A 135,182-nucleotide genomic window follows, 5' to 3' on the forward strand; every position below is an offset into this window, starting at 1 on the left:
GTGTACATGCTGTTGGTTTTTGTCATCATTTCCCCCCAAATTTTTTTTTCTCTCTCTCTCAATCTCAAATACCCAAGATGTCCATTCTCTCGCCCTTTTCTATCTGTCACCTTTCTTTTTTTTTTATGGTTTTCTTCGTTCTTTATTCGAGAATGGGAAGAGGCTTCCGTTTTTCTTTCAAATCGAAAAGGCCAAATTTATTTGAATTTCGAATTGGAAAGGTGACACCTCTTCTCAATCCCTCCCAAGTTTTCTTCTCCAAAATACTCGGGCATCTCTCCCCTTCTTTGTGTGTATGTGTGTTAGATCTGATCTATTTACTTACAATAATTAATTTTTTTTTTTTTTTTTCGGACTGGCACTCGCTTTTTTTTTTGGTATCTGTTTGTCTCTCTCTCTCACCTGAAGCTTGATATCTTTTTATTGGCAAAATGCCCTCGTCCCAGCGACTAGAGTTCCAAAAACAAAATTGAACGTGTAAGATGAACGATGACACGCTTTTATCCCGTGCTTTTTGCACGGTATATCTTCGTGATTCGATTCAATTTTTTTTTTCCTTTTTGCCCTCGTTGTTCTTACTCGACCATTTTCAGCGACGCCTGATTTTTTTTTTTTTTACGAAGCGTGTCGCAATGGAACGAGAAAGAAATGTATATCTATACCAAGTATAGAAATTATAAAATAAAGGGAGACGACAGCAGAGCGAGAAAAAGTGCACCGTGTCTGATGCAACTTGATTTTTTTTTTTTTTTTTTTTGCTTTGTGTTTCATCCAATATATATAATAGTAAGTGAAACACACACATACACACTAAAAAAAAAAATGAATGATAAAGTAAACCGAGGCCATGACAAATGTAAAAGTTTCAAACGTTATCCTTTTTTTTCCACTCTTTATCTTTCTTTCTTTCTTTTTTTTTCGTTAAGTGTCCTTGTGTACCTTCCTCCAGCCCCTCGATCTTATATTAAAAAATGTGTTTTTGTCTTGGTATTTACTCGCCAACATCACACACACTTTCGCCCTCTATCTCGATTTTTCTCATTTTTTTTTTCGATGATAATTAAGAAGCAAGCAAAAACAAAAAAAAAGGGAAAACAAAAACAATCATAATAATATTAAAGTGATTTTTTTTTTTTTGTATGCGACGTTAATAGAAAATTTTTGGGCCGGTCATCTTACTTAATTCACTGTGCGTGCGTGTGTGTGTGTGTGTGTGTTAATGAATGCGTGAATTTGCGTACATGCTGTGTATGTAAGAAATATGAAAATGCTGCGCAAAGAGAAGAAAAAAAAAACAGTAAAGGCCAAAATAATTTATCCTCATTTTTTTATTATTATTATTATTATTATTATCATTATTTTTTTATCGATCTTTTTGCCCATTTCCCTCGCCCCATAGATCCCATTCTCGTTTCATGAAAATACCTTTACCTAAATCCATCTGATATTGTTGTGTCTATTCGAACGTTTGTCTCTCTTTCTCTCTTTGAAAAAAGAAAAGAAAAAAAAAAGATTCCGTAAAAAGTGAATAATTCCGGAAGGGCCACAGTACACACGCACACACATAGCCCGCAGTATTTTCCACGAGTTGCGAACATGTGAGATCTTTTGGGGCGATTGTTTTGTTTGTTTGCTTTCTCACTCACCTTGTTCGTCTCTCTCTCTCTCTCTCTCTCTCTCCTCCGATAGTGTGCGTAGTATTATAGTAGCAAGTTTGTTTCAATGCTGCTCTCTCAAAGTCCTTCTGCTTTGTTTTTGATTATTATTATTATTTTTTTTTTTTCGAATCCTTTTTCAACCCGTCCGTTTCCCTTCGTCCCCTCATCTTCCTATTACAAAGTTTTTAAAGAAAGAAATCTCATAGAGCAATGAAACGTGCGGTCGCATCGGCGGCACATCTCGTTTTTGTCTGTTTCAATTCCACATCGAATGCGAACCGACTTGTTTTGTTAATTTGTTCCGTTCATTTTTTGTTTTGTTTTGGAGACAGGCTTTAGGGAAATCAGCTATTGATTTGGGTACATTTCTCTCTCATTTTCGGCATTTTATGTTTGTAAAACTCTTTTTCTTCCGTTTCCTCCCTGTCCAACCCAAATTCAAAACCCTTTAGCCTCGCTATAAACACAGACAACAAAAAAATGTTCCAAATTGAGAACGGTTTTGTTTTGGTTTTGTTTTTTTCCTCCTCCTCTTCCAATTTTTTTCTTCTTCTGTATCACGACCGACTAAAAAAGAAAAATGTGTTTTTTTTTTCTTTCCAGCGAGCATTATACAAAGAGAAACCAAAATCAAGACACACACGCAAAAAAAAAAAATGTTTAAATAAAATACCAGAATGATTTGAGAGGGAATGAGGGCGAACGAGAGAGGAAAAAAAAAATATCTTGTGTGGACGCTGATGGACTGTGGATTTACGATATTATTAGTTGAAATACACCGTTTTTCTTTTGTCATTGTAAAAAAAAAAAAAATCCGAATATTTAACTACCTCCTTTTTCTTTCTTTTTTGTGTGTTAAGTCCCGTCATTCTTTTGCTTTGCACTGAAGAAAACCTCAGATTGCGGCTAAAGGATGCATATACCCAAGCTATTAGAATGCACAACTGTGTACGAAGAGGTACTCGCTACAGTGGGTTGTAATACAACAACAAAAAAAAGAAGTCTTACAACGAAACGGTGCACTTCAAAAGAAAGAAAGAACGAAAAAAAAAACGGAGGATTCAAATGTTTATGGCGAACGTTTTTCCTGTAAAAGTAAATCAGAACCTCCTCCTCCTCCTCGTGGTGGATGATGCTAAATGAGTCTAAATTTTTATGGAGAGCCTCTCTTTTCTTTACGCCAGGTGAATGCCCAATGAGCTGGTGGAGGCTCTGAGGAAGGAGCCAATATGGAGCTGAAAGCAGAATATATGGCATCCGGAGAGCGAGGAGGTTGAGCGGCAGCGGGTGAGAGATATTCCCGGCCATCTGAATAAATTGGCGTCTTCAACGCGATGGCGAGGGGGCCACGACGCCGATACAAACGCAACACTCTGTCCCAATCGAATCTTCTTTTTTTTCTCTCTCTTCCTTACCCGCCCAGTTGTTCCTTTTTTTTTCCTTCTTTATTGCCCTCCTCCATCGGACTTCTTTTTTCTGATTCCCGTCCTTTTTAGGGGAGAAGACAGCTGCTGCTTCTGACTAGAACGAAAGCCATCAGATCGGGAACTCCATCTTTCTTCTTGGTACCCTTCTCCACGTCTCCGTATGGTAAATTCCAGCATGGCAGGAAGAAAAAAGAAACAACAAAACAACCTCTACTTCAGGGCTTGGAAAATTTCAGGTTCTTTTATTTATTTTTATTTATTTATTTTATTTTTGTTCCCCTCTATTCTCGTTCTTCTGTCGAATTTTCTATCCCTCCAGTAGAATAAAACTGATTCTGTCGGCAGATTATTGAAATCGAGGGGGTTATTTGCCTATCGATAGGAATGATGTACCGTTAGCTCTGGACGGTGCATCTTTTTAACCAGTGTTCTGTCCTGTTCTCTTGTGTCTACACGTTGTGTATTATTTAACATAAACAACAACACTGCAGGTGGAAAACAAAAATCCCGAAGAAGAACTATATGCGTATCGACTAAGCTTTGCTGGAAAGTCGCAGCGGCATCGAAACTTTGGATTATTTCCAGCCTTGGTGAATTGAATTTAGCTTTCACGATGAGCCGAAACGGGCCTTTTTTTTTTTTGTATTATATAATAATACTTTTAGCTGAGGTACGTCAATGTAAACATTTTCTTTCAGTATAATGCATACGGTAATTTTATTCACTGAATATAAATCACCTAGACTGTGCCAAATGATCTGTGTGCCTGCGCCACCATGGCTTAACTCGTGATTAATACTCTGCTGTGTGTGTGGTATGTAACAAATAGTAAGTACATAACCATACCAACAAAAGGCGGCCTACAAAAGGGGTTTTTTTTTCGGTTTTTCTTATCACAGAGCTAAAGATAAATGGCTGCGCAATTTCACCTGCATCAATAATCGATATATTATCTAGCGGCGGCGGCACCCCTCTTTCCCCTGTCGCGCAGAGGTCGAGCCCCTTGTCGGACCCTAACCGAAAGCCAAGCGCAGCCGCATCAACACGGCACCTATATGTGAGGCGGGCATCTATAGACGCGTAAACAGGTGCTGGATGTTGCTGCCGTCGAGATCAATACGCAAACAAGAAAGAAAAAAAAAACAACATAGAAAATGAAAAGGTGAGAGAGAATAATGTACAGATAGAGGCAAGATTTATCACAAGCAAGGTACGATATTTACAAATGTCATTACTATATTTAGCCTTCAAAACTTATCCGTGATAAATACCGCAACGCTTGCTATTAGCCTTAATGATTTATTATCATCATTAGCCTTTTTTTTTTTTTACCTACAATGTTTTTGTGCCACGCATTAACAGCTGGGCAATGCTTTGTTAATTCTTTTGCAACCAGCAGGACGCTTCTAGAGAACATCCACTTTTAACAAATAGCACTCAAAAAATAAAAAGATGAGAGAGACGGTCAATTATAAAAGAGAGGAAATTAATATGCGTCCATCCATCTCTGCCTCTGAAAAACGGCAGCGCGGTCAAAGTGGCGGCGGTGTGGGTTTTTTGGGGCTGCGCGAGACAATTATCAACTATTCGTTGGTAAGCGGCCAGTAGTCTCGCATTTCTCCGTCATCCGTGCAATAGGCGCGCACGCGTTCCGCCAAGAGACAACAGACCGAAACGGCCACTTCTTATATTCGTCCTCTCCGAATCGATTGACACAATCAAAAAAATATCGAGTCGGTGACGGAATCTTTTGGGACAGCCCCAGATCCAATGTCAACGTCTCTCTCGTCATCATGAGACTCGCGTCTACGTGTTATTGTTGCCGAGCCCCGACAAAAAAAAAAAAAAGGTATTTTTTTAATTTCCCCCCAACGAATCCCTTATCGTCTAGTCTTTCAGGATCACAGACCACACTAAATTATACAAAACAAAAAATTACATTTTCCATCGTTTTATTTGATTTCAATCGTACGGCATTCGTATCAAACGAGGAAGGTTATCAGGTGGAACAATCCCATACGGAATGATTTTTTGTGTACAGTAACTGCTTGCGACAGACATTATTGACAATTTTAACCTTGTCGAATATATACTGTATTATAATAAATGTTTGTTGCTTCGGGATAATGAGTAGGTGTGTAGGCGGATTATTGTGGCTTTACTGTGACGTCCATGAATTCATTAATGGCCCTACCCTTATATTTTATCTTATTACTGCTTTTATCTTTAAAGATCAGATTTTTTTTTTTCTCATCGAGTGGGTGGCTGTTTTTTGTTTTTGTTTTTTTACGTTGAGAAACAATGCACTTCTTTTTGAAAGCACAAACGCAAAAAGGCAATCACCGGTTCTGACGGTTCAATCAAACATGTTTTAAACCCATAATTTGCACTCTACTAAATCAAAGTTTTCTGCAAATTCGTTCTGATGCAAACTTCTTATTGTATTGAATCGACGTCATAAACAATAGATTTTTTGAGCGGTAAATACAGGTCGCTCGTGGACGTCGTTCTTCTCCACTCGTACCTTCAACTAGCAAATGACATTGCTGGCGAAATCGCAGACGTTGAGGGCCTTGTTCCAATACAAACCGTCAGGACACGATTTCAAATGGGCAACACCCCACGAGCACATGTAATAGTTTCTGGAAATAAAGCATGTAATAAAAGAGAATCAGGAATGTAATACTCCGATTGATCCATAGGCCACTACGGGCGATGGAAAGACAGGCACAATTATTTTTGTTTTTGTTGCAGAATCATACATACTTGCAGTTAGTCGGATCTGGAAAGAAAACAGCGGTTCCTACGTCATTCGCCGGACATTGCGGAGCACTGCGAGCGACTCGTGGCAATGCAGAAGTGGAAACCACCAAAAAGGCGGCCAACACGAAAACGAAAAGCTCGAATTTCTTCATTGTCATCTCTAATGCTATAGAAAATAATGTCTAACATTTTACTAAAGCAAGGCAAATACAAAGAAATATTTTTAAAAATTTAGTATTTAAAATAAACTGGTTCTTACCTTACGGAACGAAAGGAAACAAGTGTGTGACGGAATTGAAATGTCCAGGTCCTTTTTATATCGAGTGAAGTGCAAATACATCTCCAACCTACGCGCATTTCATATGTCGCAGTTCTGTTAAACACCGTTGGGATGTTTAATCCGTCTAAGCCATTTCATTATCAGAATGCATGTAGTAACAAAACTTGAACTTAGCAGATAGGGAAAATCCAAGCAATTACTTTCTGTCGCCATAAATCATATGCAATCAACGAAGTCCAACTCTTATAAAATGACATTGCCAATGGAACATTTAGTAAGTTAGGTCATTTCTGATAAATAAAAAAACTTTGTATGATAGACGACGAATTCCCTAAAAGTATTTCAACTGCCTAATTCTGGACAGATTGATTTCTGGTGGCGCAATAAACATACGACAAGAGTCATATAGGGTCCCCACTGCGCCCGTCTATGACTCTGATACGACAGATACATGTTTTTTGCGCAAAATAAGACGTCGTGGTTAGCTTAACCTTATTACGTAAATATTTGATTCGGCTCTTAATCCCAAAAAAATTTTTTTTTTTTTTTTTTGTTTTTTTTTTTTAAAAAAAACCCCCAAAAAAAAAAAAAAAAAAAAAAAAAAAAAAAAATTTTAAGAGAGGGGTCCCCCCCCCATTACAAAAAAATTTTTTTTTTAAAGGAAAGTAAAAAAAAAAAAAAAATATTTTTTAAGTTAGTTTTTTTTACTTAGTGCCAGTACCTTCGGGCCGAGCTAGGGCTCAGCACCGGTTCTCGAAAACCCGGGTTAAACGTGGATCGTCGCCAAAAATAGTCGCCCATGGGCGATCCCGGTAACCTATTTGCCAAAATGGGTAGGCTGGGCGGATTTGATGGGCAAACCGGGTATACTCACCGCCATCTTGGAAAATGGCGGCAAGTTAAATTAAAATGAAGATTAGCAAAAAATAAAGTTTTTGTGGCGGAAATTCAAAGCGCGTGACTTGATTTCAAGGAAATACACAGGTAATCGGGTATGAAATCGGGGCTAACTAGGTTTTGAAACCGGGTAATGGAAATGGTTTCGAAATTAAGTTAACCACATGAAAACCGGGTAGGTAGTGGGCACAAAGTCTCAAGAACCATTACCCACCGGATCCAATTTTTTTGCCGAGAAGACCTACCCATTCGCCCAAATACCTACCCATTGGACACGGGGCCGAGCCCCGAGCCCTAGTGTTGAGCAAAAAAGAAGGAAAAGAAGGGGCTTCTTGCGTTATAGGAATACGGAGCTGGACGGTCATCGGCTGCAAGCTAACAACAAAAAAATAAAGAGGAACAATTTTTTTTCTTGGGAAAGATTTAAATAAGTGACTAAACAAGACATACCTGAGTATTCTGTTACAGGTTAGGTGATTTGGTTAGAGTGACCAAGTATTTTTAGCAATCATGGAAGGGGTAACAACTGAAATAAGAAACAAAATCAAGTGTGCTGTGAAAGCAAAACTTCAAGAGATTGGAGCTTATGTAGATGAAGAATTACCAGACTATATCATGGTAGGATTCAAAACGTATCTTCTTTACATAATACTGTAGAGTTCTCTGTATACTTTCTTTTGTTCATTAGGTGATGATTGCAAATAGAAGATCTAAGAGCCAAATGACAAGTGAACTCTCTCTTTTTCTTGGAAGTCATACTGACAAATTTACAGATTGGCTACATGTTGTGCTTGAAAAGCTTGAAGCATTTGTTGGTAGTAGCAATGTCTCTGAGAAAGTGAAAGAAGCAGCTCCTGCGGTACCAAAATCGGGAAGTGAAGCAGGCGTCATTCCCTGTAAAAGTTCAGAATTCTTCCCCAACAGTAATTCACCCAACATCTGGGTTATTGATGGGAAAGAACAGTGAAACCCAGTGTAATGCCCATAGTGCTCCCTTAAATCAAGAAAATAAAGAACAATATGTACCTACGCCTGTTTCTTTACGTTCTCTACCTCCAGCAAATGTGCATCATCCACTTGAAGGGGATATGGATGATGATTGTCTGAATATCCGGGAAGAAGCAGAGCAAGATTTCCATGCTTCTGAAGAAAAGACTCAGAGGAAAAAGATTTCGACGTCATCGGCCACGTATCAGGTTAGACCTTCCTTCTTCTACATTCAATCGTTTCGCCAAATATCAGTATAAGACCGTTCTGAATTTTAATTTAACCTAGGCATCCCGTTGTGACTCACAAAAGCGGCGGCAGACCAGAAATATTGAAGACCGATTCGCGAAAAAGGTTTGCAGGGAAGAAAGGGAACAACCCCGAAGAACGGACGGTCGTATCTCATCGCAAATTGTTTCCGTTGTGCGGCCCATACTCAGTCAAATAGTAAAACCTATAGAACGTACAAAATCAAAAACAGAGAATCAAGAGCAAGAGGAAAAAACAAGTTTTAATAGCAAAACTGGGATTAATAGTATCGTTCGCGTCACAGCCAGGTAGTTATTGAGAACCTGAAATCCGATCACTGTACATGTTTTAAATCGTTCTCCAATTTACGTTTTTAGGCGCAGATTACCAGCAAGGATGCAAGCCACGAACTGTTTGATTTTGAAAGCTGTGGCTGACGCGCAAAAATCAGTTGTCTCACATCCAACTAAAGTTACGGAGCCTGAAATCCGATCCCCACCTGCGCTGTTCACCCGAAAGTATCGCGAAAAGATCCGTAATTCAGAATCGGTTGCCGTTACTATAAAAAACCCTGCAGTTGGTAAACCTTCCAACGAATCCATCATGGAAATAGATGTCCAACCACCCGGAAAGATTGCTAATGGCGATGAACTCGCCAGTATGGAAGCTGAAGAAACGGCTGACCCCCAAAATGACGTTTCCGACCTAGGCCCCTACGAGCCAATGGAAAGCCCCGTTCAGTCACCGTTAGAAAATCAAACAATTGAGACACGTTTTATAGTTACCCTTGATGGTGTTGACTCCTTAATGGGACGATGCTTTGATGAAGACATGAATGACGATGACGCAACTGAAATGTCCGAAGTACAAGACACTGAACGGAAACCAGTGAAATCACGTCTTTTTCGAAGACGTAGCACTGGTAAATAGTTGTTTATCTTTTTTTTCTCAAAGCTCTGTGACGGCTGTTACGTTTTTAACCAACAAACCTTTGGCGCTGGTTTTAGGCACTGAAGCTGAAGTTCAACAAACTTTGGAACGCTGCAAATTTTACCCCAACTGCCGTCAAGGAGAGCGGTGCAGTTTCCATCACCCCAAAACCCTATGCAAGTATGTTTAGCATTTTTCCCGTAGTTTTCAACACTCGCACTTAAAAATTTCACTCGTTCTAGGAATTTCCCGATTTGCTTGTTTGGTGACAATTGCTTATTCATTCATCCGCCTTGCAAATTTGATGCTACGTGTACACGAAAATCGTGCCCATATACGCACAGTCAACGATCTCAGGCTACCGTGCCTGTCGCACCGAAGATAATCCGGCCTCTAGTAAAGTTGCACCATCAACAGTTGCCGATTGTGAATGGCAAAACGGTTTGCAAGTTTTTCCCGGCATGCAACAACGTTAGCTGTCTTTTTTTCCATCCGCCGGTATGTAATTGGACAATTATTTGTTTTTATTTTATAAAATATCGACGTGTGTGTGTATTTCTGAATATGGGTACATAATTATTCTTTGTATGATCAGTAAAATAAGTGATACATGTTGGAAAATGAATTACAATTTCTTATTCTAGGCTTGCAAGTACGGATCAAACTGCACTCGTGTTGGCTGTACATTTTTCCACCAGAGCAACATCCCGTCCGCAAATAAACTCAAATGGGTTACAGATACCAAGTGAGAAAATGTCTTCTTGCTTTTGTTTGAGTGTTAATCGCCGACCGTGGATTCGAACGTAGCCACCACAACTCCAATACACGAACATATAGGACGTTTGTGTTTTCATTGAACTTCCCTTTCACGGCGCTCGCGAGCCCTTCTGTTCTGAAACCAAATCTTCACCTAGGTAGAAAAGTAATAAAACAAATAAATATTTTGCCCACAGTCAATCGGATCCGAAAACTGATCACTTTGACAATCTACAATGTTCGTTGAAAGAACCAGAAAAACATGTAATGTGAGTGGAATTCGATCGGGCTCGTTTCGGTTGAAACTCGAAACCGACCGTCGGCACGCGTAAGTATGTTCTATCATGATACAACAGTATGTTACACTCTCAATTAGTATTAGGTCACTTCGATGGGGGCTCAAGCTGCACAATACCTACAACAAACAGTATGGTTTTCCTATTGGAAGGCGCATTAGCATACGGTTGCCTGCCTTTGAATGGATTGTGCTCTTTCAATAGATTACCGACAAAAGAGCAGCGCCCAATACAAACATTCTTTCTGCTTGGATTCATTACACCGCTAACAAAAAGTTTTCCGCTCTCGTTTCTCAAAAGGTATAAAGAACCACCAGAATTTTTGAATTTAAATTAAACTTTAGTGGTGAACAACATACGGTAGACATTTACTACAACGGATGATGGCAGGACAAACGAATTTTTACGTGTTTTTCTTTCAACAGAAGTTTTTCTTTCAACCAAAAGTCAGTTACGCTGATTAAGTCATATTTTGACCAGCTTGAAGGTATAAATAGAGCTGCATCTATTTTAGAACTTAATAACCAGAAAAAATTAATACGTACTCTTTTAGGGGACATGTTTAGCGCAGCAGCCAATTCGTTAACCTCATTACTGCCGAGATAAGGCGTCTGCAGGAACTTCCTCTCTAGTGTGCTCACCTCGATGGTCGAGAAGGGTATGCGTGGATTACGGTAACGGTTTCGCAAGTTAATTTCTCGCTTAGCGCCTTTTGAAAGATTGTATAGTTAGGCGTGTTCCTTTTTTTAAATTCTATGCCAATTGACAAGCAACTTACGTGGAAGTTTTGGTGGTCTGTAGCGAGTACAGTAGACCCAGGAGAAGTGGGGATCGCCATGATCGTTGATGGAGTTTGTTTTAGATTCTGAGCTGTAGATTTCAGACGATGTGACGACGATCGCTGATGTAGGAGATGTCCGAGACGAGAGGATAGCTTCAATACTGAAATCAACCTTTTGGTTTCGACCTAACGGTAATTATTTCAATTGGTTTGTCTGCGACAGCACCAAAAAGTCCATCTTGTGGCATTTTGCTGGTGTCGATGTCTTTTGTGATTGGCTGTTCTTCAATTGTGACGTCTAAATGATTAGCTTCTTGATTTTTGGTAATCACAGCGGAATCCATCTTGGTCACGTTTTGAAATGTTACACGTCAAAATAGGCTTGGTTGGATCAGAGCTCCGACAACTCAACATCACTGGCCAACAATCTAGATATCTAATGAAGTCGATGGTTGACCTGTGGATGGCTATGATTTTTCTTCTATACCTTTTATCAGTCGATAACATAGATGTATCGAGGGGAGGAGCCAGTTGTTTGTGCACTGGATAATCAGTGTTGCTAGAAGAGTACGAGGCTATCATATCACATTGCTGGTTCGGGGGTTGTAAGACGAGATGAAGAGTGTGGCTTTTCCGCGTTGTGACCATTGAGATGAAGAACATTGAAATAGACAGCTAAGGTAATTGGTAGGCCACCTACATCTGCCCGTTGGCTATGAACTAACAAGTACAGTCGCAGTAGGCAGACTGATGGACACACTGATTTCGCACGCGGCAGCCTCAGACGTGTTGTGCCGTACATAAAGTAAACGGTTTGGTACTTTATAAACAAATTTTTTATTACCTAGTTGCCAATTCCTTGACATGGTGGTTTCCAACCGTAAATTCAAAAGTAGGGGACAGTAATTTCGGCTGAAAGTGTTCGAAGCATGAATAATATGCAAGGGATTTACCTGTAATAAACTTAACATAGGGACCGCGGAACAGAGATCATACATATATATAGATAATAGCTGTAAAAGTACTTCTTCAGCTTTATTTTCCAAGAAAGTTTTCTCATGAAATCAGTAAAGTAAATAGTTTTAAGTAGGAATTCCGAAATCAAATTCAACAACGTGAAAGACATAGGAGGATTTGCATAGGCCTACATGTATTTTAACATACAGAGATAACATCTTTGGCCGTGTTAGTTGAACGAGTGATTATATTTCTCCAGAAGAATTTGTGCACAGCAAAATAACCAAAACGGTAAGTAATAAATTTTTTATCAGAAGAGAGGCAATGACTTCCAGATACCCATGCAATATCAATTCGCTTTGTATGCTACAAAGAACAACAAAATGGGAAGGACGGAACAGCAATTAGTTTTTCGTATTACAGGTCAGCTAATTATAAAACACACAAGTACAAGATACTCCGCTAAATCACCAAACTTGACTCAAGCATTTCAGGCTATACAGAGGGCAGAACTCGAAACTTTAGAATGAATTTCTTCTACAACGTAGAAACACTAGTTTACGTAAAGGGTTCTTGGATACAACTACTTTACTGGAATTCCGAAACGAAGTCATCGGTATCAGCAGATTTGGAAGTTGAGTTACAAAATCCTAAAGTAGAGATTCAAGTTAGCCAGATTCAGTGTATTTTTATTCCTTCATGACAAACCTGGTATTTGAGATTTAATTTCTTGGTATTTATTCAACCTTTTGTCCAAATTATCAAGTTCATCTGCTGATAGCCCATGAGATTGGAGCAATCCATGCTTATAGCTATCCAGCAAATTTCCAATGTCAGCATCTTCCTCAGACTGATGCTTCTGATTGACAAACTAAGTTTGGAGATCCCAATATTCAGGTTAGACAATTAAATTAATTTTGTAACACGTTGGTAAAGTAAAAAATTCAGAACAGAATCACACATTACTTGGTTAGATGTCAAAGCAAAAACAAATGCTTTCTCCAGGAAAAGTTTGCAGAAAATGAACTGTTGTTCACACATATTTCTTTGGTTCAATTCATCCAAAAACACAACCAACCCTTTTAGCTCACTTAATGTTAAACGGATTTTGTTTCTGGTAGATCCAGTGTAAAAGGTACTATTGTTTACGATGAATTATTTAACAGAAATTAAATACCTAGTTAGTTGAGTGAAGTATAATGCATAAAGTAGGTAGAGTCCTCCAATCTTTGATGCCAATGAATGCTGTAAGAACAGAAAATGTTTGCCTACACTGAACAGCTCATTTACCAACGGAGGCAATTCTTCAATATTATGTTCACTTAAGGTAAAACACAAACAATTAACTGAAATAATTAATATGACAAATAAATTGCTTAATAGAGGTACAAAGATTTCAACATACCAAAACATCAGCTTGAAGTTTACACATTTCCAGTGACTCTCAAAGTCTCTAAAACTTAGACAAGTATTAGATGTTGTGTTGGAGAAGCTTTTTATCAACTGATGACAGTGTTGGATCCATTTTACATGAAACGAAGATAGGCTTTCCGGCATCCTCGGATATAATTGCCTTTTGGCAAAGGTAATTTGGAAAACTGGAATTACTAAAACCAAATCCTTATTAGGATTTTAAATGTTTGTTAGAATGCCAGTTAGGGGTTGGCAATTCAACACCCAAATATCTAATTAAGGGGGATCAAATTAAACCCGGACTGAACACATGGAACAAAAACGCAAAATCCTGCGTAATGCCGTTTGACCCACTTTTTGAATTTCAATATGTTTGACATTACCCGCCAGAGTCCTCTAGTAATTGATGATATGTTGTTGATACACCGACTCTATTAGACATGTCAAATACCGGAGCATACTGGCGATTCGGAACGGAATAGCCGTAACGCAATCTATGGAGCTTAACAGCGTTTTTCAAGCTCTCCCGTGTAAAGGGTACCCTCGTTACTACTCATCGGCTCCCGGTGTTCGCGAAGTTCCCGTTGGCCTTTGAAATTGAGTGTTGATTTCGATTAAGTTATTAGTTTTCTGGATAAACCAGACGTTTTTAAAATAAACGAAAACAAAGTGCTGTAAGTGCACCAACTATGTTTATTACGTTAAATTAAAAAAAAACTATAGAGCTAATTGAAAATAAACTTGATTTCCGGGATTATCATTCAATTCTGAATCAAACTCATGTATTTTAAGCAAAATTTGAAATTTGGCCAAAAATGAAAAAGTGGGAAGGGTATAGCCTTCCCACTTTTGTCAAAATCGGCCAAAAACGACATCTCTTGAAATTCTCCAAAAATCAGACGGTATAATCGAAATTGAACGCTGATTTCGATTTAGTCATTGGTTTTCTCGTCAAACAAGCCGTTTTAAAAATTAACGAAAACAGTGCTGTTAGCGCACCAACTTAATTTATGGTTTTTAACGTTTAAATCAACAACTATAAGACCAACAGAAAAATAAACGGTTGGTTTTCTCGTCAAACAAGCCGTTTTAAAAATTAACGAAAACAGTGCTGTTAGCGCACCAACTTAATTTATGATTTTTAACGTTTAAATCAACAACTATAAGACCAACAGAAAAATAAACCTGATTTCCGTGATTTTTATTCAATTTTGAATCAAACTCATGTATTTTAAGCAAAATTTGAAATTTGGCCAAAAATGAAAAAGTGGGAAGGGTATTGCCTTCCCACTTTTGTCAAAATCGGCCAAAAACGACATCTCTTGAAATTCTCCAAAAATCACACGGTATAATCGAAATTGAACGCTGATTTCGATTTAGTCATTGGTTTTCTCGTCAAACAAGCCGTTTTAAAAATTAACGAATACAGTGCTGTTAGCGCACCAACTTAATTTATGGTTTTTAACGTTTAAATCAACAACTATAAGACCAACAGAAAAAATAACCTGAATTTCGTGATTTTTATTCAATTTTGAATCAAACTCATGTATTTTAAGCAAAATTTGAAATTTGGCCAAAAATGAAAAAGTGGGAAGGGTATAGCCTTCCCACTTTTGTCAAAATCGGCCAAAAACGACATCTCTTGAAATTCTCCAAAAATCACACAGTATAATCGAAATTGAAAGCTGATTTCGATTTAGTCATTGGTTTTCTCGTCAAACAAGCCGTTTTAAAAATTAACGAAAACAGTGCTGTTAGCGCACCAACTTAATTTATGATTTTTAACGTTTATATCAAGAACTATAAGACCAACAGAAAAATAAACCTGATTTTCGTGATTTTTATTCAATTTTGAATCAAACTCATGTATTTTAAGCAAAATTTGAAATTTGGCCAAAAATGAAAAAGTGGGAAGGGTATAGCCTTCCCACTTTTGTCAAAATCGGCCAAAAACGACATCTCTTGAAATTCTCCAAAAATCACACGGTATAATCGAAATTGAACGCTGATTTCGATTTAGTCATTGGTTTTCTCATCAAATAAGCCGTTTTAAAAATAAACGAAAACAGTGCTGTTAGCGCACCAACTTAATTTATGGTTTTTAACGTTTAAATCAACAACTATAAGGCCAACAGAAAAAATAACCTGAATTTCGTGATTTTTATTCAATTTTGAATCAAACTCATGTATTTTAAGCAAAATTTGAAATTTGGCCAAAAATGAAAAAGTGGGAAGGGTATAGCCTTCCCACTTTTGTCAAAATCGGCCAAAAACGACATCTCTTGAAATTCTCCAAAAATCACACGGTATAATCGAAATTGAACGCTGATTTCGATTTAGTCATTGGTTTTCTCGTCAAACAAGCCGTCTCAAAAATTAACGATAACAGTGCTGTTATCGCACCAACTTAATTTATGGTTTTTAACGTTTAAATCAACAACTATAAGACCAACAGGAAAATAAACCTGATTTCCGTGATTTTTATTCAATTTTGAATCAAACTCATGTATTTTAAGCAAAATTTGAAATTTGGCCAAAAATGAAAAAGTGGGAAGGGTATAGCCTTCCCACTTTTGTCAAAATCGGCCAAAAACGACATCTCTTGAAATTCTGCAAAAATCACACAGTTTAATCGAAATTGAACGCTGATTTCGATTTAGTCATTGGTTTTCTCGTCAAACAAGCCGTTTAAAAAATAAACGAAAACAGTGCTGTTAGCGCACCAACTTAATTTGTGGTTTTTAACGTTTAAATCAACAACTATAAAACCAACAGGAAAATAAACCTGATTTTCGTGATTTTTATTCAATTTTGAATCAAACTCATGTATTTTAAGCAAAATTTGAAATTTGGCCAAAAATGAAAAAGTGGGAAGGGTATAGCCTTCCCACTTTTGTCAAAATCGGCCAAAAACGACATCTCTTGAAATTCTCCAAAAATCACACAGTATAATCGAAATTGAACGCTGATTTCGATTTAGTCATTGGTTTTCTCGTCAAACAAGCCGTTTTAAAAATTAACGAAAACAGTGCTGTTAGCGCACCAACTTAATTTATGATTTTTAACGTTTATATCAAGAACTATAATACCAACAGAAAAATAAACCTGATTTTTGTGATTTTTATTCAATTTTGAATCAAACTCATGTATTTTAAGCAAAATTTGAAATTTGGCCAAAAATGAAAAAGTGGGAAGGGTATAGCCTTCCCACTTTTGTCAAAATCGGCCAAAAACGACATCTCTTGAAATTCTCCAAAAATCACACGGTATAATCGAAATTGAACGCTGATTTCGATTTAGTCATTGGTTTTCTCGTCAAACAAGCCATCTCAAAAATTAACGATAACAGTGCTGTTAGCGCACCAACTTAATTTATGGTTTTTAACGTTTAAATCAACAACTATAAGACCAACAGGAAAATAAACCTGATTTTCGTGATTTTTATTCAATTTTGAATCAAACTCATGTATTTTAAGCAAAATTTGAAATTTGGCCAAAAATGAAAAAGTGGGAAGGGTATAGCCTTCCCACTTTTGTCAAAATCGGCCAAAAACGACATCTCTTGAAATTCTCCAAAAATCACACGGTATAATCGAAATTGAACGCTGATTTCGATTTAGTCATTGGTTTTCTCGTCAAACAAGCCGTTTTAAAAATTAACGAAAACAGTGCTGTTAGCGCACCAACTTAATTTATGGTTTTTAACGTTTAAATCAACAACTATAAGACCAACAGGAAAATAAACCTGATTTTTGTGATTTTTATTCAATTTTGAATCAAACTCATGTATTTTAAGCAAAATTTGAAATTTGGCCAAAAATGAAAAAGTGGGAAGGGTATAGCCTTCCCACTTTTGTCAAAATCGGCCAAAAACGACATCTCTTGAAATTCTGCAAAAATCACACAGTATAATCGAAATTGAACGCTGATTTCGATTTAGTCATTGGTTTTCTCGTCAAACAAGCCGTTTTAAAAATTAACGAAAACAGTGCTGTTAGCGCACCAACTTAATTTATGATTTTTAACGTTTATATCAAGAACTATAATACCAACAGAAAAATAAACCTGATTTTCGTGATTTTTATTCAATTTTGAATCAAACTCATGTATTTTAGCAAAATTTGAAATTTGGCCAAAAATGAAAAAGTGGGAAGGGTATAGCCTTCCCACTTTTGTCAAAATCGGCCAAAAACGACATCTCTTGAAATTCTCCAAAAATCACACGGTATAATCGAAATTGAACGCTGATTTCGATTTAGTCATTGGTTTTCTCGTCAAATAAGCCGTTTTAAAAATTAACGAAAACAGTGCTGTTAGCGCACCAACTTAATTTATGGTTTTTAACGTTTAAATCAACAACTATAAGGCCAACAGAAAAAGTAACCTGAATTTCGTGATTTTTATTCAATTTTGAATCAAACTCATGTATTTTAAGCAAAATTTGAAATTTGGCCAAAAATGAAAAAGTGGGAAGGGTATAGCCTTCCCACTTTTGTCAAAATCGGCCAAAAACGACATCTCTTGAAATTCTGCAAAAATCACACAGTATAATCGAAATTGAACGCTGATTTCGATTTAGTCATTGGTTTTCTCGTCAAACAAGCCATCTCAAAAATTAACGATAACAGTGCTGTTAGCGCACCAACTTAATTTATGGTTTTTAACGTTTAAATCAACAACTATAAGACCAACAGGAAAATAAACCTGATTTTCGTGATTTTTATTCAATTTTGAATCAAACTCATGTATTTTAAGCAAAATTTGAAATTTGGCCAAAAATGAAAAAGTGGGAAGGGTATAGCCTTCCCACTTTTGTCAAAATCGGCCAAAAACGACATCTCTTGAAATTCTGCAAAAATCACACGGTTTAATCGAAATTGAACGCTGATTTCGATTTAGTCATTGGTTTTCTCGTCAAACAAGCCGTTTAAAAAATAAACGAAAACAGTGCTGTTAGCGCACCAACTTAATTTATGGTTTTTAACGTTTAAATCAACAACTATAAGACCAACAGGAAAATAAACCTGATTTTCGTGATTTTTATTCAATTTTGAATCAAACTCATGTATTTTAAGCAAAATTTGAAATTTAGCCAAAATGCCAAAAAAAAAGTGGGAAGGGTAGCCTTCCCACTTTTGTCAAAATCGGCCAAAAACGACATCTCTTGAAATTCTGCAAAAATCACACAGTATAATCGAAATTGAACGCTGATTTCGATTTAGTCATTGGTTTTCTCGTCAAACAAGCCGTTTTAAAAATTAACGAAAACAGTGCTGTTAGCGCACCAACTTAATTTATGATTTTTAACGTTTATATCAAGAACTATAATACCAACAGAAAAATAAACCTGATTTTCGTGATTTTTATTCAATTTTGAATCAAACTCATGTATTTTAAGCAAAATTTGAAATTTGGCCAAAAATGAAAAAGTGGGAAGGGTATAGCCTTCCCACTTTTGTCAAAATCGGCCAAAAACGACATCTCTTGAAATTCTGCAAAAATCACACAGTATAATCGAAATTGAACGCTGATTTCGATTTAGTCATTGGTTTTCTCGTCAAACAAGCCGTTTTAAAGATTAACGAAAACAGTGCTGTTAGCGCACCAACTTAATTTATGGTTTTTAACGTTTAAATCAAGAACTATAATACCAACAGAAAAATAAACCTGATTTTCGTGATTTTTATTCAATTTTGAATCAAACTCATGTATTTTAAGCAAAATTTGAAATTTGGCCAAAAATGAAAAAGTGGGAAGGGTATAGCCTTCCCACTTTTTGTCAAAATCGGCCAAAAACGACATCTCTTGAAATTCTGCAAAAATCACACAGTATAATCGAAATTGAACGCTGATTTCGATTTAGTCATTGGTTTTCTCGTCAAACAAGCCATCTCAAAAATTAACGATAACAGTGCTGTTAGCGCACCAACTTAATTTATGGTTTTTAACGTTTAAATCAACAACTATAAGACCAACAGGAAAATAAACCTGATTTCCGTGATTTTTATTCAATTTTGAATCAAACTCATGTATTTTAAGCAAAATTTGAAATTTGGCCAAAAATGAAAAAGTGGGAAGGGTATAGCCTTCCCACTTTTGTCAAAATCGGCCAAAAACGACATCTCTTGAAATTCTCCAAAAATCACACGGTATAATCAAAATTGAACGCTGATTTCGATTTAGTCATTGGTTTTCTCGTCAAACAAGCCGTTTTAAAAATTAACGAAAACAGTGCTGTTAGCGCACCAACTTATTTTATGGTTTTTAACGTTTATAAATAAAGCCGTTCAGTTGAGTATGCCATAGAATAACACACACCTACCAAAGCGATGAATAAGTTCCACACGCGGCGAAGCAACGGGATTAACGAAACACAAAACACAACGACCTTACGTAAACGGAATAGAAATTGCTCATATACACGGCCTTTCATATGAAGTCCGTTGCTAGGAGACGTCGGAAGCCGGTCTTCAAAAGTAAGTTTGCGGACTGATTTCCCCTAGTTTCGTGATTTTTTCTAAACGCCATCTGTTGTCAAAAAAATTTATACCCGAAACTCTGGTCGGACGTCTAAATTGCTCGGCAATCTTTCACCTTTCAGCCCAAAATTACGGGAGCACGACTTACGACTGTAGCGTTATCTTCTATACAAGACGATACCATTAGATTAATGGAGGGCACTTTGCATAGCACCATCTATCGGGAGAAGTCTCAGAAAAAATGTGGGGTCGGTCGACATGATTCATGAGGAGACATGTAGTAGGCGATTCCGTTTAGCAAGAATCCCTATCGGGAAACTATTTATATATATATATATTTCTTTTTTTTTCAGCCACGCGAAAAATTCTACTTGTTAACACCGATCAATCCGATCATTGTATCTCTACTCTAGGACCCTTGCTCCGTTCAAGGCGCTACCAGATTTTATATTGAAAGAAACATCTTTCGGCTATTGTGATCCTTGGCATCACTCTTGTGTGCTACAGGGATGTCATCCCTTACGTTCCCCAAAAGAGAAATTAACGCCGAACATCCTTGCGCATCTTGATAAGAAAAACGTGACAACTATCTAATAGAAATTTTCATCGAGTTACCAGGAATAGAAGCATTTTTAAAATGTCAGATACTACTTGTCAAAGTTGAAAGAGTAAATTTCGCAATTAGTGTGTAGAACTAATGATGATTTGCAAACGTTATTTCAACATACTTGTGTGGTTCATTCTTGAGCGCTATGCCAACCTATAAAACCATACGTATTTTTATGAATCTGAAACTGGCAAATTCAAAGAGTACCAACGTAGAGAAGAATAAAAGAATAAAAAATGCGTTAAGTTAACTTGCGGTTCTACCATCACAGCTTACAATGATGCAAGTTGGATTAAATATCTTGCGGTTCGTTAGCCCATGGTTTATTTATTTGTATCGGTTTGCGATGCAGCATCACAAATTCGTAGTATTTCAAGAGTTACTTCTTTTGTTTCTTCTTTTCTGCTTCTTCTTCCTTCTCTTTCTCAACAGCAGCGACATGCTTTTCGATCTCGTCTACTTCTAACATCTTCATTGGCTGGCCACGCCTCATTATCGCCAACTCTAGATTCTTACTTCCTGACTGTACCACTTCCAGCAGTGCACGAATAGCGAGCTTTATAACCTTTTCTTCATCTTCCATCTCCTCGAGGTTATAGTTCTTCTCTAGAAATTCACGCACCGTTTTAGCGTTCCGCCCTGTTGCGTTAGCCTGTCAGATTTAAAAAATTAATTGTGTTTGTTAATTAATACTCATTTAATGACCATTACAGAAGAATATTTTTTGCCATTACCTTCCATTCGTGATATGTTCCAGAAGGGTCTGTTTGATATAAATGAGGGGTACCATCAAAATCAAACCCAGCGAGCAAACAAGAGATGCCAAACGGACGTCTCCCATTGCTCTGTGTATATCTCTGTTTCAAACCTTGAAAAAAAAAAGAATTATCAGAAGCAAAGCATTTCAAAAATTTTCCAGAATTACTACCACAATACATCCAAAATAAGAAGTCATCTGATTCCTTCATGTTTCATACATGCAGTTCAGAAGACATATCATGCTAAATCTAAATGGAAATATACCTGCAATATATCTTGTTATGTACTCCAACGTAACAGGATCCTCAACTGTTAGTTTGTGGGATTGGCATTCTATTCTTGCCCTGTTGATCAAAATACGTGCATCGGCTGTCAATCCTGCAAATGCCATCACCACATGATCATCAAGTAGGCAGATTTTCCGAACTGTCCTCTCTTCTTGTAGCTTAGCAACAGATTTTTTTTCAACTCCCAAGATTACCAAATTCTTCCCACGTACACCGACCTTAATAGATTAAGATATAAATTATAGCAACTACAAGTTTAACAAAATCTGACTGCTAGGTAACAAAAAGTCTCTCACAGCAGTAGATCCTTTTTTTACAGCCTCTTGGGCATATTCGACTTGAAAAAGATGACCATCCGGGGAAAATACTGTAATAGCGCGATCGTAGCGTGCCGAACCCATTATTAACCAAAACTTGAAGATACTGTTCGAAATTCGATGTCTTTTCAAGCCTCTCGTGTTAGCACTTCAGAGCAAAAACTTTACCGTCAAAACTTGCCGAGTCAAGTAGCTTGCTAAAGCGACGTTAACAATAGTACTATTTAAAAATTAAAAGCTGAAGTTGACTTTCTAAATCCTTGAATATTTCTAATTTCCTCAATTATTTTTTAATGAAGTTTGTTTTATACAATATGTTGTAATACATATTAATGGTAAATTGGTAATTATCGATTTCCTTTGCCAGACTCCAGCACTGATAGCGAACGCCTCCGATTACCTGTAATCGGGGCTTACGCCCCTCCCCGAAAAAAGCCAACCAGGCAAGATTGGTTGACTGACTACCTCGTCAACCGGGGCAGCGTGGGGCAAAAATCAATGGGTTGCCCCGGAAGCCCCGACGCCATTTTCTAAGATGGTAGCTATAACATGACGCCAACTTCAGGTTAGAAATCAGGGGAGAAATCAGGGGAGAAATCAGGGGAGAAATCAGGGTAAACATGGTATAATACAACATAATCGGGGTTATAATGGGAGCGGTCACTACGATTTTATTGTAACAATCGCTTAGGATTCGATCGTATATGTCACTGCGTCTCTCGATTGTTTGCAATCGGGATAGCTACTCCGATTGAAATCTGATTAGATTCGAAGCAAAAAATGTGAAAACCCGAAAGCCCAGCCTCGACATGCCTCCCCTAATAGGCAAAAAAGAGCCCCAATTGTCTAGGGGCCGATCCATAAGTAATAGAGAAGATAGTGGATGAACATTGCACGGTTTCTAAGGATCATGTCGCCAGTTTTTTATGGCCTTTGTTAACGGATGTCCTGCCACCTAGCGCATTTTACGGGAGCTAAAATCGTCATGGTCCATTTGAAAAAAAGTGCAAAAATGGAAATCAATCCAAAATACGCTACAGAAAGGTACAAATGGAAGGGTAAAATAATTATTTATCACATTTTCCCACTTTACTTTCAAAACGTTCTAAATAGGCCTTGAATTCCATTTGCTGCAGGAGAATCGTTGTTAACGTCTTGGCGGCATCGCCTTACCTATGTTGTAGTACCTATGTTCATCAACCATCTTCTCTACGACGCTGCCTGCCTTGGTCTATTTGCCTGGTATTGAGAGACGAGATCACCGCCTTGGTTGTCAAAGCCTTAGAGAAAGAGAGAATGGCGACGTAGTAGAAATACGGCATCGAATTGTTTCAGTGAAAGAAAACCAAAGTTTCCCATTTGATTTCATAAGTTTTAGGCCGTGGAATATCTTCGTAGCCAATAACCATGCCAATATTCCATTTCTAAATTATGACTACAACATAACATCACTTTTCCATCCCTCGCCTTTGATCTCTGTTGTTACTGCCATGTGACTCCGCCGATAGATGACGTGTTTAACAAACTGACAGCAAGTTTCGCCGATCTATACTTCTCTAAGACTGCAGACAGTCGATAAGTTGTCAAAAAATGGAGTTCGCAACGAGACTGTTTTTATTGTGTGTTTATAGTGTTGTTATTTTAGAAGCTTACGGATATCAAATATGTAAGTATCTGCTTTATATAAATTTTTGTAAAGTGAAATTCATATGATCGTGTGATTGACTGCACCGAAATCGACAACGCCCTTTGGTTAAACTCACTGATGTCGCAACAGTCTTTATTCTTTTTCTTGAAAGATTATTTAGAAGATGCTAATGTTTGTTCGTCGGCCAAGAAATCCATCAAAATGAATTCGCGGAGTACGGCACTATTGATACAACTTTCCAAATACCCTCATGTCACTGAATTGGCGATTGACTGCCATCTAGAAATAGAGGCACCAAAAAATCAGGGCTTGCAAGTTGTTGTTGAAGATATTAACCTGAGGAGAAATCCTTTGGATAATGAGTGTGATGATTATGTATGGGTAAGTATGTAAAACTAGAGAAATTATTGAGGAATGCATTAATATATACCTCATTCGTCTTTAGTTTGGCAGGGATGGTGATGGCTATCTAAGCAAAAAATTGTGTGGAGAAAGGAAACTTGTTCCTATATATGATTATACCAGTGAACGGTCATCTGAGTTACACAATGAAGAAATCCTCCACAATTATGTGGAATCACTCATTCCTGAAGGACCAGAAGCTACAACATTTTATGACCCTGGTGGAGAGTTACATATTTGGTTTAGAAAAACCAGCCGGAAAGTGGATCAAAATCTTCAACCTTTACGACTAAAAGTAGTTGTAACTTCTTACAGGACCAGTAATATGATCTGTAATTTTCTTCTGTTATGTTTGGTAACAATGTTTGCTTATTCCACTACTTGAAACCAGCCTGCAAAACAAATGACACAGCTTATTGGCCATGCATACCCAGTGTTGACAAATCAACCAAATTGCAAGAAAAATGCATCCCGTCGAACTTGAAATGCGATGGACATGTCAATTGTGGAGCAGGACTATTTTCGGACGAAACGGGCTGCGCTGTCGCAACATCGAGTAACAGTAGGAATCCTCCTCATTCTTTTGCATTCCTTCAATGCTAACATAGACTTTTTCTTTCATCCAGTTTCCAACAATGCCATTAGCACGGCTTCACTTGTCATCCTGGGGGCCGTAGCGCTCCTCATATTATGCCTGATGGCCAGCATGGTGTGTTTTTGCCGTCGACGCAAAGCACGTCTTCGCCGAGCAAGAAATCAAGACGATTGTCAAGTGGTATCAACGTTACCTATTCCACATCATGCTGGTGAAGGTATGTATATACATTGAATCAAAATGGGCGTTTGTTTAAAATTATTCTTGTAGTTCCTCTAGAAAGATGGCGAGTCCCTCATCATGACGAGACACCGGCTACCAAAGCTGTAGAAGATCCTCCTCCAAGTTACTCGGAATTGTTTCCGGATTACGCAGCCGTGCCACAGCAATCAACCGACTCGAACTGACGCCTGATCAAAACTATTGCTTCAATATCTTCCAAAACTCAAAACGGGAAGAGAAAGTATCGGCTCTCGCATAGCGCTTTCATGACAGCAAGACACACTGTTTTAAAATTGCCAACTTCCTTTTAATCACTGCCAATTTCACAATTTCTATCCCCTTCTTTTCTTCTTTCCCTTTGAAGAATCAGCGCCACAATATTCAGGCTACCATCACATGTACCAGTATTGAGGTACACGTCTTGCTGATTGAGAATTGCTGAGCTAGTTCACGCAAGTGATGGCCACGACTTTAGATTTCATCTATAGAAGAAGTTTCTTGCTCATGAATTCGGCTTCTGTCCTTTCCTCTCTTCTGTCGTAAAGATTTGACGCCATTTTTCCTCGTGCTAGTCTAGTAGGCCTAGCCTTTTGTCCTAGAAAGCGTTTTGCCTGGTTGCAACTTTGAAGTTTGGATCTGATTAGGGGCAGAAGTGTATAGACGTCAAGTATCAGATTATCTGGGGTAATAGAACGTAAGGGTGCAACATACAGTAGGTACCCATCAGGACGCACATATCGTCGCACACTAGAAAACTAGCAAGAAGAAAAACTCTTTGTACATTTTTACATTTTTTCTCACTTTTACCTCTCATCTTGCTCTCATCTAACCCCCATTTTTGTCGATGTAATAAATGTGTCGTTCGCGTAGCGGTCGGTCTGTATTCGCAGTGGATTAAAATTTTCTTTTTTTATTGTTACTCATTACATTTTATTCGCGTTCATTTTGGTCACAGAAACACTTATCCGCTACACCCACTCCATTTCGAAGTCCTTTGGGATTCCATGTTAGCGTGAAAACGTGCGCGTGTGTCGCGTGCGTCCAGCTGGTGGGGCCGTGTTTGACGGCGAACTGTACCGCTCCTTGCTAGCGGTGTTGGTCCAGACACGATTAGTAGACTGAAAACGAGTAGCAGAGCGCACTTCTGTCACTGATGAATGCAGATACGGATCATCCCACTTAACTGAAGCAGACGATGTCGAACTGGTACCACCGGGACGAGACCTGACGCCTTCACGTCGCGGTTGCTGGAAGTTAAAGCGACCACGCTCACCGGGGAAACCTCGGCCTCGATTACCACTTCCCCTTCCTCCTCCACCTCTTGTGACTTTCGTGCCGTACAAGCTATTGCAAACCCCGGATGACGATGACGGTCCGCCAACACCATTCTTTTCCATGGCAACAAAATCGTCCACATGGAGCGATGGTGGACGTGACGTATTAGGTGCACGAGAACGAAATGGGTCGTTTCGCCCATTGACACCAGGTCTTCCAAATCCTCTACCTCGCATTGGGGCCACATAGGGTTTACTTGATTTATCACGAGCTGTCGAAAGAATGGGTCGTCCCGGTGGCGCATCAGTAGATCTAGCATCGATTCGACCTTTAATTGTAATTACTGTGGTCGCACGTCCACCAATCTCCATAGGTTCGGTGTGGCTCTTGCAAAGACGTTCCGTCAAAGCCATTAAATCCACGTCGGCACCCAAGCAGCTCTGTGCAGTCTCCAGAAGATCACAACGGACGTAATCAGTGTCGGAATCAGCAGGTTCATCTACCCAGTGCTGATGGTTTGATAACCAGTACGAAGAAGAAAGACGATCCTCATCAGTTGGTGAATCACTAAGCAACGGACGGTGCGCAAATTGTAGATTAAGCGTCTCTGGAAGCGGGATAATAATCTCCGCTGGGGTATCTTTTGGGATGGTTGAATCCGAGTCTGAAGTCTGAAGGATTCTTACTAAAGCTGAAAGGCTTTCTCGCAAGCTTTCCATAGATTCTTCCTCTGTACAATGCTCTCGCAGGAAATCTTCAAGAGCAAGTAGTGGATGCTTTTTAGGCTCTTCAAGAACATTTTCTTCGACCGGTAGAGGATCACTTTGCCACTGGAGAGCTTCGGAAAGCGTAACAATTGGCACGGTAACATTGCGCCGACCGAGGCCTGATGCCGCCGGAGTCTTAACGAGCGTCCTGAGAAGTTCTAATGCAGTTGACAAAGTGGACACACTATCTGAACTATCCTTGTTGAAACTGTTGGCCATTTTCTCGAAAAAAGCCCAAAGAGCATGCCGCTTTCGCTCCAAGACTTTATGCAGGTACTGGAACGTGTAATTGTGCTCTGTTAGCAATGTTAGCGTCCGAAGCGTGGGCAGCAGTGACGAATAGTTGTGTTCGGAGTTGGCGAGATGATCCCATAAACCAGAAATAATGATTAACATAGGTTCACGGGACGGAAGAGCGGCGGATAGGTATGACTCATATTCGACTTTGTCAGGCGACAAAAGGCAAATATCGGCGTCGAGTAATGCCTGGCAGATGGAGACGACGCATTCCTGTGATTGGATGTGAGCCGATGTTCTTGAAACCGAGTTGAGGATCAGGCACAAGCATTGGAGAAAGTCGCTATATTTCTCGTCAGATTTCTGTAACCCGCGACAAAGCTGAAGCACCGCAGCTTTGATGGGTGGGTGTGTCACAATAGCAGCGAGAAAATTCAACACTCGGGCCGAGTGGGCTGTGCAAACCAGTGTGACCGGAAGGGAAGCTACGACGACATCTTTTTCATTTTCTTCGCTTTTGGCGTTAGCTGGTGGACTAGGATCTTGAATCAGACAACTGGAAAGTACAGCATCCAAGGCGGCTCTACCTATAACAAGGGCTGTGCTGGCTGAGAGATCAGCAATCTGGACACACACTTTCCGCAACAACTGCAAAAGTTGAGGGCCAGAACAACACAATAGCCGAACAACTTGCTGGATTTGTGGCCCGAGGGTGTGCAGGTGGACACTCCAAAGTTTGCGAGCATTGAGTATCTCTTGAATATGATCGTCCGAAAACTGTGTTTCCCCTCCGACTCGTTTAAACAGAGGCAATGGCAGTGGGAGAATTTCGTTGAGCACTTGCAATCCCGTGATAAATGCAGCCGGTCCGGAACAAGAATGAACATACTTTAAAATCTCCTGAACCATCTGCGTCCACAAACTTCGCGCTATGGCATCTTCCGGGGTGGTAGATGTTTTCATGACACTATTAGTACTATTATTTTTCACGCTGTTGCCATCCCCAGTTTGCAACAAAGGCTGAGTATACGCCAACAGAGTGCCGATAATGTCGGAACAGCATTCTGCAACTTTGTAATGGAGCAAGGATGAAGCCGGAACAGCACTGACCGTGGCGTAAGTCTGTAATAAGACCGAAACTGCTGTCAGGTCACGAAATTCTGAGTCACGGCAGCGGATAAGCTGACAGAGGAGACGGCGGATCAACTTAAGTGACGGATAAACAAGGGATAGCAGAAGAAAGCCTTGTGGTCCGGCCAAAACGGCCCCATGAACAGCCGGCTGCTCATAGGCTTGACAAAGCCTCAGTAGCATGCTTACTAACACGCTCAGCATATCGTGACTGAAGAGCTGTACTACAGCGTACGCATACTTGAGTTCGACGTATTCTTCGGTGCCGCTTTCTCCCTACACATAATCGTTGATTAATGCACATGATTAATGTAAAGAAATTTGAAATGTACAGTACCTGTTGGTTGGGTATGGCAAGTGGACAAAGCAGACGAAGGGCTACAATAAGTTCGGGTGGAAAGCTCGACACGTCGTCGGCATGCTGCTTGACTATTTCACAAAGAATTGGCAAACCACTATCAAGTGTGAAAACTTGCGGTCGATTCAGGATTTCAACCCAGCGAGCCAGATGGGCTAACTTATTGCTATCATCTTGATTGGAAGCCACCAGTCCGTTGAGCGCCACAGCGTATTTGGCATAAAATATTGCATTCTCTGTTGATCTTACGGCAAGCGCAATTAACTCAGCCGCATATCCGCGGACAGCCGATTCTTTCATTTTTGTTTCGACATCCGCGTCCTCTTCATTTGTGAGAATGTTAAGCAAAACATCGATGTTACTATCCATTGCAAGTACATGGATTAGAGCCAAGCGGCCTGAAACGCTGAAAACGAGACTGTAGAGCGATTGGATGCATTCGATGGCGGCCGGGCTGTCTTTGTTGTTATTGATCACGTGATGTTTCAGGACATCCAGACACTGGATAATGTGTAGTGAATGAGCTAGCTGAACCCCTAGCCGATGTGGAGTCATCGATGCATGATGACTAGTGACGTTCAGTTCTTCCATATTGGCGTACTCGTCGTGACGACCCTCGGATGGTTCACTCGCCAAGCCAATTGACGCATGTCCGTGACTAACAGATGTGTGCATTAGAGCCCGAAGGATCAAGGTTGTTACGTCTGGTTCACTAGAAAGGAAACAAAGCCCATGATGCGTTTTCCCCAAATCCTCCAACAAGTTCAACACTATGTCCACGATGACGTGATCACTTCCTGACAACGGATGAGTTGACAGAAGTAATAAAACGCTCAAAAATCTGTGGTGGCGCATGAAACTGTAGATGCCCTGAAGTGGATCGGAGCCCGGATTGGAGATCTCGTATTGTCGATAGACGGGCAGAAAACGAACTAGATGACCAACAGTTAACAACGGGTTAAGATAGACTTTACGGACTTGATCCAAACTAGAGAGTAATTGTGTTAGGTGGGGCTCTAGGGGGTTCTCCGCAACAAGAGGTGGACACGAAGTCGTTGTAGAAAAACTGTCTTGAGAGTTTGAATCCTGGCTTTCCATGCTCATGCCTGACGGGCGACGGATGTCCTTTCGCCTAAAGCCGCTTGGAGGTAAGCGAACCAGAATTTGCCCAACGTTATGAATCCGCTGCAAGGCTTCGTAGGTATGAATCTTTCGAATGAGGGCAGACACTGTCACTTGAGCTCGCGAGGGCTGGGTCTCCTCTACAAGTTGGATCAAATACTGGTATCCATTCGCGCATTCCAGTACAGGTTTTCCTCTCCAATGCTCCATAACATACGGCCAGAAAAGTAAGGCGTCAAGACTCCGTAGGCACATTAGCTTTAACGACTGGGCCATATGAGGTGCACGGTAAAGGCTTGCAATTTTCGTCAGGACGCCGCGATCTACCGAACGTTCTACAAGTGACTGCGAGCACTGCGCCACTACCTGGGACAGCTTCAGTCCGCACTTGATGTGACGGACTGTGTGTGTCGATGGCCCAAGTTGCTCACGAGCACTATCGAAATCCAGACCGTGAAGTAGCCACTCGACTACTTTATCCTGAACCGATTTAAGCACATCCGCTTGTGAATGTAAGAACGCCAGAGCATTGGGCAAAATAGACACCAAGTGATTCATACTTTCGATCCATTTTTCTCCGCGTGAAGTAAGCTCTAATAATGTCTGAAGTCTCAATGCTGCGTCTTCCAGTTCACTGCAAGGTATTCGAGACTCCGAGAGACCTTTGCTTATTCGCTGTAATATGGTGTTCGAAGGATCTGATAAAATTTGAAGTGGTTGAAGCTCGATGTTGTAAGGATTAAATGGTTTTCCTATTTCGAAAAGATCGCCAAATTCATTTATATCCAAATCTGCTATGTCAGTGTTATAGTCTTCAAACATGAGGTCTTCGTCGCTAAGAATTTCTTCTAGCTCTTCCAGCTCTTCGGGTTCGTTGACACTTTCCGCAGGTGCTTCAACTGCCAAATCAGTCGAATTGACAACATCATTTCCTACGGTTGGTTCTACGTTTTGCAACGCGGATTCAGGTGCTTCAATTTCGTTTACTTCCTCTTCAACGTTTTCATCAACGCGGATTAAGTTATCTACATCCGGCATTTCATCGTCTGATATGGCTTCCATTTCTACACCAGGTGAAAAACATTCAATAGGGGTCTCTTCTCGTTTAACGGGAGTAAGAGGCGGAGGTGGTGGTGGAGGAGGAGGTGGCGGCGGAACTTCAACCGGTACGGATACCGGTGCTGGTGGGACAACAACGATTTCAACTGGTTTCTTGTCTTCTGCGGGTGTACGAGGCCGTCTAGAGCTTTCACGTGATCCTCGTTCTTTTGCTCTATCTTTTTCGCGATGACGATCACGGGACCTTTCACGCGATCGATCACGCTCGCTCCCGCCACTGCTTCTTTCGCGTTCCTTCGATCGTTCTTTACGATCGCTCCTATCACCACGTCTTTCACGGTCTCGGTCGCTTCTAGCTCGTTCGTCAGTTCTGGCCCGATCTGAATCGCCCTTTATTCGATCTGGGTCACACTTAACTCGGTCGGAATCACTTCTGAGTCGGTCAGCGTCGTTTTTATCAACTCTTGCCCGTTCTAAATCGATCCTGTTTCTACTAACATCACCTTTGGCTCTATCAAATTCACTCTTTGTTCTTTCAGGATCACTTCTAGTTCGTTCAAGATCACTTCTAGTTCGATCTGAATCACTCCGATCACTCTTAGTTCGATCGGATTCACCTCGTTTTCGATCCAGCTCCATTTTGGTCTTCTCACGGTCGGAGTCTGTTCTATTACGGTCAGATTCACCCCTGTGCCTGTCGGGATCAGACCGTATTCGATCCGGATCATTTTTGGATCGGTCAACGTCATGTCGGCCTCGATGGTCACTTCGATTGCTTCGCTCGCCATCTACTTTGCTGGCTCGATCACATTCCCAGTCTCTTTCACGGAATTCACTTGAATCTCGCGTCCGTATGAACTCATCACTACGTCTGCTTTTCTCCCGCACCTTCTCGACTATTTTTTCTTCGACCTTCACTTTAAGTTCTTTCTCCGGCTCATCCTCGTGCTTTACTTCAAATTCGACCACCGGTGCTGTTGACACAAAAGCATTTTCACACTTGAGAAGGTCAGGTTTTTCTTCAAATGGAGGTGTAGAAGTCCATAATTTTTCTTCTGGTATTTGACTGGTTAACACTGATGCTAACTCTGGAACTGGTGGTTGGATTGATTCATCTGGAACTGGGCTTGCAGGCTTGATAGGGGCAGCTGGAGGGGGTGGAGGTATGCTGATTATGGGGGCCCGTGTAATAACCCCATAAACAGCAAGTGTCACAGTTGTATACCAGCCTCTCAAAACTAACCCATCTGTTGGTACCTGAATATTTAAAATATGATTAACAGCCTTGTTGATTATCTAGAATAGTCATTTACTTTTTTGTCAGAATCATAATGAATATTAGAATTCTGGTTGTAATCCAGGACCCCAAGTGTTTCAAATGCAGATGCCCCAGGTTTGCTCAAATCATTCACAAATAGTTCAAGCTTGAACTGGGATGGATTCGTGGCTCTGTCAAAAGCATGTTAATCTGTAAAGATTGTGGTTGTAAGTAATATCAGTCTCTCGTATATTACCCCAAACGCACTCCTCCAGGAAAATCGGCTTGCACTTTGGCGCCTAAAGGTATGACTCGCACTTGGTTTATGTACACGGGCTTGGGAAATTGTACCAAATCCAAATTCAATTCCTGCAAAATGTCGCCAAGTTAGAGTTGTAGTCAACTTGATTTACGGTAAACATTATCCGACGAACCCTACCTCTGTTGTACCATGAGCAAACGTGTCGAAGAACAACAATTCTTCGCTCTCTGACATTTTATACTGAGCAGAGCAGAAAAACTTTCATGGATAAAATTTTTTTTTTATAGAAAAGTTTGGGGGTTTGTAAAAGGCTAAACAGCAACTGTCACGGTTCAGAAAATATACAAAAGATAGCAACCGCCGGTAGAGGGTCTCTTAGGTCTTAGTAGCCCCTGATGTTCCTCTCCTTCTATTGCCATCAGTGTCTGTGTCTTTGCTTACGTCAACAGTTTGAATTTCTTCAAATTGATTAATTGGTCAAAACAAATTTCCTAAGAGCCAATTAAATGGAACATAGAGATAAATATAGCGTACTACTTCCGACATATAATGAAAAAGAAAATTTGCCTATCATTATTTGGCTTTTAGTTAAAGCTTTTACTGAAAGGTAAGTGACACTTTATAATCATATCTTCACAACATTGCAGTATATAACGTACGTCTTTTATTTCTAGCGGAGATGATTTTGAGATCATAGTAATTGATGACGGAAGCCCCGATGGGACTTTAGATGTAGCAAAACAACTGCAAACCATTTATGGAGATGAAAAAATAGTAGGCATGCCATGATGTCTGTCCCTTTTACAATGAAAATTCTACAAACATGTTTTTTTTTACATAGGTCTTGAGGCCAAGAGAAAAGAAACTTGGGCTAGGGACAGCTTATATTCATGGAATCAAACATGCTACAGGCAACTTTGTTGTTATTATGGATGCTGACCTATCTCATCATGTATGCACAAAATTTAAGTGAAAAGATCTCAACAACTTACTCATATTTATATTCTATGCAGCCTAAATTTATCAAAGAGTTCATTGGAAAACAAAAAGAAAAAGACTATGATTTAGTCTCTGGAACTCGATACAGTGGAAATGGTGGAGTTTACGGATGGGACCTAAAACGAAAAATTATTAGTAGAGGTGCTAACTATGTTACCCAGGTATTGTTGAGGCCAGGTGCTTCTGATCTCACTGGAAGCTTTCGCTTGTATAAGAAGGAAGTTTTAGAAAAACTGGTGCAATCATGTAAATCGAAAGGGTATGTTTTTCAAATGGAAATGATTATAAGAGCAAGGCAATTGGGATTCACAATCGGTGAAGTTCCGATTTCATTCGTTGATCGTGTTTACGGAGAATCAAAACTCGGTGGCAATGAAATCTTTCAGTTTGCTAAAGGTCTTCTCTATTTGTTTGCTACTACTTAACCCATTTTAAAGATAAATGATTTTAAAATACATTTGGTTACGTTATTTTGAATACCGATTGTTATTTGCCTATAGGCTGAAAAATAATTTCTATCGTGCCGTTATCCTTCACAAATAATTTGAAATAGAATCGAAAAATTACGCGCTGGTATTATTTTGTATTTTTAAAAATCATTCTCAATGGAAAAAATGATTCAAACCCTTTTTTTGTCGCGTTAGTTGTTTGCTACCCCTTGATTTAGCTGATTTGCCCTGAAAACGTCATCACTGGTTAGCGTTTAAGAGTGTTGATAACACACTGACAAAGCGATACAAGTACTAATTACATTCAGAAGAAAAATGGAATGGAGAAAAAGCGCCACTAAAGTTGTCCGGATGATGCTCTATGCATTTTGCATATTACTTCACGCACACCTGATAAATCCAGTCGATGCCGCCGAAAATGACACTGGCGATTTCGAGGATGTGCTACGAGAAAATTATCGGGGCCCTATCGCTTTTTTCACCATTTCTGTACTGCTATTTGTAGTCTTGATGCTCAGTTGCTGCTTCTACGCAAGCAAACGCAGTAATCTCCACAATCCTGATGCTATTGTCGTAGATTTCAACTAAAGGGTAGGAATCTTGCTCCATAAGACTTGCTAATTCCCATTCTAACTTCCAACTTTAGCAATAAACGTTGTTCTATTAATCACGTATTCTGTACTTTGTAACTTTAATTTGCGTTTAGATAAACAACGAAGTTTTGTCAGTTATTTAAAAAGAGAGGAAAATGTGCTTAGCTTGAGCGGAAGATTCCGAGACAGTTCATGTAGTTTCAAGTACCAACGCCAATGTTCGCTTTTGTGGGAATCATTTTCCGGTAGTCAAAAATTTGGCAGTGGTAACTGGTAACTGTAACACTTTCTCCGAACGATTCGAAGAAAAAAAAAATTTAATAAATCTTAAATTTTATCGAACAATGTGCGACAAATGTGGTCACGCGTAGAGAATTAATTGCCTTTACAAGAGAAATATCATTTCTCCACGCAGTAGGAAATTTTCTCCGTACACGCATTTGCCGACCTATGATTCCTTCGCCTAGTAGTCTTACTTCCGTGGATGATGTCCGCACAAAAGTAACATGACTATCAAGATGGATTTAATTTTTTGTCTGGTGTGGTTTCTATCAAATGTCATCTTAGCTGTAGGAATACCGCACACATCAGAGGAAAAAATAGAAGAAAGTTGGAGTTGGCTTTCTGGTGGCATTTCCTTCTTCATTACTGGAGTCCTAATTAATATAATTATGATCCTGCTCTTGTGTATCGCATGCAACATTGCAGAGAACTTGCATAAGAGGGAATCGGGCCAAATCACGAACAACGCTCTATAAGAAAACCTCACGCACGAAATACAATCTGGAAGATGTTTTGCTTAAAGGCTGAGATAATATCAGTGGTCTTGCATATTAATCCGTCATATTTAACTCACAGAAATAAAAGTTTGTGAAAAAAAAAAAATACATGTCGAAGTTCATTCAACTTATTACTTACCCGAATTACGAACTCCTCAACGTTCAACACGATCTTATGCTGAAATTTGTAGTTCTTCCGGAATACGGAAAGATGCTTTTGTAGCGAATCTTAATTAATCATTAGAGAAAACGTAAATCCAACAAAACTGTATAAAATACAATTTTCAGGTATTATTTATAAATAGAAGGGAAAAGAATATTTAAATGACCCAGTCATTATGTATTCTTAATTGTTGAAATTGTGACTGAAATCAGAACTGCGAAAACCTTCAACGAGCAGAAACTTGAGAACAAGGTAATTCTGCTCGAATCATACGCACTTCTTCAGCAAATTTCGAGCAAAAGATGTATATGACGTAACTAGTGTGGTATAACAGTAAGATTTGAAAAACAATGCATACTAACAATTAACACGACTTCCATTTTGCATTGCGCGTCTTATGTAGTCTGCGATTTTATCATCAAGATGCAAACTAGGCAATTCCGCTTCAAAGTTTGCCTATAAAGTAAAATGCATTTACATACATATCGGGGATATCGCCATAATATGGAAGGGATTTACCAGAGTTCCGTAGCCGCCAATGTAGCCATTCAGACGACTTGCAACGTATGAATGGTTCAGTTCAGGACCTGGCTCAATATCTAAAGCGTTCATGAGCCATGGGTGCTGTTGCAACAAATATTTCTGGTGATAGCTGGAAATTTTATAACACAAAAGAAAATAAAACTGACAATCTCTTTATCTGTGGACAGAGCATTACTCTTCGGCTTCATAGAAAGTAGAGCCCTTCAAAATTTGTGTTTGAACTGGCTTTGTTAAGGTCTTTTGCGCATTTTCCAATGATTCCATCGCTAAACGTTTTTGTTCTTCATTGTGGTAAAAAACAGCAGACATGTACTAAAGGATTACTAACTATTAAACTAATCAAAAATTTCAATCTACTAGATTTTGACCAACCTGTCTTGTACACTTCTGTGTAGAATCATGGTTTTTCCAAAACATACTTAGCAAGTTGGAATAATTGGTTTTGGTTGGATCGTACACAACTTCCGTAGTTTCAGTATGGTCTCCACTATAAAAATTGCCGGACGACTAATAATATTTCTCATTAAATCTGAAAAAAATTTCTTTTACATACAGACTCCTATATGTTGGGTTAGGCTTGGTGCCCCCACTGAATCCTACGCGAGTACGGATCACACCTGAGGCACAACCTATAACATACAGATCAAATCAATAATAGGTATTCATTCATTCATAACAAGTAAATTTACCAAATTGTGCCTCAGGAAACCAAAATCAAGACATTCCAAATGATGCTGTTTCAGTTGAAATTTCACCGCTTTCAGCAACCATCTGTGATGCAGGCATTTTGCTAGAAGTAGTTTTAAGAGGACTGCCCTATTAATTAATTCAAAACTGTTGTTTCAGTACTGAATTTTAACACAATAAAACCAACAGAACTTTGGAAATATGCTTAAATACAAGTGTTATTATACAATCTTGTGATGTGTTGCATTTAACAACTGCCTCCCAAAAATCCTAATATACCACAACCAATGTGAATGTTATGTGCTTGTGATGTGTATCAATTGAAATTTCCTTCCACAATAGCAAAATCAAACAATCCTTTTGTCTCATTTTATACTATACGTAATAAATGTGAATAAGTCAGTAAATTTATTGTATGTCGACTTACGTACTGACATTGCTTATGTAACTAACTAGTTATGTAACAAATTATGCAACCCTTCAAGCGGCCAAAACTTTCCGTTCGCATCAGGGAATCACTGACGTGAAGAATGACAAACTTGATTAAATTCAAAGCAAAATAAAGCATGATAAAAGGGAAAATATTTACCGAGAAGAACAGCTTTTTGAAAAATACTCGAGATGATATCATATGTACGCGTTTGTAGTGCGCAGAACACACTACGCAGAAATTTTCAACACAATTTCTACTTGTTAGACAAAATATCGAGGATGTGACGTTGCCAGATCGGAACCAGATAACTCTAGTTAAAATAAAATAAACAATTAAACACTTGATGACTTGAACAGCTCATTCTGTCATTCATCTGCTCATAATTTATAAATAATAACAGAGCTATAGAAAAACTGTTTCAGAAACATTGTTTCTATTGGTAGGCTTGCTGACCTAGCACTAGTAGTCCGGTACACTGTACACAGTAACACCTAATAAAACTTCAAAAAATACCACAAAAGCCACCGTTTTGAGGATCTAAAAGCCCCAAAAAAATATATTTTAAGCAAGCTGTTGACGAAATTGACAAAAGCACAAACAATATAAATTTCACCAAAGAGTATTAGGCCGGGGTAAGATATAAATGAGAATAATGAACGAATCTGCCGTCTTTGCGGTTTAAATTAAACCTTGAAAAGCATAATGGTTTTGGCGCGTAATATTTAATATGGTACGACCATGAGGTGACATTCTACATTTCGAGAAAACTAGAAACTACTGATTTCACAAAAAAAAAAATGCGCTTTCAAATAAAATAATAATAAATACTTGAAAAGAGTAAACTAAGACCCTAGAAAGTAGTAGGAAGCCCTACCCTATGTCATGTTTTCATGTACGCCATTTTTACAAAATATGTTATTTAGTAAAATTTCAATAAATGTGTTCTCTAGTTTTAATATTACACCAATAATAAATATTTTAAATCATGTAGTGAAATATACATTAAATTTATTAATTTTTTTTTCTTTCAATTTTTACGGCTGCGGCTACATCTGGCCCTACATACATGTTTGTTTCTCTCATGTCCCTCTACCCCAACAGTCTGTCTTTTCCATTACGTACCCTGAAGGCTAGCGGCATTTGGCTGCCAAACCACCTCGTATTTTTTCTGAAAAACACAGATATACAACTTGTGCTTCGAAAATCAAACCTTTGGGAATTACGAACATTCATCTTCACGTATTACAAGATGTATGTGTCTCTATTTTCAGTTGTAATTTTTACTTTTAGCCTTTGTGCACAGTCAAATGCAAGCCCTCACAGCCACAAACATGGAACAGAACGAGAAGTAGATGGAGCATATAGTCCGAGGGATCATTCTCACTATGGAGGGGAAGACCACAATGTTGAATTTGATCATGAGGCTATCTTGGGTAGTACACAAGAAGCAGAAGAATTTGACCATTTGCCTCCAGAAGAAGCAAAAAAGAGATTAGCTGTATTGCTTACAAAAATGGATGTGGATAGCAATAAAGAAATCACTACCACAGAGCTGAAGCAATGGATTCTCAGGTCTTTCAAATCACTTTCAGAAGAAGAATCTCGAGAAAAGCTGGCTGAAGTTGACTTAAACAAGGACAATCAAGTAACATGGAATGAGTACAAATCTGAAACTTATGGCGTAGATGATGAAGTTGAAGATGGAATTTTTTCCGGACAAGAGCATGTTGAAGAAAAGGCACTAATGAAAAATGACAAAGAACTCTTTCAAACAGCTGACATGAATAATGATGGAATATTAAATTCTGAAGAATTTTTAGCATTTACCCATCCAGAAGAAGCACCTCACATGCTGGAAGTAATTCTTAGACAAACACTTAATGAAAAAGATGTTAACAAGGATGGCTTTATAGACTTTCAAGAATATATTGGAGATCGAGGTACCCAATGCTTATATACTGTCTGCATGTTACCTATTTATTCACCTTGAAAGGCAATCTTAGATTCAGATGTCGAAGTAGCGAAACAAAAAGAGATGTTTGAATCTGAGTTCGACACTAATGGGGACGGACATTTAGATTCCATCGAATTTAAGCGATGGGTAGCCCCCAGTAACGAGTAAGTGATGCTGCCCTACTTGCGGTAATGCAAAATGAAAGGCCAAGACCGAGAATGCGACTTACATCTTGCCCCGGCTTTTTATCTTACGACGTCTTTACTTCACTTGTTAGTCGTAATTAGATGGTTTTCGTTAGCTGTTCATTTGTACAAACATTTATATTTTCTCTTGAATGACACATCGTTCTCATTTAAAATTGTCTCAGGGCAAACAAAAGACAAGGCGTGGTTAATTGCCGAAAAGGAAAAATTTGATCACGAGCTGGACTCTGACGCAGATGGGCGTTTGGGTGCTAGGGAAATCATCGGTTGGGTCTTACCAAGCACTGAGTAAGCCTTACTTCTTGAGTCTTGGCCTTTCTCTAATTTGGGATTCTTACTAATTTTGAGAAATAAATTTCTAGGGAGATTGCTGGTGAAGAGGTTGAACACCTTTTTGCGTCAGCTGATGACGACCATGATGGTTTGCTATCCTTCGAAGAGATTCTCGAACACCATGACGTTTTCGTAGGATCCGAAGCGACAGACTACGGAGATCATCTCAATAACATCCATCGTTTTCAAGACGAACTTTAACAAAAGAAGAGGATAAAAAATGCCATTAGCTATGGATGAAATGGATAACGTTATTTTGCATACCTAATTTATTACTAACCTTCTCCATCGAGACGAACCTTGGATAATTCATGGCTATTTTAAGCCAAAAAAAATTTCGGTTCCTCTTGAAAATACAACTCATATGTACTGTGTGTCAACTGCAAATTTAGTCTAGTATTCCGTGTACTTTTTGCTTATTGCCTTTCGTCTCGTAATAAATAGGAAGATAAAAAATCGTTTTCCCAGCAATATATTGGTTAGCCATATCAATGTACACATTTTATACAGATGGAGTTCACTATTTTCCACTCTCATCAGAATCTATGCACAACGACTGTACGAGGTCGTCATAGCCTTCGAGGTCTTTTTCGAATTGTTCAAGTTGAGAACCGATTTCATGGGTTGCGATGCCACTTGAGCGATTAAAAGATTGCAGGGAGACGGGAGCTGATTGACATTCACGGAAGAAGGCACCGACATCGTGGGATGAGTCTCCTTCGGCAAATGGTGTTTTCAGCGACTCAACCATAACGAATTCGTCACTAGTGCTGACGGGCCCTGTAGAGATATTCGTCTGATTAGCGTTTTCGGTTACATCGATATCTTTTGGAGGAACCAGAGCCGAACCACCAGTGACTAGAGGACGCTGCTCGTTTTCTTTTTTTACATCTTTTAAGCTCTTGATTTTCATAAACGTGGGTAATGGCAATTCCGGTAACACGAACTCAGCAGATAGGTTACGCCGAGCGGAAGATGGATCAGCAAATGCACCAAACTTGGGTCCGTCATCAAAGGAGTATCGGTTTTGCTGCAGTAAATTTTGATACTCTGCTACTTTGTTGCCTGGTGGAGAATTCACAAACAACCTACATGCATCTTGACTCTCGTCTGATGCTACGGGCTCGCTTCCGCTACTACTTTCTCCTCCTCTGTCTCCTTTGTGGTGGGCTGCTCGGCAGAGCCGTGGACTGTATTGATCACTAATGAAATGCTGATCGAAATGGTCACTTTTCACCAACATTGCTCCGTCCTTCGGTGATAGGGCTAGTTGCGTGCGATAGCTCAACACGACGCTGTATAAACCGATGGGTGTGTCAACTTGACCGATGGTACAGTTTTTGGTTGACGCTCCCAATCCATGGGGTTCGCCACAAAACACACGATAGCATAAAACGAAACTGTCAGCCCCTTGACGACCCGAGAGTTTATACGCCGGAGTAATCCTACTGACAGATATAATTGACTTCAGCAACAAAGACATTCTGCTGTAAACAGCATAAGAAACACGATTAAATGGTTCTGAAGTCTCATTAACTGAGAGGCACCAATTTTCCAGGATCAAGGAGTCACCTTCAACAGTTTTCAGGGATATTTCTACACACAGAGGTGGGCTTCCAATGGTGAGAAGCTGCCCTTTTAGTGCTTTCCTGGTTTCTATGCCAACTTCCGGGATATCTTCGATCCCTAGATTGAACCAATCTGATGGAGATGGATGAGCTTTGCAAGGGGTGCAAACTTTTTCCCCAAGTCTTGATTGTACAATGACTTGCACCATTTTTTGGCTTAAAAATTTACCAAATCTCTCCATATCTTTTTGTTCTTGAGGTGTTAATCCAACAGGAGCCACACCAGATGTTTGATAACTCATGGTGGCAGTAGCCATTACTTAAAGCTTAATTTTAGTGGTAGACAGGTATTCAAACTTCCGCAAATTTAAAACTATCTTTAGATGTTTTATCTTTACGTTTGATTTTCAAGGAGTTTCTTGAAGGACACACTTGTTGTTATTTCCACCCTTGTTATCTTGAAATGGCAGACACATTTTGTCATAAGCAACTGCAGTACGTATAAACACAACATACAGGTAAACAACTGTCACTTTCTTGCTTTTTTCCGAAAAACCCAAGGAAAATGATTCACGAGATTGTGTGAACCTAACAATTTTGTGTGAAATCTGCGGACGACACGTACACGGAGGGAAGGGTAAAATTTTGCGTTGCCAAACTGTTAGTATATCATTTAGTTGCCAAATGAGTTTTAAAAAAGTTAATCACTTTATGTAATGATTTTTTATTGCTTGCGCTAATACTTTCTAAATTTTTATTCAGGTTATTAATTGGAGCGTCCTAATTAAAAAACCATGGCATAATTTCAAGCTGTTACCGCCAAACTTGCCACGTGGGCACTTTGACATTTTAAAAGCGTCGTGTCTTCCCTTCTACCAGTTATTTTATTTGTAATTTAATGTAGTATTTGTAGACCTTGGGTTGATTAAAGTCCAATCACTGCATTCTTAGTTTATTTATCGTACCGATTTAGGTAAACAAACTGTATTCATAATTGCGCCTTCTTCAAGATGTTAGGTACAAAGTACTGGGTGCTTTTCTTTTGTTGCTTGCCTTCTCGAATTCTATCTTAAATTGCACTCGGCTCTCGTTACACACTAAACCCGTTTCGTTCAACTCCATCCTCACGAACCTTGCATGTCTTCCGGATAATGTGTATTGTCGGCTTTCCTCCAATTAAAAGAATCAATGCCATCAATAGAGACTGTATCCTCTTTCGTTGCTTAGCAACTTCCTGTAATGGCTAACACAACTCTTACTATAAATGGGATGCTTTGTATAATAATGTCATTTCTCTTCTAGATTTCATTCGAAAGATAGCCATGGCTCCTGCCATTTCTTCTTTGGGTCCACGTCCACTAGTCTTTTGTGGTCCGTCTGGATCAGGAAAATCTACACTTATTAAGCAAATCATGAATGATTTCAAAGGTGTGTTTGGATTTTCTGTATCCCATACTACAAGATCTCCTAGACCTGGTGAAATTGATGGGAAAGACTACCATTATGTGTCAAAGGAAGTTATGGAAAAAGGAATATCCAATGGAGAATTCATTGAATCAGCTACCTTCTCTGGTAACCTGTATGGTACAAGGTAATATGAAGAATACTTTTGTATTGTATCATTATATCTAACAAATGCTACTTAATTCGGAAGTAAAAAAGCAGTAGAGGATGTACAACGAAGCAATAAAATATGCATTTTGGACATTGATACCCAAGGTGTCAAGCTGATAAAACAGACATCTCTTAATCCTGTTTTCATTTTCATGAAGCCTCCTTCAATGGAAGTTTTAGAGCAAAGACTTAGGGGAAGAAACACTGAAAGTGAAGAGAGTCTCCACAAACGACTTATAACAGCAAAAGCTGAGATGGAATATGGTATATCATGTTTAAAGTTTTTGTTCACCATTTGTTTAAAGTGTCTGCTTACTCTTCAGGAAGTGACCCTAATAATTTTGACATTGTAATTGTGAATGACAAGCTTGATAAAGCCTATCAGGAATTGAAAGAATTTTTGATGCCATTAATTCAGGAAGTTAATAAATAGGAAAAATGCAAAGAACAATACAATTTTTAGAGATCTGTTGGACTTCTCAAGGTATTACTATGATTTTTAAGCATTTCATCCAATGTTCTTTGTTTTCTCTGCATTTTGGTTTTTTCCATAATAATCTAAAAAAAAAAATAAATTATTTAATGTTTTAAATTCTGATTCCAAGAATACACTACCTGGTGAGCTTCTATAACATGTTTACTGGCAATGGCCCGTTTCTTTTCCATCAGTGCATTGAGAGTGGCCAGCTTTGCAAGTTGCTTCATGTGAGCATAATAGCTCAACGTAAACTAATAAAATCATTCATTAGCTGATGTTCAAATCATGTTTTTAATCAATGGTAAGTCTTTATTACAAATATGAACAGTTTGTTCCCCATTTTCAGCCTTGGTATACGGGTCAGTTTTTCAAGAAGCTTTTTCTTAAGTTTAGATGACAATACTTTGCGCGTATCGACCATTATGTTACGACTTTTCGTTTAAAGTTGAAACAATTTGTTCAAAATATTTTGAAAAATTTGAGCAGTTAAACTTGACAAATTACGTAATTGTATTTTCAGATTAATTCTGACTGCAAGTTTGAGCTTTCAAAAGTACTACCTAATTTACAAACGGTCAACAGCAATTCCACAAACAGACAGACGGTGATGCCACCTGGAGTTGGAAATCGTAAATCAAAGTTTAAAATTACAGCTGAATGAAAGAAAATGTCAAAATTATTTAATGGGAATCATATTTCCTTTTTAAAATCTTTTGAATGTTATTCTATAGTATAAAAAACATAGGACTGATACGTTTTTTTAAATAAACATTTTTTTTCTTTCTATTTTTTTTTTTTGGGGGGGGGGAGGGGAAGGGCTAAGTTATTCGTTATTGGAAAGTTGCTATAAAAAGTAATACATCCTATGGTTGCTAATAGCAACCACTGTTCCGACTAAATAAAACAAATACATCAGATTTGGAATAAGAAATTATAAAAAAAAATAATAAATTAGGTTCAAGAGAAACTTTTTGTATGGAAGCATCCAGATGGAGTAGAAATTCACTGCTGTTTGTATCCACCATGACCACCAACCACCACAAGCACTCAGTGGTGAAAATGGAAAACTAATCGCCAAGCGATGATTTACGTATTATTACCCCTTGGATTGTTACGAACGTATCTTTGATGTTGCCATGCGATTCAACAATATGACTGAAGAATTTATCACCAAAACCAATGAGATAAACATAGTCCTACCTTCAGACTAATCAACTGAAAGCAAATCGTCTTTAGGTTTAGTTGAATTGGATGATTCTGTAGATCTGCATGGGGTACAACATTAAGTAGAGAAATTCGATTTTTGAATGGTACAACCTCTAGTCCTCTACCGGATCTACTCAACTTCTCCCTGTAAATGGTGTGTTAAATTAATGGTGATAGTATAGTCAAGTAGGCCATTACTTGCCAGACAGAAATATCATCAATCAAGAATCAATTGTGCAAATAGTAATCCCTTTATCTCTTGTGGCTCTTTTATCAGTTGGCCAACGATCAGTACCAATATGTTAATAAAACTGCATGGCATCCCCCTACATCTTCTAAAGTTTAAGGTTAAAGCAAAATTGGATTTAATTTTTAGCTTTTGTTTAAATATTAGTAAGACCTAACGGTTTGAGATGAATTACAGTATTAAAAATGTCGTTCTATGTTTACTCCAAAACAATCTATCACGATCTTGCAATCGTAATTGACGGTTGACGATCTTTAAAAAAAAAAAAAAAAGTTGCAAATGTTTGGAAAAATTCTAATTGTTGAAATATAAAAACTTATATCCGGTGCTATCTTCTATGATGACAGCTCGTCACACTTTGAATCTTTGATATTCCCGCCGTTAGATGGTCTTAGTGGGCGTGAAAGAAAGAGATTCTTCTTCCTTCCTTTCAATCGTAACTTCTGAATAAGTCTTAAAAAATAGGCATGGTCTATGCAATAAGTCTTTAACTCTTGAGCAATGTGACCTTCAATAGTCTTTGCACACAACACACTGTTCGACAGCACCATAAAAATTCGATGACGTAGGATAACCGTTTTTTTTTTCACAAGTTTTACCATGTCGAAATTTCACCAATATTGCCATGAGTTTGACGAGTACGGGATTGATGGCATACTGTTTGAAAGACAATAGTCCCTTTGTACTGTGATAGCGTGACCAGAGTTTCATTGCATGTTTTTTCTACCACAAACCTGCATTGCGCTTGGCTGTTGTTTTTTTTTTCGCCATCAAACGAAAGGCTTTTTCAGACAAGAAAAAAAAGAATAAAGGAATCAGAGCATTCAAGCACACAGAAAAGTCATGATGCCATATACTCAAAGAGCAGAATACTGTTTTGCAAAATAAACAATAATTGTACCTTTTTACATTTTGAGTTGTAGACAGTAAATATTGCAGATGTTCAGAAAAAAAATTCACCGTTGTGCCAATTTTCTATCGATACGGGATATCGATAGCCGAAAACGACACACTGCTTCGAGAACAAATGGAACCTGGAAAAAAGTTATATCTGATAAATTGTTATGAAATTTCGAAAATAAATTTTAAATCGTATGGTTTCCAAGCAAATAAAATGTAAAATTGTGTTTTTTTTTCTTTTTTTTGTTGTTGAAGTTGAAGGGCGTGTAAATTCAATGTGGCGAGTTTGCCAGATTTCGTTACACTACAGTCTCGCTAGCTAGCCCCCGGCTACCACTACCAGATCGGAAGGTATATATACCACCCCATGTCGTGTTACTCACGATATCGACGACGAAAGTTAAAGCGAGTACTACCGAAGTACGCACTGTTCGCTGCAGTCCCACCCATTCCTCTTAAACAAACTTGTCAAAATGCGTGAGATCGTCCACATCCAAGTCGGCCAGTGTGGAAATCAAATTGGTGCCAAGGTAAATATAAGTTTTCTTGTTTTAGTTTTATATAGTCTTTTTCTCCAGTATAATGATAGCTGTCAACCAGTTCCGCTCGCTATTGAGCCGGTTTCTGGGGGGCCATGCTATCATTGTCTAGGGCAAGACACACCCTTACTCCCTTTAAACATAAAATCTAAGTTAGTTATGGTAGGCATTGTCTCGTAAGCATCATATTTGATCTGTCATATTTCTTTGTAATAATTGCCTTCTTATAATTACTGAACTTTAGTTCTGGGAGATCATCTCTGATGAACATGGAATTCAGCCCAATGGTGTATACCAAGGCGAGTCTGAACTGCAGCTAGAGAGGATTGATGTCTACTACAATGAGGCCAGTGGTGGGAAATATGTTCCAAGAGCAGTTCTTGTTGATTTGGAACCAGGTACCATGGACTCAGTTCGTTCTAGTCCTTATGGCCAAATCTTCAGGCCTGACAACTTCGTGTTTGGTCAATCTGGTGCTGGCAACAACTGGGCCAAGGGACACTATACTGAAGGGGCTGAATTAGTTGACTCTGTTCTTGATGTTGTCAGGAAGGAAGCAGAAGGATGTGACTGCCTTCAGGTATCTACAGTTTCTTTTCCTATTAATGCAAAACTGATTTTGTTTTCTGTTTTTTTTTAGGGATTTCAGTTAACTCACTCTTTGGGGGGTGGTACTGGATCTGGCATGGGAACCCTCTTGATCTCCAAAATTCGTGAAGAATACCCCGATCGTATCATGAACACGTTCTCCGTGGTTCCGTCTCCGAAGGTTTCTGACACGGTTGTTGAGCCTTACAACGCAACTCTTTCTGTCCACCAGCTAGTTGAGAACACGGATGAAACGTACTGCATTGACAACGAGGCTCTGTATGATATCTGCTTCCGAACGCTCAAACTAACCACGCCCACTTATGGCGATCTCAACCACCTTGTCTCGCTTACCATGTCGGGTGTGACAACTTGCCTCCGTTTCCCAGGCCAACTCAATGCCGATCTTCGAAAATTGGCCGTCAACATGGTCCCTTTCCCTCGTCTGCACTTTTTCATGCCTGGTTTCGCTCCGCTGACTTCCCGTGGCTCGCAACAATACCGCGCCCTTACTGTTCCAGAACTCACTCAGCAAATGTTTGATGCCAAAAACATGATGGCCGCTTGTGATCCTCGTCATGGCCGTTATCTAACCGTAGCTTCCATCTTCCGTGGCCGCATGTCCATGAAGGAAGTTGACGAGCAGATGCTAAACATTCAGAACAAAAATTCGTCCTATTTTGTCGAATGGATTCCCAACAATGTCAAGACAGCCGTTTGCGACATTCCTCCGCGTGGTTTGAAAATGGCGGCGACTTTCATAGGCAACTCGACAGCTATTCAAGAGCTGTTCAAACGCATTTCGGAGCAATTTTCGGCAATGTTCCGTCGTAAGGCTTTCCTCCATTGGTACACTGGTGAAGGCATGGACGAAATGGAGTTCACTGAAGCTGAATCCAACATGAACGATCTCGTTTCGGAGTACCAGCAGTATCAAGAAGCTACGGCTGACGATGAGGCGGATTTTGAGGAAGATCCCGATGCCGAAGCTGACAATGCTTAAATTGCTTGAAAGCTGTTGTTAACTGTTAAACTTCTTCGCCCTTTTCCTCAGACTCCTTTATTTATTTTCCAACTGAAGCTATCGATCTGCTCCTCGCCCTACCACTCCTTTATTATATACAAATCCGAAATTCCTATTACCAAGTCCTTTCGCTTTGTTTGTGCATTCAGTAAGGCCTGCCCTCTTGCTTTCAGACAATACAATTGCAGAAATACCGCAATATTTCCATTCAATATGAATTTAACCATCTACATGGAAAATTAGAAAATACTACGTTTCAGTGAAGTCGGTCTGGAAAGTTCGTCGGATGTGTGTAAATTTCCAGTAATAGCTGGCAGACTGGAACGGCATCCATGTTTGCCATTTCCTGTCAAAGCCCTTGAGCATCTCGTGTTTTATCTATTTGCTGGTAGCCCTAGTTCTACCGGACACTGTACGTTGTTTTTGTTTTTGAAGGTACGGATGTGTGGTATTATTGCAGGTGCGGTCATGTTATGAACAGGTGAACCAATCACAAAGGTTGCATCATGACGTGTACTCCACCTATGCACAGTACACATCACCGCCCGTTCCTCGTACTTGATGTGAAACTATGCGTATCTGGTCAACAATTTTTAATTAATTCCTGTACTTTCTAAAAGATATTATCAGACGAAGGGTAGAAGCGGAACTTCCGGTCGTTCCGCTTGGAGAACACGTAGAATAAGTGTAATAATTTCGTCACAGGGGTATAGTTTCATATATTCGTTGATGTTACTGTACTAAGCTATTGCTGACTTTACTGAGGAACCAAAATATACCTAAATAATTTATTACTTTTAATATAATGCAAATCTAAGAATTGTGCTGTATATGAGGTCGATAATTCATGTCAGTGCGTACCATTTTACTTGCATATTTGACGTGCTTTACATGACGGTGGGTATTTATGTTCTGCCAGAAAAATGGCATGCCACAGATCTTCTACTTTTTTGTATTCAAAAATAAACGATTGAAAGATTTACAATTTTTTCTCAAAGTAAAATGCGGTAACTGAGAAGACATCAATTTCAAAATGTAAAGTTCTTAGCAACCAACCATTTACCACACTCCTTTGTAACAAAATATTTTCAACAACACAGTCATTTTATGGATAAAGGGATGGATGAACGTGTAATTTCCTCGTTGCTTCTATGCCGACTTCTGATTACGAATGCTACCATCTATGAAACGTGCTAAGAATCTCGAGAGTTGTTAAGAAACTAACGCTAGAGCCTGCTAAAGTTTATTTTGTTTGAAAGAGAGGCAAACCATTTTAAAACGAATTGCAGATAACTCCCTTTCCCCGTATTCTTAAACGATCGATTGGCAAGAATTACCTGACTATTGGGATTTGTTTTGCAACTCCCTTTATCCATTCAGCAACAAATTTTCAAGAAAATGTTCTACATATTCCTTCGGCCATTGCTAGCTTCCCATGAGGGTAGGAAGATCACTACCCTTCCTGCCAAAAAGTTGTCTGTGTTTAAGTAAGTCTAACAATATCGGGAACATGTATGAAGAAGAATATCTATAGACCGCATTTCCTTCTGTCAAGCAAAACGTAAAAGAAGACAACATCTGCGCGAGTAGGACATAATAAGTTATAATTTTGAACATGAAGATTTAATTGTCAGGTGGCATGACGAAGCCATCTGTCTAGAAATTTGCTGACGTGGTCTGTTCTGAAAGCAGAAAAAACTAAATGTTACGTTTTCCTAATGTAATACGGAGAAAAACACTCAGGTGCAGAATATCCTTTTCACAGCGATATTTTCCAACGTTTAAGGTAATGCCTCCCTGTACGTAGGTTTGGGCACAAAATTCGGAATGCTTTTAATCGTTTCTACGCAGGGTGTACAACACAACTATAATACACCCCCTATGTTGGTGATGAATTTCAAGACGTCGAAAAATATCGTCACGTCTTAGCAACATTTAAGCTGAAGAAGAAAGTGGAGTCATGGTCGGTCATTCAAACAAGAATGTGTTCAGTGACCCCAGGCTTGAATCTTGGGAATCTTCAAAGACAATCAAGCCAAACTGAAAGTAGCCACGTTCGTCTATAGAGGCTATGGTAGAGACGACCCATCTGTTGTTTCACCTGCATAAAAGATCTGTTTAGTCCGACAGCAGAGTTAGTCAGACGAAAGATTTCCAAGCAAGTTGTCGTGCTCCGTATCAGTAAGCCCTAATTCAAGCTCTTACTCTCTTAGTATTGATATCGATATTGATATGGCGGAACGGAAAGTCGCTCTTCTTTCTGGGTGTACTGGCCAGGTAAAAAATTAACGTGTTTCTTTAAAATATTTTTCTACTCATTTTGCCTAACTTTTACGTGTCGCATTGTCTCTGGCGTCGCATGCCACGTAGTCAAAAAATTACGTATCCCTCTTAGTTTCCGCGGCAACCGTCCGTTTCCATTCGGTATTTTTAAACACAATTTGCCTATCGCATGTAGACTACTGTACGAAAGATGCTGAAAACGCCACCGGCTAAATTTGAAAAAAAAAACAAGCTTCCGCAATTCTATAGGAAATCTGTAAACACTTAATCAAGAAATAGTAGTGCGCTTGGGCGTTTTCTCTCGCAATTTTCCCGAAACTGATTGCCCACTGCCATCATCTGGCAATGCCGTTCTGATTTGACAGTTGGAATGTTGGACGTCGCCTGTGATATTTTTAAACTTTAGTCCTTAGCACGAATCATTTCGTACCAGTTTTTAGTCATGGCTTGTCCAATGGTCGATAAGAAGATAGCATTAATTACTGGAATCACTGGCCAGGTTAATTGACTGTACAACATAACAAAATAATTAAATTCAAGAATTTTTTACTTCCTGCAGGATGGGTCTTATTTGGCTGAATTTCTCCTGGCAAAAGGTTATCAGGTTCATGGGATTTTGAGAAGATCTAGCTCATTCAACACGGGTAGAATTCAACACCTCTATGCCGATACGAATGCTCATCGTGAAGGATCAATGCACCTACATTATGGTGACTTGACTGACAGTTCTTGTCTAGTCAAGATTATTGCAGAAGTCAAACCAACTGAAATATACAATCTGGGTGCCCAGAGCCACGTAAAAGTTTCTTTTGATTTGGCTGAATATACAGCCAATGTTGATGCATTGGGAACTCTACGAATTCTTGATGCAGTCCGTACTTGTGGTCTGGAGAAATCTGTTAAATTCTACCAAGCTTCTACCTCAGAACTCTACGGAAAAGTGCAAGAGGTACCTCAAAATGAGAAAACTCCATTTTACCCTAGATCTCCATATGGTAAGTAACAAACATAACACCCTGTAATTTTCTTAAATAAAATATTTCAACATTTGCACCAATTTTCAAAAAATTTTACTTACCAGGTGTGGCGAAGTTGTATGCTTACTGGATTGTAACCAATTATCGAGAAGCTTATAACATGTTTGCTTGCAATGGCATCCTTTTCAATCACGAAAGTCCTCGTCGCGGTGAAACTTTCGTAACCAGGAAGATCACTCGTTCAGTCGCCAAAATCGCACTAGGTCAGATGGAACATTTTGAACTGGGAAATCTTGACTCCAAAAGAGACTGGGGTCATGCCAGGGATTATGTTGAAGTATGTAACTGATAAAAAACTAACAGGGTATTTGAAAAAAACACTGAGATATTCCGCTTTCTTAAGGCCATGTGGCTAATGCTACAACAAGAAAATCCAGAAGATTTCGTCATATCGACAGGAGAGATGCACAGCGTACGAGAATTTGTCGAAATGTCCTTCGGTCACATCAAGAAAACTATTAGGTGGGAAGGAACAGCAGAAGATGAAGTTGGTATCGAAGTGGAATCAGGAAAAATTCGAGTCAAGATAAATAAAAAGTATTATCGTCCCACGGAAGTTGTAAGTACCTTGTCTCAAGCTGGAAAATAAAATTCCAATTATTTACATTATATTCATCAATAGGATCTACTTTTGGGCGATTCTTCCAAAGCAAGCAAAGTTCTTGGTTGGAAACCTAGCGTGTCGTTCCCTGTAATTCGACTATTCTGTATTAATGATGCTTTACCGTCTTACTTTAATATTTTATCCTTTACCTTGTAGGATTTGGTGAAAGACATGATGGAATCTGACTTGGAACTGATGAGGAAGAATCCAGGAGCTTGATCCTAGCCATACAACAAACAAAAATTACCGGTCAATTTGAAATACAATCATTCCGTGTGTGGGTGGATTTCGGGGCATGAAAATATTTTTAAGCACTTCGTTACTAAGTATTAACCAGTCCAAGTGCAATAAAAATGATTGAAAAGTACAGTAGAAGTTTACCCGAATTTATTTTAGATGTATTCGTCGAAACTGATTGTTCATTTTGGTCTGCTTCGGCGTTGTATATAATTCCAGAAGTGTTCTTTTGTCAGGACTCACAATCTACCATACGCAAACATCATCTATACCGTGACGAGATTAACATAAGATGTTGTCAGGAAATTCACGACTTTTTCGTCCCAAAACATTTGACATCGTATACTTCTGAGAGGAAAACAGATATAATTTGACGTTATCAGAATAAGGAACCTGTTCAAATCGGACACTATTGAAGATGCCGCCTTCTCTGAAAAAAAAAATCCTATTAAAATTTGTGAGATTACACCTCACACTAGTAAAGTTTTAAGTTACTAGTACTCGGCCAAACGAACTGTAACCAAAAACATTAAGGAAACGGACTAGAGAAGCCCTTCAAAGATATTTCATAAAGAATAATCAAATATTTTTTTACTTCAACATTAAAGCATTAAAGTAACACTGAAAGAAAAGCTTATTCAGCTATGAGGCAATAAACAGTGTTTTACTAGACGGTGCCCGCGTACTCTGTCATCATAGATAAGCACATTTTCTGCTTTTCTGTTAGTTTGCATTTGATTGCAATGAGATAAGTCGAAAATGTTTAAAACTGCGCCTTTTGTGTGACTATTGTTGCAAGCTCTTCGTTAATACTAGAGATTCTATGGAGTTGTGTATATGTGAATTGTGCATATACTTTCAGAGCTTTAGCGATTTGCCAGCTGATTGAATCCTGGATGGGGGTCTTGGTTGTGTACACAGAACATTGGTTATGTACACACAGAGGCACACACAGATGCGTGGTATAGGGAGCGGCAAAATACAGTGGTGTTTTCAAACCAAACAGACAGCAAGTTGGAAAATAAACATCTTGGTCCCTCTTTGACGTCTTGCTCTCTTTTTCTTCACGTACCTTCTCTAAGTTGTGGCCCTCATTCAGTCATTCTTTGATGCAACAGCACACCCCTTGTTTGGTTTCGATCGACCAAAGTTCTCTTCAAACGTGCTGTAATAGACGACCGTATATACAATGAAATAACCTTGAATCCGAAAATGTTAAATAGACGATAGATTTGCTGTCTATCAATTCTCGATTAATTACCAACGAATTCGCTTCCGACGGTGACAACATAACTTCGATGAACAAACAGAAGGGTTAAATGCAAATGTCAGTTACGGAGGATAGACAATTTTGTTTGTTTACAGTCTTGGTAACGCAGAGAAAGGAGAAAGAAGAGGACAAGTTGGAGAGAAGTAGTAGCGTCAGGCTCCACTGGCTTCTGCAATGTTTATCTTCGTTGGAACAATCACAACAAATAAACTTGGACGTCTTTCTCTTTTTCCATCCCCGTCTCTTCTGTTTAGTGCTATTATTCCCTCCCACAGCATAGCAGCAGCAACGGCTGCGTCAGTCTCAAATTCTACAGTCCTTGTTTTGTGGGTGGCCTAACTTGCTCTGCTGACGAAAATTTACTAATAAAGAGAGGGTCGGTCTCTAAATTCTCTTTCTGTTGTTCCAACTCTAAATGTGTTTTCAACAATTTCTTGCTCTTCCTGCATTTTAGATTTTGTGTTAACAAGCTTTTGTCAACATGAAGCACGACTTACCATCCGCTGGAAGGTATCATACCGATTGTAGATTTATTATTTTCCCCGTTTATCTTTTTCCTTCAAAGCTTTCCTCTTGATTTACGTTGTGTGCCGATAACGGGTTGCTTCATCAGTTAATTAGGACAACTTTAGAAAGATAACGAAAAAAAGAAATGACTGTTGTTTTTTCTTCAACGGCGTGGGCGGTCACAAATAGTATTGGCAGTTATGTACCAACGTGTTGCTTTTGTTCTCACTCGTTTCCAGACTCCGGTGTGTTTTGTTGACGATGGAGATGCTGCTGCCAACAAGCAATCACTTTTCCCATCCCCTTTCATTTAGACTTCTTTCTCTTACAGATCGGAGGAAGAAAGCTGTTTCGGAAGGAGGGGCTACATGTTGACACACGCCCAGTGTCTCTCGAACCTGCTTTTTTTCTTTATATTTTTTTTCCCGAACAGCCGATGCCGCCGCAGTTGCTTCCGTCGAGGTCGATTCACATGACGCTTGAACCATTCAAAGTACAGTCCACTGTTGTTGATTTCTTCGGTTTGACACAGAATTGAAAACAAAATTGACTGATAATTAGAGGGTCCAGATTCCATTGGAACACAGGTAGGCGTAATATGTCCGTCAGCGTTAGTGGTCTTGGCTGGGAAGCACGTGAATCCATCGTGATTCAATGATTTTTGGGCTTTCCGCGTTTGTTTAATTTGTTCGGACTTTGTTATTGTTGTTTTTATTTTATTTTTTCCTTCTTTTCTTTTTCTTTTTTTTTTTTTAAGTCGTTTTGTGAACGGGGTGCCAGTATCTTATCAGCTCGGATGTGCTTATTGTTGAGTGACTTCATCAGGCGTGATACTAAAGCTCCTAGGGGAATTTTTATTTTTTTCGTTCGTGACCAACATTAAGGTTGTCGCGATCATTTGCGTTCCATTCTTCTGGTAACCAACATTATGGATGGTTCATCTGCCACTTCACAGCAAATCTTGATGGACTACTTTCGGATTCCGAGTAATCCATCTACATGGATGCCTCAACAACATTTTGGATCATATAGTCCCTTCAGTCGTTACCTCTGGTCAGCGGCCGAAGGTTACCCGGCATTGGAATTAATTCCATCAGCAGCCGCAACAGAAAAACCACCGGTATTGCCTGTGAAATTATTAATTTAAATATGTTGACATTAATAAATTCAGTAAAAAATTCGTAATTTATCTTACATAGTACTCCTACATCGCCCTCATCGCTATGGCCATCCAATCGGCTTCAGACAAAAAAATCACATTAAATGGAATATATCAGTTCATCATGGACCGGTTTCCCTACTATCGAGAAAACCGCCAAGGATGGCAAAATTCCATAAGACACAATTTGAGTTTAAATGATTGTTTCATCAAAGTACCGAGGGAGAAAGGTCGGCCGGGAAAAGGTGCATTTTGGACTCTGGACCCGGGATGTTATGACATGTTTGAACATGGAAACTATCGACGTCGAAAGCGAAAACCAAGGACGATCCATCAAACATCCATCCAACCAGTAACGCCACAACATGAACAGCAGTCTCAGCTGAATCGGCGCGAGGACAAATTTGTTTTCAGTATTGAAAATATTCTACGGCCAGATCCGTTGCCTGGTCAAAAGGAACCAATCGCGCATCTGCCGCTCGGCTCCTGCTATACAGGCCAGCTTGTCAATCATCGGTTCGTCAACTCATTAACGTAGTTAGTAATAGGAAGTAGTAGCGACGGAAAAAGGGGGTGAAAAATGCAAACTACATCTTTTTCATTCGTTTTTTTTTCTGTGTGCAACTTCAGACCAATTAAAGCAACTTTAATTGGTGTAGTAGGCTCTATATTTATGTACATCTTGCGACGTGCTATTCATTAGCGACTAATTAAAAATGTCTGCATTTCTCTCCCCCTTTTTCCAAGTATTTCTCTCTATTTGATTTCATTTCTGAAATATACAAGCAACCGTTATGATATGTATTGGTGTACGATGAGGAAGAAGAAAAACCGGTGAAGCTTATTTGGTGCCTTTGATTTCTACAACTTGTCAATTCGTTAGCAATTTTTCCCTTTGTTGTCGTATGGTCTCTATCTTTGTTTCTTGATTGTTTGAAAAAAATCCTTGTGACTGATTGTTTTAGATTATATAATGAACTCGTCATCATGTCTCTCTTGCTTCAAGGGGAAAGAGTCAATACATTTGATTGCCAATCAAACGGACTTCGAACATTCCATCATAGCACATAATGTGTAACGTGAACGTAAACACGACTGCCAATGTCAAGAATAAAAAACGGGCATTATGTGTGCTTCCCTCCCCCCTTACCAAAGTCTCAAATAATAAATATATGAAAAACAATTAACATCTAAGTGTTACGCCATTTAGTTCAAAAAGATTATAAGCCAACGAGGGGGGAATGTGAGAAGATTGGCTTGCCCTAACTAATCGGATTGCACGCAGTGTAGTGTGGCTAGTGTAGCTACATGAATCTGAGGTGTATCCACAAGAGAAAGAGGAAGAGAAAAAGAACACGTGAGAAAAGTGACGCGGTTACCGCCACCGACATGTTTTGATGGGTCGATACCAGACGCATTTCCGCGGCGAGTTTCCAGGGTCCGCGTCGGCACAGGCTCCCCCGCTCCTGCTCCTGAGGCAAACAAATATACAAAGCTTAGTAGACAGTATAACACACATCTTCAGAAAAAGAAAAACCAGCCCTTCGCTACCCTTGCCTTTCTCTATCTCTTCGTATAGGTTTAGTTAGCAAACGGAGTTAAACAAGGCGTTTGAGTTAACGAGCTGGCGTCGACAGATCAACAAACACCGACATTCCGCGCTGCGAAAAACAGGAAAAATCCCCTTCATAGTATTTACGTTCATCTTAAGCGGCGATTAGCTAACGCATTTATTTCCTAGAAACAACTTATTTTCTTTTAAATATCTTCAAATTTGATGAATGTCATTGACAAGATGAAGCCATCTATATTTTTTTTTGGAACCGCAAATCGCATTTTCTATCACTGGTGTCAAAAAGAGAATGGCCGCTGTTATCACTGTTTATGTGTAAAGCCACATGCTACTGGTTTGTTTAGTGTACGGTCATCGCTCGATGTCCCACATCTGCCTCTACAATTGTATATAAACCACTGAGCCGATGCCTTCGATGTTTCGCTACCGCACATTAAGCTTGTTTTCCAAATGACGACGATCGATTTTAAACATTTTCTCCACCTTTACAAGCAGCCGGTCAAAAACAAACATTTTCCGCGATTGAATTCTGAGAGACTCTACTTTTAGTTCCAAAATAAAACACCGCAAATAGTGTCTGATCCGAAAGCAGTACATCAACATTTAACAGAAAGATAAGATCGTTTCGACTTTGTTTGACATTTACATGTTTGCCTAGCGCGTCAATGTGGAGTAAACCCGCTTTGCGTCATGCAAATATAAAACAATTGGACATTATTGACACATGCATTGCAGCACACACAAGAGATATTGATTGCACTTATCTCTGTTTAATGGAACAGGTCAAGTTTCGAGTGTCTACCAGGATATAACCGGCTCAGTTATTCTACAGCGTTGCTATCTGAGGTTAGAAGATATATTTCTTTTACAGGGAAAACCCTTGGGTGAGGGGAAATGCAATTTTTTTTTCCTTATGCGTTTTTAAATCCAATGTTTATCATAAAGAAAGAGGGAGTAAATGTCACTTACTTTTTGAGTTGAAGCAAGTCATTCTATGACATCGGCTGGTAATAAATTCAGGGCGTGCAAACAAGCCAGTGCTGCTGCCTGCTCGCTAGAACGTTTATTTTTTTCCCTGTTCGATAAGAGAAAATTTAGTACAAGTGCTATGTAGCTCCTAAAACAATTTTGTGATTACAAATAACGGTTGGCGTATTCTTTGCCTTCCACGACGACAGTTGAAAAAAATAGCTTATCCACTTGCTCAGACCGATAGAGAGGAAGCTTACTATGTTGGGCGCTTTGTTAGCATGTTCATGTAGCACTGTCTTAGGAAGAATATGCTTTTGGTATGGCTTTCGAAGGGGAATCATCACTTTGATGACATCGTCATTTTCGCAAACTCCGACTAAAGAATGTCGATTCAGTTTTAGCCCTTTTATGCGCTGGCTCAAGATGACCCATGCTCGGTAACGTCATCTGTAGTTTGAGAGACAGATTTTTGAATTCTTCCTGTTTTTTCTTATAATAATCCAGAAGGCCCCAAATTTTACTGGTTAAAAAAGAAAAATTTTTATTTTGAGAACACACAATTTTTTGGAGAGGAAAAGGAAACTTACTAGATTTCTTCCTCTGTTTTTGAGTCCAGTAAGCGCTTCCCCATAGGAGTTTCTTGAAGATCTCTAAGCATCATTTGCACGCAATATTTGGTGTTGGTAAAGACATTGTCATATTCGATGCAAAGCCTCAGGTATTCTGGGATCACTTCATCTAGCGACAACTTTCCCTCTTTACGGAAAATAGAGCTGTTATACTGAGCTGCTCGGGCAATCATCACACTGGATGCACCCGTTGCCGTCCGAAACCTTAACACGTGCTCGTAACTGTCAATTTCCTTGGAACCTCCACTGACAAAATCCAACAAACAATTAATTGTATGCCAAGATGATAAATTGGCTCAAGACCTTACTTTGCAATAACAGGAATACTCAAGTCATGTGCTATTTTTTTTATGGCTTCATTATTATTTGGATGTTGTGGCCTCTCTTCTTTGGTTCTGCCATGTACTGCTATAGCTGCCACACCACAACTTTGAATGGTCCTAGCAAGATCCATTGTTTCTTCTATGTTAGGCAACAGCCGTATTTTGCATGTTACTGGAATTGCAATGTTTGACACCAAACTTGTTAAAATATCCTTGACTTTGTCTGGCTGCTTCAGAAGAGCAGCACCCATTCCTCCTTTTATAGAGAATTCTTTCGGACAACCCATGTTAACATCAAAGCCAGCTACATCCTTTTCTCTAAAGTTACAAATGGGTTGTTAATGGCAAAAAGTACCAACAAATCACATATCATTCTATTTACACAATCTTTGCAACTTTAACCGCAAGTTCAGGGTCACTTGTTCCTACTTGAAAAACCACATAACTGGATTCTTCATTACAAGTTCTAAACACCACACTTCCATCAAACTCATCTATGAAATCAATAGTTCCAAGAATATCTGTGGACAAAATACATCAAAATAAAAAACTAGGGTAACGGTTTCTTTCGTAAATTATTCTTACCGTTTACAACGCGTTTCGTCCTCACCATCTTCTTGTCTACTATTTCCTCAGTATAAACAATGTCTGCCCCGTACCTTAACGCCAATAGCCGTAAAGGCAAAGTACCCATACGGACCATAGGTGCTAGAATTATCTTATCGACATAACTTAAGCAACTCATTTTCGATTTTCAATTTCAAATTACCCACATTCCATGCACTTAAAATTTAGAGTTTTCTTCTTCTCATAACTCTAACTCGTGGCAAATTAGGAGCCCCTTTACCAGCAGACGTCCAGCGTTGCCTAGCTTATAAAAGCAAATTTAAGAAATTTGCATCGTATTAAATTGTTTCCAAATGTTTGTCTGCTCGGTCTGCTCGGTCTGCTCTCGTGTTTTTAATCCGCCCCCCCAAACCGAACCTGAGGGATTCTGTAGTGCCAGTAATTTTGTTTATTTCTATATCACTTTAGTAATTTGCTCAGTGTTGTGTTGTCACGAGTAACGACGCGTTCCGCTGATACTAATAATAATAATAATAATAGCTTTCGTTTGGTTTTATTTCTAGGACCAACTGTCCTATTTATATTACTAGTTACCTTTCATTGTGTGCTATGGTGATAACCTGGCATCGAGAGAGGGAGTACAGTTCAGGAACGATAAAGATTTTTTTCACCTTAATCCAATTCAGCAGCTTCTTCATAAAACTTTCAGCAGAACCCACAGGTTTAGCAATGTGTTATCTTTAAAACTGTCAGTTGATTTCACGCAACCATTGTTATTTCTTATCTAGAAGGACATTTTTGGCAACTTACTGATTTGCATTGGGACCAAAAATATAGCAGAGATGGAGATCCTAGGTCAATGTGCCATGCAAGCAATGAAAACCATTTCCTTGCATCCAGCAAGCTTGACACTGTTGATTATATGTCTGCTGGGCAATATGGAATGTACAGCTGTGATGCACCGTGGGATCTGATTGAATTTTCCATTAAAGGAATGGCACAAAACACTGTAAATCCGAATTTTATCATTTGGACTGGGTAAGAAGATTATGTTGCACTAAGTTTTAAAAAATTTTGTTTGAAACTTTTGTTATTGCCACAGGGACAATACTCCTCATGTCAAAGATCCATCACCTGACTGGTCAGTTATCTTTTCATCTCTCCGTAATGTCAGCAATACAATCAGAAAAAATTTTCCCAATACCAGTAACAATTTTGATACAGCAATTTATATTATCAATCAGTGATGATACTAATGTACCAATTCTTTTTAGCTTTAATTCCGGTTCTTGGAAACCATGATGTATTCCCGGAAGATCTTTATCCGGCAGAAGCCGAAGCTTTTTATCACGCATATTTGATGTGAGCATATTCAATATTTTTGGCCTTTGTTGGGAAAAAAACCAACAAATGTTTTTTTTTTATTTTATTTTTTTTGAATAGTGAAGGAGGGTGGAATGAACTCTTGGACAAGCAAGCTCAGCAACGCTTTGGTAAATGCGGATTCTATTCGCTTGACGTCACAGCCGACTTAAAGGTCTGTAAATTGTATTATCATTTGTTTTCCCTTTCACTTATCTGCAGTGATTCGGAATTGAAAAAATTTCATCGATATAGGTTATTATTTTAAACACCAATTTGTACAATGTACCAAACAACTTGACCCATGATCAAGACGATCCTTGCGAGCAGCTGAAATGGTTGGAATTCCAACTCAAGATGGCCGAGTCCAAGAGGAACAAAGTACATTAGTGTTTGGTTTACGTCCTCCTTTTCATCAGTCAGTACATTGTCCAGTTTTTCCTTTATCTGGAACATCCATAGGTTATCATAGCAGCTCATATCCCGCCCGGGTATTTTGAAAGATGGATCGGGCCACCATTTTTTAATCCGGGTCAAAACGACCGCTATGTGCAACTTATCCAAACTTATGGTGACATAATTCTAACTCAAGTTTACGGCCACACTCACACAGACTCTTTCCGCCTGATTGCCAATGATAAAGGTAATTACTGCCCATCACTATCTTGTTTCCAAGCGAGAAATGTTAAACTTTCTTTCGCTAATTAGGCCAAGTGAAAAGTGTAGCCTTCGTGTCTCCATCTGTAACGCCATGGCTCCACACGGGTGGAGTCAATCCAAGCCTCAGGCTTTACAGCTACAGTCTGAACGGGATAAATGATTATTGGTATGCAAATTCAGAATTCCAGATTTAGGTCACTCTTTTTTATCGTTGCTTGCCTATAGGCAATATTATTTTAACTTAACTGGAATGGTTGAACAAACACCAACAAATCCGCAATGGCAACTGCTGTATCAAGCCACAGTCGCTTACGGTGTGCGAGATCTCAGCCCGGAGAACATGCTATCGATCTACCGAGATATGTTGGCAGATCCCAAAGTCTTCGAGCGCTAGTATGAGAAGGGTTTTCTACTGCTCTGCTGTTGAATAATTCAGGTCCCTAACTCTATTATAATCCAATTCGTAGCTACTTCTTCAACACAGTTGGGCACGTCTTTGAAGAATGCAACGCAGCCTGCATGCGGGATCACATCTGCACTATCTCTCACCTGATGGTGGACGACATGCAGTCTTGCCAAGACGGGAAACACGTCCTATTCCGCAACGACCTAATCATGACCACCCATTTTCTGAATATTGTCCAGCGTGCCAAAGTCGTTGAGATCGAGAGCCTGATTTTGGTATCAGTCCTAACTGCACTGACATTGATCTGCATCGTGATAGCCTCCATCGTTGCCGTCGTGTATCGACGCCGAGTCTACAATTCCCTTGGTCTTTCGTCTCACGAACCCTTCTCTCCTCGTCCTCGGGCATCTGATTATAGTCCTATAATTTCTCAAGATGAAAGCGCGTGAAAGTTGTTTGCATTTAAGTCCTTTAACGTTCTACAATAACTTCCTTTTTACAATTTAGATTAGGACAATAAGTTTTACCTTTTTTTATCTTTAGCTATCGTAATAATTTTAGGTGTTTGACAGTAATGGGAATTGGAACGTCTTCGATTTTGAATGAAGATACAAGTGGCCTTTTTTGTTTCACGTTGAATATATTCATTTCTTTCCATACTCATTTTTAGTTTGTTGTTTCTTTGCTTCTGGCGTCGGTGGGTGGGGAAAGAGATGAGGGGATCAGAGCGAGAGAATACGTGGAGAAAAGGCTGCAATTTTAAATGTGTTTACATACAGGACAAGGGTAAGACGACAAGTCGGAACACGAGTAAGATTCGCATCTTTTTCGTTCGGCTGCGGTTTTCTTGTTTCGCTTTTTTTCTTTCTGAAATGGAATCGTAGTCGAGATGGCGACATCTTTTACTTAAAGTCATCTGGTGTTGACACGGTCTACACAAATTGGCCAATGGATATCCAAATAATGGGGAGGGAAGAGGAGGGAGACAGCACCTTTTTCCCCTTCACCTTTGAATAGTGTTCAAAGATCAGGGGAAAGATGAAACGTCTCTGAACAATATCGTGTGTGCGTCGTCATAATTAAAGCCCGTTCAACCTAACGGAAAAAGCAGCAGGATATCTTTATGAACCTACAATACAACGATTAAATATAGAAATAATATTTAGCAGCGACAGAAGCAATAATCCCAAAGATTTCCATAATTGGACAACCTACTCCTCCCGCTCCCTCACAGTAAACGAAAAAGTTGAAGTTAAAAATAATAATAATAAAAAACTGAAAAAAAAAAGACCGGAATACGCACAGACGAAAACATATGTACATCATACACCGATATATTTAGGACGTCGTACAAGTTGTTAAAGCCCCTCTCACACTTTTTGGTTTGTTGTCGTCTAAATCCAATGGCCAAGCGTCTTCTTTGTTTTGCCTTCTCCTCTCCTGAAATTCACCTTCCCTTCTAACGCACGAACAACTGCATGTTGAGTTATATGTACCACAGGTTACACATGTGAATAGAGCATTGTAGCAGTTGTTGAATCGAAGGATTTGCGAGTAGTAGAGGTTATTGCGGGACCAAGGTTAAATAAAGATTAGGAGCGAAAGAGTACCGTACGGTTGTGTGTACCATTAGCAAATATATGGGGAGGAATCTCGATATTTCTTCCCAATACAAAGGAAATTAATAAATCTGTTCACTCACGCGATGAAAGAAAAATACAGCGGAACTTGTCTCCTCTTCCTTCCTTCCTTCCCTCCACCCTGCTTACGACTTTCAGCCAAAAAAGACATTCCGGAACAGGAATTGGTTATGGGTAAAAAATATGGTAGTCTAGTCACCATAGGATACAATTAGTTAACTGTCCCGAATCCGCCATTTGAAGAACAAAAATGCAAAAAAAAATATATATAATAATAATAATAAATAATAAAACAGAATATTATAGATCTAGAAGACAGACAGAACGGGAGAGAGGGCGTCTTCACATCCTATAATTGGGCGTCAACCGCGTCAGAAGTCTTGAGAGGCAGAAAAAAAAGGTGAAAAAAAAAAGGAAAATCAAACAAGAAAAAGAGTCCAACTGATGCGGCGATAGGAGACGGCCGCGGCAGTTTATCAGCACAGAACATCGGCGATCATCACTGAATGACGCAACACTGACACTTGGATTTCTTCTTGATTACAACGTGTTCGACTTGACTCTCGCCGGCTACGGGAGCCACGACTCCACGTTGGACTTCGACCGAACTGCTCTCAGCTGCCTCGGCAGCTTTCTTTTCCTGCTCCGTCAGATTGCCATTGATTCGCCCACTGTCTGGGGAGTCAGCTTTGCTGGCCGGAGATGAAGGAGTAGACGTATTCCGTGGTGGTGACGAACCGCTCACCTGGACAGCCTGTTCAGAACTCGGTTGCTCTTCGTCAATATAAGTTGGTTCTGGTTGTTGGCTGCCATCTTTATTCTTCAACACTTCAGAGATGGAAACCCGCCCGCCTCTCAGCAGTTCGACAAGTTCGTCCGCCTCACGGCTTAGATCGCCATCCGGCCGGAATGGATTGTCCTGTCCCGATTCCGTACTAGGTAATAAAAGGGAAAACAAACAAACAAACAAGAACACACGATATAGGACATTTCTTTTCATAAATTGTCAACCACTACAGATCCTGGAATGGTTTCATTCATTCTATTTCCACTAGATTGATTTCAAACTAGCAAATCAAACACAACATTGGCTGGTCCACTAAACAGGAACCAGACAACAAGAGCAAATCTATTCCAATCCACTGGAATTGACAGATTGTCCTTTTAAACGAGGTCATCAATCCAAAAAAAAAGCATTTAAAAACACGACGCTATTGTTACGAGAAATAAAACGCAGCTAGCTTTAAGCTGTTTCCTCGGAACACGTTAAAGCGTCACGTGAAACAGAATGAAATTGTGAGCCTAACTCAATCTATACCTGCTACCATCGGGAAGGCGTAGTACGTAATAAAGTCTGCCTCCGTGGGATCGGTTCATGGCCGGCATTTGTGCGTTTCGGTTGTCAGGGTAGCACTCATTCGATCAATCACAGTGATCAAAACGTTCACGGTCACAGCGTTAACACACTCGATGGCAGCTGTATGACGACTGCCATAAAGCAGCGGACACTCCCGAAGCCTCCACGAAGACGATGGCGTAATCGTCTAAATATAAACTGCCCTCAGGGAAACTACGCGTTCAGAACCCAACTGGCGACCCACCCTTCGACGACGACCAAGATTTTTGCTAAGGCAAAAACGAAGGGACCCCGTTTCAAGTACCCAAACACTCGTATACAACAACAGAGTAGTAGTAGAAGAAGAAGACGGGTAAGGGTCCCGGAGATACGTATAATCCACTCGAAAAGGATCAATTTCGTAGTGAACCAATTTTAAATACAGAAATAGACAGAGAAATTTTCGACTAAACCAAATGTCCAAAATAAAAAGGGGTACGCGATAAGGACGCGTGCGCCAACGTCTCGTCGGCAACCGCGTGAGTTGTAGACTGTCTGGCTCGTAGCAGCAGCCCTGACTGCCCTGCCCTGCCCTGTTCCTCCCTTCCTCGATCACGACACACCTTACACACACATATATACATATACACACGCACACACACGCCGTGTTCCCTCTGTGTGTTTGTGTTAGTGAGTGACGGAAGCATTTGTTGAATCAAAAAGCAAAGCGGATGGAAGCTATTCCGGGATACGTTTCTGAAAACAACTTCCCTATTAAGCTAGCGAAAATACGAAGAGACGACTTTGACGGAATCAAAGTTCAAACTAATGCGTGAATTTGAAATTGATCGATGGCCGGCGGACAGAAGCTCTTTTTGATGACCGAGTGATTTATTAGCTATCAACAAATAAGTTGATTGTTTCTTAATACATACCTGGGTTGTCGGGTGTAATTGAGTTGTTGTTGCTGCGGAGGTGGTTCGGCCATATCGTCCCACTCCGCATCAGACGCCTCCGGCGATGGTAGCGTCAGCGGTCGTTTGGATTCAAAATACGTCACTCGGACTTTAGAGGCCGAACGAGCCGATTCACTGCTCATAAACAGACAAAAGGGAAAAAAAATATTAAATATCGTTTAGATTGTTACATCCTCTGTACGTGATGGTTGTGTCAATCAACAAAAACGGCCAATCAGACTCATCCATCGTGTCACGAAACAGAGTCGTTCAAATGCCCCTCCCTTTCTCGTTCGCTTTTTATTCCTTTTCTCTTTGCCCATGAAAGGCACACAACATAGACACAGACCCATGAAGGGCTTACTTTAAAGGCGGACCCGTTTGGTAACTAGTAGTTTCCATGACAACAAAAAAATTCGCTTGAATCGCTTTTTATTTGCCACTGTCACGAAAACACGAAATCACGGAGACGATTCCGAGAGAATTTTTAACGCTCACTTTCGCCAGTTCGATGCCAAGGTCGACCACTTAAAAAAGAATGCAAACAGCACCAACATCATTCAACCAGCTTTTGTTGTCAGCCTCCGCCAGTGTTCGCAGCTGGCGGAGGTATGAGCCTTTGCACGGAAAGAAAGCGGGAGGACGAAGAGGAGAAGGCAAGCGTGTAGCCTCAAAAACCCCCAACGAGGTCAAACCGTGAATGCGTGCGGACAATCGACAACAAACAACAACCACGACGGCTGGGGGATGTGCGGGATCCAAACTATCTCTTCCTTTCTTTTTCGCCTCCGGGGGCAACCTCTACAATATTAGACTTGCTGATGACGGTGCAGTACGAAATCACGTTCTCGGGTTTCTAAGCCCGTTAAAAGAATGAAAAATAAGCAGCTGATGGCGGAAATACCCAGGAGCAAAAAGAGGTCAGGCCATTGCCAGAATGACATCCTTCAAAGAACATTTAAATAGAAAAAAAAAATACAATGAACTTAAAGCTTTCCATGCAGAAAACAGGTTTTATTTTCTGTTTTCTGGACGTTGTGTTGCGGACGGTCATGATGCCCGTGATTTCCTTCGAGAATGCACGCTTGGGAGCGGATATCATACGGGGGGCTTCCATCTATTTATAAACGGCGCTCAACTGTGCCAGGTTGCCGGCCAAAGTACACTTGACCGAAGCAACGAGCCAGCAACTCCCGACGACGCAGCCGATCATACCAAAAATCAAGGCAAAACGTGGGCGCCGCAACGCGAACACATTCTTGGAATTCCTCCAAAATCTTGGTGAAATACTTTGCTCGACAAAGAGAAGCACAAGATCCAGCAGATTTTCGTAGAGGTGGATTGTTGTTTGAACAGCGCCGACCAGTTGTGACGTAAACTATCTTTTGGATTCTCTAACTAATGGGATTGCTTCTAAAGGTTTCGCATTCGCGGAGGTAACGGAATATATAATGACGACAACCCTAACTGACTTCGCTGTCCTAAAAATCGTTTGACCGATGGCTTTCGAGTTATCACCTTTGGCTCTTGGTGAAAGTTTCAGAAATAAAAAGTTGGTGAATTTGCCAAATCTGACCCAGGAAATAAATACTACATCTACATGCCTCCTCATTTAATTACAAGGTAGCACAGTGGGTGACCTGGAAATAGACTTTCGGGAACTGGCCATTTGCCACCTTGATGCTCCCCAATAACCATGACGTAAAACAGGAAGAGGAGTCGTAAAACCACAAAACCAATCAAAACCCTATCTCCTTCAATATGCAAAGACATCCACACCGTGGCATGACATCATAATCACATTGATCCTGGTTTAGCTACATGCGAACAAAAAAGTGCAAAGCCAACAAATCTTACGTGGCTTCTCCTGGCAGCGTAACCAAAGAGAAAGTAACGGCATGACTGAAAGTTGCTGATAAGAAGCTAGGCAAGGAAGCATTATCTTTTCACCTCTATTAGTGACTGAAGGGGAAAAGAAACTGCTTTAAACCATTTATAATACAGCAACTTGTAGACGACTGCGAACAGATTGGTTTCCGACTGTTGTTTACAGACGCCCGGACATGGGTGGGGCCCCTGTATATATAAACAACCGACCTGAGCCTAGTTAGAGGAAAAGGGAGCAGTTCCAATTGATGCGGGATGAAAAATTGACACGTTATCTTACCGGTAAATGATTCAAGTGGTTGTGTTGATGCCCGTCTAAACTTGAACAGTGTCGGCTTTGGTGCACAACTTTGTCTCTACCTTAAGCCACGTACAGAAAGGAAAAAAGAGCCGACGACGGGAAAGAGGAGGGAAAAGAGAAAAAATAATGTCACTATAGGGCATTGGTACACAGCGTTGTCGGATGGGAACAAGTGTTTTCCTGACGAAGAAAAAGAAAAACCACCGACGAACGGCGGTTCCTCTAGGGAGAAATTAACACAAAAAATATATCTTCGCGTTTTATTAGATCGGGCTCTTGAGTTTCATTTTTATTGTCCCATCTAACTTGTACGTTTAGCGCTAATGAAAAGCTCTCTTCTTTGAGATTTATGCTCTCTTCTAGCGCAAACTGCCACCTAGTGGTTGTATAAGGAACCATGGGTTTTTCCTGATTGCCGTAATGATGGAAAAATAAATAATAATGTAAGCTTCAGGGATAGTGATATGGATTCACACGGAGGAAATAAAAACAAAAACTCGTGTTTAATAAGCCTATACAGTCTAGCTATTAAAATGACAGAGAGGGGCGTTTTCTGGATTTGCAATCTGTTGCATTTATAGCATAGAGCCACAACGCGTCATTTCCCCTCACAAAAGCTGTTTTGTGAACGACCTGAACCGACATAAAAGGTGGCACAGATGGATATAAATGCCAACAGAGTTCCGTGTCTAAAAAATCGATCGCACTTCGCCACGTGAAGCACCAACGCAGGCGGGTGGTTGACTGATTCCTGCTTCGTTCCTATACAAAGCGTTCACGACAACTACTAGCCACCCATACTCAATAGAGTAGTAAAAAAAAAAAAAAATATCGACGAGATTTACCTGAGTAGTGCTACAGTCTCTTCGGGTAGAGATTCAGGCACAGCACCGATGACTGACCGCAAGTTTTTGCTCTTACTTATGTTGGTTTTACTCCATCCGGCTGATGTCGCAGAGGGTCCCTCTTCTGTTTGTGGACTCTCGTAGATCAGGGTCTCTACCATCGATCCTTTTGTGCTTCCAAATGAAACCCTGTATTCAGAAATCGATAATTTATAAGTTGGATCAATAAGCCTAGTATTTTCTTTCAAGCAATAAACACATCATTGCCACCAACAACGAGGACAAGGACTTGAAATCTCAATTCCCCTTTAAATGGGGAACTGCCAAAGCAGTAAAACTGGAGCGATTGAACATTCAATACAACTTCATTAATTCAAAGCAAGAAAAAACGGGACAAGCCATTTTTCTCAGAAATAAAAGAGGGAAAAACAAAATGACTAGTTTTGACGGAATCGATATTCTTGAACGTTACGCACTGATTATTTTCAACATTTTATTGCGTGGATGAAAATAATCTAGCACGAAAAATTCTCTTTCTTAATAAACGAAAAACTAAAAATTGACATTCCTTTTGTAAGCCATTATTCTGTTTCGAACAGTTAAGTCATTCTCTCCGCCTTCCCAACACGGACGATGAACAAGACATATTTTCTTGCGGCCTTTCATCATCTTTCGACACGCATCGTCCATATGTTCCCGCGAATGAAAGTCAGCATGATATGGTTATATTTTTTTGTCCAAAAATTACGACGCAGAATGTAACATTTATGGAGAGGGTAAACATTACCTTACCTTTTCCAACATTATTAAATCAACAAAAGAAAATAGGAAAAAGAGAAAAATTGGGAAATGGTGGGCGGTGTTCCCAAACAAGCTCATGAGGTCATCCAGGAAGTTTAAACATATCCCGCCTTTAATTGTCGGTGTACGTAGGCACGCCATTTTTTCCCTAACCTGACAGGAAGATATTTTGGAACTAGTGCACATAACAACATCCGAATAGCAACCGAACAAAATAAAAAAATAATTAGGATATAAAATCAAACTTTTTTTCATGATAGATTAACCTCGCATGCTTATGTATATTTTAAAAGGAATATATATACTATATAGAGGGCCGGCAACCTACACCGAAAGAGCCTCAATTATAGATCGTGTACGAGTGCGCTGTTTGTACGCAAACGCACACGCGGAAAATTTGATCCGTTCCAATGTTTTTTTCTAGATGATGGATACTTGAGAATGGGAACAGTTGGTGGTATATTTGTACTATACTGTATACACACGGGCCTAAACGAATGGCTGGAATAGTTGATTTCCGTGCTCTTCCATCAAAGAGCCTGATACAACAACCCGAAAATGCGCTGATGATTTAATATAAAGAAAAAGGGAAGAAATTCTTTGTTTTTCTTATGGGTTGTTTTCATATGCTTGTCTTAATGAGATGGCAATCAAAAAGCATATGAATAAAATGTTTCACTGATCCTTGTGGCCCCTGCGGGATACACTAGATACCAAGCATAATGATGCGTATCTATACATTTGTGCATAGCACTCGACCCGAAAAGACAATCGAAAACCCCCTTTCAGGAGTTGTATGATCGATGGGCAGGTGGACAGGAGTTTTTCTTTTCTCTCCCTTTTTTTTTCTTATTTCTTTTCACCAGGATCGGTATTTAATGTCGGGGATATATAGCGGCGGGCGCCTACCCGACACTATTTAAAAAGCTTTGCTGCTGCGCACGCGACCTTCATCTACACAGACTCTGATGCGGGTTGCTGCTGCTTGGCTGTAGACCCCCGTGGCTGGAGGCCATTCAAATGGTTTTCACATCACACGTTTGCTGGGACGCCAACGGGGGGAAAAAAAAAAGAGGAAAATGAAAGGAGAGAAAAAACTCAAACGAACGAGAGAGCCAAAAAATTCTAATTATAAACTTGTGAACACAAAAAAATAAAAGCAGCCGAGCTTCGTTTTCGTCGGAACGGGAAGAGCTGGTCGGAAATTTTCAACCAACTTGACACCCTCTCCGCCTCCTCTTGTCGTCCTTCCTCCACTCGGGGATTGTGTTGTCATCGATTCCTCTTTATAAGCCAAGTGGGCTCGAGATGCTTTGTTGTGTCGCTAAAGCTTCACTTTGCCCTCACTATCTACCAGCAGGCGTCAATCCAAGCATTTAAGAAGGATCTTACACAATTATAGTAATACATTCCTGTCGACTGATGCCAATGATAACAGACACGAGCATGGCAAAGTGGGAAAACCATACAGCCATCTCTGGTTTCACGCAGTTACCATAACCAAAAAAAACAAACTTGTCGTGTTTTCCTGCCCGTCTTCTATAGTATTTCTTTCTTCTGTCGGCCTTGCGATCGATCGATCGATGCACGTGCAGGGGGGCAACTAACAAAAACACGGGTCATAAATCATAGCCTTTACTATTTTAATTTGATAATAAACACAGCCGCCGGAAGAAAGAATAAGAAGAATTCTCCTCACTAAATAATAGGATTGTCAAGCCTGGATTACCTATAAAAATTTAATATCGACGAAGAACTACAAGCGTCGTTCGTCACAATCAATTCCCAGTCAGGCGAGTGCGCTTACATTGTGTGTGGGAGTTTCATTGCAGGCGAAAAAGGTAAAAAACGTGTTGGCGAAATTTCGACAGCTATTTAACACGTAAATTATTGGCTGCTTATCAAAATTGAAACGATAATGAATTCGGGACCAGCCGGCGTGTGAAATCGATATGCTTTTCCTTTTTCTTTTTTTTTTTTGCCTTTCCCCTTTCACTGTGAAACCAGATGGAAGTAGTATAGTACACGTACGCAGTTTCAGAAATTGCCCGTCCGTCCATCCGACGTCGCGACGTCCAAAACTGTTCCCCCTGCGCCTTTCTTTCCGTGCCAATGATTCGCTGCAGCATTTTTCTCTCCTGTGTCTCCTACGCCTTGCCCCCTTCTTTTTTTCTGATATAGCTGGCCTGCTGCACACAGACACACCCCTTACTGAAACGATTGTGTATAAGAATAGATAAATCAACAACCCCTACTAGCTTTTTTCTTCCTCTCCGTTGTCACACTCTTTGCAATATGAGAGAGTTGTGTGCGCTTGGGAGGGTTCTATATTGTATGACGCTCCTTCTATTTTGCTACTTGTTCCCTCCTGAATGGGTATTCGTCCTTTTAACTCGAATCTAGCTATTTTCTTATTCCGCTTTCTACCGTCTGCCATGTTTCCCTCCGTTATTCTCGTCTTTCTCCCTACCCTGCCATCTGACATGTACACAACAGTTGACGGATGAGCAAGTTATCGAAACGTCGACGTTACATTCCAGCTTACCTATGCAGAAATTTCTTTTCTTTCATGTTCGGTTCGATGTGAGCAAACGCGTCGCTTCTAATTTGAAGAAATAAAACATCCAGAAAAGTATTGGAAAGGCGAGAGGCTGACGAAGGGCAACACTGTAAACTGCGCACATCCGCACCAGGCAATAACACTGCAAACAGAGAACACGGACCACCTCCTCGCAAATGTGAGCCACTACTGACATGTTACCCACTGATGAGATCAACGTGCGTATAACGATGAACAGATAAATGGCTTCTCGACATGCGTGTTAAAATACATATAGACGTAAGGTATCTGTCAAAGCCGAACGAATCGATATTTACACCCTCGATGACGAGTTTAATCCTAACGTTAATGGGGGCTGTTCGACATTCCGCGATACGTTGGGAAAGTTTATTGTACGGGATTGAGCACTCTGTGTGACGCCGATCGTTCATAAGCTCATCAACGACCATGTCAACGTATATAAACTGCTTTGAGGCGATATGCGTATGCGTGTACGTAAACAGTCCTATCTAGATACGCGTAAAGAACACGGGTTTTTTGCCTTTTCGTATTTTCGGCTTTCTTTTTGGAGTCGGGAACAAATGAGTTCAGCTGGAACGTCGCCTTCCCCTGTGGCACGTGTTCCAAATTGAGACGCTCTCTTTCTTCCTCCCTTTTATTTTTGTTTTTTCTTGAAGAGTTTCGCATGTGTACATCCACCATGGCATGTGAATAGAGAATCTTGTTCACTGTTGTCTTTTTTAGAAAATGACAACAAAAACAAAAAGAACGAAAAGCAAAACCTGATTTTCCTGGTTTGATAAAGTTTTCGTGATTCTTAGGAATAAGCAACAGCGAGAGAAAGGCAACAACCCAAACTTTGCTTTCGGGGGACAGTTACTCGTGAGCGCACGGAGTAAAAAAAAAGAAAAAAATCGGTCAATAGCTGTTTAGCATAGAAACACAAAAATTCGTTATGGATAGTGAATGGGGCATTCGAAAAGTGGATGCGTGGTATATACGCTCTCTAATATAGGTTAAGTTCTTCTACTCCATACCTTTTCAGATGGGTTGGCTTGTTGGAGGTCCGGATGATTGATCTTTCCTCTATAGAGGAAGGAGTCTGGGCGGCAGAAGAAACGGAATTCTCCTCTGCGGTGATGTCGCTCAACGCAGCGGAGGGAGCGGAGGGAGCGGAAGCATCGCCCAGGAGGGTGGTGCTGGATAGCAAAGGTTCGTTGGCCTCCTCGACGGAAGAGGACGTCGTATTCATCGTTTCAACGAGATTCACATCTGCTTCGTCATCTTCCTCTACTGCTGTCGAATTGTTATTACAGAAGGGCGAAAGCTCGACGAGGCCCTCGGCTTCTTCGGCGCTGCTGCCGGGGATAACGTACGCACTGTGAGGCAGCCGGTCGTCCAATGTTGCCAAGAACTGTACGGTGGCCACCAAATCCTCCGGTTCCCATTCATCGTATGTCACTCCCGTTGGATCCTGATGACCTTCCACTGTGCCTAAAGTGAAATTCTCGGCCGTTCCGCCGTTGAGAATCACGCCGTATCCACTCATTCGCAAAAGAGAGTCGACACTCTGACGGACGCCGATGACCACTAAATGCGTTCACGATGAGCAACACGACCAAGTGTTGTGTTGTTGTTTGGATGATGACGTCACTATCAGCTGATCGAAGGGGAGGAAACTCCCGGTATACACGCGAGCACAACAATTTTGCCCTCCCCCCGTTGTACGTTTTTCTCCTCTACTGCAGAATCAATGATTTTTTGTGTTGCTGTTGTTTTTGTTGTTGCTGAGTGAGGGGGAGGTTGAACAAACGTTACACACACACACACACACACACAGACCCACACGTATAGAAGCAGTCGGTCGGATCGATACCAATTCACATCGCGAGACAGTTCGTGTCAATCTTCAGTCCATCTTCATCCTTGAAAACAAAGAAGAAGAAAAAAATGATGGGAAGATTGGAAAGGAAAAGCAATTGACGGTCAAAGGCTAAAAAGCCGGATGGTTTCAATTCCGCGCTTTTGGAACTTGTGTGCTGTAAAAAAAAAATCTTTTTTCTAGCCTAATTCATTAAGAAAATATGTGTGCACAGCCCTTTGCTTTCGCCTAAAAAAATACACTCCAGCTGCACTCGGCTGTGTCAATAATCATAAAAAAAGAAGAAAAAAGACATGAAAAAGGAGCGTCTTTTTCGTCGTCGTCACCAAAAAATGTCCATTTAAAAAGTATGAACGCCACCAGTGATGAAACTGGATATGCACGCTTATATTGTTCCAACAGAGACAGACGCGCTCTATCGTGAATGTGCGTGTCATCAAAACGCGCGTACAGCTGCGCAAATGACAATCGTGAGAGTATAAATTTCTACAGAATTTGCATTTTCCTTTTACCTGCGATTCACGTGGTCTCTGTTGAGGACGATATCAAATTACTCAAATACCACACAACGACTACGTGTACATTTGTATACCTAAAAAGCTGCTGGAATGTCTTTTGTTTTCTAAGAGATCCATCATTACCAACACCACAAAATAGTTTTGCCTTTTTTTTAAATTTTATTTATTTATTTACTTTTTTTTTTACCTGTCGAGGTGAAGAAGACAAAAACCACTACGACCGTCTTTTGAACTATTGGGTTGCTGTCGTGAAATCCTTCAAGTCACGAACCACTAGAATTTGGTAGACTTCACACACACACACACAAAAAAAGACCTTATCTTTTTTTTCTTCTTTTGGAGTTTGTTGTTTTGCGTATGGTAATGTTGTATTTTTGTTTTTCCCACTGCGGTGTACTGGAGAGACGCACAGGAGTGTAGGAGAACCTTTTGCACAGACCAATGCCGGTCGGCGTGTGTGCGTTCGAGGTCTCGGCTTCTCACGAGAGATGACGACGGAGCTACACTCTCCGTCAAGTCAATATCGTGGACACCCTCGTGTTGCAACAGTGTATACTAGTCCTTGTTGTGCAAGAAGGGATGCACTGATGCAGTACGACGCTGGAAAGGATCTTCTAATCGCCAGTTGCGTGACCATTTACCATTACCATAGCCCAAGATTCCGCACGCAATGTATAATTGCGATTTAAAAAAGGATCAATTTATTCGAAGAAAAGTGAAAGACCAACACAATGAGATGGAAAGTGGTTTACTCCGTATGTACACACGAAGGTTTTCCCGTAATGTCATGGGCGGATCGATTTCTTCTCGAGCTGTCGATTATATGGGATTTAAAAAGGGGAAGGCCTTGTTTCACGAACGATCATGCTTCGTGGTGCGCTTGATTCACGGCGTTTTGTGGGTTCCCCATTTTGGCTCAAGAAAGAGCAAGACCTTATTGACGTCAGTGCGCTCATGCGCAGTCGTGACCGGAGATTCTCTCTTTCTCTGGCACCGACAGCTGACGAAGACCGTCGGGGGGATTATTGACTCCGTCTCAACCCAAACGAAAAAGACGAAGGGTCCCCTCATCCGCCCATCTCTGCCCTCTAACGGGTTCCTATTGTTGTTGAGGAGAGAATGGGGGAGGGAGAAGCTGGGCTAGGGACAACAACACGAACGCACAAATGATAATAACCCACATTGAATAACATGGCATTGTGTACACCATGCAGGAAGAAATTGTTTTCATAGACAATGACAATCTCTTGTTTCAATTTCATACGTGCCAAAATATTTCCTTTGCGTTTCTTCGTAGTCAGGATGAACGCGAAAGGAAAGAGCACATTTCCTGCTTAAATTCAAAAATTTGACAAACGCATCGTTTCAGTTTCTTCGTGGATGGTTGCCCTTGAATTGAGTTCGCTTAAATCGCTCGAGGGTTTTCTATTGATTTTTGTTGTCAACTCTTAAATGGGAATATAGCGCCTGATTTCGACTGATTAAAAACTTTAAAAGAATAAAATAAATTCCACAAACAGCAGACGAGCGTCATCTATGGAAAGCAAAAAAAAATAAGATTAAATCTACCTTTTATTGTTAGATGGCGTTTATGTGGCATTTCAAGAAATAATCTCGTTGTGATTTTTCGAAACGTCAGTTTTTGACATTTTACAAATCACAACCTTCACCTTCAAGCTTCCCTGATTGACTAGTATTAGGGAGTTATTACCGAAAGTCGGACGATTTCTCTTCCTCTCCTTGGAATATGGCCTTCAGGTATAAGTTTTCATTTAGATTTTTCTGATTATGCAGCTCAAGGTATTCTTTGTTTCCAGCAGTGCTCACGCGAGAAGAGTGTATGTCAAGGGGGAAAGACTCAAAGTCGAGGAGGATCTGTTGCACGAGTTTAAAGGTCACCGTAATTTTTCTAAAGACGACATTCCACAAGTGGCCATCATCAATAGAACACAGAGGCCCATATCAAGGTGTGCGGTCTAATCCTATTATATTAGTATCCCTTATAATGACTGCTGTTTGCTTATTCTAGGAATCTGTGTGGGTTCCTGAACACAGGAGTTGGAGGTGTTGTCTACTGTGGAGTGACAGATAATGGAGATGTCCAAGGAATCCGTCTCACAAGCTATCAAAAAGACCATGTTTTGCTTTCAATTCAAGACCTTTTTTCAAGATTTGAACCTCCTGTTGATTCCAGCATGTACACTGTCCATTTGGTTCCTGTGGTTACTGATGTGAAGCATATTCCAGAAATCCAAACTCATCCTATGGATCTTGAACAGCAAAACACACCTCATATTTTGAGAACCTCCAAATATTGCTGGTAACAGTCACGTAATTACAACAGCAATTAGTTATCAAAATAAAGCATTAAATATACACAGGTGTGACAGGGATGCTTCAGCACAACATGACTTTGTAATTAAAAAGCCCCTCTTCTTGAAGCCTGCTTTACAACCAGTTCAATGATTGATTTTTCTTTGTAGGGCATGATAGCTCCATTATATGTAATTGAAATTGAAGTCTTTCCATGGGATCCCGAGTGCAAATTGTCAGTGACCCCCACAACTCCCATCCATCCACTCTTTTGTAACGAAGAGCGCCTCTATTTTATCCGACGACTCGGTGGCTTGCATCAAGTAATCAACGAATTTTCATTGCGTGTGACTTTCTTGTTCCTAAATTTGATTCGATTTTCTTTCTTACACAGCCAAGTTTAGAGGAAGTCATCCAGCTGGCGGAAGCGGATACTGCTCGATACCATACTATGAAGGAATAACACATCCTGCTTCAACCGTTACCACATGCAATATTGTCTTTCAAGCGAACCGTCGATTTGAATTCGGATGCCTTTTTTTCTGTCGATTCCACAATTTCGTTCCGCGTCTCACTGCAAAGAAATCTCTACCTTTTCTCAAGTTTTAAGGATGTGACATAAAACACTAAGTAAAAAATGCGCCTATCTTTGTAATTACTAAGTCAATAATTGTCTCCATACCGAGTTGAAAATAACTGCTAGTTTTATCGGTTCATCATCAAGTTCGACTTATTTTGTATAACAATCCGCCGCATTCGAAATAAGCAAATTAACTTTTCATTTTTCATTATACTCTTAGGTTTAAAATCAAAAACTCTTTCTGTCTACAAATTTTGCTGAGCTCTCGAAACTGCGTAGGTTGTTTGCTTTTCGTAAAACAAAGTTTCATTAAACGAGTACAAATTTTGGCAACTGAAACAATTGGAATCTAGACAAAGACAGTTTTCAAGAGTAAACCAATGCATCCCACGCTTGGAGATCAATGGCGAAAATCGCGGAGACGTTGCTTGTACGAAAGTGTTTTCCAGTTTCTCCCTGCGAGATCAAACAAGTTGTGAAATTTGATATCAGAGAATCGCATGCCCTTCCCAGGAAAACTCATCCGCGTGTGCTGTACCATAGAGATGGCAAACGAGTTCACCATGTTGTAGGATTTATAAATGTCCGTGTGATCTCTGATTTCGACAAAGACTTGTTGTCTCCCAAACACGATTTTCGAAAGACAAGTTCATCAGTGATCATGACAGTCTCCTTTCCGCCATGTAGACAACAGTTTTCATTTCTTTAAATGATGCAGTGAAATGTTACGATAGTACATTCTGTTTTCCCCGATTAAAATGTCTGACCTGATGGTGCTGATTGACAGTTTGCACACTGGAACATGTAATAACCTAGACGACGTAAATCTTCACTGAAACGCAGTAAAATGAAAGTAACAAAACAAAAAATGAAATGGCTCGTTAGTTTATATTGGATGAGTCGTCGAGTTCGACTGTTTTTAATGGAGTCTACAAACAAGAGTTGTTGTAATAACGTTAAGTATGGAACACTTGGCTATTGCTCTCTCTCTCTCTTTCTCTCGGTACATCCTCCAATTTAATTAAAAGGGACGTGAATGTCCCTTACATATTTAGTTCATTTTTTTTCACTCTTCTTTTTCCCTCAGTTGTCTTTCCCATAGTATTCCAAGTATTGCGCATATGTTTGAACCGTTAAGTACGCCATCGTTGTGCAAACAGCATCAGCTGTATAGAACAGAGTCCATGTTTTTTCTTCACTTCCCTACCTTGTTCAGTTAGCGCTTAATGAATCCGACGCTCGCGACGACCTCATTAAAAATACCCCTCCTCGACTCACCTACCCGCCCATCCAACTCGTCGACGAGAATGACGTACGTGTGGATGTAGGTACTAGCTCATTTTGTGTTTTCGTCTCACTTGTTTGATGTTTCTCATTCTGGCCGTGTGTGCACCACCACCGCCGTGATTGTACAACCTCAATGAATCACACCGGTTGAAGCCTCAACATGTTGAACGTGCGTGCAGCAAAATATTCCGGGGAAGGCAGAGAGAAAGGGGAGGGAAATCGAAAACCAAAGGTGAAAAATTGGATTCGAACGGGTCGATCGATCGAAAAGGTGGGCGTCGAATTCCCGTCGGCTAGTCGCGGAAAATCTCCCAAACATTTTGATGATGGGTAGCCAACATAAAATCGATTTCAAATGGACGAGTGCTTTAAAGCGGAAGGAGCGAGGAGCGTTGGAGGGCTATATAAAATATCGATCCGAATAGTTTGGGGTTCCACCATTGCTCCGCAATCGAACGTTGCCTTCCCTCCAGCACTTTTTACTTTTTGTTGTTGAACCAAAATATTTCTCTTGGTTCGATATTTCGTTATATCACGCGAGAACGGGAGAACAGTTTTTTTTTACTTTGGCATTCCACGCATCTCTCGACAATGAATAATTCATTAATCATCGAGTCCCTTTTTTTTTTTTTTTTTAATTTGTTGCTGTTTTTCTGGCAGCAGAGAGAAAAAGTGGGGTATGCGCTTGGTCGGGTATTTGCTTGGTTGTTTATTTTGTTGTTGTTTTTGTTGGACGTTGCAGGCTATAAACCGAAACTATGTAGACAAATAAAAACTGAAAGAAGACGTACCACGACGGAGGTATCTCAGATTAACGTGGACACACGATGATGAACGAGGAAGCTCCTAACCCCTCGACCCTCCATCTGACCTTAAATGAAACCCGCAAAAACTACAAGGCATCGGGTAATAACCAATCATCCTATAGGGACACGCTATCGAACCCATTTGCATTGTCGATGTCGTCACACTCATCCGGAGCTGAGCGTGTGCCCAACTTCAAATCTATTAGGGGGCAAAAAATATGGGGGAGGACAGATCAAAAAGTACTCATTCAATGTGTAGATTGCAATATTTGCATCATGGATACGCATCGTTGAAGGAGGGTCGATTTTGCATCTATAGTCGTGGGTTTCTATATAGCGTAGACACATCAATTACGAGCCGGGCTGTTGCCGGGGCTCGTCCGCTTAGTGCGTGTGACACAACGGCAAAAAGCTAAGAGATCCGCAGCAACTTTGAGTTTTTTTTTACGTATAATGTTATAGGGAGAGGCGACGAGAGCTGGAACAAGTTTTTTTTAAGGCGACACGCGTGCATAAAGCGCCTGGCGATGAGATACGGTCACCACGACTAAAGCACCATGCGACCACTTTTAGATGCAGTTAACTTTTGAATTTCTGGCTCTTTTTCTCTCTCTCTCTCTTGGCAGTTTTGCGGCTATTGCGCTTTCGAATGATGCAGTGGCTTCTTTCTGCTAGGGACAGATTACGACTGGGCGTCGCGTCCAGCGCAAACAAGATTTAACACAGCCACAAACGCACGACATTCAAATGCGTCAAGTACTTTTGGGATATACAATGTATTCAACGAGAAAACGGAAGAATCGCTTTGAATCTTGTCGTTTATTTGGCTTTGCAATTGTAGAAAGGATTTCCGAGCTATTCGTGGAGTCAAACTGCTTTAATGGTCCGCCTCCACCCGTGGTCTATGTCGTATCAAACTCTGGTCAAAGCCAAGTAACCAATTACGCCGGCCTTCGTGTGTTAATTGCTTTGCCTTTTGATGTTGGGTTGGCAGCTCCTTCCTCGTCGTGTCCTTCATTTTTACTGCATCCACCTACACCGTCTACACACACACATACACACTGCCGACGACATTGCGTGCGTCCTCGATTGGTTGTGATCGATCCCTAGTGCCTTGAAATGATGGATGTCGTTTGATATATGGATCGTCTATGTTTCAAATACAGCTGTTACTACTCCAAAGTAATTCGCTTCTGCGAGATACTTGTAGGAAACGTATAAGTTCCTCATCCCTCCCCCCTCTTTTTTTTTTTTTTTTTCTTTTTCTTTTCCAAATGTCGTCAACTTTGGGCATATCCCGGAAAGAGATCAGACAAGTTTCTCCGCATTCTCCCATAAAAATCTGGTTAGGAAGAGGTTAGGAGCCATTTTTCATGATCAGCTTTAGATCGTCTGAAAACCCTGGGAGTGGTTTTTGGGAGTTTCTTAACGATTCAACGAACATGCAGATCTTTCTCTATCATTTTTCTTTGCTCCCTCTTTTTTTTGCTGTTGAAATAGTTATGCAGTACAGTGTGCTCAGCCTGCGCAACACGGGACACACAAGAAATATAGATGGAGAAAAAAATCCATTTTGAATCCTATATCGTGGATTTCTCACTGTGTCGTCATCATTCATTCGTGATAATATGTCGAGAGCAAAAAAAAAAAAAAAAAATACGAAAGGGCTAAGTTGGGAGTCCCCCTTTAAGGCCAAATGCTTTGTGGGATGAAAGGCACATATAGACTGTAAAAGACAGATTGAGACTCTTGTCATGTGAAACGGCAGAATCCCAAATGCCATGATACATCTGCTTTAAGAGAGTTACGTTTTTCTAGGTCGAGCCCCGGATCTCCTGTTTTAAGTTGATTCCAACTGACGATTCGCCCGCCCTCGAAATCGAATTGCCCTTCTTTTTATCCTATTGGAAGACTCGGGTCGTACATGTGCATTATAATACAATATACTAACCCGATACATATCGGCTGAAACTAGACGCCGATGCAACCTCTAGTGCATACATACCCAATCCAATTTGAATGATCTTTCGTCCTAACAAAAAGTTTTTGACTTGCCCGCCCTTTCAGGGTTTTCTTTTTCTTGCTTGTTGGGACGTTATCAGAGCCACTCTTTATTTTTCCCTGTGTGTGTGTGTGTATGTTGATGGCAAACTGCCCCGCATCGTATAGACAACCTCTTATGAATAAAACAGAATTCAAATTGGCCGCCACAGTCTTCATCCCTATTGGTTGCCGCATAATAGGCAAGCTGTAGCCTTCATATACATACGCACACATCCGAATATAGAAAGCACTTTTCTTTCTGTCGGTATTATTATACTGTTCTTACACGTATCGCAATACGTCGATTATTAGTTGTCAATGTTCTTTTTGCAGTCGGCAGATTGCGTTTGAGCCCAAGTCAACAAAAAAAAAAGCTGTGAAACACGTGCACTTGGCGTTATTCCCCGCTATTATTGGGACAACACTTGTACTGCGACGCTGCACTTTTCCCTCCTTCCGCCCGATCTCAATAAATACATGTACACAGTCTATATATCCCGGGCATGTATAGTGTATACATTGCTAGGACTATAAGAGAGACGGAGGTTGAGGCCTTTTGTTTGCACAGCCTCTTCCCTTCTCCCGTGTCAAGTGGTCGCATTTTGCCATGACAGTTCAGCACTTTCCACATCGTTTTCCTCTTTGTTTGCCACCAGTATTGGCCTTTCCGCCTCTCCTACAACGGGCAGTCAGATGCGGACGACGCTTTACTTTCGGTTGCGTCTAAAACGCAATTCAATCGAAGCTCGTTGCTATTAGATTTCAATTCGAGAATTTTTGTGGCCGACCGTACAACTACCGCAGTTGTGCCCTTCCATTTATTTCGAAACATTCCATTCTTTCGTTTTACAAGTGAAACTAGCGATGATATTTGTTATACAGATGTGACATTGGACTGAGTATAGTTCAGTTTTTCTAAATAGCGTATCGTTTCTTTTATTTGAAAAAAAAAATACGTTAAAGAAGCGACAGAAGGTGACTATTAACAAGTCGGAAGACAGCGATGAATAGAACGTTGTAATAGTTTATCCTTCGCTGCACAGTCTTTTCACATTTACGTATGTATAAGCTCGAACCATAAAAGAGCGACTGATCTCGTTTCCTCCTTGTTACATGTAGAGAGACACACCCATCTGCTACCGTATTCAGTTGCCTTATTTATACGCACATCTACCAGCTCGTGCCCGATTCTCTTCTTTGTACAGACTCGCACATGAAAAGAGCTACGCTGCGAATGGCAATTAAACATACACGAACAAAGGTGCTGGCTCACAGAATCTGGCGATAGCTCATCGGACTCTGAGACTTGCCGGCATTGTAATGCCGTCGACATTATTTCGGCGAATTCACTCCGATGTATAGGCAGCAGCACAAATAAAAGGACAGGATCAGCAATTCACTCCCACACGAACTCATTTTCACGATGACCCCGAGTATATATACATAGCTGAGTTGACTCTACTCAATTGTTGAAATTCTTGATGTGTGAGCTTCCAACTGATGCGGTATAGTTACATAACAAATATTTGGAAACGATATCGACATTTAGTTGCCGTATAATGGGACGGGTTTCAGCAGGTGACCTGTATCTCCTCATTTATTTGAATGAGTGGTAAACTGATTCGTTAAAAAAGAATAGCGAAAATAAACGTTTTGCTCCCTTAAAAAAGGGAAAGGGAAATTTCCTGCGGGAAAAAATGATGTCAGACGATGATGACGACCGTTGTTTCCTGGTGATTAAAAAAAAAGCGTTCATTAGAAATCCATTTTGAACTCTTTTTTTTTTTTTGCCTCTAACGTTTCCTTCCCGCTGTTTTTCTATATGGAACAGTTTAGTCTAATAACGCGAAACAACTTTGATGAAGAGGGGAAGCCGCTGTCGGATGAACACCACTCTAGAAAATGATTGTTATATTTCCGCATTTTTCTTTCAAATTTCTTTTCTGCATCGCTTTTGTTCTACTTCAGCGTTTTTGAAGAAGCGAAAAAAAAGGAATCGGTGGGCCGACTCCTCTCATTCCGGTCCAATTAAGGCCGTCAACCATTTTTGTTAATAACGCTCAACACACACACACGTGTATGACGAATAGGTTTTTCGTTAACACGTCCGGAAGCCACCAACACCACTACAGCATAAAGCCTTTGTCTTTTCCCACTTTTCTCTCTATCCAGCACATCCATCTCTCCATAAATATTTTCCTTTTTTTTGTGTGTGTGTGTGTGTTGTGCTTATTCTCTGAGCTGTGTAATCGATTCAGGGCGGATTCTTTTAATATGATCACAAGAAGCGCGGAGCTGCTGATTTTTTTGTAACAAGTCAGTTGTAGCGTTCAAATCAACGCGCAAGATAATCTACTGGAATTGATAAGAAAACTGTTCGAGTCAGGAGAAGTGTATACGAAATGAATTGGGATAAGACACATAAGAATTATAGACAAATGGAAAGGGAATTCACACAGATCGAAGAAGAAAAAAAAAGTGTCATTATATATAGCAATTATATTTAGAAGAGAATATCGGATTTCACGTGGTGGTAAATAACTGACATCAATAAATTTTGGACGTTGATTTATCCCCCCGTCGTCACGAGATCATCAGGCAGATGTAGGTTTTTATTTATTTTATTAATTTTTTTTTAATGGAATGAAACAAACCACATTTAGAAATGAAAAGAAACACAACTGCGCACATTATGCTTGTGATCATCCTTACATTTTCAACACAAGTCATAATAAAAACACTTGAATCAATATTTTCGCCGTCAAAAGTTCGTTAATTTTTTATTTCGTGTGTGTGTCTTGTTTTGTCTTGGTTAAGGTGGGAGATTAACGGAGGGCAATTAAAGTTGGACGACAGGTATAGTTGACTGGGGTCATATTGCTGACAAATGTTCAATAGGAAGGGAATAAATAAGGAAAAGAAGCTGACAGGAAATACCAATAATATTTGGAGGGGAACGTATATGTAATAGAGGCCCAATCGCCGCGCAATTGACACGATTTATTGCGACTCGGTTCTTCTTCTTTGTTTGTTTTTTTCCGTGTTATTACTGCAAAACTTCCTCACCTTCTTTCATTTTGTTTTATTATGATCTGAAATATTATTTCGTTGTGCCGACAAACACCTTGCAGTATGCCACTGCATCCCAATTACACACACACACACACAACGTTATATAGCAATAGTAGTACAGTATCAATAGAAATGACTAGAAGTACATACATCATGGATTGCTATATACGTATATTGCTGGAGAGGAAATTGTTTGTCTTGACGACAACAAGCTGATCACGATCAAAAATAAAACGAGGACTAGAATTGGAGAATAGATCGACACGACAATGTTTCAACATCAGGGTAGAGGCTGCAGAGGCTATTGACTTGAAAAAATATATACGAGTATTTCACCTTTGTTTCGACTCGGCCAGTGCTTCCATTAAGTAGATTATCGCAGGTTGGAAATCTGTTACACGTAATCTTCATATTATACATAGTACAATAAAATCACGCTCGATTTGGAATGACTGCAGCTGTTTGTAGTGACTGGAATAATGAGATCATATCACACACGCAAACGCACACACACACACACAACACAGTCACACACACATCAAGTAAACAGTCAAGTCTTGACGCAGCAATTGGCTGAAGTCTCTTGATGCTTGTGAAGATAAGATTTGAGAGCAAAAGTCTTGTGGCACTGAGCGCAGCGGAAACTCTTGACAGACGAATGTGTTTGCATGTGAGCGCGCAGATTGGAGCGGTCGGCGAATGCCTTGTAGCACAGGTGGCATTCGTAAGGCTTCTCTCCCGTGTGTGAGCGCATGTGACCCTGCAGGAGCCACGGCCGGGAGAACGCCTTGGAGCAAACTGGACAGACGTGGGTCAGGGCATGCGTCAGCAGGTGCATCGACAGGGCCGGCATGGAGACATAAGTCTTGCCGCAAGTGGGGCACGGTTTGCTTCCGCCCGATTCCAAATTGCGATGCGTTTGTTTGTGACGCGACAAGTTGGAAGACGTCGCGTACGCCTTGCCGCATTCGTTGCACACGTAGCGTCGGTGACGTCCGTCGTTATCGATGCTGTTGCGACGAGATGGCCGCTCACCTAGCGGCGTTTGCGGCGAACTGCGACCGGAATCCACCGAATCGGATGAAGAGGAAGAAGATGAATTACTGCAATAGGATTCTGACACGGGCGGAGTTAGAAGTGGATCGTCTTGGTGTCTGGAGGCGAAGGCGGCCGCCTCTGCCACCATCAAGACAGTGGCTCTTTGAGTGTGTCTTGTCGGTCTAATGATGAGATCGTTATGACTAGTAAAGCCATCGGCGCCACTCAGCGGCGGAAGGGAATAAGCCAACTGAAGGAGATCATGAGCCGCTTCTGTTTCTTCGGCTGTCCTTCCGGCCGATAACCAACCGCTGCCGTTGGCCATCACGTCAACGTCTATTTGAAAAAAAAAGGGAATCGGAAAATAGATCAAGAAAAGAGAGCAATATAGAAAGCTATAAGCTATCCGATTAGGTTATGAGCCTATTACACGGCCCGATGCTAACTCAAAATCTTCTTTGTCAAAGACATGAAAAGGGGAAGAAAAATCGAGGTGAGAGGCCCAATGAAAGGAAAGAAGAATAAAAGCAGCCAAAAGAAAACTTTTAATTTCTAATAACGTTTAAAAAGAAAAGAAATATAATAATAATAATAATAATAATAATGGTATATAAAACTCGTATAATTTCCTCCCCCTTCTCCATGTCTGCGTTCAACATGGCTGGGCACGATACGATGCATCTCGTTTGGTTCTAATCTTTTCTCGAAAACGAACGACTTTTCCCTACACCCACATCCTCCCCCTGGAGAGAGAATGAGAGAGTCTAGCTCTCTCATAATTGAAATCGAGTCGCAACGGTTTTTGCAGCCCTCCCCCCCCCCCTTAAAAAAAAATATATATATATATATACTCTATAAAGAAGGTAATGTGCTACAGCTGGATGATGAGGAACAGCCAACCAATTTCGCCTCCTACCCTATCCTCATACTCCCATTTTATTTTTTAATGAAGAAGAATTATCACGAATGATCGCGTTATCAAGGTATTATGCATAGGGCATCATAGAGACACTATGTAAAACCCCCCACTAAAAAAAAAAAGAAAACTCGCTCATTGATCAATATGAAAGCCGAAACAAAAAGGAGCTTTTGTGACGTGTGTGACGTCAGCGTAATATTCACGAGGTCGGTAAATCACATTAAGCCCGTCATGTTTGTTGTGATACACTATGGTTCTGTTTATGCGATATGCGATGCTTTAAGGACCGGCATTCGCCATTAAGAATCAATAAGGATAGGGACAAGTAGACACGATAGGCATATATAACTTTTGAAGGTTCAGCGAACGATTATTGCGGTATTGTGTAGTGGTTACCATGACGACCGAGAGCAGCCATAGTAACACACACAACCCACACACGCAGACACACCCAGAGACAGAGCACCGGCTTACATTTTGAACTTGAGTGAAAAATCTGAGAGGAAAAAAAATAAAAGTAGAAGCCGAAGAATGATTGGATACTTGTTGCTGCTTCTGACGGGTGTTGTTCATCTTTTATCATCTCCATTTTTTTCATTTTTTTTTTTCTAATCAAATGTTGGAGCTACTTGTAAGAGGAAGCCGTTGGGCTCTCTGTCGAAGTGGGGATTGGCTACACACAACAAAAACTGAACGCGTGTGTTTATCGTCGCTGTGTAAACTGCGAGTTGTGACAACATTCTAATTGAATAGCGTCCCATCTAATTGATGCACATCATCGTTTTGAGAAAGCCGACGTGTGCGTCTGTCGGTGTTCTCCCTGTGTGTGTCGTAATGCCGTTGGGGAATCAACTTAATCTCTGATTGCAGTTGTTTTCGTGTCGCGTCTAGATAGCGAATAGAAGAACAAGATGCTGAACGTAATCAGCAACAGGCGGCAGATGTGTGTGCATCACCCACACTTTGCTATTCTCTGTGCGTCAGTGCGTCTCTTTATTAGATCTATTTGTTTTTGCCCTTCTTATTTTTCTTCGTTATATTCTATGTGCGCCACAGCAATCTCTTCAGACCGCTGTCGCTTTTGATGAATCAGTTCGAACATGACGAACAATTAAACTGCTGCTAGCAGATTGCGACGAGATCCCCCCCGAATAAAACGAGGGTTTTTATAGCATGAAAGAAAATAATATTCAATTTATTTGTTTGTTTTTTTGTGGGGGGAGGGGGGTAAGGAGGAGGGCGACGTAATAACGAAAGTCGTGATGTGTGGGTTGGCTGTGAAATATGATACTCACGCGTCTGATAGCGGTCGTGCTGCTGGTGACCATCAACAACAAGAGTGCGGGGAGGAGAAGAGTTAAGTGATGGTGTCGTCATCTGGAGGTGATGGACTGCTCTTATCCTGATTCCTCTTTTTGCTCCGTACTAACGCTCTGTTGTTGTTGCTCCTGCTGCTGCTCCTTCGTTTTTCGACCACTGGTGCACATGACTCATGTGGATGGCACTTTTTTTTTTTTTCACTACACTACGGCCGTTCCTAGTTCAAGTTTTTGTATACGTGCCCAGTCAGTTCATTCTCCCCCCTAAAGGGCTTACAACTTTTTGTGCTGTGCCCCTCCCTGCTGGAAAACTCGGTCGATTTCTTTTCTTCAGTTCCTCACCCCGTTTTTACCCGCTGGTATACAGAACTGGTCTGGCACACACTTCACCTCCCCCCTTTGCACTCTTCTTCTCTTTCTACTATTCGTTGTTCAAGCAGACACGAGCCCCTCCTGGTCGTCTAACAGAGGGGAATCTGACAGTCGGTATAGACGAAACAAACTCCTCTTTTATTTCTCTCTACCAAAGAACTCTCTATCTGAATTCAACGATGCATCGTATCAAATGCACTGTCCTATCTCTCTTGCAATTTGATCTGTTTCACGTATCGACCCCCCCAGTATATAGTCGTGAATGCCGTGTTGTCGCACGGATAAAAAGAGTATCGCTTTGCAGGAACACCCACCTGTTAACAAGAGGCTAGCGGTGAAGGTGTGTGCGGTTGTCCAGAAGAAGAGGAAACCAGAGACTGAACCCTTGAGCTTCTTCTGAATTTTACTGGACAACAGTCTTTGATCGATCCAACGAGAAGAAGAGGAGCGTGCCACGGATTGAATGGGGTGGGTTCTTGTTACCAAGCGAGCTGACTATACACACAGCAGATGTACAGAGCAGCGGCACACGCACACACACACACACACCCTAACAGTTGGATCGTTGGTCACTGGCGGACAAGGCGAGTTCAGTCGACACGAGTAAAAAAGAAACCGGAAAATTGGAAGATTGCAGACGTGGATGGAGACGTTGTTGTCACTGCTCAGTTGGGATGAACGTACGACTTTTGTGTGCACAATGATGCGAAATAAACGACGACCTGTTGTGTGTGTTTGTGTGCCGTGCAGCCCCACCTAGAAGCGGCCAACTAACGGCGCAACGGGATTCGGGAGCGGCACTCAACTAGTCGAGGCTCTTGTGGCGCAGCAGCGATCGACTGTTGCTCGCACATGCGCATCACTTTCGCCCCTTCTCAGTTGATGTTGCGTTTAACCCCACCCAGTCCCCCCCTCCCCCTCTACTTTTTTTTAATATACCCTACACCGACAACAGAGGGGGAGAGAACGAACACACACACACACAAAAAGGGAAAAGCAGCACAGCTTTTTATTTCCTCCCCCCGCGACGCTATTGACACTGAAGAGGCGAGGGAGAACAGCGGCCGTTACTCTAGCGCAGACACAAGAAGAAGAAGAAGAAGGAAAATGTATACAAATAAATCTGAATTTCCTTTCGTGGACAGCAACTATAGTCTGCGAGCCTAGATTATCGATCGTGTCCGTCGCGTAGACGAGAACGTCACTGAAGTTTAAAGGGCAAACGGAGTCTGTCTTATACGTTAACAACTCCAAGACGATTGGTATAGTAGAATAAAGAACGTCTGCGTAGAATTCTGATATACGACATTGAGAAATAAAGTCTAGTCCAAGGTTGCAAGCGTTAATCATTGATGCAACGTGACACGGAGTTGCCTACTGGAAGTAGGTGATATGAAAAAATGATCGGTTGGTCTATACGCTGGACCGAACATGGCCGATATATAGCAGCGAGGGAAACAAGAGGGTAGAAAAAAAAGGAGAAAACAGAGTGATGTTGTTTATTGATTGCCATCTCTCTTTGTTGCTCTTTGACGGCAGCAGCAGCAAAGGATGTGTGAGTGAGAGAAAAGACTGGGTCTCTTTCTGTTGGTCGAGTGCCGAGAAAGAGAGTGTGTATCCTCTTGGGGGGGTGTGAGGGAAAAAGAAGAGAGAAAGTTTACAAGAATCTTGATCTCTTATCCCTTGTCACCTGTTGAAGCGTCTTCAAATTGGATCACGATACGCTGTCCTGTATACAGCACATTTAAAATCTATTTCATCCATCTTCTATGATGCCTTCAACGTCTGTAGAATTTCCCCTGTCTAGTTGGACATGTGTTCAACTCCATCCCCACATCAAAATCCTATTTATTTATTTATTTATTTTTTAAGTCAATGGGATTAGATTTTATGCTCTTTTACCTGATGGCTTTGTACAACAATGGAACTTTATCGTTAGCTATGTTACATGAATCAAAAGAAAAAAAAGTGCAAAATAAAGGAGAGCTTGGCATGGTTTTTGAAATTCAATTTTTTTGAAATTACACTGGCTGGTTGTGTATAGTTTCGTATTTCTAGTCTTTTTCATTTTTGCTTTTTCCAGAGCCGAATTCCAAGTAATCAGTACGAGATGGTCCTGATTCTATATCCCATCGACTTAACCAAATAACGCTCTTGACGTTTCCCAAAGACTTTTGCCTTCATCGTGTGATAAGATCCATAGACTAATGCTAATTCACAGTGAACGGATGTTTCCTTCATCATCCCTACTTAATTTCCTTAAATAATAAAAAAAAAGAGGGATCCGCTCCAGCGGGTTTTGTTAGCATTTGTTTCAATCACGAAATAAATAGCTGTTCGTAAAAACCAGGGGAAATGAAAGTAGAATGGGCTGCGCATTAAGCCTGCAAGGGTATTATTATTACGTAATGCTCTTACTAGTTTATTCACTCCTTGTGAAGGTTTCAAATAAAAATGAAAGTGTGGCGACAGGTCTTGAAGGCAACCGCTTCTTATTTTACGACGTCTTATACGGGGAAAAGAGCCTAAATGTACATTTAAAAAACAAAAATAAACAGCCTCAAATCAAATTGAATTCCCCGTCATCTGACTAATGGATTGGGAATTGGACGTAAACTGCGATCGAGGGACACGCGATTCTATTCGTACGTGTTCTATTATCAAATAGAGATGTAACATCTATAATCATCATCTCATAATGTTTCTTCGCCCTACAGGCGAATATCTTGGCCATAGACGTTGGTATATAGAAGCCGCACATCGAAAGGCTTGTAAGTAATCGACGGGGCAAAAAAGACAGTTTTTACGATCGAACCGCAAATTGAAATGATGCGGCCATTCTTGCATGTCGTGATCGGAATCCATCGTCACCTCCCTTTTCTGTTTAAAGCGAAGGAAACCCAGTAGTTACAGAGTCTTGCCACGCGCTTTCCACCAACTCTTTTTTTTTCTTTTCTCTCCTTTCGGGTATGTGAACAAAAAATAAATAAACGAAGGGGGAATTATTTTAAGAGCGGACATCAATTTGTTATTTTATTTCCCTTAGGTGCTGCCAAATGTGGCAGGTCTCTCGTACGGACTCTGCAGCCGAAATGTCGGTATATATAGCGCCTGTAGGGTTTGAAAATTTCGGTTCGTTCAATTCTACTTGATCACGCAAAGGGGTTGCAGCAACAGCTTTGCTGGAACCTGATGCACTCAACTATATGTGTTCCACATCAAACAAAAACGCCCTTTTTGCGCGTTTCGTGCCCAAGTTCAGAGCGTCCATGTTTAGGGTTATTATACCCTTCGAAATGCACAGGCCGATATTGGCGATGGGGTTTTACCGTCTCACAAATCATTTCAAGCTTTTTTCGTTCAAATCTAATACTTATCGACTTGAACGACCGTCAGAACTCATCGGGGTTAAATAAAGCCCAACAATAAGAGACAAATGAAATTTCACGATGACCCCTGAATATACGCAGCGATGCTGCGGTCGGATATATCGTTGCAATCATCTGGAAAACTCATTTCGATGCGTATAACGTGGAGAAAACCAAAGCAGCTAAAACACAAAACACGCAAACAAAAGCAAAGACATAAAGGAGATGTGCGTATCTGTTACAAGAAGAGACGACCCAAACAACTTTGTTTGCGGAGTGTTGAGCGTGATTAGATGGCCGATGATGCGCACCCAATCGCCAAAGGGATTTAGACCCAGAGAAAGAAATAAGCGCGTACTGTGCTGCGGGGGCCGATGTGTTTGGGAATTTTCTATCAATATCTGATGAAAAAAACAAAACAAAACAAAAAAAAAAAGGGAATAGAAACTAGACGAAAGAAGAATATATATACACACCAAGCCATCGCCATTGCAGAGAATAAAGAGAGCTGTTGCCCAAGAAAAAAACAAACAAAACACAAAAATAAAATAAAGAGGAGGAAACAACAACAACAACAACAAAAAAAAGGCAATAAATGACAGGACATAAAAAGAAAAGTTGGGCGTCTCGACCGAGTTTTATATATGTATAGGCTATATAGTATCCTGCCCTCAGTGGTGCATCAACAGAGAGCTGCAGCGAAGCCTTTATTCCGCTGCAGCATTTCGGACGGCGACAAGCTCGCAAGATTGGACACGGCTCCCACTCGAGATCTCGTAACTCGTCGTCCAAATAGGCTCTCGCTCTTATTCTTCCTCCTCCCCCTCCTATTTTTGTTTTGTTCTCTTCTTCTCACCATCTAATATATACTGTATATATATATATAAATACATAAAGTACATATATACGTATACTATATACTGGCTGGATATATAGTAATCATTCTAATACATAAAGTAAATGTATTATATATCCGCCGCCTGTGAGACTAGAACGTTGATACCCACATAAGACATTCATATGTGACGCCATTTTCTCGCTCTCTCTCTGCGGGCGGACTTGTTGATTCCTCTGTACTTGCGGATTATATCATACATACATTTCTATACCCGAGATTTATACTGGCCCTAATATCACAATTGAAGCCTGTTGCTGTGTCACTCGGTTGGAGCCACCATCTCGAGATGTTGCAATCCTTTAGAGATTCTTCGTTTTTCTGCTATTGTCTATATACATTCAAATGGTTTGTTATTGACTGCGATGCTGCCACGTTCTTGCTTCAGGGCGCTCCACGTGTCAATATAGGAAGAAATATGACATCAACGTTTTCGCTTTCGCCTATAGACGGATAAATAAAATGTACACACACAGCAAAATGGAAAAGAGAAGGTAATAACAATGCCCTGTCTTTTCTTTAAGCTGGATGCCATGCCCTTCTCGTGCGCATCAATGAAGTCAAGAGGTCGGGCGCAAAACAACGAAGCTCTAAAGGTATTATTCCGGCCGAGGTGTTTCTATATAGGGCTCGATACAGCAGAGCATCTCGTATATGTAGGATTGACTTAACTCTGGTGGTTTACCTTTTATTCTTTTTTTTTTTTTATTAATGTTTCATACATCTATAGTGCAGGCTATTTTCTTCTTTTTCGTCGTTTGTTTTTCTTTGTCTTTCTTTTGGATTGTGCTGCGAGTTGTTTCCTGCGGTCGATGCCGGTGGGAGGTCGTCCCTGTGGCGGAGAAATCGGTTGTTAAGCGGATTGGGAATCTCTGGCTTCGATCGAGTCAGAAAATCCTGTAATAAAGGGAGCTTTTCTGCAAATGTCAGTTATTAATTTGAATTGCGTCGACAATATATAAGATTATCTTTTCACCAAGCGTCTCGTTGTTGTTCGAGGGAGATCTCCTTCTCTTTGCAGAGGGAGCATTTCCATCAGCTTTGCATTTTCTCTTTGCCAACATTTGAGGAAATCTATTGAATATGGCCTGTAGCCATTGGGTTGGGTTTCCTTCGACAAGAGGCAAGGTAAGAAAAAAAAAATGGTCGCCAAAATCTTTAGGAGAATATATGGGGAGGAGGGGGGGAGACAAAATGTCTGCATAATATTCATCAGATAATGAGCTGCAACAGGTCAACCCAATGCAAAACAGATTCAAGGACATTGATTTTCTAGAAAATTCAAGGAAGGAGGCAGGGAAAGAAAAAAATGCACTGAGAAAACAAAATGCATTCGTGCAAATTATGCAAATCGACGACCAAGGTCACAAAAAACAAAACAAAGGTAAAACAACCATAAAGTAAGTAAACGATCACAAATAATAAAGAGATAAATTTAAATACTTCTTTAATTAATTGAATTAAATTTAAGATAATGAAAAAAATTTTGAATGATATTTAAGTGCTTTTGATTGTACAGCGTTAACGCCTGTAGGTGGGCAACAACACATTGCAATAATTGCATCCACAGGTGAAGCGGTACACCAATTTCTCGCGCACCAACACGTGTATTAGGATCTTCCGTTATCACACAAATACCGTTTACGTCAATTTCTCATCAACGAATCAGGAGCCTCTACATAATAGAAAACCCCTCATATATTTGATTGATTGTTCTGTTCTTAATGAATTTTTAAAGCTTTGTATATGCAGATAGGCCTCAACGCCTAACCAAACACACTATATACTACACCTTTGCATGGGGACTCTTCCTACGCATCTCTATCTTAAATGGCTGCAATCTATTCGTTGGCGTGGAAAGATTTATCTTTCCAAGCTCCGCGTATAGTTGTCGTCCTTCCGCTCTGTGTGTGTGTGTGCCATGTTTCGGCTGCGCAATTATGAAAATGGATGGAAACTTTGAGTCGTCTGTATACTAGGCAAACGTGAAGATTATACAACGGAGGCAAAAGGGGCCCTCCGGTTATAATAGTCTAGTCTATACGCAAGTTATGAGTTGACACGAGTTTCTTCCACTCTCCATTTCCTCCCCTCTTACACACCCTTCAAGCCCACCAATTAAAAAGCTGCCGATTCATCTTGCTTCTACATAAATATATGTATTCTCCGGCAACTCACTTCATCATCTCTCCCTGAGGCCTTTATCCAAAAAGTTAAGCCAACCGCATCGGTCGGGCGCGCCCCGTCCTGTGCGCTGCTGTGCAAAGCCACATATTAAAACAATCAAAATAAAATCATCGGAGAAGAATCTCTTCTCGTCCGTTTACGTTATGAACGTCCACAAGAGGCAGAAGACAATCAGTGAAAGGAGTAAGTCTCTCTCTCTCTCCCTCCTCGTCCAGACACAATGGGTGTGTGTGTGTGTTCAGCCCAGGTTTATAATAAAGACGGACAAACGCTTCTATATATCGTTCATTAAGAAAAATCAACAAAGTCTCGACTTTGCCAGACAGAAGAAAAGGAAGGCACCAGAAAACACATTGGACGGCCATTGTAACGGTGAGTATATACTCGAACGAATGAAAAGGTATCGTCTTTTCCGAATGTTGCGGCAGAAATGTAGGAACGAGCGGGACCCGAGAAGCCCTGGGCGGAAAACAAAAGACAGAAGAACAGGCACCGAGAAGAAACTCTGGACGTTGATCGCGAAAGATTCTCTCGCTGTGTGTGGATGCTCCACGTTTCGCAGGCAAGAGAACAGCATTCGTTGTCTTTCATTCTGATGTCTGTTGTTGTGCCTGTGAAAGAAAAGGACCCACCGTGGAACTCGACGGAAGGGAAAACAAAAGGCAGAGCTATGAAGAAAAGCTTTCTTTTCGATGAGTGAAAAATAAAGATGTGCTTGTGCAGAGGCTGGCGATGGGCTACAAGTACGCATAAGAGAGAACGCAATCGTTTGTTATCCAAAATCTGACAAGCAAGTCAGTCCTTTCTTTTATTTTTCCCTCCTGTTCTCGTGGGGTTGTGAAGGAGATCTTTCTACTAGCAAAGTATACACCGCCTGTGTGCCTCGCTCCCTCTCTCTCTCTCTCACCGCTTCGAAGAAAAACACACAAGAGAAATGAAAGAGAGGCAGAGTCAGTATATAAAAGTTTTTCCATGTCCAAAGGGCCAAGTGTTTTTCCTACAGTGCGGTATTATAAATCATCATCCGCTCACTTTCTCTTTATTCCTCAGTTTGCCAGCAGAGTTTCTCTCGCCATTCTTCTCTACCCCCCCCCTTTTTTCAGCTATGTCTACACAGTAATTCTTATACATAGAATTGCCAGCACAAGAAACTTCTGTCTGCGTTTGAATGTCTGTTCATAATCATGAGAATAATATCAATTGAAATGTTATTCTACAGTCTTTCACTGGCGGGCCACGCGAGAATGAAACATTTAACGCAAACATTCGTTTAATCTAAAGTGCATTTGAAAGCACTAGAAAAGTATATATGCCGTTTACATCCAAACGAGTTATAAGCAGCATAGATTTGTGTGTGTTTGCTTGACGACGTATAATATGGAACCCTCCAAATGTGTAATAGACGAGATGGATCTGCCCTCTTTCCGAGCAGAAAAGGGAATATAAGTAAGAAAGCAAGAAGTGTATTTATATATAAGGAGCAATCGTTTTGCCAATCGAGTGGGGGAAGGAGCGGCAGGCGAGAAATCCGAAGCTGAGGAGTCAACAAGAACCGGCCGAATTCTCATTCTTTCCGTTGTGCCCCCCCTTCTCTATCATCATCGCTCTGTTGGCACATCAGTGAGTGTCAAATAGAAGAAGAAAGAGGTGGGATATGGATGAACGACGGAAAGAAGAGCGGGGAACAAACGAAAAACGAAAGTAAAAAGGAAAAGGGGAGGCAAAGACAAATACACCGGTATAGTATTAAACGAAAAGAAATCGAAAATAAATAAATAAATAAACAAGGGAAGAGAACAAGGGCAAAACGGCCGTGTTAGCCGAGAGGATCCCATTTTCTATTAGGATCCTCCAACAATCAGCCAAAAAGAACGTCTTCTTTGGTTGGCTCTACAGTTAGACCTTTAGAGAGACTTGATGATTCTTTATTTGGGGATTGAAAGAGAAGTCGACCATTTCATTTTAATGCCACGTCAACGAAGACAACAAATTGTAGGCGGAGAAGCCTCTTCTTTGTCTATTGAACCAATGTGGCCAAGATCCCTTATTACTAGAAATTAAAAAATAGAATAAAATAAAATAAAATAAAAGAGGTCCCGTTTGTTTTTCCTATAACGACACTCGACACACGAGCCGAAAGAGTTGAATAGAGTCAATATTTATGACGGCAACAGCGCAACAAATAGGTGGGAATTGACAACGGCGCATTCGTCGAACGTCCAAAGTCAGCCAGATCAGCCATAGGGGAAAGGGAGCTTCTGTAAATCTATAATACAGTATGTATGAGGCGTGTGAGAGCGACGACCGAAAAGAGCAACAGATGGATTCGATAGTCGCCATTCCCAGCTCTCGCCATCGCTGCTGGAACCACCCGCCGGGACTGTGCTGTTTGCTTTCCTTTTTCTGCGTTTGCCGTCCTGTAGAAAAGCGAAGAAAGGTGTGTGTGTGTGTAGACTATACATATAAACTATAGAGTTGTAGAAATATCAACAGGAATACGAAGTAAACCAAAAAAAGAAGAAGAATGGTTGGCAGGTTTGTTTTGCTGTTGTATAACGTGCCATAATAGGCTGAATCCTGCACCAGCATACAAATGCGAGGAAATAAAAAAGAAAAAAAAAGGCATCGTAGAAAAGGGGATCGAGTGTCGGCTGGGAACAAATCCCATCTTCCAACACCTGTCTGATGCATTTCGCTGGAAGGCAGAAAAAGTCCTGCATTCTTTTCTCTTTTCTAATACAGTTATGCGCTACGTTAGATCACCTTTTTACTTTGCTTCGTCGCAACTATTTACTGTCTTTCTTGCCTTTTGCCATTTTATTTTATTTTTTTTTTATTATAAATGATCCGTAGGCTTACCGCGACGCCGGTGTTATTATACCATCGCCAACCAATGAGCAGACGTGTAGATGCGTGGATAAAAAAAAATAAAGGCGATAAATCCACATTTTATTTCGTTTTTAAAATATTTTTAGATTCACGCTCGATTAAGCCGCACAAATTGGGTGTCGGCAAAAAGGGATCTGTTACCTTCCTCTATGTACAGAAATGGTTTGATGGAATAATAATAAATGATGCGTATGTTTTATTCCCACCTTTTTCTTTTCCTCGTACTCTTTTCGAGAGCAGTGATGTGTCTGTTTGACGTGGGGTGCGCTGACAGTTGTTCACGAGTATTTACCTTGAGCCATCGCTGGAAGACATCCTACATACAGCCCGTAACTCCCAGTTTATATCCCTGCTCGAAAATTGAGGAGAGGGGAGATCGATGATGATGTAGAAACGTCATTTAAAAAATCGAAGCCACAGTCTCTTCTGCCTTATTCCTTTTGGCCAGAGCGTGAAAGAATCATTACCTCAACCTTCAAGCGCCGTGGGACATTTAAGAATGACGTTTCAGCTGGGCCCAGCTGCGGCAGATATAGCACTCCACAAACTAAAAGACCATAGGGCCTTAACATTTCTCATTTTTCTGCGGGTTAAGTAGGTGGAAGGTTAGCTGAGAGAACAGACGCTCATCTACTGTCATTCTGATGGACTCGGCACATCAGCGTATAGTGCACAGGTAGAAGATGTGCCTCTTTCTGATATTGTGCAGATGAAGGGTACACGACATTTCAAACATTCATCAGGCTTTCGGCTGCTGAAGCAGAGGCTTTTGGAACGTGGGCGCTTGACCATATGACGCTTCCTTAGTGTGTGTTCTCTCTATTCTTAGACGCCCTTTTCGAATGGAAGACAAAGGACGTCATCATCGAGACGGTTGGCAAGGTAATACGGCACATGCCGCAATATCACTTTCAAGATCCTTTAACAAATAAAGAGCTCATAAATCCATGGACTTTAATTTATTTCTATTTCCGGAGAGATTAGTCAATAGAAGCGAACGATGGGGAAAACAAAAGGACGAATAATAAACAGAATAGAAGATGCATGATGCAACTTGTCTCTTTTTTTTTCTTTTCGTTCCATCGTACTATTTATTTATGTCCTTTTTAGTGGAGCAATCGAAAAAGAAAAGGCAATTCGAAGAAGAAGAAAAACAACTAAACTTTGTTTGACAGTCAAGTCGTTCGTACAGAGAGAATGAGAGAGCGAGAGACAGTAAGTAGTGTTTAACATGCCGTGGATTCAAGTGCCCCGGGGCTTCAAACAGAAAGCCCCAGTGTCTTATTTGTGTTGAAGAGAAAAGAAAGAAAGAAAAAAAGTGCCAAACGGGTAGGCCGATGTTTAGTTGATGTATACAACTCTTTCCACACACACACACACACACAAAAAGAAGCGAATAGAAATCAAAAAAGATAAAACAAAGAGACAGGCAATAGGAGAAACGAAAGAAAAGGGAATAAATAGTGATAATACAGACGATTCCGACACACTCGTCAACCCTTTCGTACTTGATTTGAATAAACGGGTGACGAGAACACGAAAAAAGAAATGAAAATAGTTTGGGAAGTCGCGTGAATTTACGATGAAATAATCGATAAGCTCCGTCGGTGACAGAGTGTGTGGAACTATAAAAACGAAAAATGACTTGGCTGTTTGAGGAGAGAAAAAGGCTGCGTAGAATATTGGAATGGGCGTCGATGATAGGCAAATTAGAGTCGATGATTTTAAACGAAGGCCTGTAGATCGTGTGAATCGATTTAAATAGAAAAAAAAAACAAACAAAACAGATGACGTTTAGCTTAAGAAATATTCTCCCTTTCTTATGGATCAAAGTGTTGTAATTAAAGGCTTTGGGTTTCGATGGCGGTTTATTTATATAGATTGCCTTCATGATTCTTTGAAAATAGATCGTTTTTTAAATGAACTGAAAGGACTGGGAAACAGTTTCCCGTCTTGACCCAACTGATCAAACCGCATCACGCAAGAGAAACAGTTCATTTCTCTATATTCAATCTCGATCTCACTATTTTGCGCATTCATCATTTTTTCTTTTCCGTTCTTGATTGCTCATTTTGCGTTGTCGCTCACACGTGCAAGAAATGCTTAACGTCATTTCCCAGTTTAAAAAAAAGGGCTTCCATACCTCACGCCCAGGGAACTATATCGTAAGAATGTGTACTATACACATACGAGAAGAAGATGGGCTTTCAATTGATAGCCTTTGCGTGTGTGTACGATGGAATGTTACTGTAACGAGTGAAGTTTAAAGGGCGTCGGTCGTATTTTATCAGCGACAGTTTCATGGCTTTTGATGCCATTATACATCTTAACAGAGAGGCAAAGGAAAAAGAAGGAGCAGCTCACGGGCTCCCTTTCTTTTTTGATGGGCTCGTTATTGTTGGCTCCTGTCATGTTTTCTCTGCCCCGTGTTTGTTATAGTGTACCGTAAGATGGTAGACTTTTTTCTTCTTCCTCTCCAATTTTGTTGTTTTAGAAAAAAAAACACGGGAATTCTTATTGGTGTTTTGTTTTTGTTTTCTTATTATTATTTGACGTCTTTCTTGTCATCACAAAGATGTCAAGCCGCTTTCGTGCTTTATCAGCGCAAGTGAGAACGACAACCTGGGCAGGGATTGTCAAAAGACGTAAGTATAGTGAACCCAGTGCCATTCGTTTCAAGGTGCCGTGATCAATTTAATAATTCCTCGAAAAGCTACGTTACACAATGGAGTAAAAGAAGGGCTTAGATGACATTCAACAGCCAAAAACAAGGACGCCCCAGGTGTTGGCGACAACATTTTTTTTTTTGCAGGGTCTTCGACTCGATTTTTTTTAATGCGTTCTCTCTGACCAAATGATCGCCTACACCTTGCGGCAGCCAACGTGACCGTTGCATCACACACACCATCGGTTTTGGGTTTTATTTTTCATTTTTTTCCTTCCGTTTCCCCGAAAAAAAAAAGGTGATTTTATTTGCATACTAACCCCTACCCCCCACTCATTGTAGCACACCTGTCTGCCTTTCTCTTCAAACGTATATGGAAGCCTTAGCAAAAAGAAAAAGAGGCAGCCTGTCAAAAAGAGTCCCCTCATATTCGTCACACACCCCACAAAAAAAAGAAGACTAAAAAAAAAAATATATCGGATTAGGGCTTGCTGTTATGTAAACTAAACTTTTCTTTTTCTTTCTTATTTTGTGTGGTGTGACGGGAAAAAAAAGGAAGGGATTGACCCCATTCGGAATTTATTTTTTATGGTCAGCTGACGTGACATACACACACAGCCTATAGCACACTGATCAATCATCCGAGCATAGACCTTTCAATAAGAGCTAAATCAAATTTACATTGACTGCCAATGTCGTGTATTATTCGATACGATAGCAACGAAATTTGAAATGAAAATTTAAAGTCACCTTCGTGTATACGTTGTGCGTGACTTTGTTTTTCAATCGCAAATTTCGTCAAAGTCTACCTAGAAAAAAATTGGTCAAAAATGGTCAAGACCGTGGTAAAAAAAGGTAACAGTTGGAAAGCAACAAGGAAAGGGAGTGAATTTCCCCTTTGAAAAAAAAAAAAGAAGGTCCAACCCGGGCACGACAGACCAAAGAATTATACGAGCTGTATAGTAAGAGGGTAGGTCTATAGAAAGAGAAAGCGAAATGCCAAGGGAACTACAAGTCACGTTTTGTTCTGAAACATGGTCGACAGTCGATAATGAGAAAGGACGAGAAAGCAACGAGAGGAAAAAGAAAAGGACGGACCACTGGGGAGTCGCTTCCCTCCCACCGACGGAGGGGAACACCCCACGACGGCTACTTGGTGGAAGGAAAAAAAAAAAAAAAAAAAAAAAAAAAAAAAAAAAAAAAAAAAAAAAAATAAAAAAAAAAAAAAAAAAAAAAAAAAAAAAAAAAAAAAAAAAAAAAAAAAAAAAAAAAAAAAAAAAAAAAAAAAAAATTTTTTTTTTTTTTTTTTTTTTTTTTTTTATTTTTTATTGAAAAATGCACTCGCATCCAATTTTTCAATTTTCGCAAAGGATCGTTTTTAATCAATAATAAAAAAGAACAAGTTCTGGGGTCATCATTTGCCAAACAGCTGACAGTTTGAAAAAATTAAATTTTGCATCTCTTTTTTTTTGGTTTGTTTTGCAATTAAAAACTAAATCGGAATCTCCTTTGCGAACGAATGGATTTGCTACATTAAATAGTATATGTATATGTATATACTTTTCTATATTAACGAGAATCTGCGCCAAGGTTTGCAACATCTAACGGTCCCTTTTTGTTTGGCAACAGGTTCTATTTGCCTTTGGCGACGCTTTATAGTCGACGCTTTCATCTCTCAGTCCGTTGCTTTTTATTTGACTGCCTCGTATCACGATCTTCGCCGAGCGTTTGAGCCGCTTCTCGCTGCAACTCAATTTGCGCAGGTATAGAAGCCCATGAACACCAGCATGTCATATCTCGATTGCAAATGCATTTTGCCAATGACGTCACATTCGATTTTCGCTACACAACAGTTTCCCAGTTGTTTCTTTGTTTTGTTTTTTTATTGTCCACACTCTCTGCCCGTGGAAATCGTTCTATCCCGCAACAATCACGTGTTGGCAATTGGACGCGCTCAAAAATTCAATCGTAATCGTTCAGGGAATCCCGCTGCATTATGGATTGGGGGGGGCCTCGAGACTGTAACGGTCGAAACAGTTGCAAGAAACTCGGCGATATAGAGAGAACAATTGGCCACATGCAATCAATTTTTGTTTTGTTTTCCCCTTTTGTGACATCATCCCCTCAACGAAAAGCCAAATAGATTTCGGAGCCAATCTCTCTCGCCCCACCCTTATCGTTGGCTTTTAACTCTCTCTCTCTCCGTTCTGACGTTTGAATTGTTGTCGCTATGGTTACCCCACCATGTATGTGTGTGTACGTTGATATACCCGAACCGGGAACGGGGTGTCTCACACTAATAAGGTCAAACGGCAGTAGTCGCCTGACTTTGCTGCTGCTACGAACACGGTCGTAATCAATCAGCTCGTTATACACGATCGACCGTCGTCCAGCAGCGGCGGAGGCTTAGCAGCGAGTGGAAATCAGTCGTACGATGAGTGGATTGGCCGGGGCCAAAGACTGGCGCGCTATTCGAAAAGATCGACAGGACCATCATCATGCGATAAGGCATGTATATATAAGTATATCTCGCGCAATCCAGTAAAGCATGAGAGCGAGCTTTGGCCAGCTGCGCAAGACGGCCGACACTGAGAGGGAGGATCGCCGTGAAGGAGAGTCGCAGGGCAAAGATAAATGACTCGCACCGATAGAAGATTATAGGACTGCTGACGTTAGGAGCTATACCTATATTGTATTATCATAGATAAGATGGAACGGGTTTGGGATCTTTCAAAGGCATCAAAGAATTTGCGCCTTGGAGGATGGCATTTAAAACGGACAAAATGAATTCGCCTTCCTGTTTTTATTGTGCACATTTGTTCAAATCCTTTACCAACTGTCATGGTCCAATTATCAATAGAGAATTAACCTTTTTTCGCAATGCTTTATGCCACTAATGCGTGTGTCCCTGTAAACATAAAAAATGGGCAAGTTAATGATTCAATTCACATCTGTGGTTTAATGAAATGATTCTACGCTTCTTTTTTTTTCTCTCTGAATATTTTGTTCCAGTAATAGCGTGTAATAAAGGGATGGAGAAAAAAGAAAAATTCAAATGTTCATGCGAGTCAATGCCCATATAGCTTTTTATGAATGTCCGCCAGATTGACTTCTTTCAATCACCAACATCTGTTGCCTCCAACTGGCTGCTCCAGCTCTCAAAAAAAATGCAATAGCTCTTTATGATTACGTATATAATAGAGGGGAGCATATCCATTTGGTGTTGTAAAAAAAATAAAAATTTTTTCAAGCGGGGAACATATAATTTTTTAAAATCCCCCTAGCTACCCCCTACATTTCATAAATGACAAAAACCGTACAGAGAGAGAAAGAAACTCAGGAAAGAAATAAGCCGATGATGATGTCAATAAGTGCAGTGCACACATTCAATGTTATCTACAGTAAATAAATTTCAACAAAAAAAATGTTGTTTTTAAAATGGCGGTTGCGGACGTAGTACAATACGACAGTCGTACGCATGGCATATTATTCCCATAGAGCATACGCACACACACACGTAGACTCACTTAGTAGTATATCATCATCAAGTATATATTTTCGGGGAAACACGGTGCCGAATGCAAAAAAGAAACCAGGGGCGCCCAGCTTTTTGGAGCTGTGAAGTGGAGGTTATAGAGAAGGCTCATTATGACACGGGGGTTAGGATCCATTCTTTGATGATGAAAAGTTTGAACTCTCTCGGATGATGATGATTCAAGTACACGAAGAAGAATGACGATGAAAGCTGCTGCAGAGGGGGACTGGAGGGTTGCGCATGTACTGACGAAAGCGAAAAGCTTTTCTCTTCGTTTTTTTTTTCTTTTTATTCTTTTATGTTTTATCCACTACTTTTTTTTTGTTGTTTTGTTTGGCCCTTCCTTCTCTTTTTTTGGTGACAAGTTGATGATGGATCACGTCCTCGGTATTAACGTGGAAAAAATATCTATAATAAAAAAAGAAAAATAGAAAATGAGCACAGAGAAGAAGTAAGACGGGAGGGGGGGATCTATGAAGGATCGAAGGGAACAACCCAACCAACACACCCATCGAAACAAAAAATAAAAAACTGGAAAAAAAAGAGAGAGGTTACATGCGTGCAACCGTCCACAAAAACTCGCGTTCGTCCACATATCAACCCCCATACTATTGTATATGTGTATTATTCTTTCGATATGTAATATGGAACATGTGAGTGATGCAGTCATGTCGTGCGTTCTATTTGTGTGTGTGTCTACATGGTGAAACTCGTTGGAATCCAATGAACTCCTTTTGCGTTCTTGTTTTTTTTTTCTATATTCCATACCCTTTCTAGTTTTATACGTTTCTACTCGTCCACACGTAATTCTCTTCTTTTCCTCTTGTTGTTGATTTGTCGATGTTTTGATTTCCCTTTTATTTTTTTCTTTCTTTCCCCTCTTCGTCATTCTAAATTTGTTTGTCGATCATTAGTTTGCCCGCAACGACCACGCGTTCCATAAAGCTGTATAACTCCCGTTCATTGTGCAACTTATTCATCGACTTCTAATCAAAGCAATTCAAATACAATAAAACGGCTTCACTTTCTGAAATATGACGATCGTTTTCACATGCATCCATCGCTTTCGATTCCAACAGCAAACAGCCCACACACACACACAAAGGGGGGACGACATCGAAGTTGACAGAAAGATGGGCAACTGCAGTACGTGGCTCGAACAATAAAAACCTGTGTGTACATCAGAGCAAACGGAGCAGATAAGACAAACCTGAACAGGTTTTTCTTTTTTTTTATGTTTGCTTAAACAAAAGAAGACAGACGAGCGTGTTCCTCTTCTGTTGCGCTCACACCCAAAACGCGAGTGCGTCTGACAGAGATTCATCTCGGTTTTCTCTTGTCAGCGATGACACTGTGTCAACCCCTCCAAAAAGGCAAAGCCTAGAAGCAGCACTGTATGCGTCGGTGCTTGTCTCTATCGGGAAAAGACACGGAGCTGCTTTTTCTGCCCCACTTATTCTTTGATGAAAATAATCTGCCACCCTCTTTTGGCCTTTTCTATCTGAACAACGGGCGCCGCTATCGCAGTTGTGTTCGACGACCCCCTGAATGATTGGCTGATGATGTCTAATACTAAGAGCGTTTCAACAAGTCCCCAACCCGACCCCCGTCATTCAACAATCATCGCAAACTTTTTCTTCTTTTCTCTCTTAGTCTGCCGACCCTTTTTTTTTTTTTTGTTTAAAAGTCTTCCCTTTTTCTTGCTCTTTTTCACTCGATGGGGCCTCAGACGGAAGTGGTCGATGCGGGGCGATTGTCTGAACTGCGGCCAGTCACACACACACAAAGCAGCATTGTATAAGATGGCGTCTGTGTGGCCAAAGTCGAATCATCGTGAAACGAACAAGTCTATAGATGAAGGGCAGAAAAGAAAAACCTGAGGTATAAAAGGGAATTTTAAGAAGAAAGTTAAGCACGCGCGCTTTTACTAACCGGCGTCAGGAGCGGGGGGGAGTTGCACGATAATTCAATCCTATCGTGCGTGCGTTCTAGTCCAATCGATTGCTTCGTTCCGAGCTACACTAACTGGAGGACACGTGTTTCTTATTCTTTCCTTCATCCAAAACTATTCGTTGTTCATTCTTTTAAGAGCACCAGAAGCTCGGACATGATCCTGCACCAGGGACTTGATGTGTAACCGACGTATCACTGGTACACGGTATTAGAAAGAAGAAGAAAAACACACAGCCGAAAAAAAAGTGAAACGACAGACTGACAAACGAGAAAGAGAAAAAAAAAACGAATGGGGGAGGGCATCACCATGTCAGAAACGAGAATGAAAGGAAACTTGCATTGTGTACATGACGAACATCTCTTTTCTTTTACTTTGCGAACGGGAAAAAGAATTGAAAGAAAAAAAAAGAATGAAGCAGAGAGCAAAAAAAAAAAAAAAAGAAAAGAAGGTCGGAGGAAATACTTTGGAGCAATCCATTAGCTGAAGCTCGATTAGACATTGGGATTCCTAGTAACCCCCCCCCCCAAACTGTTTTGATGTCATTTTTTTTGTTCTCCTTTCTATTCTCTGATGCTCTCAGCATCTTTTCTTTTTATCGTTGTTAACATGGAAAGTACGTCAAGTTTGTTGGCATTTCATTCGCACGCAGGCGTGACACACGCAAAATCTTTTAATCTTATATATATACCCTTTTCATTATCTTAATTCAAGGAGCTGTGTTTCTTCAAATGAATTGACGCTCACGCTTTTCACCGATAATATTTAGTTGAAACGTGTATATAGCAGCACGTGTGATTGGGTTGCCGTTTTCAACACGAAACGAAGTTGAACCGATCGTCAAGAAACTGAGACTCACATAGAAAACGATAGGAACAGTCAGACAGCGCATGAAATAGCGATCCACACGCACCCCAGTGTTGCGTTATATGTGCATAGCGAAAGAATGTCAGAAAGCGAGATTGGATTTTCTAAAATTGATTGCAAAGAGAAGTGGGTTAGACATAGGGCGATGGTGGTCATGTGTCGTGCAACTTTGGTTTGATTCTCTTTTCCTTTTCTTGCCTCTTTCTTGTCTCTCGTCTGTCTTCCAGCTTTGATTGCAAGTCGACGAGACGTTAACTCTATGCATCGGTGAGTGGCCTATAACGGACAGTGAATGAGAACATGGAGTGCGTTGAAGGCTTCATTTAAATTCAACTGGACGTTAAATGATACTTTTAAAAAATTATATCCAATCAAATGAAAACGGCCCAAAAAAAGAACATCACAAAATTCAGCCAACTCTTGATGATCGCTCACAGTTTGCTAGCAAAACTTGTTGCACCGGGAACGTATTTTCCGCTTCCGCTCTATTTTATACCTGTTAGGCAACTTTTGTCTACGCCTAAATTGTCGCCGCCAGCAAAAGTTAGACATTTTCCCAAAGAGCATCCGTATATATATTGTTCGTAATTACCAACATGTAACGTTCCAAAGAAGTCAGTCTATCATTAATGGCATTCCTTTTCGTCAGGAAGCATATACATCAGTATATAGGCAGCGGTCGTTTTCATCTTACAAAAATGTTTCATCTTGATTACGCCGATCACCAGCGGCACTTCTCTGTGTTCCAAGCACAAACGAAAAAGAGGGGGAACACCTCGGGGACTGAACATATAACAAACAAGCAGCTTGCGTTGCGGTCGTGCCGAAGTGATGAATCACATAGGCAGTCAAACTGTGCACATCTCTCTAAAGAGAAACGAGATTTGGCCAAACGTGTAAAAGCAGGAACAAGGAACATAAAATCAAAAAAGGAAATGTGATTTTGAAGAAGAGAGAAAAATTAAGAACGAAATCGCCCGTTTCCAACCTGGTCGATGTGCTCTCTGGCGGCCACTTGTCGAGACGGGGTTGAAAACACACGATCCCGCAAGCGGATTGTATGGATTCAACGAAAAGAAGGCAAATTTTAGAAAATGGATGCCGTTTAGCAGCACCCAGATAATGGACTGTATTTCATTTTCTTTTTTCGATGGGAGAGTTCATATACACAACTCTGTGGCATTTCCCTTTTTTTTTGGATCAATTACGCGTTGACGGCATCCAACCTGGAATTAAATTCTATATCAGTGGTGCCTCGGATCACGTTCAACCAGCGAGAAAATAATGAAAAAGCCCATCGGGATTGTTACGAAAGAGCATGTACGCACGAGAAGAACAAGTCCATACGTATACTGGATATCTATATACGTATATATGTTACGCAATTACAAATCCATTGAGACTGTGTTACCAGCAGAGCGTCGAGACGACCTGTGAATAGCGTACCATAAACATTTCCGCATCATTATCACGATATTTGACACGGTTGTATAGACATATCTTCGAAGAAATTCTTATTTGTTTTGCTTCCACTTTCCGCTCTTAACTAGACAGATGTGTGTCTTTATGGCTTCTACTTTAGACTGATGGTCAATTTGGCCGATGAGAGCGGATTTCGTTACGTTCTACACGTACACTTATATGTCGCTCTACTCGTGTGGCGTCATCGAGGCACATCTATTCAGTGGAAGAAGCGTGGATATGTATACGTGTGTCATTGGTGACGAATAATAAAAAACCTCCGAATCCAATCGGAGCAGTAAGGCGGTTCTTCGCAATGAAAAGAAATGCAACAAAAGGTTAAAAAAAAAGAAGAATACATATAAAAAATAGAGGGGGGGGGGAGTTAGACGAGATAAAAAGCAATTGGCAACCAGCAGATCTGTTGGCGTCGCAATAGTTATACTATATAGCGTCACGGAGCGCCTGCAGCGCATATCAACAGCGCGGGACCGAGGATGTTGGCTAACGCCCAACTACCAGCAGCCGCGATGGCAGTATAACCCCCCCCCCCCCTCTTTCCATTTAAGTTTTTTTTTTCACCCCTCCCCCCACCCTCTCTTTGTATCACAAAAAAAAAAAAAAAAAGAAAGAAAGAAGAAGAAGAAGAACAAGAAAGAAAAAAAAGGAGCAAGCGCATGCCAGCCGCAATAAAGCGCAGCAACAGAAACAGTTGCCGACGAGCTCTACGTATAAATATACGAGGCTATATATGCGTGAGCAAAAAAAAAAAAAAGAAACTGATATGACTTCCCCCTCTTTTTTTTTTCTCCCTCCCCCCTGCTCTTCAGAACTGTGCACGGGGTGAACGACGAATCCTCTCAGCGTATAGTCCTCCTGCCATTCACTATTATTTATACCACCTATGTAACATGTGCGCGCTGTACTTGTATAAAAAAGAAAACGAGAGTTAGGCTTCATGTACATAAAAAGGCTGTATTATATTAGATAACGCCATCGTCCGTCTGTCCCCCTGATTCGTACACAATTCACGTAGAAAGGCAAAACACAGACGAGTATATTAGAAAAGGTTGATTTCTCGGCTGTCGGGACCTGACCCCGCAAAATGTGACGGACATGTGCGATTCATTCGACGCTTTCGTGTCGCACCGTGGGCGCAACGAAAGGTCCCGCAGGTTATATACAAACGATATGTAGAAGATGAACGGTGTTTTGATAGCCACGATGAATGTCAGAAAGGACGTGGATGTACTCGTGCGTCTAATACACACAGACATCCTCACTTTATGAATAGACTATTAAACCCCAATTTTTTTATTGGACCACTAACCAAATAAAAGGCTTACTACTATTCTTTAAAACTGTGCCTTGTTATTTGTTAAGATGTAATAGGAAGCCTATACGATCATCGTACGGGTACATTTCGTCCTTGAGGTTGACGTATTATTTACGTAACCTTTATACTGTTGTGTTCGAGGGAATGAGATTTCAAAGTTGTTTTCCCTGCTTTCTCTGTAAATGATGTCCTACTCGCATAATACGTGTCCGCATTTTCGATGGCCGGTTGGCCATCGATGTGCAACAGTATATATCGGCCTTACTTGTTTATTCTGGCTAGACGATTTCTTCTTGGTGAGATCGACATGAAACGTTAGAGTCCCTCCCCCGCCTTTCGTTTGACATGTAGACCATTGGTGCCACGCATACACTCGCGTGATCTTTCCTTTTGCTGTTCAATTATTTATCGACTTTCAGATCGAAAAGACTCGCCCATTTTCTCTGCAGTTCTTCTCTCATGTACAGTATAGCCTGTCTCTCTATTCGGCTTGTTGCCTATATACTTCGAAGGCCTTTAGGGTGCTCTTGCGGGGCGTGGATTCATCTAATATGAAAACGCCTTTCTCTCTTCACATGCTATTGTAGTTACACCAACCTACACATGATTTTGTGTGTGTGTGTGTGTGTGTGCCCCCGCAACTTGTACACCTTGGACCACATTCGACCTATACTTCCTGCGTAATTATGTATCGATAGATAAAAGGCAGAGATTGTGCCGGGCAACGAGATTCAACGATTTAGCGCGGCCACTTTGCATAATATGTTCTCTCGATTGCTGATGCCATCCTACTTACTAAGCTAATACTCGATGGAATTTCTCTTATAAAGCTAGACGTCCTTAGCTTCTCTGCCTGTCCCCCCCTATTTATTTTATTTTTTATTATTATCTTTGATTCTCCCCTCTGGGCTACTCATACTCGGTCTTCGTCGCCGTTTCGGTTAACGAGAAGCAACAACATCAGCCGTCGAGCTGTAAGACTGACGCCTCTGTGTGCAACATAATACATATACGAGTATCTCTATATATATAGTTAGAGAAGTGCTTGCTATTAATTCGATGGTAATGAAACAAACAGTCGCTCACCCCCTTTGCCTCCGCTCTGATTGATAGGCTAATCACCGTGCACTCGGAACGAGGGGTGATGTGTATACACACACACACACAAGTTGGTCGTATATCTAGAACAAAAGCTAACAGGACATTGATCGTCAACGTCATCCAACAGCATCGCACAGCATCTCTCGTCTGTGTGCTCCTCTTTATTCCTCAATTTTGGCTAGCATCTCTTTCACCAATCGTTGCCGCACAGACTATATAACATCGTTAAGACTGCAGATTATACTTTGTGTACGCGCGCGCGTTATACATCCCCCCCTCTTTTCTTTTCTTACCTCCGCTCTCTTATCCGTTTCTGGTTCGAAAATGATTTTGATGGCAACAATAAATCGCACCCTGAATTCTTCCTCTAAATAAAATATGCATGGACGTTTTGGATGATAACGACCTTTTGCCGAAATGACTTATAGCTCCATCGATTTCCGCTGTGCGTGCACAGGAGGACGGGTGCCGCCTTTTTTTCAATCGGAAACTGCAACGTTGCATGCGTACACCGTGTAACCTAAAGATTTAAAGTTTTTTTTTTTTTTTCGTTTTTCTTTGTTTTCTTTTTCTCCTTCCTCCGGGAGTGGTACGAACGAATGTCCACGAAACCGATGACGAGTTCGTAGAAGACCTCAACATCTTTTCTCCCATCGCCATTGCTATATCCCATCGTTATCAGCTTGGCAAGTTTTAATTACGAACCTGCCTCGACGCTCTTCTATACCTCTCGTCGTCATCTTGCCAAGTTAACACTTGAAAAATTGCTTGGGGAAAGAGGGGAAAAAAAAAAACAAATGTGAAGACCTCGATGAGGCGTGAATTCTCGGAAACAAAAGATTGCTAAAGGAAGGATGAAAAACAAAAGCCTTTGTGACGAGAAGCCAACATGCTACATAACAGAGAGCAAACTAATAGGAAAGATGTGGGAGTTGTGTCCAAAGCCGCTCCAAAAATTTAAAAAAAGAAGAAGGAGAGGGACAAAAATTGGATTGGAAGGATTTTTTTTTTACCCCTTCTATGCAAATCGATGGATCAACAACCGAAGCCGTACCCTGTCACCAGCGGTTTTTTCTTTTTCTTAGTGTCCTCATCATTTTCTTTTCCATATATTTGTTTTAATTTTTTGCGATTCTATTCGCCATCACGTCTGCCATGAAAAAAAGGGGGAAAGAATTTGAAGATTTTCGGGGCTGCTTCACACACTCGACAGCTCTCATCATCATTCGAAGCTTTTAGTCGCCGTTAATTTCGCCCTTTTTCTTTTTAAAAAAATTATTTACGCATCCGACGTGACTTTCTTTTGTCTCGAATTTCTTTTAATTACATTTTATATTCCCCTCTTCGTTATCAGCTTGTTATATTTCTCGTAATAAAGTGGGGCTCGTTGTATAATCATTCGAAACGGCACCGTTTTTCGCCATAACTCTGCGGATCTGTCTGATTTCAAAAGGAAAACGACAAATAAAACGTCCAATCATTCAAATGAGTCTACTGTATGCATATTAGATGATAGTTCTTAATGATTCTGCTCACCGCTAAAACTTCTTGATATTGCCCTTTGCTATCAACGAGGAGAGCGATGACAAGTCGTGAAGTGAAAGAATCATTATAGGATCGCTATACAACGAGGGGTGTGTGTGTGTCGTACTTGTCTATTTTCTCGTCCGTTTTATGTGGCGCCAGTAAATAATTAAATCAATTTCGGCCATCGTTTAAAAACGGCGAGAGATGTTGCTAGAGACTGTCGTCGATTGCGCGACGCATCCTTGTGTAATCATTATTATATATGAGCTTGCCGTGTAACAATCGAAAATGCAAGGGGTTCGTTGAAAAAAAAAAAAAGTTGCCTCAAGGCCCCTGCCGATCGATCGGTCGGTTCAACAATTCAACAGGGTTCCGGCCGTTGGCCTTCCCGCGTGTGTCTGCCTCTTTTTACTCCATCGTATATTCTTTACAGTGGCACGAACGAAGCCCAAGATACAACTAAAACTATACACACGCCGCTTTGCGCGCTATCATCTAAAAGAAAGTCGTTGGATGATCAAAGAGAGCGATCTCTGCACGAACCAATGGCGAACGCAGGAAATAATAATAAAAAGAAAAAAAAGATCCATAACACAAAAACGGATATATGTATATATATATACAGTATTATATATGATAGAACCTCGAAGATAGAGAGAACAAGACGGCATTGGCTGGAGTTTTGGAACAACCCCCAGTTGCATGTTTCATTGATGGCTCTCTGTGTGTGTGTGTATATGTAGGTAGAAGACCTGCTGGCACGGGAAACGGCTGGACTAGTTGTATAAAGTATAGCAACAGCGGACTGGGGTGGATACCGTTTGTGTGTTGCTATCACACACACACAAGCAAGGCAACACTATTCAAGTATTTGTTTTTGTTTGGTTTTTTTCGGAGAGAACGGCACGAGCGATGGTGGTAGCACGTGCCAAAAAAACTGGAGGGGGTTAGTAACAGCCACGTAGTTTCGCGTTGTCGTAAGTCAGAAAATGATATCCAACAATAACAACGCAACGAGAAAAGAAGATAAAAAAGAAAAGGGAGGAGATAGAAACAGAAAAAGAAAATGTGAAAAAAGCGCTGAGTAAAAATGAGAAAAAAAAAATATTTAAATGAAAAAAGGATAGGCGATATTATTAAGTTGTACACAATATCTAACATGCAGACAGAAAGAGAGAGAAAGAGAAAGGGGTCTCGTTTCCCACGGCTGAACTCCTGGGGCACGCGCTCGGGTAATGTGAGCAAATCAAGCGGAAAAGGGAAGCGGACGGACGTAGGCGACAGCAGCAGGTCGCTTATGGCCAACTGAACACGAATCAACCCCCCTCTTTTTTTTTTTTAGATTTTGTTGACCGTCTCCCTCTTTTTTTTTTCTCACAATCTATCTAAAATTGCACTAGGGCGACATGTTTCCCATTTTTTTTTTGTGTTACTTCTGCCAGCCACTCTATACATATGCACGCGCGCCGCCGCCCATTTGATTCAGTGAACGGTACACGAACTCTCCGGAATCAATCCATCAGAAGCTGAATTTTTTTTTCGCTTACTGCAGCAGTCTGTCTACTATTATTCTGACTACTCTTTCGGAACGGATCTCTGTTTAAACGATCGTGAAAAAAAAGAGAGATGAAAGAGTATAGGGGGAGGTCAACTGGGCTGAACCCTCGTCCGTCTTTTCCGTTCGTCTCGGGCTGGCCGACTGCCGTTTTCTATCGTCCTCTTCTCGAGAGCCTCAGGACGTTGGATCGTTTAGCCCGAAAAGCGGCTCAGTAAAGCGGACACAATACGCAAAGAATATATACGAGAGGCTCTGTGCTGACTGGGCGTGAACGAGCCTCTTTCGTCCGTTGACGCAGCACTGTAAAAGAAAAGCAGCAACAGCGCACAAGTGCCTTAGCAACTTTGATCGAACGCTTGATCTTCTTGTTCCCTTTTTTGTTTTTCTACTTAACTTGTTCTCCCTTTTGGGGGGGTTGTACACGGACTTCTTGGCACGAAACCAGGTTGTTATTGCCAGGGCTGTGTTGGATCTAGTATATAATAGAGATCTATACTGCATAAGTATCCAGCCACCACGACCACCACAGCAAACGAAGGTATATATATACATGCAGAGCAATAGGAAAAGATGGAGGGCTTTATAACTCGTCCACTTTCTTCTTTTTTTTTAAATTTTTTTCTTTCTAAAATACCATCTCCTCCTTCTCTGCCATCTATATAGCCTCACTTTAATTGTCTAACGGTGAGGGGGGGGGGGGTTAGATTGTGGCCAGCACGCAATGCAATCAACCCGAGTTTTTTTTTTTGCCCCCTTATTCTAACGAAAAGTATGTATCCCTCCTCTTCTTTCCTCCCCCTCCACCCGCGGACCCCATTTGGCCCGTCCTTCTCCCCGTTTTATGTTCGATGTGTAATTTTAGATCTATCTCGGGTGGTTATTATACTTTTTACCTATATACGTATAACGTACGACCGAAAGCAAAGCCCTTAACTGTCTGCTCTCCGTCTCTTAACAGACCTCTCTTGTGAGGCATACACACAGACGCACAATTTACACAGGTCTCGTGGCCTGTGCTAGCGACCAACCACCGGTTATATAATGATGATTCACATGTTGCCATCGCAGTTATATGTATACAGCGGTCGTGTGTGTGTGTGTGTGTGTGTCGGAGTGAGAGAAATAACCCTACGGGCAAACTGTTGAACACCCTCGCTTTCCCTGTTTGTTTTATTATTATTATTTTTTTTTTAGGCTCCCGCACGCAACTGAGTGTAGGCTATACTACACCCGTGTACGTTTTATATATACTCGCTTGCCCATAAGGGAGAAACTTGGCCAGTTGTAAGCGGCGGGTAGTAAATTCATTATTAACGATCGGCTTATTATGAGTTCTGCGATGTGCACCGGTTTTGTAATAAGAGTTCAAACTGCAGCTGCCTCAACAGGATTGTCTAAACTATATTCATATTTTTTTTAGAAAATGAAAAAAAAAAAAAAGAGGAAACCTCATCAACCTTTTGCTAGCATTTTTAAATTTTATTTTTGGCCGTTTGCGTTACCTTGGTTACGGCCGGCTCAATTCAAACCGTTGGGTGTCATTTTCATTAGCTAATTTTCACTGAAATGAATCAAATCCCTTTATCCTGTTGCCTGACTTTCTCCTCTTTTTTGTTTTTCATCTTTTATCATGTCAAAAAAAAAATAAATAAAAAGCCACTGTTTAAGCGATAAAAAGCAGAATATATGGGCTATTATAGCCACGTAGAGTTGCGAATTGAATAGACGATCACTGCTGGTGGTCAGTTCGGGATGCTAAAGAAATGGCATCACGCGTGCAGACACTGTCCGATAATACTGCCGAAAAGTGATAAAGGCATAGGGGAATATTCATGAGGCCCGAGGGAGCGGTTGCGCCAGTTTGCAGGTGTCGATGCGCTTAGACGTCCCCTGGCTCCACCGTGCGCTCTATATGCCCTATATTATAATAACGCCAGACATCACACACACACACACACAAACAGCCGGAGATGATGACGAATGAGGGCTTGAAAAAAGTTCACAGACACTCAGGCGATTCTCTAGTCCTTTCTTTTCTGCCTCGAAAAACTTTTGATGACATGTCATAGAACGTTATCCATCGCACCCCGTTGTGCCCAGGCTGTTGTTCTTTCTTTCTAACCCCCCCGCTTCAAGCTCTTGAAGTTTTCCCTTTTTTTTTTCTAAATACCATACTTGATACGTACTGGAAACTTTCGGGGTCGTTGTTGATAGAAATAACGGGGTCCAGCCTTAAATAACTGGCCCCCACAATTGCCCAGTGGGTTCCACTATTATACGCAACTTGAAAGAAAGAAAGAAAACAGGTGAATTTTTGGGGGGGGGGGGACCTTTTGGAGCATTTCAAACGTCTTGGGTGTTGCTTCATTCTTCTAATAAGGTCCCCCCTTTTTTTTTTTTATCGGAAGGTTTTCTTCATTGCAAACCTATTCTTGAACGCCCCATTGTGACCTTCCCAGGGACTTGCCCCGTTATTACGTCAAACGGGGAGGGCACGTACCCCGAAGGCGTTATTCAAGTAACGGCGTGTATATCGCTGTAAAATATACATGCACAGCACACAGAACGAAAGTGAAAATGAAAGGAGGTGTTAGGTATACGATAGATAATGCGCTATCATCAGTCGCTATTGGCGACGATCGAAAGAAGAAGAAAGGACATGAAAACGATTTGAATGAATAATTGAACACGACGGATAATATGAATAGACCGATAAAGACAAGCGCATAAATTCCCTTCCCAACACAGAGCAAGCAGGATATGGATAGTCTTGCAATATACATGTATCCGGTGTGTGTGTGTGTGTGAGGTGGATGGCGGTGTTATACTGGAAAGCTCCGCCATTGCAACTATAAAAAAAAGGAATCGAAGGCGGCTAACGCCCTAATCAGCTCATCTTCGTGCGACATCTTGCAGCTGTTGCCCGGACTCTTGAGAAAGGTCTCTGATACGTACACGCGCTACTATCAAAGTCTCTCTCTCTCTCTCTGCCTTCCTATTTGTGTGTTACATGTCTCTCGTTACTTTACTGCCAGTTTGTGAACTGACGAAAACGGGCGGACGAGTAAAACGTAAGCAATTCCCGAATGAGCCGTTCAGGATTTTAGAAGGAAATAAAAAAAAGAGACACACACAAAAAGAAAGAAGGGAAATGCAACTTTCTAAATAGGTTGTTTCTACTAGAGAGAAAGGACGAGGAATTGGTACGTAAAAGAAAAGAAAAATGTGTAAAAAAAGAAAAGGACCAACGCGTACAGAAAAGCTGAAAAGTTAAGAGCATTAGCAACACCCTGGGTTCTCTTTCTCGTTGATGGCTTACGTATCCTCTATAGGACCACCCTCTTTAGACCCTATACCAATATATAATACAGCAGCTTCAATTCTTCCTTCTCCTTTTTCTGTTTGATTTTGTTTTCGCTCTCCTTTGCTATCTTTTCTTTTGTGTAGCCTGGGATTCCCCGAGCGTCGTCATTGAAGAGAGGCATCGACATTTCGCACGGCTCCATGCCAGCCCGATAGATCCTTTCTTTACATTTAACACACATCTCTTGTTGCGATGAAGCAGTTAGCTCGGGTCGAGATCATCAGATTTATCCTTTTGTCCGTATATAAAGCTGAGCTTCAACGCTTTCAGCTTATTACCAATACACGCCTTGTATATTGGCCTTACTATATTATTATAGCGTCTTTATAGTGTAGATAGAAATAGATTAGTTCTATACAAGTAAATACCCCCCCCCCCGTTGTTCGTCAGCTTGATTGGAGAGAGGGTTCGGCCGTAAAACGTCGACCCTCAAACATATAGCGGTCAAATGCCCTTTGAATCGCGATATAACTCGACAACCGAGGCACGCAGATATTTAGTAATACAATAGCCACTATATACGATCTGAATTCGAAATTGGACGCGTCAATGCGTTCTTAACTATCGGGCCGAAAACTGTTGATCGACACCGCGCTTGAAGGATCTGTCAAGCGTGAAATGTTATGCTGCTGTTTCCATTCGTTACGAACCATTAGAGCTCGGATGCTTTCGTCTGCAAACGGGTTTAAAAGGTCCTTTCTTTTTTTTCTGGCGCACTCGTCGCGCTAATAACTCGTAAATAGCAAAGGGCATTGCATCTTCAATCTTTGATTTCAATCCTTTTTTTTTCTTTTTATTCTTTTTTTTGATAGGGGACCATTCAATGCGTTTGAGAATTGATCAACTAACAAGTTCTCACCGAATGTTTTTTGTTTCGTCCTCCATTTCCTTGTGGAGGTCAAGACCAGCAGGATTTTTTCTGTTTTTCTCACATTTTGAAAAAAACGGATGCAGATGCAAGGATTCAAACCGCCAATTTTTAAATATTTTCTCCCACGTTCTAGCACACAAAAAATGATCGCAACGTTGCAGCGTATGGATACGGGCTGTTTAGTATTCACGAATGTCTGAAAACTTTTATCGACTGCGTATACGTGTCCACTTCATTATTTTAACGATCTCGATATGCCAAACTCATTCAAAGTCCCTTTTTATATAATTACGAATTGATTTCACAATATGTCTGCAATCGATGGAGTGCGCATACGCTGATTGGGACCTGATGGCTAATCAGCCTGTAATCTACCCTTTCTATTCCCCCCCTATTCCTCCCACATTTGTTGTTTTTTTTTAAATAAAAATATTGAATGTGAGAACAGTGGCAGCAGTAACTACACACTCTTCTCGTTGTCGATTGCGTCTCGTTGGTCTGTGCGTGCCGGAAGGAAGTCGGACAGATGGGCTGCAGCTCAGGTTACAGGTGGACTGCTCCTCCCACCCTATACAGAACAGTTACGTACATATGAGTTATTTCCTCTTTTTTTTTTTTTTTGAAATGTCCGTGCCGTAACTGTTGTAAGGTCTCTTGCGGAGCTCGAAAATTGAACCTCAACATAATGCACATGTACTGTACGTATATACGTGGAAATGAAGGCACAAGTGAAATAGAAGAGAAGAAACCCTTGTAAACGCGCTTGGACTTGTATCTACTCTATGAAAATATATTCACCACTGAGTTTATTATTCGTCTTTTGTCCAGGCCCAACCAGTGCATTTCTCGAGGTGAAAGGTGGAGAAAGAGATAGGACACATGTAGGAGCAGCGGGTATCCTACACGAGGTAAAAATGAATGGGATATACAAGGACAAACACTTGTACGAGTATTATACCTTATCTATTTGATCCGTTTGAATTGTTGGGACGTGTACATCGAAGGCAAAAAGAAAAAGGGGGGAACGGATGGGGGTTGGAAGGGAATGAATATTTCAAAATTTTGAAACCTAACGGAAGGATAAGGAAATAGGATGCGGATGGTTCTTCTTCTTCTTCTTCTGCGTACGCGTGTACTTGAATAGGCGTCTACGAACACCCTACCCCGAAAAAGAAAAAAATATATGCATATTCTAGGAATAAAGCAAAATAAGCGCGGGTCGCATCCGCTTTTTACATAACTTGACAGGTTCCCTTTTCCCTTCTCTTCCCGTTCTGGTGTATATCTGCTGTCTCCTATTGTTGTTGTTTGTTCCTATATTAAATGCAGCCCTTAATAACACAATAATGAACGTGCCGTTTTCCCATTTTTTTTTTTCATCCGCTTTCCCATAAAAGAAAGACAGAAAGGGGGGGCAAAACAAAATATATGTGTATAGAAGTTTTTTTAATCGCATCACGGTGAAAAAGAAAAGAAAAAAAAAACTACCGGGGTGATGGAGAATGAAACGAACTCAAAATGCTCTGAATGATGATGGGAAACGAGAAAGCCGATTGCCGGAGTCGATAAGAAACAGAGAGACGGCGGTGCAGAGAGAAACAACTGGGCGCTTGGATGTGTGTGTGTGCCTTATCGAAAGCGAGCGCTTGATCTCGCACATCCCGCATGGTTTCTTTCTTTTCTCTCGAAAAATAAGAGCCGAAAAGAAAAGCAAGTCTGAACCACTGGCATCAGTGCGCACCATAAACAGAATGGAAAATCAGCTCAGCCGAAGGGATTTTTTTGATTTTTAGTTAAATCTTTTTTTTTTATTTCTTCTTCCGACTTTGTTATATTATATGAGCCGTTGAAATAACACAAATAGAGCTGTTCGACTACTACTACTACCGTTGCCGTAGCATTGTCTGGATATCCAAAAGGCTGGGAATCAAGGGACTTGCGTTGGAGTGGCGTATCAGCAGGAAGCCATGACTTCGTTAGCTTTGATTAGCATAATGCCGAATGCAAAGCCGGACAATCCTTCGCCCATCAAGTCCTGCTGTGTCTTTTCGCTCCGTGTGCTTCCAGGTTTTCAGCCCGCCCCATCAACTGGATGACTGGGTTCACAGTGAGCGAAGGAAGATTCACGAAATTTCCTTGTCGGCTTTCCGAGAATCAAGCGGCCAATGCAGTCAGCTCTAGTTTTCCCACTGTTTATAAAGCTTCGAATGTCCTCCCTTTTTTTCTGTTTTCGTGTGCTCGACGGTGATGTACACACATCACCATACATTCCAAATTACTTCCGAAGAAATAAATTATTACACACAGGCTCAACAACAACAACAAAAAAGGGACCTCCAGAACGGAATTGAAAGGAATTGCAGTTAAAAATTGAAAAGAAATGAAAATAAATAAAAAAGACAAGTAACTTCCTTTGAAATGCGTCAAAATAGTCTCAAGCAAATTGTGACAATTTTGTGTGTCGGTGTGGAGGGGAACGGCCTTTAACGCGCTTACTATACACGTATAGAAGCAACGTCAGCGGTGACAACAGCTCAACAATTTTGCATGTGCATACAGATAGGATTAACTCCCCTTGCTACTAGGGTGCAGGCTACTGTTGCCGGCTGCATTTTCAGGGTAGTGTGTTCTGTATGTGTGTTGCATTTCAAAGTGGCTCCGAAAAAGAAAAAAGAAACTACGCGTTCTAATGGCACAGAGGGTGGAGGACGTCATCGGGAGGGGGGAATACTACGAGGCCAATTGAGACCTACAACTATGTAGTAGATTTGTCTCCCTCTTTTTCTCTTTTTTTTGAAGGATAAATTTGGAAATAAATATCGATTTATTTAAGAGAACATGGGCACCAGGTGACGCCCCCGTTTTTAACAATTGTCTAAAGTTAAGCTGCTGACGTCTGTTTTCCAAAGGTTTCGGCCACGGAGCACAGACTAACCTGCCCTCCATTTTCGTGCAACATCCTTCCAACCTTTTGCATTCCTAAAGTTGCGAAACAAGTTCTCGATTGTCATTAAATAAATAAAAAACAAAAACAAAAAACAAAATACGTTTAAGGGTTTTTTGTTTTACGTCATCCCTGCGTGGACGGATATGGATTTGCAAAACTTTGTAAAGCACATCCCACGCCACACAGCCAACAAGCCACAACCACCTGATATGCTTTTTACCGGAAGGATGGAACCTGTGGTCTCTCTACTTCCATTTCCGCTTCCCCTTTTTTATTTTTTACTTTCTTTAATTTATGACGTGTTCTATTATTTGAGCGTAACTAGCCAAACAAACACCCAATCTAACTTTACCGGTACACGATGTATAGCTTTCATGTGTTTAGACAGCGAAAACGAGCGGCTTATTTATATTTACGGATAACTCATCCATCATTCAGGTTAGCTGGAAATCTATACACGCGTACCGGTACGTACCTGTATCGAATTGATTAATAATTCCTGAGCTTGGCCGTGTGTGCGATGCGAGTGACTCGCGTCAACACAAACGGGCAGGTGGTCGCGAACGACGGCTCGAAACAAAACACGGCGATAGTGTCCCAATTTTTGTTAGCTACTTCGACTATACCTTTTATCCTATTCATGATTCAATAACAAAAGTATCTATGTAACAAGCCGAAACTCAAAAAATATATTTTGAATTTGCACGTGAAAACAGAAAATGGGGCCTCTATCGTCAATGATTTTGATTTCCCAACAGTTCGTGCCCATTTGGCGACATGGGGCAGGTCTTACAAGAAAAATAAAAGCAGAGTGCAGGGCTGCTGGGCCAATAATAATAAGCCGACGTTATTATAACGTAGACTATAAGAAGAAAGAAAGAAACAAAAAACTGGTCACGGAATCGAAACGCGATCGCTTGAGATGTTGACGATAATCCACGTTCCACGTCGATGCAGTCTGACTGACTGCATGCCCATACAGAATGAAACGTGCTGCACGGTGATTCACTCACCGTCGGTATATTATACACGTGTGTGCGGCGACGACAGAGCCGACTCGCAGTGCAGCATTTGAAAGGATCTAGTAAGACTTTCATCGTCGATATATATATACAGCAGGGAGATCTATATACACGACGATTCTGATGGCGAATCATTCGATTCGATGGCTTTATATATAAGCAACCGGAAGGGTGTAGAAATGTCATCGAGGCTATTACCATTCACGATGATGATCATCATTTCCCAAGCCGACACTGTAGGAGGATATGAGAGGCAGGGCGATCCCTTCCATGTATAAACAAGTCAACGATGTCTTGCCCATCCAGCTGTGTGCGTAGACGTCAGAAAGAGAAGCCAGAAAGAATAAAAAAAAAAAATCTAACAACCCCCCACAGAAAAAAAAAAAAAAGAAAATGACCGACCATGGCGGGTCCCAAGTTACTGGAGGGGGGTAGCATGTGTGTGTGTATGTGGCTTATACGATGGCTAGCCAGGGCTCCCGGTCCCTATATCCGCTCGTAATCCAATAAAGCCGATGATGATGATTGCCGATGAAGCTGAGAAAAGAAGAAAAACGAAACGGGGATATAGCTTGCTTTCTTGGGAATGGCTAAAAGAGGAAAGAGATTCCACATATATTCCATCTATTTCTCTTTTTTCTGTGTGTGTGTGTGTGTGTGTGTTGCCTGCACGGCGCGTATGCTGGTTGCATCTCGCCATGATGATTCAATCTGACCACAGTACGACTCGCTTACATATTCTCGACTATCCTTATGTGTACGTACCCTACTGCTACTATATTCTTCCTAACATACACACACACATACACACGGGAGAGTATATTGTCTCTTTTCTTTATTTATTTTATTTTATTTTTTTAAGATTTTTATTTTCCCTTTGTCGGGTGATTCTGATTGAATCGAACGTATCGAGAACCCGGTTAGCCTTTGCAATCTGTAGACTCGTTGCATTTTTACACTCTACTTCATCTATATTCATCCTGTGTCAACTAAAGACTACACTGCCCAATAACAAACGTACTTGTTTACATGTGGATTATTGATGGACGGTACGGCATTGTACCTTATTGTTAACGTCAACTGTCCATTTGTGCCGCGTTTTGAAGCAAGCGATTAAACAATAAGAAGGCCAATAGTCTTATTTCCATTAAAACAAAATTCAAACGGAATTGCGAGGGTGATAGGAAGATAAAGCGCGGCCGGGTTTTATTTCTTGATTTCAATTTATTTTTCTTTTGAAAAATCTTCGCTCGTGCGGAGAGAGAACTGGAAAGCGACGACGGCGACGACGCAGTAATCGATGGTACGCAAGTTGCTGTTGTTTGAACACACGGGGCAAGAGCAGTCCGTGTGTGTGCGCGCGCGTCGCTCTTCATGTCTATGTGTTGCAGCATGCCACCCTCTTTTTCAACCCCCCCCATCTTTTGTAGCACCCAATTTGGTCCCTCCCCCACGACCCCCGTCGCTACTATATACCACCACCAGCCATCACCACTACCACCCGGCCGGGGGTATAAAACGAGTGTCAGGTCAGTGGCGACGGCATGTTTGGGTTTGCGGAAGGATCACGTTAACATCTCTCTCTCTCTAGTCTCATTCTAACTCTCTGTCTCTCTCTCTGTCTCTCCTTCTGACTCTGTTTCTTCTTTTCCTGTCCAGCAGCATTTTTGACATCGAAGAATTTTACGAGACCCTTACGCAACGTCCGTTCCCAACCGCAGTGGAGAGAATTCCCGTTCACTTGTTTCTCTCAAAACGAAACCAATTCGAAAAGAAAGATCGAGTCGAAAACAAAGTTGGCGGTTTGTGTGTGCGGCCAGTAAAACAGACGAAACAGGAACACGCACAAAAGAGACGAGAAATGCCTCGCTGTTTCATGCCGAAGAAACAGCTGAAAAACCGACAAGGATTGACGGAAAGAGCGGCTGGCCGGCGGTCTCCCAGTCCGTGCGTCGATCTTCCGCCTCCGCCGCCTCCTCCGCCGCTATTGTCGCCACCACCAGCATCGCTAGAGCGCGAGACCAACGGAGACGACGAACAAGAGACCGTCACCGCTAAATCGACATCCAATGTTTACCGTCCGCCGACGCCCGTCAATCATACCGGTAAGTGCCGCTCCGGCGGACAATGTCACACATCCATCGTCTCTCTCTCTGCGCTTCTATTGTTTTCCTTTCTGCGAGTTTTTCGTAGATTGTCGATTAAAGTGTCAATTCATCTCGTTCCTGCTCTTTACGCGCTCAGTTCCGTAACTCTTACCTAACGCGTCACTTGTCTCCGCTCTCTTTTCGCCACAGTTCTTTGTTGAAAAGGGTCCGTTTAAACCAAGGACATTAGACAAGATGCGCATCGAAGTTGAGTGCCATTCGAGTATTGAACCCAGACTTAAAAGCGTGAAACAGGTGTCTTTTGTGCAGCGCTCTGTTCATCAACCGATTTTTGAGATCGGCCATAGTTTTGATTTGATTTCTTGAGTTATTTAGATCATCGTTTGTTGGATCTTTGTCTTGATCCGATTCCCGTAAACCGCTACACAACTAGGTTTTTTTTTTTTTCCTTTTTTGTGCGTATCTGTACGTCTGCATATCTTTGAACTTTGGTTGTTTTTGTTTTTTTCTGAAACAAAAAATTAGGAACAAGACAAGCTCGCAGAAAACGAAGGGAAACAAGTAGATGAGTAGTAGGAGGTTGGGCTCCGATAAGACGAAGACTTACAAAAGATTTATGCCGATCGAAACGACGACGTATTCAAGTGTGAAACAGACTGCGTAGCCTTGTCATAATGCACCTGAAGCTCTATAATTCAATCAGCTGTGCATACGTAATTCAAAACACAACTTTCTCCTTTGTTATCAGCCCCTCCTCCCTATTCTTTTTAGTCTGACAGTCTGTCACAGCCCCTCGACGACTTAATGCCAAGCGCTGCATATCTCAGAGTATTTCTTTTTCCCTTCGTTATTTGACTGTCCTCCCCCGTCGCCTGTTGAAAAGCCCTTCTCACTACGTGTGTTCCGCAATGCTCTACAAGTGCGCTCTTCGAACTCTCAATTTTTTTTTTATATTTCTTTTTGCATGAGATTTGAATCGCCAAAAAAATCAGATTTAAATCATAAAAAATCAAATCAATTTCTTCTTTTGAAAAGGGTTCGGTATGGAAGTCGGATCAGTACGCATCACAGCGTTGAGCGCCGTGAAAGGCGAACCGATGCCGGCCCGTGAGAGTGTCATCCATCGGGCGGTGCGCTTCGATAGCGACGTCGAGGAGGCCACGACTGGATTGTTGCAATTGGCCAGACGCACCGACACGCCCGAGTCGGGCATCGGCAGTTGCAGCGAGGAGGAGAACCATCACCATCATCACCTTGTTCACCATCCGCACACGACGACGCCGACGACAAATCCGCAGCCGGAAGAAACGAATCGACCATTGACGCCCGTCCAGCCACCATCCAGTCCGGTAAGCCCAACAAGTGCGAACGAAGTTGTGACTAGTCCAACCATCCGTCAGCATCCGGTTAACCTCCACCATCACCTGCCGCACATTCATCACCATCACCATCCAATGTATGCGGTGGGCGAGAAACGTTACGATCCTAACGAATGGTATCCTCCTGTAACCATCGAACCTGTCCAACCACCGGCCATGCCCATTCCGATTTCTCACGTCTGGGAAAGAGAACGGCCGGCTGACCTTTACCGGCCGTATTCAACGAGCGTCGAAGTGCAGCGGAGAGTGCAGCCGTTCGCTAGCGAGTTGTCCAGTTACCATCACTTGCATCACCACCATCTTCATCACCACCAGTTGTCGCCACAGCAGCAGGTGAGCGGAGTGATGATGGACAGAGAGCCGCAGGACTTGAGCACCGCCCACGCCATCCTGGACTTAAGCACGGCACACATCCGTTCCAGTCAGCAACAGCTGCATCATCATCATCATCACCATCAGGACGAAGAAGAATCCGAGAGTCCGATGGAAATCACGCCGGACAGTTCGAAAACGCCGCCTCCATCTCCGGCCACGATGGCACTGGCAGATCCCAGTCCGATCCCTCCAGCTCTTGAGAACGATTCGACGTCCAGTTCTTCCCACTGCAGCAGCAGCAGCAGCAGCAGCATCGGCGGAGCCAGCACAGAATCGAGCGGCCACACGCGGGCGAACGGCGGCAACAAATCGGCGACCAGCAAAACAGTGGCCTACACTTACGAAGCGTTTTTCGTCAGCGACGGACGGTCAAAGAGGAGGAACAATCCTTCGGCTCAGCAACAGGGGTCCGGCGGAAGCAACAGCAGCAAAAGCGGAGGCAACAGCAGCGACAGTGGCATTCATTTAGAGACGGGCGCTAAGCATTTAGCCAGGGCCGTCTCGTCGACGGAGAAACACGGAAGCACTTCTTCATCTCCTACACCCAATCCATCTTCACGTTCCGGTCGTTACGTTTGCGGCGAATGCGGAAAGGCGTACGCGACATCGTCCAACTTGTCCCGCCACAAGCAAACGCATCGCAGCCTCGAGTCCGGCTGCGCTCGAACGTGCCCCACTTGCGGCAAGGCCTACGTCTCCATGCCGGCCCTGTCCATGCACCTGCTGACTCACGCTCTTTCTCACGTCTGTCCCGTCTGTTCGAAGGCGTTTTCTCGGCCGTGGCTGCTGCAGGGTCACATGCGCTCGCACACGGGCGAGAAGCCTTACGGATGCGCTCACTGCGGCAAGGCGTTCGCCGACCGATCTAATTTGCGGGCCCACATGCAAACGCATTCGGCCACCAAGTCGCACCACTGCGGCAAATGCCACAAAGCCTTCGCTCTCAAGTCTTACCTGAACAAACACCTGGAGTCGTCGTGTTTTCGAGATAGTCCCACACCTAGTCATTCCGAGTCGTCGTGCGACAGCATGGGTGCCGATTCTCACATGATGTCTATCGACACCAAAGTCACCAAAGCCGTACCAGTCACGTGAAACTACTCGTTTGTTTCATTTTTAATTCGTTGGCAATAACTTTTTGATATGCCTCTCATTTCTGTTGTGTGTCGGTGTGTGTCTGTGTGTTGGGAGGAGTCCCCTATGTAAATAGAGCCAGACAGAAGACGTTTCTGGAACGGTTGAAGCCTGAAAATGAGACAAAGGGGGACTTGTCTATACACGACGTTTACATTATAGATAGAGGTAATTAAGTAATAAGCACTGAATTTTCAACCAAAACATGTCTGTTCCCTTCGTGCTCTCCATAGGGAAACTCTTTCTCTTTCTCTTTCTTTTTAGTTTTCTTTTCTTTGCGTCGAAAGAGAAAAACGACATCCACCTGAAACATTCCTCTTGTATACACTCCTAAGTCGATTATCTCATTTCGAGACGATTATGGTGATGCTAGTCCTCATTTTTCATTCATTATTAGCTACTCGCTTGATGAAATTGTCCAATGGGAATCTATTTCTTGCTCTTCCTTTCTTCCACCTTCTTCCACCTTTTCTTTTTTTGGGCTCTCTCTTTCTTTCCTATCTCTCTTTCTCTCACTTTTTTTCTGTTTTGCATATGATCGATTCCCCCCTTTTTTTTCGGAGGGCTGCCATGTTTTTTTTTTTCCTCTTTTTTTTTTCCTCCTTTACGAAGGAAGACACATTAAAAAAAAAAGAAACAGGATGCAGTGTTTCTCGAGCAACGAACAAAACCTAGTCTCGGTGTTTCAAAAAAAAAGAAAAAAAAAAAAAAAGATTAAAATTGTTTACTACAAAAAGAACGATCGTCACGTAGACTTAATAATGTCGAAAAATTGAAATGCGTTCAACATCGGGACTCGAGTTTATTTTATACCGCGAAAAATGTTCTCTTTTCTTCTGGCTTCTCGCGTCTGTCCTCCTCCATTATTCGCCCCTTGTCATTTTCGAAAGCCTCCCACATTCCCTTTGATGCATATATAATAACTTATCAATATTGTGCCGTTATCCTATTGACATAGAGTTAACCAAAAGAGACCTGTGTAAACTAAATACGAAGACGATCAAGACCTCATTCCATCCGTTCAGGGCTCGTCGTCCCTTCTTTTGTTAGATTTAAAAATTCATTTTTTATTTTTTTCAAATCAACAAGCAATTTTAATTCTGGTCAATTGTTTCCTATAGAAAAAAAGTCAAACCTCACCGAATAATTAATATTAGAATGCATTTGGTAACAAACAGTTGCTGGAAATCAGGTGAGCAGCGCGTTCACATGTCGTTAATATGCGAATCAAATCAGAAATCCTCCCCTCCAGATCCAAATTTATTTATACGCTATGACAAATAACGAATATAATTAACATAATATATTAAAAAGGAGAATGTTTCTTTTTTTTTTTTTTTTTAAATAGCGGGTCGAAATAAGTATCCATATATTAACCTGATAACAAATATTAGACTATCTATTTTGTTTTCGGCCTTTTTGCGTGACCGTTGGCGTGAGTGTACTTCCTAGTCAGGGAAATTAAAATTTACCTATTTTGCGGCTCTTTGTCTACTTAAAACGGACTGCGCAAGCAACACACACGATCCCCTAAAGGTATGACGAAAAAACAGAACGAGCGAGAAAGAGCAGAGAACTCGATTTCGAGTGACGTGTTTTGTCCCCCGCTTTCTCGTGTTTTTCTAATACCTCCGCAGGGATTGAGTTGCGTTGATTGCCAGTTTGTGCATACAGCGCGCAATAATTTTACTCTCCCCACACATTGTTTATTTTGTCGACAGTCAATAATTATATACATGTCCTCTATGCCCTTCCCTCCTTCCCCCCATTTTTGATCTTCTCGTGTCTTGTTCTTCCTACTCCATTCAATGGCAATAATGAAAACCATTGGTGTAATGGAAAGCTAGTCGTACCAAAGATACATGCTGGCAGCTATATTCTTTTATGTCTTTCTATCCTTCTTTAATGTTTACGATGCGTCCTGTCTGAGAGCGACGCGTCTAGTGGACGAGTCTCATCATCTCATGTCTCATTTGAATCGATCTGCATGCAATACCTCCTCCAATGGTGATCCAGTTTGATCTCTCTTTTGTGCTTCATTCCTAATGAAATTATCTCCTGTTGCTGGAATCGCTTGTCACGTCTTTCCCTCCCTTCCAATTAAAAACAAAAACAATTCAGCTTTCAAAACCGATCTCTTGTGGGTATAAACCCCCCCACCAACTGTCAGAGCCACACATTTATTGAAAAATGGCGCGTGTGTGCAGTTCGTATCATGTGATGAAATTACTGTTGTATTTTAGCTGTCCTCGACTTTAATTCGACTTCAATTCGTGTGTTTGTCCCGTTCATGAAAAATGTTGTCTACGACTTTTGAATTCGTTCCCAATTAGGCGCGATGGGTTTCAGCTCCATTGTTTTTAAATCTTATACTTTTATTCGGTTACAAGCTGAAACCCAAAATACAGTCGCCGGGAGTCATTCGAACAGCAATAATACTTTGGTAGTGTTGGGATTCAACCGGAATGGGCCAGCCACCCCAAAAAAAAAGAAGAGGATTAGAAAGAACAAACAAAAAATGTGCTGGCCTGATGATGGGAATGCCCTTTTATTTAGAAACGATTAACACTTGAACGAAATAAAAATGATTGTGTGCAAATATCTAAAATCGCGATATACTCTGAATGCAAAAAATAATAATAATAATTAAAACGAATAAAGTAAAGCCCTATCGAATAAGGTGAAACCCTCACTTTTGTTTCATATGCATGGCGTAGTGTCTGCTGAACGCCCCCAATATCAATGGCCTAGCAAAACCTTTAGCTTTTTATCTTTTGGTTCTTTGTAGGCCAGAGCTATGCGGAAGCGCTTCTTAAAAGACCTATACCGACCTTTTCTCTAATCACTTGAACGAGTCGTCTTTTTAGAATGTTTTGAGCTTTAACTCTGGTGTGGACATTGTCTCCCATTTTGCGCTGTTTCATCGAACGCCCTTTAACTTTTGATTTCGTGAAATGACGTGCGTATAACTCTGCCGCCTGCAATCGAAATGTTCATCCTCTGCCCGACTTTTGTTGGCCTGTTATATTTCTGTCTCTTTTTGGTTAACGTCATCACGACTTTGCGTAACCCCCCGATTCATTCAACACCATCCCCACAGGACGCATTTTTTTGTTCTTCATTTATCATTTTTGATCCTTGTCTTCGTTATGCGGACCTGTTTGATTCACGGAAACATCGCACATTCCACATCGATCGTATACTGTTCATTCCAAGGAAGAAACTTTCAAAATAAATCGAACGAAGAAAACCGACGAATCCCTATTCATTTTGCCGTGCTGTGTACATACGAAAACATTGTCCGTTTGAAGTACTATTATTATACATAATGCTCAAATTATCTCTGTTTCTCTGTTCATTACTTTCTTCTATAACAAAAGGATTTTAAAACGAAACATGGACGAGAGTAATAACGTGATAACCACGCGTCAACAGTCTGGTCGCTTCAACAGGCAGTGCAAACATAAGCTTACGGAGATTGCCTACCCCAAAAAGAAAACAAGATTTTCCTTTAAAAAACAACAAGCAAAACAGAAAATACAATGGGTATGATGGGCTTTGTGTCAGATAAATTCCCCCGTCTGACGGAAATTGTTGTCTAATCTAAAAAGCGTGTTAAAAAAAAAAATAGAGAAGAAGCTTCAAACAAAATAACGTGACACGGGCTAATGGGTGAAATATCTAGAAAGAGAACGCGGCAGCGAATTAAAGACGCACACACACAAAAATGAGAGAAAGAGAGAGAGAGAGAAAGAAAAAAAGACTAGAAAAAGTAGAAAGAGGGAACGAACTGGCTGCGGGGGATATGATGTCTTATCAAGCTGACTTGATGAAAAACTAGCTGGCGGATCGCGGCTCGGAATGATACAAATCCAGCGCTAAAATGCCGCAAGAACTCGGCAGCGCTTTTGGCGTTCGGGAGCACTTCTCTGTGTCTAATGCGGCGCAACAGCAGATGTGGGGGAAGGGGGGGGAAACAGGAGGGAAGGGGAGAGTTGTGGATGTCCTCGCAGCCGGAAGCAAAACTATATAGGCCAATGGATGTAAATGGCAAAAGCTGGGAAAATGGGGAAGTGAACACAAGAAAAATTCTAAGCTCTCCTTTCCCATGCGAGAAAATGAAAGAAAGAAAAAGGATGTTTTATTTTAAAGAAAGAAAAGAAAAAAAAAAAAAAGAAATTGAAAGAAGAGAGAAATGATCATCATTAGCGCAAGAAGCGCGAGTGCGACGGCTCACTAACTTCCACTCGAGCTCGAATGCCTTTTTTATTTTTTGAGGCTGGTTTGTTTGTTGTTGCGGCAACGGCAAATAACAGACAAAATATATACTATTCAAAAAAGGGTGCGTGACAAGCCTTGCTGGAAGCCCGGAAGCTCCATCCAACCCTCCCGAATCACGGCCTATATATACACACAACAACTGTACGCGCAAGTATGAAAAAATAATAAGAAGAAATCAAATAAAAGTGCAACACACAAAGTCAAGAATAAATCCATCATTCAAGCGTGAGTAGGCCTTTAACTATTCAAAACTGACTAAATACGTTTAGTTACGTATATAAACGCAATACATACGTGTATGTGTACTTATGCGGGATAAATCAAAGCCATGCGGTAATAATGGAAATTTCCGAGAAAAACCTCTCACTGCTGGTGCTATTATACGAAAAGCAACACAGCAGTTATATAAATGCGGCCGCTCAGGCTTTTTTTATTTATCCCATTCCTCACGCCCCCACTGTGTGTGATGTGCGGTATAAGCTTTGTCAGAGGATTACCATACATCTGCGTCGTTACGGACGACGACTTAACTAGACCCTATAATACTCCAGCATTTCGTCCTTGCTCTTCAGCTCAAGCCAAGTTTCCTCAAACGACAAAAACCATTTCACGTTGTACTCTCTTAATCTATTTAGTTTTTTTTTTTATTTAAAAAGAGCCCCAAATGAACCTGATTGAATTACATTGAAGATCGGTAGGGGGTATGTCGTGTTGGGTGCCATTATAGACTAACACCGAAGCGAATAATAATTTAAAAAAAAGAAAAAAGGGAGACCAATTTATTGTGAATAAAGTATGTTGCTCTTCGATTCAAAAATGGCCATGTTGTATAGCTAAATAGATGGAAATTGTGGTGGTCTACGTCCGAGCCGGAGGGGGGCTCTACAGAGTGGATTACACACACGTATGCAGGGACACACACACAAAGTCTGTTGAGATGAGGGAGAAAATTTAGATGAGGGAGGAGTAGACAACTGGAAAAGAGAGACAGACGGCACGAGATCAGGTCACAGATGAGAAGTGAAAATAGTGGCAACCCATCCGGTCCCCCCCTCTTGATTCACGATCCGTATATTTACACGACATGTTGCCTATTTTGGGCCGCGATGCTGCTGCCCTGCACATACTACTATTGGTCGGCTATGCTATAGACCCCATCTGTTGCTCCTCTTCGATCTGGTTCTATTCCTCCCGACAACTTGTTATGTTCCAAAGAGATGGGCGAGGGTGGGTTCGCTGTTGAATAGAACAGACACCCTCCACTTGCTCTTTGCTGTCAGAGAGAGAGAGACCCATTTGAACACGGTGACACTATATCTAGCATGTACAGTACCATACTTGTATAGTATAAGAGTCCCTACTAAAGAAAGGAGCGACCCATAAGGAGAGCGCAGGAGAAAGGGGCGAGAAGGATTTATCGAAAAACGGGAGAAAGCGGATCCCATCGCTTGAGCAAAGGATCTTCGAGTCCTTCTCAAAGTCCGAACAGACTCGAGGGTATTGTAACTTGTACTCTATTCTCTTTTTTTCGTGCGCTGGACAGCCGAGACGCTTTAGAGACGGACGCTGGCACGTCCGTCTATATAACATGACCGAACGTATTGCCTCAATCTAACACGAGCAGCAGCTGTCCGGTTGATAGCCGTGTAGTTAAACGTGTGCCCGTCAGCGCCGACAAGAAAAGTAGAAAAGCAGAAAAAACTAAGAAAAGATGGAGCAATAGTTAGTCTCGTTACACTACAGTATACACACAGCCATTCAAACAAGTGAAAAACCTGCTGCATTTCTAGATTGCAAAAGCGTTGGACGACTGAAAGCCTCGGTACGTGCATTTTGAATGGATATGCTATTACACAGCGACCATAGTTTTCTTGCGAAAATTAGCGAACGTCCTGTTCTATTCGCGTCTACTAGTGCGGATGTTTGTTCCGCATATATACTTGGCGGCCACGGCGTGAAGAGACTTGATGTCCGCTTCGAGGTAGCAATCCCCCACGGTCAAAGACTTTGGGGCGACAAGGAAAGTAGACAAGACGCTGATGATGGAATGCGTTCAACATCAGTGGCCGTGATATTATATCACGAACGGGTATAGTCTTCAGCCGGGGGAACAGTTGCCACTGTTCCCATGGACCAAAACTTTCCGCCTAGCGCATCACTTGTTTAAGAGCATTATCTTTACATGTGACACATCGTTTTGCAGCTTTCTTTTGTTTTGTTTTTTTCATTTTTGTTTCTTTTTATTCCAGATTTCTAGAAAAAAAGAAATAAGAATATCTATAAATCGTACGGATCATAAATAGATGACGATGGTGATCGGATTTATGTAAGGATCGTGAAAAAATGGGGATGATGGAAATAACGGCGGCCGGGAGCGATTCATTTTCGTTTTAGTGTTCAATCCCATTTCCTGTTTTTCAACTCCCTTTTTTCGCCTACTATCGTCCCTCATGTTATAATTTAAAAAACTGCCTTCTATACTTTTTTAGGGTTCGAGTGGAGGGGGGGTGAGCGGATTCTCTCTTGCGGGCAGGCAACGGAAGGTGGGTTGAGATTATTTGCATCCATATGAAGATTTTGTAAATGAAATTGATTTTTCGATCCCTTTTTCTTTTTGTCAGACAGATATATAGGCTCATTGTTCTCCTTCTTTAATTTTCTTTTTTTTTTCTTTCATTCCCTCCCGCTAGATACTAGACACACACACACACAGCAGGGCATAGATAGATCTAGTTTGCTGATGGCTGCGATTCAGACACACACACACAGAGCAGCCAGCCAAAACGTTATACTGAGTGGAGGGAGGTTTTTCTCATTTCCTTCACGAATCTGTTGATTCAATATTTGAGCGAATAAATAGCGCTTCGATATTAAACGAAGAACGAGGAGGGGTTGAGAAAGGAGATCGATAGCCCAACCAACTCCCAACCACCTATATACATCAGATGTCGAAGGTTTTTTGGCTCTCCACACACACACCACACACGAGCCTGATCTATTTACATGGGTGCGTGTAAATGTACAAACACGCACAGCGTGACTGTGCGGGAGTCGTTTACCCTAGCGATCTACACACGCGCGTATACTTGAATAAAGGCATCCGCAAGGCAAAAAAGGGAAAAAAAGAAATGCGAGTTACTTGTAATGCGATACTAATTCAATCGCTTTCCAATCGTCTCATTTCTTTTGCAGAACGTCTAGATCGTCTATGATGTCTCATCCGTTGCGGATGGTATAGACTCCGGCTTTTTGTATACGTACAACGGTGATAGAAAACTGGCTTGATGAAATCAGTTGGCCGGGAGAAGAAGAAAAAAAGATGAACGGGAGGGGGTAAAGAAAGCCTATACGGAACTTTGGAATCGATTGATTGTGCTGAGCAAAGTACTCCACAGATGTTGTGTGTTTTTTTTTTCTTTCTTGTTTCTCCCTTATGGCAACGAAATGGATGAGCCGCGTATACGCATCTACGAGACTTAGTCCGTCTATGTATATGCACTTGTGTGTGAACGGGCAATAGGGACACAACTGAATAAAACGGAGAGGCAAAGGCTTTTAGGTCCGTTATCTTCGGCCAAGAGACAAAAAGAAAAAAGAAAGTCGAGGGATAACATCGACTGCTAGCTCTTTTGTCCGAAGTCATTCTCAATCAAAACTTTTTCTTCGCAAGCTTTCATTCTTAGAGTACTACAGCCAACAAAACGGGAAGCCATCTTCTTTTTTTGTTCTCTCTGCTTGCTGGATCAGTTTAGTCCACTCGCTTTCTGCTACACAGTTAGTTTTGTCTGTGATTTTCCGCTTGCCGAATTTCTGGACGTTTTGTATGCCTCCATTGCGAATAGATCTCCACGGATTATAAGACGCCAAGGGGGAGAAAAAGAGAGGCATGTAAATCAACGTCTAGTTAACAAAACTGAGTCTATGGCTGTAGAGATGATTGCAAATCTATTGGTCAGAAAGGCTAACGGGCTCTTTGTCACCGTAAACAAATTGATCAAAAGATAGGGATTTATTAGCAGGATTGTACAGATGTGAACCGATTTACTAGCGTACCAAATCCTACACAAACATGAAGAGAATAAACCTATAGTTTAAAAACTCCAGTCCCCATTCTCGTAATAAACTACATCCCCATTTATCGTGTGGCCCGTCAGCAACGCCAAATCGGATCCTTCCATCCTCGCATTTTGTTGTCTTCAATTCTGAGTGTACATTTCTTCCAATTGCCTGTCTTTTGTCTTAACAGTTACTCTTACATACACACCCATCTAGCGAAAGAAGTACAACAGACCACGGTAGACTTCATCTGGCATCAAGCGAATGCCTCTTGTGGGACTTACTGATTGATATCGTGACAGGCTGCAGACTCATTTCAAAAAAAAAAGAGCCGGGCCAGCATAAAATAAGACATGACCTCCAAAATGGTTTGGACCATATGTTCACATACAGCCAGTGCTTGGTGAAGAATGACAAGCGATGTGTATGCAAGCAGAGCAATAATATCTTGACCACAATTGCGAACATAAGAATAAAAGAAAAAAAGGGCGAGAATATTAAGAAGCGCAGCAACAGCCCGGCCACCTAATCTGTAGGTTTGCCTTTTATACGACCCATAAGCAAAGAGGGGAAACAAACACAGAGCCGGGAGTAAAAAAAAAAAAAAAGACAGAGTTGTATAGTTTAATTGGTTCTCGTATATATCTGGTGAACGAAAGTACATCTCGGTGTGTGTGCGCCACATTGCGAACCACATATAAATAAAAGGCAGGCGAATGATATTTCTAGAGAGAGAAAGTCGAACGATATGTATCAAGC

The 135,182-nt window shown here is 40.9% G+C and overlaps 22 protein-coding genes across 35 annotated transcripts; 11 read left to right on the forward strand and 11 right to left on the reverse strand.

The window, feature by feature from the left end:
* Window positions 1–5,505: 5,505 nt before the first annotated feature.
* On the reverse strand, window positions 5,506–6,227 carry LOC116932920. The gene is made up of 3 exons (XM_032940839.2): window positions 6,108–6,227; window positions 5,852–6,030; window positions 5,506–5,727 (listed from the first exon to the last, which is right to left on the reverse strand). Exons 1-3 carry the CDS (start codon window positions 6,186–6,188, stop codon window positions 5,616–5,618), a joined length of 372 nt encoding a protein of 123 aa, XP_032796730.1. The 5' UTR covers window positions 6,189–6,227; the 3' UTR covers window positions 5,506–5,615.
* A 1,134-nt stretch (window positions 6,228–7,361) lies between these two features.
* On the forward strand, window positions 7,362–10,030 carry LOC116916663 (zinc finger CCCH domain-containing protein 14). Its single transcript, XM_032921959.2, is given in 8 exon segments — window positions 7,362–7,643; window positions 7,714–7,993; window positions 7,995–8,221; window positions 8,301–8,569; window positions 8,639–9,183; window positions 9,269–9,371; window positions 9,434–9,689; window positions 9,836–10,030. Coding segments are annotated over 8 exon segments (1,893 nt in total). The 5' UTR covers window positions 7,362–7,535; the 3' UTR covers window positions 9,941–10,030.
* On the reverse strand, window positions 9,962–11,805 carry LOC116916826 (homeobox protein vab-15). The gene is given in 4 exon segments (XM_032922157.2): window positions 9,962–10,101; window positions 10,789–10,952; window positions 11,022–11,199; window positions 11,201–11,805. Coding segments are annotated over 4 exon segments (570 nt in total). The 5' UTR covers window positions 11,369–11,805; the 3' UTR covers window positions 9,962–10,041.
* A 405-nt stretch (window positions 11,806–12,210) lies between these two features.
* LOC116916815 (snRNA-activating protein complex subunit 1) lies at window positions 12,211–13,954 on the reverse strand. Its single transcript, XM_032922156.2, has 5 exons — window positions 13,387–13,954; window positions 13,159–13,302; window positions 12,948–13,095; window positions 12,690–12,852; window positions 12,211–12,631 (listed from the first exon to the last, which is right to left on the reverse strand). The coding sequence occupies exons 1-5, from the start codon at window positions 13,536–13,538 to the stop codon at window positions 12,570–12,572; spliced, it is 669 nt and encodes a 222-aa protein (XP_032778047.2). The 5' UTR covers window positions 13,539–13,954; the 3' UTR covers window positions 12,211–12,569.
* A 6,833-nt stretch (window positions 13,955–20,787) lies between these two features.
* Window positions 20,788–22,047, reverse strand: LOC116916791 (proteasome subunit alpha type-7). Its single transcript, XM_032922147.2, has 4 exons — window positions 21,823–22,047; window positions 21,504–21,744; window positions 21,215–21,348; window positions 20,788–21,132 (listed from the first exon to the last, which is right to left on the reverse strand). The coding sequence occupies exons 1-4, from the start codon at window positions 21,925–21,927 to the stop codon at window positions 20,860–20,862; spliced, it is 753 nt and encodes a 250-aa protein (XP_032778038.1). The 5' UTR covers window positions 21,928–22,047; the 3' UTR covers window positions 20,788–20,859.
* Window positions 22,048–23,025: 978 nt separating this feature from the next.
* LOC116916758 lies at window positions 23,026–25,629 on the forward strand. Of its 3 annotated transcripts, none has more exons than XM_032922111.2 (6): window positions 23,026–23,509; window positions 23,643–23,872; window positions 23,937–24,225; window positions 24,285–24,449; window positions 24,520–24,705; window positions 24,759–25,629. In XM_032922111.2, exons 1-6 carry the CDS (start codon window positions 23,434–23,436, stop codon window positions 24,893–24,895), a joined length of 1,083 nt encoding a protein of 360 aa, XP_032778002.1. In that variant the 5' UTR covers window positions 23,026–23,433; the 3' UTR covers window positions 24,896–25,629. The 3 variants fall into 3 exon arrangements, with proteins under 3 accessions (XP_032778002.1, XP_032777994.1, XP_032778010.1); XM_032922103.2 differs by having other exon boundaries at window positions 23,041–23,509; window positions 24,285–24,455; XM_032922119.2 differs by having other exon boundaries at window positions 23,057–23,509; window positions 23,937–24,213; window positions 24,285–24,455.
* LOC116916656 (protein virilizer) lies at window positions 25,605–32,515 on the reverse strand. Its single transcript, XM_032921946.2, has 5 exons — window positions 32,357–32,515; window positions 32,174–32,286; window positions 31,973–32,108; window positions 28,458–31,916; window positions 25,605–28,396 (listed from the first exon to the last, which is right to left on the reverse strand). Exons 1-5 carry the CDS (start codon window positions 32,411–32,413, stop codon window positions 25,718–25,720), a joined length of 6,444 nt encoding a protein of 2,147 aa, XP_032777837.2. The 5' UTR covers window positions 32,414–32,515; the 3' UTR covers window positions 25,605–25,717.
* A 47-nt stretch (window positions 32,516–32,562) lies between these two features.
* LOC116916800 (dolichol-phosphate mannosyltransferase subunit 1) lies at window positions 32,563–33,655 on the forward strand. The gene is made up of 4 exons (XM_032922152.2): window positions 32,563–32,786; window positions 32,854–32,953; window positions 33,021–33,131; window positions 33,193–33,655. The coding sequence occupies exons 1-4, from the start codon at window positions 32,686–32,688 to the stop codon at window positions 33,601–33,603; spliced, it is 723 nt and encodes a 240-aa protein (XP_032778043.1). The 5' UTR covers window positions 32,563–32,685; the 3' UTR covers window positions 33,604–33,655.
* A 1,663-nt stretch (window positions 33,656–35,318) lies between these two features.
* Window positions 35,319–36,639, reverse strand: LOC116922843 (peptide methionine sulfoxide reductase). Its single transcript, XM_032929299.2, has 7 exons — window positions 36,620–36,639; window positions 36,400–36,521; window positions 36,259–36,334; window positions 36,078–36,192; window positions 35,881–36,017; window positions 35,682–35,814; window positions 35,319–35,618 (listed from the first exon to the last, which is right to left on the reverse strand). The coding sequence occupies exons 1-7, from the start codon at window positions 36,637–36,639 to the stop codon at window positions 35,520–35,522; spliced, it is 702 nt and encodes a 233-aa protein (XP_032785190.2). The 3' UTR covers window positions 35,319–35,519.
* Window positions 36,640–37,889: 1,250 nt separating this feature from the next.
* LOC116916738 (reticulocalbin-2) lies at window positions 37,890–39,644 on the forward strand. 4 transcript variants are annotated; one of them, XR_004390731.2, is made up of 4 exons: window positions 37,890–38,765; window positions 38,829–38,943; window positions 39,150–39,273; window positions 39,348–39,490. XR_004390731.2 is itself a non-coding variant. In XM_032922084.2 (3 exons), exons 1-3 carry the CDS (start codon window positions 37,892–37,894, stop codon window positions 39,517–39,519), a joined length of 1,161 nt encoding a protein of 386 aa, XP_032777975.2. In that variant the 5' UTR covers window position 37,891; the 3' UTR covers window positions 39,520–39,644. The 4 variants fall into 4 exon arrangements, 2 of the variants coding, with proteins under 2 accessions (XP_032777975.2, XP_032777966.2); XR_004390732.2 differs by lacking the exon at window positions 39,348–39,490 and having other exon boundaries at window positions 38,829–39,051; XM_032922084.2 differs by lacking the exon at window positions 39,150–39,273 and having other exon boundaries at window positions 37,891–38,765; window positions 39,348–39,644.
* A 130-nt stretch (window positions 39,645–39,774) lies between these two features.
* On the reverse strand, window positions 39,775–41,524 carry LOC116916687 (autophagy-related protein 13). The gene has a single exon (XM_032922002.2). The coding sequence runs from the start codon at window positions 41,201–41,203 to the stop codon at window positions 39,839–39,841; it is 1,365 nt and encodes a 454-aa protein (XP_032777893.1). The 5' UTR covers window positions 41,204–41,524; the 3' UTR covers window positions 39,775–39,838.
* A 174-nt stretch (window positions 41,525–41,698) lies between these two features.
* LOC116916804 (guanylate kinase) lies at window positions 41,699–42,968 on the forward strand. 3 transcript variants are annotated; one of them, XM_032922155.2, is made up of 4 exons: window positions 41,699–41,859; window positions 42,189–42,477; window positions 42,541–42,764; window positions 42,824–42,968. In XM_032922155.2, exons 2-4 carry the CDS (start codon window positions 42,209–42,211, stop codon window positions 42,931–42,933), a joined length of 603 nt encoding a protein of 200 aa, XP_032778046.1. In that variant the 5' UTR covers window positions 41,699–41,859; window positions 42,189–42,208; the 3' UTR covers window positions 42,934–42,968. The 3 variants fall into 3 exon arrangements, with proteins under 3 accessions (XP_032778046.1, XP_032778044.1, XP_032778045.1); XM_032922153.2 differs by having other exon boundaries at window positions 41,704–42,122; XM_032922154.2 differs by having other exon boundaries at window positions 41,706–41,903.
* On the reverse strand, window positions 42,482–45,482 carry LOC116916839. Of its 2 annotated transcripts, XR_006647155.1 has the most exons (5): window positions 44,179–45,482; window positions 43,295–44,101; window positions 43,116–43,229; window positions 42,955–43,058; window positions 42,482–42,878 (listed from the first exon to the last, which is right to left on the reverse strand). XR_006647155.1 is itself a non-coding variant. In XM_045174599.1 (3 exons), the coding sequence occupies exons 1-3, from the start codon at window positions 43,397–43,399 to the stop codon at window positions 42,960–42,962; spliced, it is 318 nt and encodes a 105-aa protein (XP_045030534.1). In that variant the 5' UTR covers window positions 43,400–44,160; the 3' UTR covers window positions 42,482–42,959. The 2 variants fall into 2 exon arrangements, 1 of the variants encoding a protein (XP_045030534.1); XM_045174599.1 differs by lacking the exon at window positions 44,179–45,482 and having other exon boundaries at window positions 42,482–43,058; window positions 43,295–44,160.
* Window positions 45,483–45,695: 213 nt separating this feature from the next.
* LOC116916718 (tubulin beta chain) lies at window positions 45,696–47,681 on the forward strand. Its single transcript, XM_032922052.2, has 3 exons — window positions 45,696–45,861; window positions 46,115–46,450; window positions 46,511–47,681. The coding sequence occupies exons 1-3, from the start codon at window positions 45,805–45,807 to the stop codon at window positions 47,459–47,461; spliced, it is 1,344 nt and encodes a 447-aa protein (XP_032777943.1). The 5' UTR covers window positions 45,696–45,804; the 3' UTR covers window positions 47,462–47,681.
* A 1,921-nt stretch (window positions 47,682–49,602) lies between these two features.
* On the forward strand, window positions 49,603–51,642 carry LOC116916776 (GDP-mannose 4,6 dehydratase). 2 transcript variants are annotated; one of them, XM_032922137.2, is made up of 6 exons: window positions 49,603–49,759; window positions 50,325–50,760; window positions 50,847–51,079; window positions 51,146–51,361; window positions 51,425–51,493; window positions 51,563–51,642. In XM_032922137.2, the coding sequence occupies exons 1-6, from the start codon at window positions 49,715–49,717 to the stop codon at window positions 51,623–51,625; spliced, it is 1,062 nt and encodes a 353-aa protein (XP_032778028.1). In that variant the 5' UTR covers window positions 49,603–49,714; the 3' UTR covers window positions 51,626–51,642. The 2 variants fall into 2 exon arrangements, with proteins under 2 accessions (XP_032778028.1, XP_032778019.2); XM_032922128.2 differs by lacking the exon at window positions 49,603–49,759 and adding an exon at window positions 50,098–50,264.
* Window positions 51,643–51,907: 265 nt separating this feature from the next.
* Window positions 51,908–55,619, forward strand: LOC123472674 (forkhead box protein L1-like). Its single transcript, XM_045174594.1, has 2 exons — window positions 51,908–54,540; window positions 54,620–55,619. Exons 1-2 carry the CDS (start codon window positions 54,349–54,351, stop codon window positions 55,115–55,117), a joined length of 690 nt encoding a protein of 229 aa, XP_045030529.1. The 5' UTR covers window positions 51,908–54,348; the 3' UTR covers window positions 55,118–55,619.
* Window positions 55,580–58,824, reverse strand: LOC116916693 (tRNA-dihydrouridine(20) synthase [NAD(P)+]-like). The gene is given in 9 exon segments (XM_032922016.2): window positions 55,580–56,051; window positions 57,122–57,227; window positions 57,291–57,391; window positions 57,394–57,495; window positions 57,497–57,644; window positions 57,712–57,999; window positions 58,062–58,394; window positions 58,459–58,597; window positions 58,662–58,824. Coding segments are annotated over 8 exon segments (1,359 nt in total). The 5' UTR covers window positions 58,822–58,824; the 3' UTR covers window positions 55,580–56,051; window positions 57,122–57,139.
* A 114-nt stretch (window positions 58,825–58,938) lies between these two features.
* LOC116916672 (acid sphingomyelinase-like phosphodiesterase 3b) lies at window positions 58,939–61,730 on the forward strand. 3 transcript variants are annotated; one of them, XM_032921989.2, is made up of 11 exons: window positions 58,939–59,081; window positions 59,207–59,364; window positions 59,435–59,681; window positions 59,746–59,849; window positions 59,918–60,005; window positions 60,087–60,180; window positions 60,261–60,386; window positions 60,468–60,648; window positions 60,714–60,831; window positions 60,891–61,058; window positions 61,133–61,730. In XM_032921989.2, the coding sequence occupies exons 2-11, from the start codon at window positions 59,253–59,255 to the stop codon at window positions 61,518–61,520; spliced, it is 1,626 nt and encodes a 541-aa protein (XP_032777880.2). In that variant the 5' UTR covers window positions 58,939–59,081; window positions 59,207–59,252; the 3' UTR covers window positions 61,521–61,730. The 3 variants fall into 3 exon arrangements, with proteins under 3 accessions (XP_032777880.2, XP_032777863.2, XP_032777870.2); XM_032921972.2 differs by having other exon boundaries at window positions 58,940–59,081; window positions 59,432–59,681; XM_032921979.2 differs by having other exon boundaries at window positions 59,012–59,081; window positions 59,184–59,364; window positions 59,432–59,681.
* Window positions 61,731–62,389: 659 nt separating this feature from the next.
* Window positions 62,390–73,322, reverse strand: LOC116916728. The gene is made up of 4 exons (XM_032922064.2): window positions 72,435–73,322; window positions 68,037–68,225; window positions 64,983–65,138; window positions 62,390–63,646 (listed from the first exon to the last, which is right to left on the reverse strand). The coding sequence occupies exons 1-4, from the start codon at window positions 72,944–72,946 to the stop codon at window positions 63,211–63,213; spliced, it is 1,293 nt and encodes a 430-aa protein (XP_032777955.1). The 5' UTR covers window positions 72,947–73,322; the 3' UTR covers window positions 62,390–63,210.
* A 2,072-nt stretch (window positions 73,323–75,394) lies between these two features.
* Window positions 75,395–77,029, forward strand: LOC116915450. Of its 2 annotated transcripts, none has more exons than XM_032920610.2 (6): window positions 75,395–75,555; window positions 75,618–75,764; window positions 75,827–76,117; window positions 76,179–76,212; window positions 76,281–76,433; window positions 76,505–77,029. In XM_032920610.2, exons 1-6 carry the CDS (start codon window positions 75,545–75,547, stop codon window positions 76,571–76,573), a joined length of 705 nt encoding a protein of 234 aa, XP_032776501.1. In that variant the 5' UTR covers window positions 75,395–75,544; the 3' UTR covers window positions 76,574–77,029. The 2 variants fall into 2 exon arrangements, with proteins under 2 accessions (XP_032776501.1, XP_032776492.1); XM_032920601.2 differs by having other exon boundaries at window positions 75,396–75,555; window positions 75,615–75,764.
* Window positions 77,030–83,202: 6,173 nt separating this feature from the next.
* On the reverse strand, window positions 83,203–88,370 carry LOC116917205 (transcriptional repressor scratch 2). 2 transcript variants are annotated; one of them, XM_045171862.1, is made up of 2 exons: window positions 87,861–88,370; window positions 83,203–85,272 (listed from the first exon to the last, which is right to left on the reverse strand). In XM_045171862.1, exon 2 carries the CDS (start codon window positions 85,259–85,261, stop codon window positions 84,449–84,451), a length of 813 nt encoding a protein of 270 aa, XP_045027797.1. In that variant the 5' UTR covers window positions 85,262–85,272; window positions 87,861–88,370; the 3' UTR covers window positions 83,203–84,448. The 2 variants fall into 2 exon arrangements, with proteins under 2 accessions (XP_045027797.1, XP_032778474.1); XM_032922583.2 differs by lacking the exon at window positions 87,861–88,370 and adding an exon at window positions 87,151–87,383.
* A 34,254-nt stretch (window positions 88,371–122,624) lies between these two features.
* Window positions 122,625–129,426, forward strand: LOC116936656 (zinc finger and SCAN domain-containing protein 21). Its single transcript, XM_045169193.1, has 2 exons — window positions 122,625–123,195; window positions 124,234–129,426. The coding sequence occupies exons 1-2, from the start codon at window positions 122,952–122,954 to the stop codon at window positions 126,045–126,047; spliced, it is 2,058 nt and encodes a 685-aa protein (XP_045025128.1). The 5' UTR covers window positions 122,625–122,951; the 3' UTR covers window positions 126,048–129,426.
* Window positions 129,427–135,182: the final 5,756 nt, after the last annotated feature.

This window comes from Daphnia magna, linkage group LG1, assembly GCF_020631705.1.
Source record: "Daphnia magna isolate NIES linkage group LG1, ASM2063170v1.1, whole genome shotgun sequence".
Taxonomy (NCBI): domain Eukaryota; kingdom Metazoa; phylum Arthropoda; class Branchiopoda; order Diplostraca; family Daphniidae; genus Daphnia; species Daphnia magna.

What these genes read in the sequence shown, in the direction of transcription:
- LOC116932920 (XM_032940839.2), bottom strand. Translation starts at nt 6,188, where the DNA reads ATGTATTTGCACTTCACTCGATATAAAAAGGACCTGGACATTTCAATT. An exon ending in GTTTCCTTTCGTTCCGTAAG is followed by an intron (nt 6,031 to 6,107) that starts GTAAGAACCAGT and finishes GTAAAATGTTAG; the next exon opens with ACATTATTTTCTATAGCATT. An exon ending in CCAGATCCGACTAACTGCAA is followed by an intron (nt 5,728 to 5,851) that starts GTATGTATGATT and finishes CTTTATTTCCAG; the next exon opens with AAACTATTACATGTGCTCGT.
- LOC116916815 (XM_032922156.2), bottom strand. Translation starts at nt 13,538, where the DNA reads ATGCCGGAAAGCCTATCTTCGTTTCATGTAAAATGGATCCAACACTGT. An exon ending in TACTTCACTCAACTAACTAG is followed by an intron (nt 13,096 to 13,158) that starts GTATTTAATTTC and finishes TGGATCTACCAG; the next exon opens with AAACAAAATCCGTTTAACAT. An exon ending in AATTAAATCTCAAATACCAG is followed by an intron (nt 12,632 to 12,689) that starts GTTTGTCATGAA and finishes TCTCTACTTTAG; the next exon opens with GATTTTGTAACTCAACTTCC.
- LOC116916791 (XM_032922147.2), bottom strand. Translation starts at nt 21,927, where the DNA reads ATGGGTTCGGCACGCTACGATCGCGCTATTACAGTATTTTCCCCGGAT. An exon ending in TAAAAAAAGGATCTACTGCT is followed by an intron (nt 21,745 to 21,822) that starts GTGAGAGACTTT and finishes TAATCTATTAAG; the next exon opens with GTCGGTGTACGTGGGAAGAA. An exon ending in CATAACAAGATATATTGCAG is followed by an intron (nt 21,349 to 21,503) that starts GTATATTTCCAT and finishes TTTTTTTTCAAG; the next exon opens with GTTTGAAACAGAGATATACA.
- LOC116916758 (XM_032922103.2), top strand. Translation starts at nt 23,434, where the DNA reads ATGGAGTTCGCAACGAGACTGTTTTTATTGTGTGTTTATAGTGTTGTT. An exon ending in AGTGTGATGATTATGTATGG is followed by an intron (nt 23,873 to 23,936) that starts GTAAGTATGTAA and finishes ATTCGTCTTTAG; the next exon opens with TTTGGCAGGGATGGTGATGG. An exon ending in TGTCGCAACATCGAGTAACA is followed by an intron (nt 24,456 to 24,519) that starts GTAGGAATCCTC and finishes TCTTTCATCCAG; the next exon opens with TTTCCAACAATGCCATTAGC.
- LOC116916656 (XM_032921946.2), bottom strand. Translation starts at nt 32,413, where the DNA reads ATGTCAGAGAGCGAAGAATTGTTGTTCTTCGACACGTTTGCTCATGGT. An exon ending in CCTGGAGGAGTGCGTTTGGG is followed by an intron (nt 32,109 to 32,173) that starts GTAATATACGAG and finishes TGCTTTTGACAG; the next exon opens with AGCCACGAATCCATCCCAGT. An exon ending in ATTATGATTCTGACAAAAAA is followed by an intron (nt 31,917 to 31,972) that starts GTAAATGACTAT and finishes TTAAATATTCAG; the next exon opens with GTACCAACAGATGGGTTAGT.
- LOC116916800 (XM_032922152.2), top strand. Translation starts at nt 32,686, where the DNA reads ATGGAACATAGAGATAAATATAGCGTACTACTTCCGACATATAATGAA. An exon ending in GTTAAAGCTTTTACTGAAAG is followed by an intron (nt 32,787 to 32,853) that starts GTAAGTGACACT and finishes TTTTATTTCTAG; the next exon opens with CGGAGATGATTTTGAGATCA. An exon ending in ATGCTGACCTATCTCATCAT is followed by an intron (nt 33,132 to 33,192) that starts GTATGCACAAAA and finishes TATTCTATGCAG; the next exon opens with CCTAAATTTATCAAAGAGTT.
- LOC116922843 (XM_032929299.2), bottom strand. Translation starts at nt 36,639, where the DNA reads ATGCAACACATCACAAGATT. An exon ending in CACAGAAGTGTACAAGACAG is followed by an intron (nt 36,018 to 36,077) that starts GTTGGTCAAAAT and finishes GTAATCCTTTAG; the next exon opens with TACATGTCTGCTGTTTTTTA. An exon ending in TTGGCGGCTACGGAACTCTG is followed by an intron (nt 35,619 to 35,681) that starts GTAAATCCCTTC and finishes TTTACTTTATAG; the next exon opens with GCAAACTTTGAAGCGGAATT.
- LOC116916738 (XM_032922075.2), top strand. Translation starts at nt 37,892, where the DNA reads ATGTTTGTTTCTCTCATGTCCCTCTACCCCAACAGTCTGTCTTTTCCA. An exon ending in AGAATATATTGGAGATCGAG is followed by an intron (nt 38,766 to 39,149) that starts GTACCCAATGCT and finishes AAATTGTCTCAG; the next exon opens with GGCAAACAAAAGACAAGGCG. An exon ending in TGGGTCTTACCAAGCACTGA is followed by an intron (nt 39,274 to 39,347) that starts GTAAGCCTTACT and finishes ATAAATTTCTAG; the next exon opens with GGAGATTGCTGGTGAAGAGG.
- LOC116916687 (XM_032922002.2), bottom strand. Translation starts at nt 41,203, where the DNA reads ATGGCTACTGCCACCATGAGTTATCAAACATCTGGTGTGGCTCCTGTT.
- LOC116916804 (XM_032922153.2), top strand. Translation starts at nt 42,038, where the DNA reads ATGTGTATTGTCGGCTTTCCTCCAATTAAAAGAATCAATGCCATCAAT. An exon ending in GGTAACCTGTATGGTACAAG is followed by an intron (nt 42,478 to 42,540) that starts GTAATATGAAGA and finishes TTAATTCGGAAG; the next exon opens with TAAAAAAGCAGTAGAGGATG. An exon ending in AAAAGCTGAGATGGAATATG is followed by an intron (nt 42,765 to 42,823) that starts GTATATCATGTT and finishes CTTACTCTTCAG; the next exon opens with GAAGTGACCCTAATAATTTT.
- LOC116916839 (XM_045174599.1), bottom strand. Translation starts at nt 43,399, where the DNA reads ATGGTCGATACGCGCAAAGTATTGTCATCTAAACTTAAGAAAAAGCTT. An exon ending in GGAACAAACTGTTCATATTT is followed by an intron (nt 43,230 to 43,294) that starts GTAATAAAGACT and finishes TGATTTTATTAG; the next exon opens with TTTACGTTGAGCTATTATGC. An exon ending in ATGTTATAGAAGCTCACCAG is followed by an intron (nt 43,059 to 43,115) that starts GTAGTGTATTCT and finishes TTTTTTTTTTAG; the next exon opens with ATTATTATGGAAAAAACCAA.
- LOC116916718 (XM_032922052.2), top strand. Translation starts at nt 45,805, where the DNA reads ATGCGTGAGATCGTCCACATCCAAGTCGGCCAGTGTGGAAATCAAATT. An exon ending in GAAATCAAATTGGTGCCAAG is followed by an intron (nt 45,862 to 46,114) that starts GTAAATATAAGT and finishes ACTGAACTTTAG; the next exon opens with TTCTGGGAGATCATCTCTGA. An exon ending in AAGGATGTGACTGCCTTCAG is followed by an intron (nt 46,451 to 46,510) that starts GTATCTACAGTT and finishes GTTTTTTTTTAG; the next exon opens with GGATTTCAGTTAACTCACTC.
- LOC116916776 (XM_032922128.2), top strand. Translation starts at nt 50,208, where the DNA reads ATGGCTTGTCCAATGGTCGATAAGAAGATAGCATTAATTACTGGAATC. An exon ending in ATTATCGTCCCACGGAAGTT is followed by an intron (nt 51,362 to 51,424) that starts GTAAGTACCTTG and finishes ATTCATCAATAG; the next exon opens with GATCTACTTTTGGGCGATTC. An exon ending in AACCTAGCGTGTCGTTCCCT is followed by an intron (nt 51,494 to 51,562) that starts GTAATTCGACTA and finishes TTTACCTTGTAG; the next exon opens with GATTTGGTGAAAGACATGAT.
- LOC123472674 (XM_045174594.1), top strand. Translation starts at nt 54,349, where the DNA reads ATGGATGGTTCATCTGCCACTTCACAGCAAATCTTGATGGACTACTTT. An exon ending in CCGCAACAGAAAAACCACCG is followed by an intron (nt 54,541 to 54,619) that starts GTATTGCCTGTG and finishes TATCTTACATAG; the next exon opens with TACTCCTACATCGCCCTCAT.
- LOC116916672 (XM_032921972.2), top strand. Translation starts at nt 59,253, where the DNA reads ATGGTGATAACCTGGCATCGAGAGAGGGAGTACAGTTCAGGAACGATA. An exon ending in ACTTTCAGCAGAACCCACAG is followed by an intron (nt 59,365 to 59,431) that starts GTTTAGCAATGT and finishes TTTCTTATCTAG; the next exon opens with AAGGACATTTTTGGCAACTT. An exon ending in CCGAGTCCAAGAGGAACAAA is followed by an intron (nt 60,387 to 60,467) that starts GTACATTAGTGT and finishes GAACATCCATAG; the next exon opens with GTTATCATAGCAGCTCATAT.
- LOC116916728 (XM_032922064.2), bottom strand. Translation starts at nt 72,946, where the DNA reads ATGAGTGGATACGGCGTGATTCTCAACGGCGGAACGGCCGAGAATTTC. An exon ending in AAGCCAACCCATCTGAAAAG is followed by an intron (nt 68,226 to 72,434) that starts GTATGGAGTAGA and finishes TTCTGAATACAG; the next exon opens with GGTTTCATTTGGAAGCACAA. An exon ending in AATTACACCCGACAACCCAG is followed by an intron (nt 63,647 to 64,982) that starts GTATGTATTAAG and finishes TTTATTACCTAG; the next exon opens with TACGGAATCGGGACAGGACA.
- LOC116915450 (XM_032920601.2), top strand. An exon ending in CTTCAGCACAACATGACTTT is followed by an intron (nt 76,213 to 76,280) that starts GTAATTAAAAAG and finishes TTTTCTTTGTAG; the next exon opens with GGCATGATAGCTCCATTATA. An exon ending in GACTCGGTGGCTTGCATCAA is followed by an intron (nt 76,434 to 76,504) that starts GTAATCAACGAA and finishes TTTCTTACACAG; the next exon opens with CCAAGTTTAGAGGAAGTCAT.
- LOC116917205 (XM_032922583.2), bottom strand. Translation starts at nt 87,232, where the DNA reads ATGACGACACCATCACTTAACTCTTCTCCTCCCCGCACTCTTGTTGTT. An exon ending in GCACGACCGCTATCAGACGC is followed by an intron (nt 85,273 to 87,150) that starts GTGAGTATCATA and finishes TTTTTCAAATAG; the next exon opens with ACGTTGACGTGATGGCCAAC.
- LOC116936656 (XM_045169193.1), top strand. Translation starts at nt 122,952, where the DNA reads ATGCCTCGCTGTTTCATGCCGAAGAAACAGCTGAAAAACCGACAAGGA. An exon ending in GACGCCCGTCAATCATACCG is followed by an intron (nt 123,196 to 124,233) that starts GTAAGTGCCGCT and finishes TCTTTTGAAAAG; the next exon opens with GGTTCGGTATGGAAGTCGGA.